Below are 137903 nucleotides of genomic sequence, written 5' to 3'. Positions count from 1 at the left end.
TTTCTATTCTCCTTCTCTGATTACTGCTGTTTTGGCAGCTGACGCTTGGTAATGGAGACCTGGCTGTCAGTGAAATTTGTAGCTGTCTGCTGGTGCACAGCTCTTCATTCCAATCAGCAGCTGTCAGACCAGCCGAGGCCGTTATTAATGACGGCCACTAACTGCCTCACAAATTCTCAGCACTATTTGAGATCCAGCGTGAAATAAGGTTACACTCTTCCCAGTTCGCCGCTGTGGTTGTAATGGAGAGATCTCAAATATCAAACAGCTTTAAAAAGTACTTCTCAGCCTTCTCTAATTTAAGGAGCACATGTCTCAAATGAGAAAAAAAAAACAACATTTTAAAGCATCCGTTTTAGGGTTTTGTCCTTGAAAGCAGCACAGCTGCCGTCAGCTCAATGGCAAAATCTCCTTTCCCGCACTCAAACCTGGGTCACTCTGATAATGTGTGCATTGCTGTAGTACTCACATTGTATGATTAAATGAGATAACTACCCCATAAAAACTTTTTTATATCCTTGTATGGCTGCGGTTGCACTAATAGAATTGTGTGTGTGGGGCAATAAATGCGACGTGACAGAAAAAGCTTGTGTTTGTCAGCTGTTAAACATGGGGCACGGGCATTCAGAACGGCACACTGGGGAACAGCTGCCATATAAATCACTCACCTTTGAAATGTTGCAATGAGCCTCCACCCCCCTCACCGCCACACAGCGGTAGCACACAGAAGCCTTTCAGTGTGGACAAACAGACACTGGGGACATAAGATTACCTACAAATTACAAACTGTTTCTCTTAGAAATTATACTTGTACACCAAGAAAGTTTTCTAGGTAAAAATGTTAACCTGTTCTTAGAGTTCATTTATATTGATACGCTACCTAATTTAAATAAACACTGATGATCAGTTTCATCAGTTTTAAGGTTCCCTAACACTTTTCAGACAAAACAAATTCACTTCAGACCCCTTGTGTAATTTTATGTGTGAGTGACTAATGTCACTCACTAATGTCATTTTCTGAGCAGGCTGGCAGTGTGCAGCAAAAGCTGAGGGACAGGAAGAGCTGTGCTATTCATGCTCCAAACTTTGCTGACTTTGAATCGCAGAAAAGGTGCAAGTCAAGATTTTATTGGCTTGTATCGGTAAACTTTTAAAAGTTTAGTACACCTTTGTATAACTGGCCTTAGTACAAGTCTTCTGACCCACAAAAAGGTTGCAATGGTGTATATTGTCAACTCACGTAGTGTTTCCTGGTTTTCTCATTGTTTTAGTGTGTCTGACACATGAATTGCCATTCACATTTATTGGCATCCATCATAAAAATGTGTAAAGCCTTATAAAAGAAATTCATTTTTATTGTGGCTGCATAATATGACACTGAAGGGGTATAAAAATTACAACCTCAAACGTCGAAAGGGCAAGAATCCAACATCAAGGTACCAGGAATTCCTGGTACCGTTTTTAGAAAAACTACAAGTTATCTTGCATCTTGGTATCATTAAGTTTTATATATATATATATATATATATATATATATATATATATATATATATATATATATATATATACCAATATATATATATATACCAATAATTGTGAACGATTATATATCTGGGCATTTCAGGACATACCTGCTGTGAAACACCAGCTATAATAGAGGAGGCATTGATGGCCTTCTGAAAAAACACTTCTGCCATACACAACTCATTCAAAGAACAATCTGTTTATCTTCATCACAACAACTTGACTGGAGGAAGACATTTAGCAATTTCGAAACCTGATTACTAGGGTAGAGTTTTCTGCCTGTAGCAAGAGGACGGCAAGAAAAGCCATTGTTGCCGTAACTTTGGTTCTTTTGGCTCTGAGCACAACATTTTACCCAACAGTACAGAACATTGACAAAAGCAAAATGGTTGGATTGAATTGACTTACAGAATTTCTCTCTCATCTTTTTGTCTGCTGAGTTACTTATCCACCCTTTAAGGTTGAATGAGTTATACTGCAAAGAAGATTTGTTTTCTCAGCTATTATGGGCCCTGTAAAAAGAAAAAAAAAAAGATAGATTTGTGACAGGTACCAATTATGTTTAAAGCGGATTTTACAAGGTCCTGGGTTATTGTTGTCAGTGGTATATCAAAGAAGAGAATGTGCTGTTTATGTGTTGCTACAGAAGGATAAATTTGATAGAAATGAGATTGTGCGAGATGGCTGTTTGTTTTGTTGTTTGCATGACCTTTGCTTTCCCAGTAATCCTTATCTCAGCAATCTTGAGCAGGTTTCCTACCCTCATTCACACAACAATCTTTCCATCCCTCCTTGGTCTGCAAAGGAATGCTCACACCTTCTGCGGCACAGCACTTCAATCCAACGTGAAATCGCTTGCAGGAATCTAAGGGACACACCCTGTGCTTGCATAAAGCTGATCGCTGGCTAAGATAACGAGCTGGAGAAGAAACCAAAAATAATAACAATTATAATAGTGACTTTTGCATGGCGCCCTGGAGTCCTGCAGCTGCGTTTGGCTCATTTAAACCTGTTGTGCCTCTGTTTCAGTGCAGAGCGACATTCCACGGCACGTCGAGTTGTTTGTTAGCGGCGGAGCTGTGAAGTGGAGGGCGGAGAAATGGATACGTGTGTGAGTCAACAGCTCCACCGATCTGGAACCGAGAGCAGAGTTGTGCGATGTATCACTAACCACTCGACCACCTGACAATCTGCTCACTATTACCACCCTACCTTGCAGGCACATCACTGGGAAACTGCTGACAATTGCAGGATGCGGTGGATATGATTCCTCCAAGAGGAGGAGCGAACATATCTGCAAGCTTTATTTGATTTACGGCCTTACAGGATTGGGTTTATATTATAAGGCATGTTGTATCTGGTTGAAACTTCGGTTGGATCAAACACATGTAGAGAACAAGAAATGAGACCATTTGAAGCAAGCTCTGAGAAATATCCTGAGTCCCTGTAGGTGTAGAGCATTGGTGTTTGACCATTAAATGTCTGGGACCTAAAAGAAAACCAAAAACTCTCATTGTTTCTAGTTTTATTTATCAGTTCAGTTACTGCCTGGTTATTTAAGCTACTGGTTAGTTCAAAGAGTTTGATGAAAAATCACAGTGGAGTTTAACAGTTCTTCCTTTTTGAATACCATTTAAATTACCTCATGTCAAAAAATAAGGGCAGGTGAGAGTTGACAGGTCACAGACTCTGAGGCATCGCTGTCGGGACCATGTCAACCACTTCACCCTTCTACACAGTAACACAGGAGCAAGCCTCTTTCTCTTTGTCTTTTCACCTTAATGGTTTTATGTTTTTCACTTTCCAACATTTGCAACATAAGTATAACATCATACTGTCTCAGGATTATTGACACTCTAGTAATAAAGTTTCTGTCTTTTATAATTAAAGTCATCTATAATAAATTACAGGTTGAAAAGGTTTGAAAACTGTAACCTTCAGTTTGAGTTTTTGTTCACTTCCTGTTTGTCAATTTTTTTGCGTGGCTTTGATCCACTGTGCAAGACTGGTTTGGAAAATGTGTTGTACAGTAAAATCACAGTTGCAATTCAGAAAGTCCATACAATTATGCAGAATGCTTCCTATATCTGAAGTACCAATACAAATCTTTGAGCTTTGTAATCCATCTTCGTTGCATCTCGTGTAAAATGTAGTTGCAGCTGAAGTAAATATCTATTTATTTGCATTTGTGACCCATTCAGTAACTGAGGACATCATTGAAAAGAACATAATTGCTAAGTGACGCACATGTATTAATTACACACAGAAGAATATTTGAATGATGAGTTTCCACTTGCACTTGTTCTTATTACAGAAATAGAAACAATTTTTTAGAGAAGGATAAAATAAAACGTATGTTCAATACCTGCTTAGATTTTTAATTTTCTCATTGACATATTATAATTTATTAAATATGACTGTAGAGCTCTCAGATATTTTACATGTAAGGCCAGACCGGCAGGAGAAAACGGATGAAGCTCACTTATTTTACATGTCAAACAACATTACAGTCTCTCATAACTTGAAAAGTTCATTTGTACCACATCGACAGTCACAGAACAAAGGCATGACTGCAAAACCACAAGACTATAACTCTCCCACCCACTATAAACCAGTCACTTCCTGGCTTATTTATTGTCTGACATGATGATGATTATTTCATATTTGTGCAGAGTACAAATCTGGCATTGTGAAATATACGCTCGCTGTGGTTATTCATTCAGAGCTTAATGTTAGTCACCGACTTATTTACTGACTGAATCATTCATATGATGTAATACGTGGGGTGTCAAGAGGGACACATCAGTTTTCTAACAAGGTATTTGGATAAATAATCATCATGTCAGATTTTGACAGACATTCCGAAATCTTTCCCAAAACTTATAAACTAGCTGTAAGAATAATGGCGGCTGGAAACACTCGAGGTGAATTTTGTTTGAAAAGTGGCAAACTCTGTCTGCTAATGATTATGAGACAATGGAAAAACTCATGACACTCATGAAATAAATGTGGATGCCCGAATATACAATGTGATTTTTCAAAAATAAGAAGCACAATTAACCAAAAAAAGCAAGCTTTTATTCTGGAATCCAAATATAAAACTTATTTTAATCACTTTGTTGACAGCAAACATTAGGTTTGCCAGACAAAATGTTCTGTCTTGATAGTGTGCCCACTCTTTCTGACTCTGTACAAGTGTAGGCGTGCATAATTTTTTTTTTCTCTCCAAACCTTCTGAGGATCATGTTGCCAAAACCGGTGAATGGATGTCTGCCAGACCCTAAAACCAGTTGTAAAATTATCAGCAATCCAGAATGAGGATAACATGGCCTGCTAATATGTCTCCTAATCCTCGTTAAAAGCTTGGTTGTGATTGCCCTTATTACAGTTGGAGGTGTTTTATGGATTAAATTGTGTTATTGCAACCCACAAGGTGGAGTCCCGTAGCACAGTCACGCATTTAGCAAAGAGGGCTTTATGATGTTGATAGACTTTCGCAACAGCATCCAAGATAGAGTGTCACATCGAATGAGGAGGGGTATGAGGAGGAGGAGGAGGAGGGACCCACAGATATAGCAGCCTGCTTCCCCTGGAAGAGTATTTGACGATAATGAGGCTGCTAAATGTGGGCTGAAAAAAAAAGAAAATAACACCATGGAGCCAAAGTGGAATATCTGCCTCGGTGTATCTGCTGTACACTGAGTGCCGACGCTCAAACAGGGGAACGGGGACAGGGAAAACTGTGGAAATTAACAATTTTGTGGCTAAGCTATTAGTGGCTTTTTGGCTGGCAGTGCTAAAGATGGATAGCTTATCTGACTTTAATAGCTGGCACAGCAGCATTAGTGCTGAGCTGGAGCGAGGAGAAGAACAATATGGCACATTAGAGGAGCAGCCAGCACACACCACAAAACTGCTCCAGACTTCTAATTAGCATTCATTAACAGTAGGGGAAAGAGCAATTATGGTCTTTAAGTAGTGCATTAGCTAATGTTGCTCTTTTTCACATGTCAGCAGATTTATACAGGAGAAGCACGCTGCCACATCCCAGTCACTGCTTTGTGCTGACTCGGAGGTTTTGGATAATGCCTGTGATGACCTTAAAATACACCGCTGCTGTTTGTTTACTCTAGTTATTACTGCTAACAAGGCCACAGGCTCAGTCAGACATGACTGACTGTTTGCAACCATCACAGCTGCTGCAGTAGCTTAGCTACGGAGTTATTTCATATGTGTGGTGGCAACTACATCATTATTAAGTGTCCGTGTTGCTGTCTTGACAGAACAACATGTCTTTGGCTGCACTTACAGTCCTTTCAGAAATTTCAGAAATTTTCAAACATCCCACCCAAAGGTTTTGTGGAAAAACAACATGTAGTCTTGTGTGCAAAAACATTGCAACTTAGTGTGTTTATAATAGACTGGGTATTAAAAAGAGCAACTTAGCAAGACTGAATTGTTAGCAAGTAAAGTTGGAGGGGTCTGTGATGTCAATTTCTTCAACGATTTCATAACCATTCTTAGTTTAACACTGCAAAAACAATGCCACAGTTCACAATTAGAACTATTTAAGCAATAGTGATGACTGAAGGGTACAAGAGAGAAAACTAACTTTCATGGACTATAATCCAAATAGTCTACGGGGGAACAATACTGGTAGGTTGAGCGACGTTTCTAGATAGCATCGTTGTCATTGCATTTAAATATAATTACAACGAGCATGACAAAGTGCAGCTTCTCATTTGTGCTGAGTTTAGGTGCAGAACAGTCTCTAAATGTGTCATTCATTTTGGAAGTCATGGGCCGTGAATCATCCAACGTTAAAGAAGCATATGGCGCAACCACTCAACATTTTTACTACTGCACTTTATTCCATTCCAAAAGTTGAGTGGTTGCCTTAAAAGATCCAGTAAAATACAAGTTTTAAGGTCTGATTTTAAGGTCTATTGGCATTGTTGACTTATTGGAGCACAGTTCAGTTTATGGTGATCACTTCACTGTGTAAAATTACCCAATTTAGTATCCCAAGGAAACAATAATGCCAAGCATTTATGAAAAACCTATTTAGGAAAAGATAAAACAATCTGGAATTTAGCTTCTGGAATGGATCCAACCTTAACCCCAGAAAAAAGTTATAGATTAATAGCAGAAGTTAGATATGATCCAGTAAGTTAACTAATGAAGTCTGTTTTATAGGTAGACTGCTTAAATATCTACCCAAATTATGACCTTACTAATAACTACAAAAATGTTTGACTTATTTGCAACTTGCTAAGGGATATTCAACCAACCGTAGGTGGGGATGTGTATGTTTGTTTGAGACTATCTTTTCTTTCTGCTTAGATTACATAAAATTCACAATAAATAATAATAAAAAAATGCATGTTCTTACTTTTAAAATTTGCTATAGTTATTTATTATCATGCCTTCTCAAAAAGAATGGTTAAAATTAATCAATCAAAGCCTAAAATTAGGATCCCGCTCATGCTCTTGACGGCAAGAGAGAGGCGGCTTTTAATTGGTACTATTTATACCAGATGTTATACTTGTGAGAAAAAAAAAATCTCACTTCTTGTACAATTAAGGTATCATTAGCTTGGTAAAACATCTGGACTGTAAATAAATGAAGACGAAAGTAAAATCAATACATTTCCAGGATCCTCTGAAATTGTGTTGTGTGTAGGCTGCAGGATCAACCCCAGAAATTGGCCCCAGGCTGTTTTGAAATGCCAATGAAGCAGGTTGCTATGGCCACACCATTGCAGTGCCATAACATGTTTAATCTGCCAGATTACTCTCCCCTTACTGCTTTTTTCACACAATACTTTTGGTTGCAAAATTCACATTGGCTTCATTGCGATCAACAGATCTTTGAAAGCAATCCATCATGTCCAAAATTGTACCAGCTGCATTTAAACGACTCCCTCTTCGCACCCCTGATTTTAAGGTCAATTATTAAGTTGAACCAAATAATAATGTAAAAAAAAAAATAATGGCTGTATTTTATGGACTGCTATTTGCCTATATAAGTTGAGGTGCCAGGCCTGGCATAGAGGCTAAGCAGAGCTTTGTGGCCAATTTCTTAAGTACATTTTAGTTGTACAACTTTGTACTCCTGATACCAGTTTTAGTAAATTCTGTTTTTATTTTTCAGAACTATAACATGAAAAAATATGAGAGCAGGATTACATTTTTTATAGCCTTCCTGCCGAGGTCAGGAAGGCTATAAAAGATTGATACATTTGGAGGAGATGCATCTTGGTGCTGTGTGGTAGAGAAGATGCAGACAAAGATTACAGAGATTTGAAGCTAAGTTCAGCATCTTTTATTAGCAATTAGCCAGTGTCAGAATTATCACAAAGTATTCATCTAGACACTGTTCAGCCTTCCTGTTATCTGCTAAAAGTCTGCAGATGTGCCAATGTGTCTTATAAATACCAAACCGAGTGAATTTGAAATGTAAGCCGCAACCACCAACTTAAAAATATATGTATACTGTATATATCTAAGCCTCATTTGTCTATAAGCCGCAGGTGTCAGAGGTATTTATGCAGAAAGATTTTTTAAAATTTCTAAAGACGTAAATGTGCCTGTAACACTGCTTAAAAAGAATACAGTACCGGCTCATGTTGTTTCGTTTTCAAGTTTGGAAAAAGTTTTTTTTTTTTTTTTTTTTTTTTTTTAAATAAACAAAAGAATGGGAAACAGATGCAGAAGGGTAATTTCTTTCTTTTTCTTTTTTTTTTTTTTTACCCAGTCTCAGTCTGTGGAAATAAGAAAGACAGATGAACCATGAACAAACAGAAGTTGCTCTGGGCTGATTGATATATAATTTCCTATGACTTCATGATTACAAATGAGGCAGAGCAGACACATTTTTTAGCTGCTATGTGTAATTAAAACTTCATTCAGGCATAAATATTGTTCACGCCGCCACATGTTTTATGTGGTGAAGCGATTGCCTTTAGGAATTTTTCACCGAATTGCTCAACGAGTCTCCATTGACTCTGTGGAGAAGTCTGCAAACTAAGAGTGACACAGTTATTAACAGGACATTGACAAGCGACGCTGCCGTTTGATTGTGACTGAAAAAAAAAAAAAAAAAAAAAAAACGAATCCCCTTTTTGACGTGTTGCTCACAGGCCCGTCGGCAGGTTGAGGCTCGACTGCAGAGCGCCCTCAGCTGCACGGTGTGGAATGAGAGAGTCTGATGTCTAACAATAACATCCATGTGAGAGGCTGGTGATAAAAGACATGTCATTCTTGTTAAACACGGAAACCACAGAGGACAAAAAAAAAAAGGTAAGCAGAGGTTCGCCTTCTTCCGTTTTCTTATTATCTTTATTATTATTACTGCAGTGGGCAGTCAAGGTTCACTAACAGAGCACACTTAACTGTGTGTGCTGTCACACACACACCCCAGACACGCACACACACACACATATAACTCCTGTCTCTCCTAACACCAGCCCTGCTCTGTGTGCTCTGCTAATATTGACTCTCCTGACTAACACTGCCTCTATTGAGTCAAACACAGAACTGTTTGACTAGAATTAGAACATCATTGAGATAACAGCCACGGACCTGTCCAGGCTGGAGCGGCGGCGCTAACGCGAGGCAGAGCAGGAGAAGGAGAACCGCAGCTGATGATGGAGGTTGAGGGTGCAGAGGTGAACTTCACAACCAGAACAAATGTTTTCCTTCTTTTTTTTTTTAACACCAGTGACAATAACAATCACCTGTGAAGTGTCTTTCTGTGAAACCCAACAGCTTTGTTGTTCCTGTGCGAGCAGGGCTGTGTTTATGTGTACGCTCCTTCTGTCATTAAGCTCATTGAGGCCTTCAGGTTGTAAAACTGGCTTGTCACCCAGATTATTGTGCAGTTTGCGTCTCCGTGATGAAAACAGTGCTGTCAAACTTCTTGGCAGCCGGGATAAAAGCTCGCATTCTGTGCCAAAGCATGCTTTTCATCTGAATGCAGGTATTAAAATCTTATCATTGGTTACACATCGCAGCTATAATGTTAACAGCTCTGCCCAACCGTAAAACGCACACGCAGACAAAAACACACAGATAAGAAAAACCTACTTGATTATTCCTCACATGCAGGCCTACTCACCTGCTTGGTGGCTTTTTATCTCTATCTCTCACGTAGACATTTCCCAGACTGTGTCTGAAATTTCTTACTAAACAGTCCACCATATCTACACTTTATCATTCACCTTAAGTCCATGAATTCCTTTCATTTTATGCCCTGATGTTCTTCAGCAATCATGTCCTTTCCGCTAACAGCCTCACAATATGGGTGCTTGCGAAGACGAAAAGACAAAACAAAAAAAGGTGAATATTAGCCAAAGCATCTCGAAGGTGTTTTAAATTTCAATTGATCCAAAGTTTGGAAAATGAGGTCCATCTTTTAGGGCAGAGACCATGACACATAATGTCAGGAGAGACAACGATTCATCAAAATGAGAATAAATTATGTCAATCATCTATAAATGCTAAAGAAGTGCTATATTCTCATGCCAAAATTCAATAAAATAAAACATCTGCTATTCTCATCTTGACCACTAGATGTCAGTAACAGCTGCACAGTGTTCCTTTAAAAAGTTATTTGATTTACATCACTTGCCAAGCTTGCATGAGCCAAATATTTTATCAGCTAATTATTCATTGCACATCAGTAAAGAAAAATTCACAGTGAGACACAAAACACTTAAAAACATCAAACGCAGAAGCGGATGCACAAACAGAAGGATTTCCTCTATGTACCTCATAGTAGTAGTTAGTTTAAGACAGCAATATGAAGAAGGAAAACACAAACACAGAAATTTAACCTACAACAGTTGACTTGAAGAGATAAAGTCATTGTTTTTACTCCTAAAAGCAGACAAGGGGAAAGGCAGGTAACTTGAGGTTAAGAGCGTTTCCCAAGAAGAGCAGTTCAACAAACAGACTCACTCTGTTATTGCAAAATGACTTCTCTTCCAGGGTTTTGGATTCGGCAACAAGGCTGGAAAGCTGGTCAGATGGTTTTGACAGGATCTTGGCAGAAAGTTGCTGAATCCACCAAACTTATGGTTATGGCTGAATGACAACCATAACCAGCATGAAAGAAACCCTTGAGTCCATCACTTGTTGACAGACTACTGAGGGAAATAACACCATTCTTATGTCCCTGGTACACTACTACAAATATGTTTATTGATATGTTAAGCAGCTGTACAGCAGCTGAGTTGGGAATCAAATCCAGAGCTCCTCTGTGACCTCAGACTTTCCCAGTAACTCCATAGGTTTTTTTTTTATTATTATCATTGCATTTCCAGCTGGAAATATAATTCAGAGTATTAACAGAATTCACAGTAAAGATCATAATTTGTCCCTTTCTCTCAATATTTAAGTTCAACAGTTCACCTTCAAAATTTAGTGGAAGACAGGGTCTTGTCAAAGCTAAAAAGATAAGAAAAAGTCAATTTTAGTAATCAGAAATCAAAAATCTTCCTCACCTAAAATGTGTATGTGTGAACATAAGGTGTAAAAGTGTAAAGGATTTCAGAAAATATGTTGCTTCATCTATTATTGTAGCAACAGATCAATGTCCTGGCCTGTTCGTCAAGATCCTTAAGATGTTTTTAATGAAGCTGAGATTTGGTGACTTTAGTGATTCACTCCCCTGCTGCTCTGAGAAAGGTAAACTGTCATAAACAAAGCCAGTACTGTGCATGATTACGCAACCGCTGTTCAGACAAGGTTTAACAATAAATCTTGTTCCTGCAGGTCTTTCTGTATAATACCAACACACTGTCTTCTAGGTCAGCTGTGGTCATGTTTTTCAGCTGTGTGAGCAAGAGGAAGAGCTACGGGATCCAACAGAAGATCCTTTCTGCTTATGTGGTTTCGTTTTATTCCTACAGGCCCCGACGATATTTTGAATTGCCCTGGGTTATGTATTCACTCAGTCATGTAAGCTAAATGAACCATCCATAATGTAAATGAGAAAAGAAAAAGAGATTGAGAGAGAGATGGGGATGTAAATCCTGCGGTGCCCCCGGTGTTAGTGAGGGAAGAGAAAGAGATGTCAGCATTTCCACACATTTCACTTTCAAATGAGCCAAAGCTGATTGGTGAGTCAAACCTTTCCCTCTGCATATATACACCAGACAGTTCAAGTGCAGACAAAAAGACGTGACAACTTGTGAATATGAAAAGTAAATCATCGTGAGAGATATTATGTTTATCCACTTATTATGTTCACCCTTAAAACGGACTTCACTTTCAGGAGTCAAAGGGTCACTTTAGTTATGTGGCGGCTTTCCTCGAGTGCGCCGTGTGTTTTTAAGTTTACGTCGAAACACAATGTACAACACTGCCTTGAAGAAGTCTTAATGTCCCTTTAACATCTTCACGTTTCGTCACATTACAACCTCAAACTTTAGTGAATTTTAATGGAGGAAGTAGTCAGTAGTTGTGAAACAGATGGAAGAGAATACATGGTTTTCAAAAACATTTGTAAGTAAAAATAAGAATAGTTTAAAGAACCGAGTTTGCAGAAATTATAGCTAGGTGTTTTTTGGGGGTATGTCTCTACCAGCTTTGCCCATCTGGAGACTAAACGTTTTCCCTCATTCTCCTTTAGTTCAAATAGTTACAATTTAGTCAGATTGGATGAGCAGCTTCTGTGAACATAAATTCTCATATTTTGCCAGCGATTCACAAATAACTTCATGTCTGAACTTTGACTGGGCCAGCCATTCAAACACATAAATATACTTTGATCCAAACCATTGTTGCATGCTAGAATCTGAACCTCCAGCCCAGTGTTTGGCAAGTTGCTGCTCTGTATTCAGCTCTGTCCACCTTCCTTGTCCCTGCTGAAGAAAAGCATGCCCACAGCATGATGGTGCCACCACCGTGTTTCATACTGCGGTTCTGTAGTTCAAGGTGGAATGTGGACATGTGCATAGAATATTGCACAAAGTCTAAAACAATTTACAGCTGGCTTTATTTTATGGGAACACCTTCTTCTGTGAACTCCACCTGACTTATGGAAAGACTTCTACCTCATCATAATATAACACCATGCACATGTACTCTTTTCCTTACAGTTGACAATTATACATTTGGTCTGTGACATAAAATCCCAGTTATACAAATATAATTTTGTAGCTGTGAAAGTACAAACTGTGGGAAAAGTAAGAATACCATTGCAAGGCATGTACTAATCCATAACATTGCTTCCTTTGTCTGCAAGCCATCTCTTTTAAGATTTGTTATTAACAGGCATTTTTCACTTGGCACCGTGGAACATGATGCAAGTTATTTTGTGGCATTTTACTGCTTCCAAAATACGACAGCCAGTTTGATATTAGATAAATATTTGAGCTGGCACCCAATGAAGCATGTCAGACGAGCAAAAGAAAAAAAAACAAAAAAACAAACACTGGCAGAACGGATGCGTTTAGCTGCTCGAAAGGAGGGAAAAACGACAAGAGAGAGGGGCCTTGTGTGTTATCCATTAGAATCCACTCAGTTCTTCAACAAACAGAGAGGATGCTAGCCAAACAAGCTTATTCAAGGGGGTTCTGGGTGGACCGTGTTAGCTCAGCAAATTCAGCTCCACAAACATGCTTCAAAGAATCCTGCTATCTCCTCAGAGCCTTTGATGTGGTTATTGATCATGCAGCGGCCTGTGAGGGGAAAAAAGGGGGGGGGGATGCGGTGGAGGTTGAGCATTCGCTCCTGGATCAGATGGAACAGATAATAGCAAAAACATGCTCCCCGCGTCACGTTGAGCCATGCCGCAGTTATGACAGCTGCACAGCCGTTTTCCAGCTTTGAGTCGGATTCAGAGACGGTAGTGAAAGACAAGGGAAGAGCCAATCAAGGCCATCCACCCTGACAACAGGTCGCCGCGCGTTACGTCTAGAAACCGCAGCAGGATTGAAATGCCGCCCATCGGTTGAAAGCGATGTGACCTAATATGTTCAAACTTCACAATGTCTCTCCGTCATGAGACAAGAAAAAAAAAAAAAAAAAAGAAAAGAAAGAATGCCGCAAATATTTTTGATGGGTCTGGTGTCACGCTGCGATGGCAGTGAAAGCAAAGCAAATAAAGCTAACACTTCCACAATCACACAGTCACGCTTTATGCTATAGGAAAGCAAACAAAGTCTGTTCCTCTTAGCGTGCTGAAACAGCCACCCACAGCCGTGCTCCTGTCTCACACTGAGACCATTAGTCACAATGATTTCTCTGCCAGCTGTCCTGGTGTTTGCTTTAGCGAGCCTCGCAGGCAGTTTGGGCCTCATTTGAATTCTCACCTCAGTTTATTAGGCATGCACTGAATCATCAGAGTCTGGTAAGGCCGGTGCAAATGGCATCTCAGGTAGCGCGCATGCGCAAAAGCTCGGTGATTTTTAATCGATTCAATAACTCGCATGACTTGTAAAGCACATTGAGCTAAGATCAGCAGCAAGCATTTTCAAATCCCATCACATTTTGTGATGTTACATCAGGCTAGAATATGTTTTATCTGATGAGCCAAAAGATCAAGAAGCATCATGATGGGGACACAGCATCATTTTGTCACCTGCTCAGACGACAAATGAATTGAATTTTTCGGCTTGCGCACAAAAATGTTATGTGTAGTGGAAAACTAACAACCTGAACACTCCCCCTCTACACTCAAACACAGTGGTGGCAGTGTCATGGTGTTGGGATGCTTTTCTTCAGCAAGAAGAAGGAAGCCAGTCAGAGTTGCTGGAAGATGGATGAAGGCAGAACTGGAAGGAAAATCCCCAAAAGAACCAAGAATGGTAGCATAAACTACAAGAATTGGAAGAAAAAAAACAACACTTTTTTATACAATAGAAAAGAAAGCCTGAAGGTAAATTTACAATTCGCTTCCACCTTTTTCCAACCACCAGGACCTTTAATGGCATCCTTTGTTGTCTTTTGTTGATCTGGCAGTGTAGATCTATTTTTGGTTTCAGTATTTGGTTAGTCAGGGAATTGGTCTGGACCTCACATTCAGCTGTTTGGCAAGTCCTAAATCTCTTCATCGTTTCATTTTGACAGCGTTTTGGGGATTTTGTTTAGCATAATTTTTGTTAAACATGAGTTAAAAACCTTTCCAAATTATTTATTGTGTAGCCTTTGACTCACTTTGATTTATGGACCGGAACACAAATGGTTGCATTACAGTATACATGCAACGCCATTAAGATTTTTATGTATAAGAAAAATATAACAAACCATGTTTTATTTCCCTTTTATTTCACAGTTACTACTTTTGGTTAGTTTGTCACATAAAATCTTTATAAAATATACTGAAGTTTGCTATAACATGTCATTTAAAAAAAAAAAGATCAAAACATACTAGACAAGATACAAAAAACAAACAAACAATGCAACAGCTTTATGAATGAGGGGGGGTTTTTTGTGTGTAATTTTGTCAAACTCACCTTTCATAAAATTTCCTGCCACTGTCTGATGGAAAAAAAAGCTGCTTCATTAGAAACTTTGAAATTATTCAGAAAATTTCTTAGCCTGTACTTGTAATTACCTACCATTCAGAAAGGGCAACTTCTGGAGGAAAGGGCCAGGCTATTTTAATATAAACTGCTGATGTGTGTGTGCGCGTGTGTGTGTGTTTTGAAAGAGGCTTTTGTGTTTGCCTTTGCGTAGGTGTTTGTGTGGAGGAACCTGACTGACTGAGCTTTATGCAGATATGAAAATCATGTGGTGCAATTTTACCCTCCTCCAACTGCCACCTGATTGTTCGCAGATATGCTGTCTCTGTGAGTAATTTGCATGATAGCATTGGCAAGACAAAGGTTTGAAATACCATTCTCCTTCCCGCAGCAGACAGACATCAGCGTAAGGAGTTGGTTAAAAGCTATTTTTTAACAAGCTTACATTTTTTTCATCCTAATCGAGCGAAAGGTAAATCAATCTGTACCACATTCAAATACCATTTAAGCCTCGTACATCATCTTGCGTTGCACCATTGTCAGCACAACGATTTCTGGCATCTCATCTCCTTTCTTTTCATCAGCAAATTGCTCGCAGCGCTCCTTAAATAATCAGCCAACTGCACGCAAACCCCTGGTTACGCTGCGGCGTTAACTAGATGAGATCGAGCACTTGTAAAAAAAAAAAAAAAAAAAAAAAGCACTCAAGACTTTTTTTTTTTTTTTTTTGTGAAGGACACATTGTGGTTACAATGAAAGTGAGTCGACGGAAATCAGTCATGGCACACTGTCACCACAGTGAAGACACAGCCAGCTAAAAGTGCAGCCAAGCCACATATACTGGGCAAGGAGAATACACTCAAGTGACAGCTGCAAGCACTTAGTCAGCCGCCAAGAACAAAGAGGGGGAGGGAAAACTCTTCAGCCCAATTTGGCAATCTGAGGCTACACAACAGCAGTTCCCAGTATTTTCAAAAAGAAATCAGTCATGTCTTGAAATGCGGCCGTCAGTGGTCTGATTTTCTTTCTTTTTTCTTTTTCCCCCCCAAGTGCTAAAAGGAAACCGCAACACGCATGAGGACAAATAGATTAATCCAACGACCGATGATAGCTCAATGATGTAAAATGCACAGTGGTCAATGTAATGTGTGTTGTGTTCACCTTTAGAACAGCAGTCAAGTGTATGAGCTTAAAAAAAAAAGCCCACAGTGATTTAGACTATGAAAGTCTGGACTCGAAAGGCTAAAAAAATAAAATAAAAAATCAGAGCTGCAGGTGGAGGCAGCAGATGTGTGTTGTACCATCTCACACATGTGCTGATGGGGTTTGAGGAACTGAAATGTACTTCTAACAGCTTAAAAACCAAACCTAACCTCCAAGAGTGTGTCTGTAAGCTTGTAACTTCTTTGACCCATCTATTTGTCAAAGTAGATAAGAGAGTGTGGGAGCTTTTACGTCTTTTATCTCTGGACCTTATGCATTTTTCAGAGCTGGTGTGTTTTTAACCTTTTATCAGCAGTCAGTATAGAATGAGGGTATTTTTGGTTGTGCATTGCAACTACGAACTTGAAGTAGCTCAGAAAAATCCTGTAGGAGTTGTATAATTGTAGATTTTTTTTTTCAGTCTTTCACAGACAAAACAACAGTTACACCTCTTCAAATTCTTAAGTCCAAGTACACAAATTGTACTGCTTGAGTCACACGTCCAAAAAAAAATCTTGCAGTTTTGCTCCAATCTATCGAGTAAATTAGGAGAAAAGCTAATTCTCATGCCTGTATTAACATCTTCCCACACTTTGCTCCTTTTCAGGATTTTGACGCAATGAAGGGAGACAGCGGGTAAAAGGGGAGAACTTCAGTAATAGGTCTACATCGTCTTACCAGTGTTTTTGTGGTCCCTACAATTTTGTTTTAGTTTGTTCCAAATCAACATTTCTGTCTCTTAATCAAGTTTTTACTCACATCTATAATTTAACAGGTTGTTGCATGCATAAAACACGGCATTAGGTAGGTAAGTAAGTAAAATTTTATTTGCATAGCACCTTTCACAGATGAAAGCACAAAGCACCTCGCAAAACACATAAGAGCACATCAAACATAAACTTGTGCCCTTTAAATATTCATATCCCTTGAAATTCTTTGGTTTTATTATACAGCTATTCAGCTATTCTTGCAGGAAGACTTTTGTGGCAGCTTCAAGTCTGCACATCTGTTTTAAATGCTTTGATCTAAACCATTGCATTGTAGCTCTGACTGTTTATTTTAGGACATTATCCTGCAACAGTTGAATGTCTATATAAAAAAAACAAGTTTTCTTTCAGAGTTACCCCAATATTTAACTTCTTTCATTTCCCCATCCAATCTGACAAGTTTCTCTGCCTACATATGGTTTGTTCAGGGGGATAATTGGGTTTTTCACTGCACAGAGTTTTGCATGCCATCAAAAACTTCAATTTTGTCTCATCTGACCAGTTTTCTTCCTAAAGTTTTGTTTGTGTCCCCTGAATGGTTTGTTTCAAACTGTAATGGCTCTCTACTTCTTAAAAGCCAAAGTGGTGGAATGTGTTTTGCCAACTACTGTCCTTGCAGCAATAAAAAAAAAAAAAAAAAGGTGGAAAAACTAAAACCGGGGTATCCATTCCAAGTTTCTTTGTTTTGAACAACCTGTGGACAATTATATCATAAAAACCAAAACGCCAACAGGGGGCTCGTCCTACCCTCACAGTGAATTTCTGTTTTCACTTCCAGAAAATTTCTCATGAGTTTCCAGGGAGATTTTGGAGTTATACATTTATGGAAGAAATATTTTGGCAGCAAGTAAGAACACATTCAACACTAAGAGGAACCCTCTTTCTGTGTTTAGCTCATGTAAACAACAACTTTAAAAGGTTATTGATTAACTAAACATATACCAATGAAACATTTTTCTCTAGTACTATAAAGATAGAGTAATGTTCTCCCCTTGGTTCTAGTCTCTCCTAATCTGACTCATTGATAGTTTGATGTCTTCATGCTCTCATCAACCCCACCAGGGCAATTTAGTGTGTGTTAGAAAGCTATCTCAAAGAATACCTTTGGTTTTTTACTGTTTTTTTTGTTTTCTTCTGCTTGTCCCATGTTGTCGGGTAAAAACTAAGGGGCACAAGGCCTTTCAGTCAGCGGCTCCAGTTCGCCCCTGTAGCTTCGCTTTGCAAACGCAGTGGAGGTTTTTAAAAACTAACTGGAAACTCTTATTTTCCCAAGCTTTTGTGTCATAGTTTTATCACCCTTACGCCTGTTTTTATACTTTGTGCAATAATTGCGATTTACGCCGTTGGGCGCTTTGTGACTTTTGTGTCTATAAAAAGCACTTTATAAATAAACTTTACTTTCTTACTAACAGGGAGATTCTTCTTGCAGACAGCCATAGGCATCTACAGCAACTCTCGGAAGAAAATTGTGTGAGTTAGAAAGAGACATTAAAGATCAATCAATCAGTCAAATTTTATTTATATAGCACATTTCAGCAGCAAGGCATTTCAAGGTGCTTTACATAATTAAAAAACAGAATAAAAACAGCATTGAATAAACAGTAAGAAAGAGAAAAAGATTTTGGAAAAAGAAAAAAGAAAAAGATTTTTTTTTAAAAAAAGATAAAAACATACTTTAAGCACCTGTCGTTGCCAGACTCCGCCGTCCGTTTAACGCGGGTATTATCCAGGCCCCGTCGCCTAACAGGACAAGGTCTCCAACCTTGCAGCAAAGATCTGTTGTCATTGCATCAATCTTACCTTCCAGAGCACTCAGGTCTTCTGGTTCAAGTCTGCTCTATGTTACCAGAACCAGAGCCAACCATGTAGAAGCCCTATTCTGTTTTTATGCTCCTCTAATCTGGAACAATCTGGAACAAACTTCTAGAAAACTGCAAATTGGTTTCCTCACAAACTAAACTTATTTTCGTTGCCTTTCAACAATGACGATTTTCTTGTCACTCTTTGGCAGAGATGAGGTTTGAGCAGTGCATGGATAATTGCTGTCCTGTCAGTGAATTTTCTCACCTCAGCTTTTGATCTCTGCACCTGTTTCATGTAGATGGCTATGTTTGTGTGTTGCCTCAAAAAAAGAGGTGAGTAGGCCGAGCTACTCAGACAAACAGTTGATTTAGCATGAATGAAGAGAGAAAAGAGAAAAATTAGGCCCTGAGGCATCTGAAAATCATTACTAATGCTCTGAAACAGAGCCATCAAACTCCCAGCATACGTGAAGAAGCGCTATTTCTGAGATGAATTGTGCCAATAGTGATCTCCAAATTGTGAAACATTTCGCCAAAGCACAACGCATCTATAAAACACAAACTACATGCTGCAATAAATGCACTGTCCAAATATCCTCTCTCCCGGCTGGCTTTCAGTGGCAGGCTGCGGCAAACAGATCATCAGTTAAGTCCAAGGTGATAATCTTCTGTAACGTTTACTGTGGCCTACAGCCTTACAAAAAAACTTCACCGAGTTCAAGTCTAAAATAATTGTTCACAACAAAAATGGCTTGAATGTAGTGAAATGTTCAGACTGAATTGTTTCAGGTAAGTAAGCTACCTGTCTTATGCAATCCTGCTTCAAATAAAGAACTTTATGTTTACTAAGAGCCAAACGTACACGTGATTTTCTTTCCAGGAGAATCTCGTGTTCCTCGCTGCGTGTTTGGAGACGCCGCTCCAAACTCGAACCAAACGTCTGTCGTCCCCACTTTGGAACAGGCTCCTCTCCGCAGAGTCGGTCTTGTTAAAACTCCCCGACCAAAACCGATGTTTTGTTCAAAGTGAGATCACGCTTAGCTCACTGATGGCTGTCAACGGCGCCCCAGAGTCCCACCTCCTTTAAGTTAAAGCTTTCTCCCGAAGGGAAATTCATGTAGGATGAAAAGGCAGTAAAGCCTGGTGAGCCTTGGATGACTGAGCGATGGCCCAGATGACGAGTCCCTGGCTGTCAGCGCTGATCTGTGTTTGCCTAGTTTTCTGGCCCAACACATTGAGCTGGCTGCCAGCCACAGCCGTGACATATGAAGATGTAGTGTTGACCCCGATCAGAGGTTTGGTTTTTTACAAAAGCTGTGCTCTCATGCGGTATTTATGGACGCTTCCCACTAACTGACTTTAATTGTCAGGGACTGTTGTGCTTGCCGCTAAAAGAGAGCAGAAAGCCGTGTAATGGGCTGCGGTTTAAAGGACAGCCGCGGCTGTGATTGAGTCACTTGTTTCTACTTGCCTTTCGAATCTGCAATTATTCAGCTGATGCGATGCAGATTCGGTGGCGGATGGAAACCATCATACCTCGGCTGCCTGTTACAATCCAAAGTGTGGTGCACAGCTGGATGGGGTTACGCTCCATCACGTCTATTTAAACATATGCCCACTTTCCACTGCCTGGTTCAGAACGGTGTTGATCATGTAAGCAGAAAAAGGGGTCGTGTACCTGCTGCTAAGTTCAGATTTAATAACACAAAACAGCGAACATGTGCGGTGAGACAACTTTGATCAAAGTGTTGCAAATTAAAAATAGATCAAACGGCTACCGTGCCTTGCTAAAGCATCCGAACCATTAATCTTTCTAATGTTTTGGTATGCACAACCACAGCCTGCAACGGACTTATTAACGGGGATTATTTTGGAGCTTGAGCAACACAAAGCGATGCACACTTGTGGAGCCGATGGAAAATGTCACATTTTGTCCTTTTTTTTTAAAGTTATCATGGCGAGTACATAGAGAAGTTTGCGTACTACTCAACACAGAATATCTTGAACTTCTTCACATGAAAAGCTTTCGTGAACACAAATTTTCATTTCCTTTTTGAGTATTCCTGGTGAAAGACACCATGCATCATTTGTAACCTTGGCGACAGACCAGGCCAGAGTGATATTTGTCAAAGTGTTCACATCTGCTGTTTTTGTCTGTCTCTCAAGAAGCAACTGTTTGCCGTGCACCGATATGCTGTGCTTCAAACTGTTCGTTGTTCCAGGCCGCTTGAATACCGCGAACTGAATGTCTGCGTGTGGTCATGTGTTTCATAGGTGTGGATTTAATCAGCCTGTAATCGAGAAAAATTAAAATATGAAAGGCGAACGATTGGACAACACAAATTCGAATCGCTGAATTATTAACGACCCTCAATTACATTCCAGATTGATGCGAAAATGATTTTATCCCAACTGTGCCAAAGGCTGCTTAAGACATCTTCATCAGAGCCATTCGAGCAGAGAGTCAATAAAACACTGCAATTAGGCTCGCTCTTAAAAATCTGAGGCAGTCTAATTGACTGTGTACTCAAGTAGAAGAGCAAAATTCCCTCCAGCAAGTTTATCAACACCGACAAAAAAAGAATAATTCATAAACATAAGCGGGCTTTAGGCTTTGAAAGGCAGAATGGTGTACTCTGAGCATACAATTGGACAAGTGGCGTTGTCTTTAAGATGTTTTTTGTGTGTGTGTGTGTGTGTGTGTGTGTGTGTGTGTGTGTGTGTATTTTGTGATGCAGTTCCCCTCAAGTGTCTCTTCTGAAAGCGCTGATCAGAGGCTCATCAGGAGTTTGATAATAACATCTTTATAAAGCTCACCCCACTTGGCTGTGGAGGGCCCTGCGGCGAGGAGCTGTGCATGACGTGGTGCAGCACATCAAACAGAGCCTGGTCAAAAAGCAAAGCACTCAATATCTCATAGAGGTGAATTTAATGGCCGCTGCTTGCTCTGGGCTCTTGACCCTCTCCGAGAGGCTCCGTGTTAGTCACTCTCCAGCGCTTTCCAATTGAAACTCAGCCAGACTGGCAGTAGATGAGTTTTCAACCATCTACTCAAAGCCTGGATGACTGCACCCAGTGGCACGAGATGATCAGAACACCTGTGATGTTCAGCCGGTAAGAGACGGCTAATTGAATGCTGGGAGGGATTATGATATAATTTTCTTACACAAATGTGTGTGGGGGAGGGGGAAGGGGTAAACTCTGCACACTGAAATCAGAGAACTGATTGGGTGCAGATCTATTCAAATCATTTTAGATGAATGAATGCTGAATTTTATTCATCAGACTTCCTCCTTCCAACACTAGCTGCTGTTTATTTCTTTTTCTTCTTATTGACAAATACAACTAATAAAGCAAAAACAAACTGGACATCCATAACAAAATATTGCTCCACTTTCGTCAGTGCTGTAAAATAAAAGTCAAATACGTATAAGAAAAGATTTTAGAATTTTTTGTTGAAATGTTTTTTTTGTCTACAGGTTGGTTCATGATAAAGATGGATCACAGCGTCTTCTAGTTTCCTGCTGTCCTCTGCTGCCCTCTAGTGCTGACCAATTATATGGAAGGTGTTTGTGTTTCATTCTTATGTCGTTGCATCCAAGTAAATTTTAAAATCCTCAAAAATATAAAAAATCAAAAAAGTAAAATCCAATTATATAGATTAATTCCACTTAAATATATTTAAAGTGTTCACTCTGTTAATTTTCATAGCTTATTGCAAATAAAAACCTAAGATTCCGATTCTAATAAAATTAGATTGCACAAAATATTTTATAAACTGGATTTTTAAAATACAGAAATGAAGTGAAAAAGTGTGTTCTTGTACTGTGCACTATATGTATTTTGTACTTGAATTTTGTTTTTTGATAAAAATGGATAAACAGATAACTCCTCAAATCATCATTGATAACTTAAGGTCACATGTTATTTTTTTTATAAGCTTGATGCGATATTACAGTTTTGATCAACTGTACCAATTTCATCAATCCTGCCCTGTATGTTTTACTCCACTACATATTTTATACACACACACACACACAGACTCTTCAAAAGGTGTTTTATTCAAGATCCAAAATGAAAAATTTAGACAAATAGTGAGTGCCAGACCAATATCAACAATGTTTTATGAACACTTTAGTGACCTATGTCTAGAAATCCTTTGCACACATGTATAAAAAAGAAGCATGAAAAAAATGCATAAATATTCAAACAATAGCCAAATACAAAATACAAGTTCAGAGTATTGCACAGCAGCCAAGTGAGGACAGGAGAGAGGAGATGCTGATGGAGCAGCCAGCAGCTTTCAGGGTTTTCTGCGCCTTTAACAGAACAGAGTGAATCAGACATTTCCTACAACGCCAATAAAACGACGTCTTATTAATTATGTTGCTGGCAGCTTACTTTGGGATCCCGTGATGCTCGACTCCAGGCCCCATGTTTGACCCGGCCCTCATCTCCAAAGCCACAGAGCACTGGAAAAATAAAAGAAAGAAACGAATTCGAAATGAAGCTTTAAAAGTCTTTAATGGAAATTTTAAAACAAAACATTACAGGGATGAATTTTGGTTTCTGCTACATCAGTGAGTTTAAAACACTCTGGGTAAAGTCCAGCCTTTTAATATGCGTCAAAGTTCCTCCCATTTAACCAATATTTGCTGTGTAAGCTCCGCTTCTGTTTGCCACTTTTTTTTTTAACTTCATCCTAGATCAAAACTGGATGACTAAATAAAGACAGTCATTAAAGATTTTTTTTTTTTTTTTACTTACCCGTGTCTCCACATCAGTCCAAGCACCATCTGTCTGATTTCCACTTGCAGCAGCTCCTTCTGAAGATTTCCTTTTTCGGCTTCACAGAAAAACAGTGACGGAAATTTATTAAGCAAGCATTTTCTCCACTAAAAATGCTTTTTTAGTGAACATTTAGCCTACAATAACTAAAGATGACTGAAGGAGTTGTTTCGCATACCTTTACCAAGGTATGCAACTTTGTCTTTTAGATAACAGAATGCGGACGAAAGTTTAGAATTACTTTCTCTTTAAATAAATAACGGTGTCCTTGAAAAATAACGAAATGCAATTCTATACTTTTCCAGAATGCACAATGACCATAAATACATTGCACTGAAAACAATAGCTCAAAAGCCTTTTGCAGTCTTGATATTGAGCACCAAGATGCTGTAGTGGCCATTGCCTTTTGCGTCACCTTGAGACGGTGGCGAGCTCCTGTTTAAGCGTCTCGATGTCGGTGAACTGCACAGATTGGCCTCCGCCTCTGGTTTTAATGACCTCCCCCTGAAATGTTAGGAACAATAAGGTTAGAATCAACTGTATACAGTAACACAAACTCAGATATTCCAAGATAAAGACAATCAGTTAACCTAGTAGGAGATTACTTCATTTTAAAGTGTTGAGAGGAAGTGTGAAGGAAAAAACAAAAGGTAAAATGTAAATTGGCTTCCCTGCAATTCAGAGTTCTTAAGATTTATGCTGATAATATAATATTGCTTTTGCCCAAAGAAACTGCCCCCATGTCTCAGAAATTTTTTAAAGCAAAAACAAAACACTTCATTAATCTCCTAGATCCACTTCTGAAACTCAGATAGCAACAAGATGGATGTAAATATCTGTTAATACTGGCCTAGTTTTACTAGTTGGACTGATCCGTTAAAAAAAAATAAAAAAATACAAATATCAGACAATACCGATGTTCATGCCGACACATCATGCCTCGCTAGTTGAAATTATTTGCCCTCAACTTCATCTGGCTTAAAAAATTGGAAACATATTTTTTATGTCTTAATTATCCTGGATAAGTTTAAAGAAAATATAAAAATAAAAAATCTGTGGAAAGATTTGCACATTGAACTTTCAAAAATCATAACAAAAAAAGAAATAAATGTGGATATATATGTTGTAATAAAGATTAGATGTGAAATAAAAATTATTCTCACGTTAATGGAGAGTAAATAGAAATTAATACCAATTCATTTCTATCTACTTTCATTCTTTTGTTCATATAATTCCACATTTCTTCCACCTTTTTATTTACTTGTTTTTTTCCCCCCCAATCTGTTCTTCATTTCACTGCAATGAGCAATAAATTTTCTCAAACTGAAGTCAACCTGAGTAAAAAGCAAAACATAAGTAAATCTTTAAGTTCCTGCTCCATTTTACTTGACCTTGATAAGTTTGGTCTGTATCTCGCCATCAGAGGCGACCTCCTGGTGCGTCAACACGTATCTGTCGCACTTGGACAGGGCCTTCTCGTTGGGCGCGGACACCTGGATGGCGTTGGGGATGACTGGCTGCAGGACCGTCCCCAAGTTGAGGCTGGAGGGCGGCTTGTGGTCCACCCATTTCTCGACGCCCGCGGAACGGGACCGGCGGTGGCGAGGCCGCACCGGCGTGGTCGTCTGATCGCGTAACAATTCGACAACAAACAAAAGACAAGTGAAACACTTTAAAATGATCCCTGACCAACCTGAAGTTCAACTACAACAAGCGGAAGATCCAGTTTTTAATTCTTCAACCTGATGCTGCTGCAACTACCTCACTGACCCTGTTGCTTCTCTCTCCTATGAAGTCAAGGAGCAAAATGGGGGAGGGGAGACGGGCCTCCCGTCTACTACAGCACTCTGCTCTTCTCTTGGTTCGGCGGGCTGGGGAGCCGGCGGGAGACAGGGTTCTTTTAGGTATATCAGGTGACGGTAAAACCTCATCTGGAGCCGCCTCCTGCTCCAGTAAGGAGACAGTATTGGCCACTGACAAAGGACAACTGCTGCTGGGAAGGGGGCATGTGGGTCTTGGGTTCATTTCGACCTCCTCATCACTAGTGGCTCTGACTGCAGGTGACCCTGGCACTGGACTGACCCGAGAAGACTCGTCGAGACTCTGAGAAGACTCGTCGAGACTCTGAGAAGACTCGTCGAGACTCTGAGAAGACTCGTCGAGACTCTGACGAGCAAAATGGAAATAAACAATAAGACATGATCAAAAGAACAAATTTATAAAACCAATGCAGACTAGAACAAATAGACACCTGCCAGGGATCCAAACAATTAACTCATGATTATTTGTATATTAATGGTTTATTAGATTAAAATTAGTCCCAATCGATTTATTGATAACAGCTTAGAGCTCTTTTCTAATGTTGTAGTTTGGCCGCCATCCAGCAGAGGGCGCCGCTGGTCATCCTTAAGGAGCCAGTTGAAAAGGTCCAAAATAGAGTCCGGTGTTGGTAAAGGACAAGCTCCTGAAGTTTCACGGTAATGGCGCTTATTAAGTCATAATATCATGACTTTATTCTTGTAAGTTTTATTATTATTTCGCTTTCTTAGCGTGGCCTTCATACCACGTCGTGTTATGCCAATAAGCAAAGTTTATTTTGAGGGTTCTGGTGAGTTAACGCACTTCATAGAATAACGTTTTAATTTCCCTTTAACAGCAACTACAGATGGCAACTCTGTACTAACATCTCTGTTTATGGAGAATGACATGTTTCATATACGTTTTATTCTTTTCATATTTTATTTTTCTATTCAGCAACTTAAGAGGTTACCGTTTTGTTATATTTTATAAATATGTCTAAATTAATGTAAGAAAACCACAATTTCCTGTATTTAGAGTATTGATAAAAACTAATACAAACTGTTTAAATTGCAATAATTTTTCGGCATATTATGAAAAATCTTAACCTTTATGTTATGGAAAGACAGTCAGCCTTCTTGATATAACAAAAATGTTATCAATTAATCGTTAGTCAATCAACTTTAGATTAACTTAATCGATAACTTGCATCTCTAACAACTGTGCAATCTCACAGCGAGAACCTTAGAAAAAAAGCAAAAGAGCATCAGAAAAGTCAGTGATACTCGTAACTTTGAACAATTTTCAACAATAAAAAGAGCCTGGGAGCAAAGTACTTAGTTGACAACGTACCGGAACAGGCGATGGTGAGGCTGATCTCTTTGATGGAGGCCGCTCCTCCCTGGACGGCCGCTCCTCCCTGGACGGCCGCTCCTCCCTGGACGGCCGCTCCTCCCTGGACGGCCGCTCCTCCCTGGACGGCCGCTCCTCCCTGGACGGCCGCTGAGGTGGAGGCTGAGTCTGACGCGGCTGGGGATCGGGGCGACCAGGAGTCTTGCTCTCTGTTACTATAGCTTTGAGCTGTTTTAGCTTTTCGTCTTTCACCCACAGCTTGTTCTGCATCTCAAGCTGCATCGCATTCACTCGTCTCTCCTGCACAACATTACCATCGTTACACCAAAATTATGTCACTGAAAAGTCTAACAATGCTCCAGAAACAACGCACAGGTGATACGTTTGTTCCAACTTACACACTCTTTCTCCCACTTATGCTGTGTGTCTGAGACCACGCCCTGCATGCGCTGCTCCATGCGTCTCTTCTCAGAAAGCTCTCTCTGCAGCCTGTGCCCCCTGGTTTCCAACTCCTGCTGCAGGGAGCGCTTGTCATCCTCGTAGATTTTGGTCGTTTTCTGCAGGATGTCGATCTGGAAGGAAGTTGTGATAGACAGTTAAAGAAAAACAACAAGTACAAAACATCTACAGACCAGTAGTGATAAATAAGTCAAAGAAGAACCTTGTGTTCTTGCATTTTGGTCTTCTTCTCTAAACGTTCGATCTCCGTCTTGTTGCTATGAATCACTTTGTCTTTCTCTGCAAGTCTGCCATTTTGTTCAAGGATCACATTCTCTTTGGAAATGACGTTGGAGTCCAGTTCTTGCAGCATAGACTTCATCTTGCTTGCTAAAATAAGATATGGAAGGTGAGCTGAAACAAAACAAACAAGAAAAAAAAAAAAAAAAAAGGGCGTTGACCTGTGACAGACAAGCTGTGAGTTCTCACCTGCTCTGTTGAATTCTTCAATCATCATCTGCCGGATCCTCTGTCTGTTCTGCAGCGCTTCAATCAGCCGAGGAATGGTGATCTCGTCATTCGGGTCAGTCAGTTCAGACGTGGGCAGAGGTGGCAGGCTCAGCACCACGCCATTTAGAGCAGACATCGCGTCTGAAGGAAGACGTCCGGTTCAACAAGTTAACATTTTCTGATTAGACACATGGAAAACTAAAAGTAATCCAGGGATTATATACATTATGTCAAAGATCAACATGATTTCAATCTAAAACTCAAAACCTCTTAGCCTTTAGTTTCTGAAGTATGAACGTATGACACTACGTTGCCAAAACTGTTGACACACCTGTTATTCATACAAGAATCAGAGTAACATCCGATTTTCATTGCATGGAGTTTAATACGATGCCAACCCACCCTTTGCAGATATGCATTTGTATTTATTCTCTAAAAGCATTTGTGAGATCAGACACCGATGCTGGACAAGACAGCTTGGCTCACAGGCTCTGCTCCAATTCAGTCCATAGACATTCTATCAGTGTGAGGTTTATACTCTATAGGTGAGTGAAGGTCTTCCAAACTTACTCATCCATATCCGTATGGAAGTTACTTTGTACACATTCATGTTGGGACAAGAAAGTATCATCTCCAAATTGATGACATAAAGTTGGAAGCATGAAATTGTCCGAAAGCTCTTGGTGTGAATTAAGACTTCCGTCAGACTAAGTCCAACTCTTTATTCTGGAAATGGCCCCTTATAAATATAGTTCATAGTTGGCTTTGAAAGCAGAACTTATGGAAACCACATACTAGATGGACGGATGAACAAAAAGTATGATCAGATTAATGGATGCATAAATATTACACCAGAATTTAAACCTCTAAAAAAGTGGATTGAGATTAATTTGTCATTTCTAATTTATTTTTAAGAAATAAAACAAAAATTAATTGAAAAAAAAAATGGATTTAGCATGAAAATATACATATACATAAATAAAAATCGGGAGAATTTATTTTTAAGCCTAATCACCCAGGTCTAATAAGGTTTTAGAATTATATTTAAGAAACATTCTTACCACCGCGGTCCTCCAACCTTTGAGACATCTCCTCCCTAAACGCCTGGTTCCTATGGCGGCGTCCCGGAGTGAACCCACAGATGGGCCTGTCTACCGGACGAGCCACCTCCACTTCCTGGGTCATCTCTGCAAACCGCATCACCAGCTGCACAAACAGGAAGCTTGTTGGAGAACGGAAACATCCTCGGAAGGACGCAGTGAATCCGTGGGATCAACTTGCCAGCGTTTCCTCGTAATCATCCGTCTTGGGGTTGACGCACACAACCATCCGGACTTTTCCTTCTCCGTCAAAGTAGTTTTTAAACAGGTGGGAGACTTTGGAGTCTCTATATGGAACCATCTACAACAGAAGTTCTACATTACCCGCATGGTCTGAATGGAAACGTTTAGCTTCAGTCTGGCAACACTTACCTTGTTGGTGCCGTACATTTGGTTCTCCCGAAGTATTTCAAGGCACGTCCGCAGATTCAGGAGCGACTGATTAATGTTTCCTGCATAGAAAACATGTTAGATTTAGCAAAACATTTCTAGGTGTCTGATCGAACATAACATTTATGTTTAACAAACCTGCTTCACGTATCCGCGTGCCTTCAGCTCCAGTCCTACCAGTGCGCTCGCTTCCTGCCAAGTCAACGAGACACAGCTGACTGACGCTCACCTGGTTCTTATCCTGACGGTTAAAAGGGAGAAAATCCAAATCAATTGCGTAGATAATAACTTAATAGCAGGTGGATATTGTAATATGTTCTGAACTTTGAGAGAAGTTTGGTTGCAACTAACCTGGAGAATGTTGTCCCCGTCTGCATCCAGAGGAGCCTGAGCCAGTTTGATGATGAACACACTGTGCGATCGGCTCGACTCTCTGTTCAGCCGAGTGTTTGCAACCTTCCTCTTCTTTTGACCTGCAAAAAAAAAAAATAATTTAAAATCAAATGTTACACACACACATGCAAAAAAAAAAAAAAAACAGAATTTAATGTGCAAGTTAAATGATCTCAATAATTCATTGCACAAAATTCATCTTTTGCAACAGATCTGAAACCACTCAGAGAGAAGATTAACCCAAGTCATTTCCTGAACAGAGCCGACCCAGAGACCAGCAATTCCAGGTCAGTCACTAGAAATCATCACTGCAGCTTCTGTAGCTAAAACATGTTTGTTTCTATCATCTGTGGATCAGAAACAGAAACGCTCACCTCTCCAGAACACTTGAAATGCTTCCTCTGCAGATTTGACTTCGACCTCCATACAGCCGGCCACGTACATGTTGTGGTTCTGATCCTCTCGAAGGGTTTTAGATTGAGGTGGTCTGTAGCAGTAATGAAAAAAAATTTATAAATTGTTCTTCAGTGAAGAGGAACAGTTTTTCATGCAACACATAAAAGGCAAAGCAAAGACTGCAAGCAGAAAGTGAGTCATGCAGGGATTTCTAAAATTCTATGAAACGAAAAGGAGACAAAACTTGAAAAATCAACTGAGTCCTCAGATTTAAATAGTGAGTCATTGCTTAGTAGTTTTTCATAATCAAATCCAGCTCATGTTCCAGTGACAAATTTCATACTCGTCTGGACACAAATTTCTAAAATGGTCCACATTTTGGACATTTTCAACAAGACATTACCCTATTCAAGTTTTTTTTTTAGATTTATGAAATGACTCAATGCTAAAGTAAGCGTCACATTTGCCATTTCTTGAAACTGCCATTTCATTGTTCCTTCGATTTTTCTCGTCTAGTCTACTGTAGATCAACTCTATTAAAAATATTGATAATTAAGAGACGTATCAGATCTGGACAGTAATACACACTAAAGATGCAGATTTTTAAAATCACAGCTAGTTCAATTCAAAAATAAAAGTTTCTGAATGATAACTTGAATGTTCCCCCGCCTGCTGAAGCAAATTTTATTGACTTAATTTTTTTGTGTAATATCAAATATTCAAACAAATATGCATTTGTTAATTGAAGTGATCACTCAAAGAGGTTCCAGGGAAACATTTTTTAATGGCAATTTATTGTTTTTCTAGTCTTATGAATACATCGTTTTCTAAATTAATTAGTAATCACTTTAATTTGGTCAGTTTTAGCCAAAACCAAAAATAACTGAGATTATATATTTTTCCCCTATAATTAATCCAGCTAACATGGACTCCTGTTCCACAAATTAAGTAGCCAATAAATATTTTTTGCAATACCAAATATCACTATTAAGGAATTCTCTTCTACAAGCATGTTCAACTGGGCAGCTTAGCTTGATCATGCAGCTAATCTGATGTCTACTGGATTAGTATTCACTAGCCACATACATGAACTCGGTGTTCTGGCGCACAGGTGTGCCTCCACCATTCCACCTAGCAAAAAGAAAAGACAACAGTTTTTCTCCTCCAGCTACTCTGTCATGAAACTATTAAACATCTTCACAGAGACTCCAGAATGACAGTGCTTAAGCATATATTTCAAGCACATCTGTACGTCCATTTATTTTAGACACTTACTTTGGCTTGATCGCGTCTTCCTGCGTTTCCTCCAAGAGGTCATAGATGTAGTTGTTATAGATTTCGATGTAGGAGACAAAGACGCTGTAGCAGCTGTCCTCATCCACACCGTCTGCTTTGCAGGCCTCCTCTGGTTTCAGCATGTCACCAATTTCAGGGTCAACCTTTTGTCTAAAAAGCAGGAAATCACACACAACCTCAATATTTAGTTATACAGTGTAGATTGCAGCTTTTGTTTTTCCTAGCATCAAAAAATTTACCTGGAGGAGGGAGTTTTAGGAACTGTTAAGTTGTTTTCCCGTCTCTGACGCTCCAACAAAGCATCGACTTCACACTGAACTTCCATACCGTTTTTATCATCCGTTTTAAAAACCTGAGCAGAGGAGATTCCAATAAACGTAAAGCTAAGGAAATACAGCAACAAGTCGCGTGGACTTGAAAGATATCATTGTGTACTGCTCTCTTACATATCTTTTGGCCTGAAAGGGGCCGACACTGTTGAAGATCATGTCAAGGGAACGGGGCAATAGTCCACCCTGACCTGGAGAGCCAGTCATGGTGAAAGTCTTCCCGCTTCCTGTGACACCGTATGTGAAGAGCAGCCCTGCAAGCAAACAGCACATCATCAGCAAACACTGAACTTAAAAAAGAAAAAAAAAAAAAGATATGATGCTTTTATAATGCAGAAACAGATGGACAAGCATAGAGCTACCAAAAGAAAAACAGCCATATCATGTTACATCACTGATGTTAGCGTGGATATATTGTGCATCCCTAATATTTTTATTTGGTGATCATGTTCATTTATTGTACAAGTGTCAAATAAAATGCTAAAAATAAATTTATGTATTTATATTGTCAGATTGTTGGATATACTGTGTTGTTGTAATACTTATATTTTAGAGGCGTGCCGATTGATCGGCCACCGATCATAATCGGCCGATTTCCGTGAAAAAGTGTATGATCGGTGATCGCCGATCACGGTCTCTTGTTGCCGATCACACAAACCGATCACCTGCATCTCATTTCGCAGCCTGTCTGTGCAGCTGGTCTCCTCTTTCCTTCACTCTGCGCAAACGCGCAGCAACACAAATCCTAAGCGATGTCGTGTGGAACTATGACGCACTGAGTGAATGGGGAAGTTTGCGTGTTGCGGAGGAAAATTGAAGAACGTGGGGTGAAGCAGTCAAAATGCATCAACACCACGAATCTAATATGTCATATACACAATGCCATACTTGACGGAGTTTGGCTATATCGGGGCTCACTGCAGTAAAAAAAGACATATGGAGCGATCAGATAGCAGGTAAAGCAGCGCACAGCTACACTCGCCCGGATTAGCATGACGGTCAGAAAGCTAAACAAACAATCCACAAAATTATTTAAGTCAATCAGACGCTGGTTCTGCTCTCGCTGTTGAACCGCTGCTACGCGCTACAGGTAGTAATATTTCACAGACGGAGCGCCGCTTCTGCTCCACTTGGTAGTGACTCTCACACCAAACCTCTGCTTAAAGGAGCGCATTGGTTGTTTTTGCTAGCTAAAGGCTAGAACCATAGACATAATATAAGGACGCCGTATTTCCTGCGCCGGAGCGGCCAATGCGGGGTCTACTCTTATGTCTATGGCTAGAACCATAGACATAATATAAGCATAGACGCCTCAAGGACCCTCCGGCGCAGGAAATACGGCGTCCATCTTGGAGCGGTATACCTTCCTACTTTGCTCAATCAAAACACCAGAAGATGCCTCAGCACTGAGGGATATTGTTGTTCCGATCGATGGATTATTGATGTGTGGGCTCCACAGACAACATTTCACAAGTAAGATGGACATATTATTGTGTATATATTGTGATTAGAATATTACTTTACTGTATTTATGTCCACCGGCGAGATACCAGCTAATATTAGCTACAGTGCTTGGTGTAATACGGATTCAGCCCCGCTATGAAGGCTAACTGAGATTCTGTAAATCTAAAAAAATTAATTATTCTCTAACATTGACTTAGATTATCTGACACAAGGGCCTATATTAGAAATGAAACAATATAACACATATTATAAAACTTATATTATGTGTTATAACATTCACCGGCAAAGTTTACACAGGTGGTAAAGACTATTTATATTCTTTCACTCTGTCAAAAGTAAGATACATCCTAAATCTTCCGTTTTTTTTGAAAGTTTCCTAAAGACACGATGTGAGGAAGAAGAGGGAGATATCTATAAAGAGAGACGGATTCACTGCAGCACGGATGAATCTCACATCGGATTTTGGACTTGTCGGCTGAAAAACATATATATGTATATAAACATGTGTATGTATATATAATCTTTTAGAGATGTGCCGATCAGGTTTTTTCCTGCCGATACCGATCACCCATGATGGCCGATACACCGATACCGATCACATAAATATCATTTATTTATTTTTTATCATAAACACTACCGGTTACATTATGTGGAAAAAGGAACCATGAATTCACCTTAATTTAGACAAAAACTTGTTTTTAATAACTTTTTCCAAGAAAAAAACTAAACAAAACAGGCATTGAGCAAATTGTACTGCTATTGGTAGTGCTATCTTTAACAGACTGAAAACATATGAAGGCATAAAACCTCTCAACATTGCCAAAAAGTTCAAGTATAAAACTTAACATTCAAAGGCAAATACAGGATCCATTACAATAAACAATCCAGAGTTACTGAATGAAAACTTCCTGATAGCATGGCGGCTAGCTGATTACTGATAGCTCTGATTGGCTGTTTCTGACTGAGCGGAGTAATTATGCAGGACAGGGAGGAGATCGATTATTTTTTTCAGAGATTATCTGTCTCATGTTAGGACAGCGGAAGTTTTAATACGTAGGTAAAATGTATTTTTTTAAGTTAGATGCTGCAGCTTTAAGCAGGTTCGGTGTGAGAGTCACTACCAGGTGGAGCAGAAGCGGCGCTCCGTCTGTGAAATATTACTACCTGTAGCGTAGCAGCGGTTCAACAGCGAGAGCAGAACCAGCGTCTTACATCGCAGCACGAAGACAAATAATTTTGCGGGTTATTCGTTTAGTTTTCTGACCGTCATGCTAATCCGGGTGAGTGTTTGTAGCTGTGCGCTGCTTTACCTGCTATCTGATCCTCCGTATGTCTTTTTTACTGCAGTGAGCCTCGATGTAGCCAAACTCCGTCAAGTATGGCTTTGTTTTTATGTCGTATTAGCTTCGTTGTGTTGATGCATTTTGACGTGCTTCAATTTTCCGCAGCAACACGCAGCAAACTTCCCCATTCACTCAGTGCGTTATCGTTACACATCGCTTAAGATTTGTTGTTGCGCGTTTGCGCAGAGTGAAGGAAAGAGGAGACCAGCTGCACAGGCAGGCTGGAAATGAGAAGCAGGTGATCGGTATCGGTAAAAGAGACAATGATCGCCGATCATGCACTTTTTCACGAAAATCGGCCCGATTATGATCGGTGACCGATCGATCGGCACACCACTAATATATAATTCAGTATTAATCTATTTGTGCCATTATTAATCTATTTATTAGTGTTTGTATAGTTATATAAAATATGTATTGATATTACTAAATTTATTAAATAAATTATGAACGGCTGTGTGCTTTGTAATATGCTCTTCATACATCGATATCAGAATATTCCATTCCTATTCTATTGTTATAGCCACTAAGCATATTTAAATATGATGAACTATGTATTAAAAACATACTTAAAAAATACAATTGTTTATAAATGTAGCTTTGATAGATGTTTGAATAAGGTTTCCAGTAACAAAAAAGTGTGTTATGATCGATTAAATCCGCTGATACGTCATTGTGCCTGCTAAACACATAATGCTGAGTGGAGTGGTGTACCGCTCCAAGATGGCCGCCCTAAATCTCGTCAGCGACAATAGGCGAGAGCGGTCCATGAGGCGTCTATCCTTATATTACGTCTATGGCTAGAACTGTATAACAGCTGTTTAACAGCTTCTCTCTTCCGGTCGTCAATATTCGCGGTCTTCGAAGGACTCGGATGCAGACCCTGAATTCGGACACAGCTTTTAACATAAGTCTAGAAAGCGTGACTTATTACGCGAGAACATAGAACTCGGCGGGTTTGATGCCCATGACGTGTGGAGAAACACGTCATAGGCAGGGGTCTTTATTTGCACTCTCTTCTCAAACCCTCACTTTGCAGACCTTCGTCTCAGAGCCCGGAGCAGTTCCTGTTAACCTAGCGTTAAAGCAGAAAACTTGAAACTTTTCCAGAAATCAGTGAAGTCTACAGCAATTATGCCAAGCGGAATGAACCAAATCGTCACAGCCAACATCCTGAGGTTTATAGTCCAACCACTTTTCTGGAACTTAACCTGGATTGAGTGGATGCATTTGGCAGAGGGAGACTCTGCTCAATCCACCACCTGTGTTCTGGTTAGGATTTTGGAAGATATCTTAGAGCTCTTTACAGCTAACGCTCAAGTTTGTCTTCCAAAGGACAGTTGCACAACTGATGCCATAAAAGCAATCGTTGGCAACAAGGTGCCTGAAGCCTTTGCCATGGCCGTAAAGGTTAGCGGAGATGTCCGGACAGAGCACACCGACAATCTAAACGATCTAATTGTCAAATATGTGGTGGAAAGAGTCAATTCCAGCGTAGACTCTGACGACAGCAATCACGTTGATCAACGGTATGGTTGACGAAATCAAAGTGATGGTTAAGGATCTTCTTGTCAGATTGCATGCGTCTAGTAAGGAATCCAAGAAAGCCGTTGTCCGCCCAGTTGAGCCAACATCTATGCTCAAAGGTCTGAAAGGGAGGATCAAGGGTTTTTTCACCAAGTTCACTCGGAAACATTCATCTGGTTGCTCCAGTGAACCTACCGAAAAACCCAGAGACCTCTCACACCATGGCCAACAAAACTACGGCCATGGCAGCCTTGACTCTTCCAGCGATCTTGTCAACAAAAGATCTGCTGGATGAGGAATTAGAACTGGAGCCCAGGTGTGATGAAATCTCACCTGTGGAGGCCTACATTCCTTCAGATGATGTGTCGGACATAATAGACCTTGAAAACTATCAACCAGAGATCCTGTCAACCAAAGACCCACAGGAATTTGAACTGGAGCCAAGGTATAACATCGTACCCAGGGAGGCCTTCGTTGATCCTCTGCAGAAAGAGGATTTCGAGCCAAAGCCCAGGTTTGATGAGATCACACCTGTGGAACCGTTCATGCTTTCAGTTAGGTCATTTTAAATTTGTTTAATACTTAGGTCATTTTTAAATTAGTAGTTAGTTAGGTCTTTTTAAAATTGTTTGCTTAGTAGTTAGTTAGGTGTTTTTAAAATTGTTTGCTTAGTAGTTAGTTAGGTGTTTTTTAAATTGTTTGCTTAGTAGGTAGTTAGGTGTTTTTTAAATTGTTTGCTTAGTAGGTAGTTAGGTGTTTTTTAAATTGTTTGCTTAGTAGGTAGTTAGGTGTTTTTTAAATTGTTTGCTTAGTAGGTAGTTAGGTGTTTTTTAAATTGTTTGCTTAGTAGGTAGTTAGGTGTTTTTTAAATTGTTTGCTTAGTAGGTAGTTAGGTGTTTTTTAAATTGTTTGCTTAGTAGGTAGTTAGGTGTTTTTTAAATTGTTTGCTTAGTAGGTAGTTAGGTGTTTTTTAAATTGTTTGCTTAGTAGGTAGTTAGGTGTTTTTTAAATTGTTTGCTTAGTAGGTAGTTAGGTGTTTTTTAAATTGTTTGCTTAGTAGGTAGTTAGGTGTTTTTTAATTGTTTGCTTAGTAGGTAGTTAGGTGTTTTTTTTAATTGTTTGCTTAGTAGGTAGTTAGATGTTTTTTAAATTGTTTGCTTAGTAGGTAGTTAGGTCTTTTTTAAATTGTTTGCTTAGTAGGTAGTTAGGTGTTTTTTAATTGTTTGCTTAGTAGGTAGTTAGGTGTTTTTTTTAATTGTTTGCTTAGTAGGTAGTTAGGTCTTTTTTAAATTGTTTGCTTAGTAGGTAGTTAGGTCTTTTTTAAATTGTTTGCTTAGTAGGTAGTTAGGTCTTTTTTAAATTGTTTGCTTAGAAGGTAGAGTGGATATAAAAAGTCTACACAGCCCTGTTCAAATGTCAGGATTTTTTTAAATATAAAAAACATTTTTACAGCTTTTTCCACCTTTACTGTGACCTATAACCTGTACAATGCAATTGAAAGACAAACGGAAATCTTTCAGGAGGTGTAGTAAAAGTAACTGAGATAATGTGGTTGCATAAGTGTGCACACCCTTTTAGAACTGGGGGTGCAGCTGCACACACCTGTCACCAATTAAAGTGCCTCTGATAAAGTTCAGCTGTTCTAGTAGGCTTTCCGTAGCCACATCATCCAGCACAACCCATGGTCCGCAAAGAGCTGCCACGGGATCAGATTGATCTCATTATTCAAAGATATCAGTCAGGTGAAGGATACAAAAGAATTTCCAATTCATTAAATATGCCATGGAACAATGTGAAGACTGTCATCATCAAGTGGAGAAAACATGGCACAACAGTGACATTACCAAGAACAGGACATTCGTCCAAAACTGATAAGACAAGAAGAAAACTGGTCAGGGAGGCTGCCAAAAGGCCGACAGCAACACTGAAGGAGCTGCAAGAATTTCTGGCAAGTACTGGCTATACTCAGTACGTGACAACAATCTCCCGTCTTCTTCATATGTCTGGGCTATGGGATAGGGTAGCAAGACAGAAGTCTTATCTCTCAAAGAAACGCATCAAAGCCCGGCTTAATTTCGCAAAAAGACATCTGAAATCTCCCAAACACGTGAAAAAATGTGTTATGGTCTGATGAAACCAAGGTTGAACGTTTTGGACATACCATAATTCCAAAAGGTAGGTATATTTGGGGCAAAAACAACACTGCCCCTCACCAAAAGAGTACAGTTTTTATGCATTTCTGAGTTTTAAAAAATGAGTCAAAAGTGCTGGGTGCAAAATGAAGATGAGATTTATCAAAGGCTTACACCACTCTACATAAAAGACTTGATAAACTAGCAGCAGCGATTCCTGCAGAGGAGATGACATATCAAAGACCTTTGTGCTCATCTTCACCAGGCGCATGGAGCCTGAGAAACACCAACATGATTTATATCACTATGTCATAAACACTGTTTCCCCTTAAACCGGAGAAGCAGCAAAAACGTACAAAAGACGAGATGCTAACAAGTTTTTTCCATACATGCTAGGCTAAATGACGGTGCAGCATTATCTCTATGGCTACCAATGGTTAGACGCATACTTTTTCCATGAAGCAATACGTTTCTAATCATACTTATAAAGTATATGAACGTTAGTCTTCCTACTTAATAAAAACTGTTCACTGCAAATCCGCGGCAACACCGAGGGCTGCCAGTCGTCATGATTGACAGCTGCTATCCTTTGCCGCCACAGCGTTCAACATTAAAGGTTACGCAATAAAATTACATGTATGGTTTTCATCCTTATCCGTTTCTGCAGCCGACCGTGCAGCGTCCTGTGAGCATTTTTAAAGAGAAAAAAACTGTATAAAAGCAATATTAAGCTACCACATGTCTGTTTTTTTGACTAGCTTTAAAGCTGCAGCATCTAACTTAAAAAAATAAATTTTACATACGCATTAAAATTTTTGCTGACCTAACGTGAGACAGATAATCTCTGAAAAAATAATCGATCTCCTCCTTGTTCTGCATAATTACTCCGTTCAGTCAGAAACAGCCAATCAGAACTAGCAGAAATCAGCTAGCCACCATGCTAGCAGGAAGTTTTCATTCAGTAACTCAGGATTGTTTATTGTAATGGAACCAGTTTTTGCCTTTAAATGTTAAGTTTTATACTTTAATTTTTTGGCAATGTTGAGAGGTTTTATTTTGACTTGTTGCATTATTTAGCCTCTCCAGAGCCTTCATATGTTTTCAGTCTGTTAAAGATAGTATTATCAATAGCAGTACAATTTGCACAATGCCTGTTTTGTTTTTTTCTTGGAAAAAGTTATTAAAATCAAGTTTTTGTCTAAATTAAGGTGAATTCATGGTTCCTTTTTCCACATAATTTAACCGGTAGTTTATGATAAAAAAAAAGAAAAAAATTATGTGAACGTATCTGTGATCGGCCCTCATGGGTGATCGGAATCGGCAGGAAAAACCCTGATCGGCACATTCCTATAATATTTGTAAAGTTATTTGTGCTATGACGTGATATTGCTGTAATTTTCTTGTGCGTTGGGGGCAGCTCCAGGCTTCTGTAAACACCTCTGAGTTCTGCATGTTACAATTTATTATCTTATGCTCTTACCATTTTTCCCATGAATGAGGTCGACAACAAGAGATTTGGCCACGTTCTCAAAGAGCTCCATCTGCGATACAGAAACTCCAAAGACTTTTTTGAAGGAGTATTGTGTCTAAAAACCAAAACACATCCATTAATATGAATATACTTTATTATGCAAAAAGCATACATTTTTTTAAAATACTTTTAATAAATGTGAACAGCCTTCTAATTTTTGTGTGCTCTTCACCAAACTCAGAATCTGACATATTTGATAGGCCTAAAGTGGTTTAATGTTCTAGTTAGGAGTTGGTAAAAGTATTTGAAGATTTATATATATATATATATATATATATATATATATATAAATAGGGATGACACAGCTTTTGAAGAAAACCATGCACATAATTTAGGCCAAAGAACATTTCTAAAGAGGTTTTAAACAAATTTTGCTGATCTGAGTCATCCAAAATTGACATGTAATCCATGTATATTGCATAGCAGCTGTAGTTTAAAGGTACACCTGCATGGCTGGACTGGTTACCTCTTTATATTCCCCATTGCGGTTTACTTTGAAGCCCTCGGGAGCATGCAGCTGAACGGTGGAGCTGCTGATCACCTCAATGCAGCACTCCTCGTCCTCCGCAACCAGAGGCCGCACACGTAGATACACCTGATATAAATCAAAATTATTTATTTTTCTTACAGAATACAATGAAGATTCGCTGAAGACGCTAATAAGATCACAGAGACATAGTTTTTCTTAGACCGCCATGTTGAAATGCTCGCTTATCAACCTCGGATACTTACCCCAACTGGGTCTCTCTGGCTGTTGGGAGGCTTTTTAGGAGGAGGCCTTCGGGGCGTTTTACATTTCCTGATAGTGAAGGATAAAATGCATTACATTTCAAACCGCCGCAATTACTTTTATTCATAATAGTAAACGGTAATGATTGGCTTCTCTGCTAACTATCCCACAGCTAAGCTAGTCATCAAAGTCTCGCCAACTCCGTAAATCAATAGTTCAGCATTTAATGATAACACAAAGCATATTTGAAACAAACCCTAAAGACGACGTGCGGAGGAAAAGAAATCGTACTTACGCTTGTCGATTCATTGTAAAGAGTAGTAATCTGTTTTAGTTTGACCGTTTTTGTTGCTCTAAATTTGAATCTTCCCTCCGCCTTAATCTCAGACGGAACCTTTTGAAAAGAAGCCGAAATGAGCCAATAAGATCCCAGAACAAGAACACGTGCTTCCGCCGGTCTTCTTCCGTGTATGGCGAAAAACACACGACCCCAGACAAAAATGTAAACTATGTGAAGTCCGCAGGAAAAAAATTATGTGAAACATCCGAGTGTACGTTGATGTAGTAAGTTGAGCATTCTGGCTAACCTAGCAACTGATAAATAGCAGCTAAGAAAAAACTATGAAATGTATAATTTTTCTTCCATTTCATAAATATATACTGCTTTGTATTATTATTATTATTATTATTGACTCACTATTTTTATAAAATTTAAAACAACAAAAGCCATACGCAATTTAGATGAATGTTAATAAACACATTGCTTTCAATGACTATTTTAACAGTCTTTGTATTACTTCATTTAAACAGAAGTTCAGAATATTCTTGTTGGTTCTTCTTTAAAAAAACATAATAATAATCTTGAAAAAATAAATTATGATGTCACTTGTGTAGTCTTTTTTTCGAACATCCAGTGAAGTTGTTCTTGAGTAACCAGCGCCCCCTGCCGTTCCCCGACTGTATAACACAGAGGTTACAAAACACAAACCTGCAGCCATTGAAGTCACGTGTAGTGCAGTGTTACGCAAACAGAAGTTTCTTATGTTGATTTTTCAGCTCGTCCAGCTCTCCCAGCTGACCACCACAGGTAAGCGCCAGTTTCGAACATTATGCATGAAGGCAGATTGATTGTTGTCGAGTCAAATCACTCTTCTCGTGTTGTGTTGTCGATTTAACAGGCTGAGAAATGAAAAGCAAGCCCACCAAGTCACAGGCAAATGGATCAAAAAGTAAAGTGAAGAAAGGTGCTGCGGAAGACACGTCGCTGAGTAAAAAACTGCGAGACAAGATAGATGGAGAAACATCAAATGCAGGTGTGCTGCATCGATTGGACGGCTTCCGCGACTCATTGTGCCAGTATTGTTTTAGTTTTGATAGCTGAATGAATGGGGCTCTTCGTTTTTGCAGGGCCTTCTTACAGTTCTGGAGGAGTCCAGAGGAAGAATGGCCCTGGAAGTATCCTGCACTATATATACAAGAGTTCTTTGGGCCAGAGTCTCCGCTCTCAGATGAGACAGGTAAACATCTCTGCTTAGTTCAGGATCAGTAAAGGCAGTCTGTATGTAGGGATGAAATAATCCCTAATTTCTCTTTAGTGACAGCAGTTGATTCTGATTAAAAACAAGAACAAACTAGAGAGGCAATTTCTTTGTCAAATTTCTGCTGCTGTAGCACATTTTCTTCAAACTTTGAAGTGTTATGGATTATGAGAAGATATTCTCTTTATGGTGTTTGAACTGTGGGCAAATTGGAGCTACCTGTAGCCAGTCAGAAAATTGTCACTGGACCTAATCAACAAGACATTTATTTCCACACAATTGGATATTTTCATTCTCTTTTAATCAAATATATGATTGTATGATCTCAAACTCTCGCCTCGTTATCTCATTTGCATGTGCCTCTTTTCTCTCTCCTTCAGGTTCTCCATCCAATTCCTGCAGAAATTATTCCCTGCATAAATTTTTCAGGGATGTTTTTCCAGTGTTGTACAGAGCCTTGGAAAAACTCTACATACCTCTCGAACATATTTAGGTTGTACATTTAGGCACAAAATTATTCCTGACGGGGATGATCAGAGATTAATGTTAGTTGAGAATGAGAAGAGCTGTAACAACAGACATGTTTAGGCCTGGCTTGGATTTTTCCTGCAGTGTTATGCGGCGCACTGAGTAAAAATCTGGTTTAAGAAAAAACAAACTTTTTCTGTCTCTCGCAGTGCCTGCAGGAGCCGTTTGTTCGATCTCTGTCTTCCTACCATTTTCATGGCGCCAGCAGTCCATTTGATCGCAGAATCACCTGCTTGGAGTGGCATCCCACTCATCCCACCACTGTGGCTGCAGCCTCAAAAGGGGGGGACATTTTTCTGTGGGACTTTGAGAAGTCTGAAACGAAAAGCTTTACTCGAGGGGTGAGTTGATGCCTCTGATTGGGTTTATCTCAACAACATGGAGGGGTCCTGCCGATCTTTATAATCATCTGCAATCCTTTTGTGGCTAAAGAAAGCAGGTGGATTTGTAGAAGTGTGCATCCTAGATGTCCCTTTCGACAACCCATTTTTGATTCTCTGCTTAGATGGGGGCTGGAGACTCAGTCACAGACATGAAGTTTAACCTGTTAAATCCCAGTCAGCTGTTCACCTCGTCTATGGGCGGTACAACATCTCTGCAGGATTTCAGTGGGACAACCCTAACAGTGTTTACATACACAGACTCCCTGAAGTAAGACTAGTAGCCCTTTTGTTTTTCCCCATCCAGGCTGTAAGCTCACTCAGTCTAGCATCAGTCTTCTTATCAGGCGGCCCCCTGCAGATTTAAGCATTTCCATGCAAAGCGAATGCATTATTGGCCTGCATTTGTATTTGTGTGTGCAGAACGGAGCGGGAGATTTCATTGGCGGGATGAAGTTTTGCCCAACAGACTTCTCCAGAGTTTATGCGGCTTCTGGCGAGGGGACATTGACCCTGCATAGCTTTGAGGGACACACTCCCACCCTGCTGTCCAGAACGCAAGACTGTGGTCATGATCACCACAATGTTTGGTGAGGAAACTGGAAGGAAGACTGATGCTTGACAGTGGCAACAACATTTGCCCCCAAAACGTATTTGTTTTGTCACATTACAACCACAAATCTCTGTGGCGATTTCATGTGTTGCGACAACTATATCTAAATTTAAAGTTTTTTAAAAGTGCGACCGTTATTTGGAATACGACTTTTATAAATATTTGATTTTAAAAAAAAATCCATCTTTTTTTAATGACTAAAAAAATCTTATTTTAGGCACTATGGATGTAGAAAGAACTTTGTTGCCAGTTTAGAGCAACTATATGCCGCTACCAATTGCAGACCTTTTATGTCTTCAATCCTTTCTTTTAAATAAATTCTCAACTCGGGTTCATTTAGCGCATATAAAAATAAAACAATTTGTCGCTGTGTCAGTTATAGAGAAAACTCTCTCATCAGCCAGAATCGTCAGGTTCGAATTTTTAAAGATCTATGATTGGCCAGAAAACTGCAATCAGTCCGCCCTTAAATAAATCATCTGAAAAAATCAAAAGGGTACACCCACTAAGACATGACTGACCTCCTAAAATGACACGCTGAGCAAAGCAACAAAAAGGCCCACGACAAATCTAGAGGAGCTACTCAACAGGTCGAGTCGCTCCTTTTGGTTTTTGTGTAAAAAGGTTTGTGGCTGCAGTAGGACAAAATGTTGGAGTTGTGTTGATATATTTGTGAGGCACAGTACAAATACTTTTCTAGCTTTATGTTTTTTGCTCTGTTTTTGTGTACAAACTATCCTAAGTTAGTTTTTTGTGTCTAAAAGTCATTCTCTGAACCTCAAAACAAATGAGTTTATTTCTATTGTTTTGTTTGATTAAAGCATAAAAATAGTTTGTTGGGGGTTGAATGTTACATAATGGAGTAGACTGAATTCTGCATCTTTCTAAATTGCTGTAATGTTTTTAACTATTTATCACAAATGTTGCACATGACACAACTTCACTGATTAGTGCTTACATTTTCTAAATGGTTGTTCTTATTTTTACATTTTCTAAATGGTTGTTCTTATTTTTTCCCCAGCTTTTGGTACTGCTGTGTCGACGTGTCTGTGAGTCGGCAGATGCTTGTGACTGGGGACAACATGGGAGAGCTTCTGCTTCTGGGTCTGGATGGGAAAAAGGTTTGTTCTTATAGCCGTTTTACAGCAGTCTTCTAAAAATAGTTTTATTTTTACATGCGCTAAATGGATCTGAGTTGAGAATTTATGTAAAGCAAAGGATTGAAGACGTGAAAGGCCTGCAATTGGTAGCGGCTAAATCAGTCGTTTTGTTCATGTTCAGGAAGAAGGAAGAAACTTGGTGAAATCAAAGTCAGTATCACTTCCAGTCAAGAGAAATACGATGGTTATGTTAAAAACCGTTTGTTGGGTTTGCTCTGTTTAATTGTTAGATTTTCAGCAGTAAGTTGCACAAAGCCAAGGTGACGCATGCAGAGTTTAACTTCCGATGCGACTGGTTGCTGGCGACGGCCTCGGTTGACCACACGGTGAAGCTCTGGGACCTGAGGAACATCAAGGACAAGACGAGCTTCCTCTACGAAATGCCTCACGAGAGAGCCGTCAACTCAGGTTGGAATTATTTGTCTTTGGTAAACTTTTTTTTTAAAATTCTTTATAAGTCTGGTTGTTCATACTGAAGCAATCCAACCTTTTTGATGTCAGATATCAGAAGAAAAATTCATTATCTTTAGATTGATTTAAAATTCTTCAGGCTTCATTCCAGAGTGTTGCTGCTAGCCCAGAGTGAAAAAAACAAACAAACAAAAAAAAACAAAACGAAACAACTGAACTCAGAATTTTTTTTTCTCTATTATGCTAGAATAATAGAAACTTTCTATTATTCTAGCATTTAGCTAGTAGAAATACTTTTGACCTATTAAATTAAGAGGTTTTACTAAGTATTGTTAAATGGTTAAAAATAATATTTTCATACAGTACAGTTAAATGTTTGGATTCTAATTTACTTTATACCAGATATCTTTAAAAAAAACTGCTTTCTCTCAAAGGGCTGTGATCAAATCATCTCTCAGCATGATTTAATATGAGAAATGAGAGCGAATATTTGAAGAAATTGGAAGATAGGACTTTATTAAGAGATAAAAACCTAAAAGAAACCCGCTCTGTTAATCTACTGCAGCGTATTTCAACCCTTTGGACGCCTCCAAGCTACTCACAACAGATCAGCACGACCAGATCCGGGTGTACTCCTCCTCTGATTGGTCGAAGCCTCAGCACATCATTCAGCACCCACACAGGCAGTTTCAGCACCTCACACCCATCAAGGTCTGTTGTCTTTCTTCAAGTTTATTTCAGTGGGAATAAACATTCTTATTTTAGGCACTATGGATGTAGAAAGATGATTTTTTTTTTTTTAATGAGAGTCTGTAACAACAAAATAATGACGGCTTGTTCTGTAGGCCACCTGGCATCCCCTGTATGACCTGATTGTGGCGGGCCGATACCCTGATGACCGCATCTGCACCGGAGATCAGAGGACCATTGACGTCTTTGACTCCAACAGTGGGGAGTTGGTGTTTCAGATGTATGATTCCACGGCCTCGGGGATCAAATCTGTAAGTATCACTTAATTTAAAAAGTCAAGTTAAGATAAACTAATTCAGAACCTTTTTAAACCAAGAGATTCTTTTTGGGGGGTTTTTGTCTACAGATCAACAAGTTCAGTCCAATGGGTGACGTCATCGGATCTGGAATGGGTGAGATGTCTTCATAGTTCCAGCTGTCAAACTGAACCATATTTTGTTGTGTTAAAGCTTCAAAATGTCAGTGGATTTTATTGGGATATTTGTGAATAAATTCGCTCATTCTTTTTGTAAAATAAGATCTAATTTGGTGCATTTTGACACATGAATATGATTTAGTCTAAAGCACTAAATAGTAACTGATTCTGTATCTTAATGGTTATCGTGCTATAAGTCCTTTCATCATTTCTTTTTTTCCAAAGCCAGAATCGGCCCCTCTAGTCGTACATTTCTAATATTTTCCCACAAGCGCTGTGGATCTCTGCAGCTCTTATGTGACTTTTGGCTGCACTGGATTTTATTTAGATTTAGAGTTATTAGAATAAAGGGGGATGGATGACGCAAAAAGCCCTTTCCACATTTATATTTGTGAAAAACATGAGTGATTTCCTTCACTTCACAGTTATGTACTACTTTGTGTTTTCATGGCAGTAAATTCATTACAGTTTGTGAACTGTAGCATAAATAAATGTGAAAAAAGTTTAAGAGGAATAAAAGCTGAATTAAGCAGTAAAAACTCTCTTTGATTGCTCTCAGGCGTGACACTACTGATCTGGGACCACGACGAGTCGCTGGTCAGCGGCCGACACAAACCGATCGAGGAAACGTCGGCTTCAGCGGACGGGGTCAGAGGTCAGCGGAGGGGTCAGCAGCGCTCTGGCAGAGACCGGAGGGGTCCGACCGGGGATGCAAAGCTGAAGAAAAAGCTAGCTTCTCTGGAAGAAACCGAGACCAAGACCGAAACCAAAACCGGGTGCACCAAACAAAAACAAACTCGGAAGAGGAAACTGTAGAGAGCTGAGGAATTTAAGTTTATTTTTGTACATTTTTCCGTTAGTGTTTTTGTGTTTCTACCATCAGGGATTGTTTGCATGGTGAAAAATTTCGTATTTTATATGAACCATTCGTATTTGCAGGGCTTTTTACGTTTTCCCTGCACTTTTTCTACTGTAAAATAATAAATATCTTCATTCTTATATTGCTGGATATTTCTTTAAAAAAACCTTTTCCTGTCTAATTTTAAGATCAAAGCTTCCATCTTTATGATTTCTCTAAGCATAATTGTAGAGAAAACCTCCCCGTAAGTCGTAGGTGGTGATGTTTGCCAGCTGGATAAGCACTCCACCCCAAGCCTCTCGCTCCTCCTTGTTCCTCTGGGCCCCAACCTGCAGAGCAGAGTACACCATGCTCAGAACCAGGTTCTCAAACTGATCCCGAGTCAGAGGAGTCTTCCGATGAGCCTCCCGCGTCTTCATCATGAGCTCTGTCGAGGTCCGAGTCCTCGGAATGCCGTCATTGATCTGAGACAAAAATTCCCGCCCTTTCCTCATCGATGCCAGCTCTTCGTCCAGCAGGAAAACATTGTTATCCTTGTTTAACTCAACCCCACTCAGTAAAATCTGTGAATAATAGGGAAAATATGTTTTTACTGCAGAAAAGAAACGGCATAGATGCTTTGGTCATCTATAAGTTTGTTGAAGTCGGACATAAAGCTACCTCAAACATCAGGTTTGCATCGGAGAGATCGGCATTTGGACCTGAGCCTGCTGCCACATCTGAAGGGGAAAAATTATAATTGTCATAGATTTAATTATATTGCTGCTAAACATTGAGCTGATTTACCATTATAACTGTCATTACTTCAGTATACAATGCAAACTGAACACATGAATTACCTTAGTGTAACGGCATAAACTATCAGAATGTCCCGTTTAACTCACCTTGCAGCACTTGACCAAGCCAAAGCCATAGAATAATTGGGAGCCAGAGTCTTAGTTGTGCATTCATGTCTCTCTAGCTTAGAACAAAAAGAGGAAAAGCAACATCTGCCCTACCTCTCCACTCATGGAAAGAAGAAAACGTCCCCTGAATACCACAGATTTTTTTTTTTTTTTTTAAAGCTTGAAAAACAGGCAGAAACCAGATGGTTCCTCTGGAGCAAGTCTATGTTGTGGAAATTTTTCTAATTTAGATTTGTTTTTCTTCATCTTGCAAAACACAGTAAAGTGAAAAGTTTCACTTAAATATGTTATCTGAATACCAGGCACAGAAAGGAAAATCTGAATTCTTCTCTCAGTTCTCATCCTTAGATTGTAGGGGAGAAAAAAAAACATCACCTGGACACTGTAGTGAAGAAAGCAATCCCAGGTGATCTATTATAAGTCATAGTATTGTGATCAAAAGTTTTTATGAAAATATGAATGGAGGTAATAATCTAAATAGGACCTCTCAGACTGACTTCTAGGAGGACATTCTGTCAAAACTGCTCAACTCCACTTCTTCTTCATGCAATTTGCTCATTAATGTTTTTAACACACCTCTGAAGGTGTGCTTTGTTTACCCATGCTTACTGAGATTCAGTTACATATTGCCTTCTTGTTGTTGTTTTGAATAAGAAGCTGTAGTAATGAGATTTTGCCACAGGGGGGCGGTAAGCGTTTGGCGCTTTCTCAGTTTAACCTTTTACAACAATTATTCCGGTGAACAGTTCGGCTGCCTCTGAATGCTGCAACAGTGCAAATAAAGGTAGTGTAACTGCATGGCTATCACAGTTAAGCGAGTTTTGTTTAGCTCCATGTTTTCTTCAGAATATTTTGGTAGAACATTGAATAGAAAAACAAGCAGGCGGTTTTCTGCTGCGGGCGCTAGCGGGAGATAAACACAACAGCACAGCTAGCGGTAACCTAGCTTAGCCAATCAGCATCACTTGTTACTTGTTTTGGTTGCTCTTTACACGTTGAAGACCTTTTATTAGAAAACGTGTATAGACTGAACGATTTAATTGTTCATCGTAAAAAACAGAACAACCGCTAATAAACACGTCTGAATATTTGAATATGAGTCTCAGTTCAATAGACCAATGAGCTTTTGAGTGGTGCATATTTACATATTTCTGCAAAAACTCAGAAGTTAGTAATATAAACTTCATTGTCCAAATTGAGGAATTGTAGTCGGTGAGGAAACACAGCTTTATAAACTAAAATAAAACCACCAAACTCCACTCGTTTACAGCATCTTATTCAATCCACGGGTTAATACATTATCAAACGAAACATTTTACTCATAAATACCTGTTGATTATAAAAAGGGAACATTCAAAACATGCTGTATCCGTTTTAATTTTATTACTTAAGAAAATCTATGATTACTTTTTGTATGAAGAACAATAAAAATAAAAACTAGGTAGCATTACCGTCGCCTTAAGAATAAACAGTAAAAACTGAATGTTTTAAAAAGCTACAATACGTAAGAGATCTTAGTGGGTACATTTGTACTAAGTTATCCTGTTCTCCAAAATCACGCCGAGATACATGTGGAGCAACTGGTGGATCAGTTCACTAGACAAACTGTTCTTTGATAAGCATCTATTATATGTCTCCACTAATACATTTAATATGCATTTAGCATACTTACGTATTCACAGTTGCTGTAAAGCCACCGATAAATGATAACTAACTTCCTTCCATCTAACCCACTGTTTATCTTTCCCTAATAATCTGGTGTTAACATTTGTTTTTAACATGGCAGGCAGCAAAGATGGAGTCCGGTGAGGAGGGCGGCGTCAGTGTCGGCGGCTCTGTGGGAGAGGAGAACTACTTCCTCGGATACACCTTCACTGACCGCTCTCATTCCAGCCGCGTGGTGAAGAGCATCATGGACCTGTGCCTGGAGGACGGCCTGTTTGCGGACGTCACCGTCACCGTGGACGAAAGGCAGTTTCACCTGCACCGGCTGGTGCTGTCGGCGCAGAGCAGCTTCTTCCGCTCCATGTTCACCTCCAACCTCAAAGAGTCCCACAACCGCTTCATCGAGCTGAAGGACGTGAGTGCCTCCGTCTTCCAGCTGCTGGTCGACTACATCTACCACGGCACCATCAAGCTGCGGGTGGAGGAGCTGCAGGATACCTACGAGATGGCGGACATGTACCAGCTGACGGCTCTGTTTGAGGAGTGCTCCCGCTTCCTCTCACGGACGGTGGAGGTCAAGAATTGCTTACAGGTGACTTCAGTCAATCAGTCAAGTTTATTTGTACAGCACGTTTTCAGCAACAAGGCAGGTCAACGTGCTTTACATCATAAAACACAGAAATATAAAATCACAGAATACACAGTCAACGATTGAAGCATTATATTTTGTCAATCGTTACACATCAAAATGTTGATTAATGTTTCATTCATAATGTCTCAAAAGCAACTCTAAATAGGTGGATTTTTAGTTTATATTTAAAGGAACTCATTGTTTCAGCTGATTTACAGTTTTCTGGAGGTTTGTTCCAGCTTTGTGGTGCTTTGAAGCTGCATGTTTGATCCTGGTTCTGGGGATGAGGAGCAGGCCAGAATCAGAAGTCTTTATTGATTTGTCACTGGCGTTGCAGGCCAGTCTGATTTAGAACGTTTATACTAAATCCTTTTTCTGTTTTTTATTTTTTTTCTAGGTGATGTGGCTTGCAGACAGACACAGTGACCAGGAGCTGTATACCGCAGCCAAGCAGTGTGCTAAAATCCACCTCGCTCAGCTGCATCAGACCGAAGAATATCTCAATCTGCCCCTCTGCCTGCTGCTGGACATCATCAAGGGTATTACTGTTAGGCAGATTTAAAAGCATAAGAATTGCAACCTCTCTTGATCGACGCTGCTCAGTCGGCTACGTCTCTGTGTTTAGATGGCGTTCCCAGCTCCCAGAATCCAATGATGGCCATCGAGTCGTGGATAAACCACAACAAGGTCGAGAGAGAGGAGTTCTCCTGCCTTCTCCAGGAGAATCTGAAGGTAGAATTTAAACACCTGCCAATCAGGTTTTTATCAGCTAGTGTCAGATTTCCAGTTTTTCTTTTCAAGGGTTTTAAAAAGGTACAGAAAAAAGGAGTTATTCAACATTTCAATGTGTCAAACATTGAACCTGAAGGAAAGAAAGGGGCTTACAGGTTCCAACATGAAGCTAATAATTTTGAAAGGAAAAAAAAAACAGAAAATAGTAGTAATAATAATCATAAGGTGATTGGTTCTCCTCATGCTTTTTTGTGTCACTAAAATCTCTTTCTGGGTCCGTGGCAGGAAATCGGGGAGAACGTCCACATCTACCTGATCGGTAAAGAGGAGACGAGGACTCACTCCCTCGCCGTGTCTCTGCATTGTGACGAGGACGATGCCATCAGCGTGAGCGGCCAGAACAGTCTCTGCCATCAGATCACCGCCGCCTGTAAACACGGCGGGGACCTGTACGTGGTGGGGGGGTCCATCCCCCGCCGCATGTGGAAGTGCAACATGCACACCATGGACTGGGAGCGCTGTGCACCGTTGCCTAGAGACCGCCTCCACCACACCATGGTGTCGGTGGCCTCTGAAGACGCCATCTACTCGCTGGGCGGGAAGACGCTGCAGGACACGCTGTCGAACGCCATCATTTACTACACAGTGAAGGACAACATGTGGACAGAGACGAGCCAGCTGGACACGGCCGTGTCCGGGGCCGCCGGCGTCAACCTGGGAGGGACCATCTACCTGCTCGGAGGTGAGGAGAACGACATGGACTTTTTCACGAAGCCGTCCCGTCTCATCCAGTGCTTCGACACCTCCTCCCAGAAGTGCCAGATCAAGCCGTACATGCTGCCGTTTGCGGGCTGCATGCACGCCGCCGTCCACATGGACGTCATCTTCATCGTAGGCGAAGGGGACTCGCTGGTGTGCTACAACCCTCTGCTGGAGAGCTTCACGCGGCTGCGCTTCCCGGAGGTGTGGAGCTGCATCCCTTCCCTGTGGAAGGTGGCCAGCTGTAACGGCTGCATATATGTCTTCAGGGACAAGTGTAAGAAAGGCGACGCTAACACGTTAAAGTTTAACCCGGCCACATCTGTGGTCTCGGTCATCAAAGGTATAAAGATCCTCCTAACGAACTGGCAGTTTGTACTGGCCTGAGGATTTCCGATCTACGGTCCACAATCATCGCAATGAGTCAGGTGACAGACGTTGGTGTGACTTACAGTGACTTCAGATCTGCTGAAAAGATTCCCTCTCAGCTGCGTTAGCCATTCCAAGACCTCAGCCGTGTCTGTGAGATGCTTCTGTATGTGTATCTCTTAGCTGGGGGACCGAATGTGTCGTAACACTGTGACCAGTGATGATCAAAGCCGTTGTTTCCTGTGCACTGCTCGTATATTAACATGCATGACGTGCTTTAGTGGTCAGTAAAAAAAACAAAAAAAAAACTCCTCACCGCATTGTAATCACCAGGCTGCTGAAAGTGGCTATGTCTTCACACATTTTAAGTCTGTAAGCTCAATATCAGAGAATGTTTTGTAGCTTTTACAACATTTACATTTTTTATATTTGCGGTACTGGTTCGAGTTCATGTGTTCTGATAAATGGTAAAACCTGCATAGGGTCACTTAGTTTTTATCTGGTCAATCAGCCTTCAAAGTCTTCAAGTAATGGATGTTTTTTTTTTAAATCCTTCAAAAAGTACATGATTAAAAAAATGCAGTGCCTTGTAAATTTGTTAATACTTGTTGAACTATAAATATGTTTTACTGAGATTTTATGGTAGATCAACACAGAATTTGGTTTCTTGCTGTGTTTAACAAATAGGTAGAGACAGAAAAGGTAGATTGGCAGAACGATTGAGTCTTGCTGGGATTTATTTGGAAACAGTTTTCCAGTCACACAGTTCAACTCTTAAAAATAAGACTAAAGATCAAATGAAATATTTTTAAACTGTCTAATTCTATTTAATCTAAAATAGCAGGTACATAAGTAGAACAAACATGGTACTTTTTTTTTTAAGTGTGTACATTTGCTGTTGATGCTCTTTTGTTTTGATACCCATAAATAAAATCCAGTGAAACTATCCAAAGGTTTCCGAATTAGTAATTGGAGACCAAATGTGTATAAATTTCAATATGGCTGTTCTTTTAAATCCTCAAAGGCTTTTTAGCGAACATTAGTAAAACAAAAACAACAATGTCACAAAGTCTGAGGAACTCAACTGCATGCAACAAAACTAAGCATACAGGTAGATCTACAATGAGCAAACATATCTATTCTTAGAATGACCTGCATCTAATTGAGAATTTGTGTCAAGAGTTATGAATTTAGGTATCCAAATCTCAGATCTTTTGTACAAAGCAGAGGGGGCAACAATTTCACTCAAAATGTCCCAAGTGGTTGAGATATAGAAATGACTTGCAGCTGTAAATTCAGCAAAAAGTGATTCTACAAAGTGCTGACTCAAAAGGGACCGAATACATACTTGTCTTTGAATCAGCAGAAGCAGGATTAAAGTTGATAAAAAATTCCTGCATTGATTTTTGGGAGCAAAAAAGTTGAGGGAAATTTAGAGTTGCCTCAGAGAGGCCAGCAGTGTGATCCCATTGATGTTCTGCTGGAGTCTGTGCAGCTGAAACCTAAGCTCAGGAACATGTCCGACTGTGCAAACTATTCTGAGCATCGGCTGCTGACGGCGGGATGAGGGGTGGGTGTCGGGGTTCAGATGCGCCTACACAGGAACTACCGATAACAACCTATAGCCACTACGAACGCTGTCTGAAACGCAGGTCTTTTACCACGAAAACCAACAAAAATAAATAAATAAAAAACCTGTTGCTTCCTGGGACAGTTGTTGGCCTCACCCACGAACTTTCTGGGACTTTTGCTTTTAAGGCTCCAGACGTTTCCGTTTTGTCCAGTGTGTGTCTCTCCGTCATGTCTGGTTCATGTAAAGGTAGATTGCTAGGAGCTGTAGTGACCTTGGGACAGTTTGCTGAGGGCAGAACATTAATTCCTGAAGGGACACATGGTCTGGAGTGACAAGGCCATCTGCTGGAGCCGCAGCAGGAGGAAGGTGGAGTGGGGTGGCTGGTCGAAGGGGGTGCTAAGAATTCCTTTTGCTGGGGTGTGGAGGGAGCAGATATTCTGGGAAACCTTTGCCAGTGCTCAGCTGGGATACTTGTATCTTTCATGGTTTTTCCAAGGGAATTTATAAAGGAGGACTTTCTGCGCTCCTGAGGCGAAACAGGATCAGTTTTCCAGCTCTTAGCAGGGCATTTTTGTGATAATGTTCGTGGTGTGCCACCGCTGTCCCTCGCTGGATCCGGTTTCGTCTCCGTCTCAGCTCGGCCGGAGCTGATAGAGCGGGATCTGGTACCGACCGTTCTGAGGGGGATCATCTTCAAGGAGTCTTCTTTGGAGTTGTGCAGGAAGGATCTGCTTTCTTCCTGCCTTGCTGAAACTGCATGGCCTAAGCGAATGAATATTTTCACGTTGCGCATTGCACCAGAAATGGGCCAGGACCAAACCAAGCAGCAGATAGAGAAGGGCCTGAAGTTGTATCAGTCCAATCAGACGGATAAAGCCCTGCATGTCTGGACAAAAGTTCTGGAAAAGACTTCAGACCCTGGAGGGAAGTTTCGAGTTCTCGGGTGCCTGATCACAGCCCACTCAGAAATGGGAAAGTACAAAGATATGCTTAAGGTATGCAACCTGACACTTTGAATTCAACGTGTGCTGATGAATATTCTCTGGTTTTTCTTTGAAGGTAAAATGACAATAAAGTAACTTTAGTTCATGCTTTTCTGAAGGCATTTTTCTCTGACCAGCCAAATGAGCGTTTGCATAAGTCCTGCTCTATTTGAACCGTGTAACTTAGTGGCTGTAAATCCGAAGAGTGAATGTTACAGAGTGTCTCATCACATCATATGTCAACATGTCAGCTCACTTCTGCTGTTGTAGCATTTAAATATTTCCATTAAGGAGTTTGAAGGTAACCACCTACCATTAACAGCCATCCTGAGAAACATGGATTCATTTGTGGGCTTCCCAGCGATGCAGAGTAAATAAGTGTCCTGCAACCTTAGAGTCAGTGTAGGGTGTCTTGTTGATATAATCATCTGCACTCAGAAAGGACCCAGTCTTAATGATGCAGTTTTAATGAGGGCTGCAAAAAGAAGAGGTCTAATGACCAAAACGATGCCGTGCTGTTAAAATCTGCCATGTCACACACATTTTCAGCTATGTGTTGTTCTCACTTTCTCAGATTATCCAAATATTATGAAATACAGTTTTCGAATTATAATTTAATTCCTATAAGCTATTAAAATCAGACTAGGCCTGCGCAAAAAATGAATCTCCCTTCTTACTGTGATTGTTCATATTTCTCGAAAGCTGTTTTCAGTGACATGGCCACACCCAGGGCTAATTACCGTCAGATCTGGAGAATCAGAAAATCCTTTAAATCAAACCCGTCTGACAAGACAGAGTAGATTAAAATAAAAGCTTAAAAGCAGAAACTCATGGAATGATCTAAAGGACTTAAGATGAAAACAAGGTTGTAAAGATCTAAAAGTGTGTTTAAAATGTTACAACATCATCTCTAAGGTTTCGGGACTCCAGAGTGTGAGACATTTTCTGCAAAAGGAGAAATCGTGGAGCAGTGATGAATATGTTCAGAAGTATCTGGCCAGTCAAATTTATTCCAAAAATCCAGAATGACATCTACAGTACTGCAGGGATCAGTTGACTCACTAAGCATTCAAGATTCAACAACAACAACAACAAAAAAGAAACTCAGCATATCTGGCATCCATGCGACAGTTTCAAGGCAAAAAACTACTAACACAAAGATGTTTCTCAAAAAGATTTTAGGGAAAATATTCTATGGACTGCAGAAACAAAAGGGGAACATTTAAGAGACGTGTGTCCCATTACATCTGATATATATATAAAGAAAATAAGCATAATTGTCAAACATGGTGGTATTAGTGTGATTGTTTTGGGTTGCATTGCTTGTTAAAGACAATAAATTCTAGTCTTTTCAAGGAATCCTTAAAGGAGAATATCTGGCTTTCAGGTTATTACCTTAAACTCAAGTGTGCTTGTGTTACACAGCAGGACAATGATCTGAAGCACAGCAACAACTTATTCTCTCGTTGGTCAAAATAAATAAATAAATAAATAAATAAATAAATAAAAGGAAGGTTTTGGAGTGGCCTACTGAGTAGCTTGAACAGAAATTTGATTGAGATGTTGTGTCATAACTTTAAATTGGCTGTTTGTACTCATAAATGCTTCAATGTGACTGAATTAAAGGGGCAGTACTTTGTAAAATCGATTTTTTTTAGAACTTTACATCAGGTTATAATGTTATTCCTTCAGCAGAAACATGACTGGGGTATTGCTTTGATTTTTTCATGCATGTTTCAGAAATCCTTTAATCTCCCGTGGCAACCGTTCAGCTGTTGTGGGTGACCAGGCGCCACCTTCGAGGCACAGCTGAGCTGCAGTTTCCAAGCTCCCACATTACAGCACAGTTCTTAAAGCTTTGCATTTCAAATGAGGTTTTTGTTTTTGTTTTTTTTTCTCCATATTATCTGTTTCTCTTTACCAACACGTTCCTCTGCAGTACGCCCTCGAACAGATCGACACAGCCCGGGAAATGGAGGACCCAGACTACCTAACTGAAGGCTACCTGAACTTGGCGCGTAGCAACGAGAAGCTGTGCGACTTCCAGAAGACGGTGTCTTACTGCCAGACCTGCCTAAACATGCAAGGCACCACAGTGAGCCTGCAGCTCAATGGCCAAGTGTGTCTGAGCATGGGCAACGCCTACCTGGGCCTCAGCGTCTTCCAGAAGGCCCTGGAGAGCTACGAGAAGGCCCTGCGCTACGCACACAACAACGATGACAAGATGCTGGAGTGCAGAGTCTGCTGCAGTCTGGGAAACATCTACGTGCAGCTAAAGGTGTTCTGAATTCTGCTGCTCATGAGAATAATATGCTGAAGCTCTGAAGGCTGTTTCAGTTCAACCTGCTTGTTAATCAGCTTTATTTATTCCAGATGTAATTTAAGACCAATAGCCTCAAAACAATTTTCATTATGATTTTCCTAGTCCCTTTCGACGCCATTGAAAGTGCCAGAGTGTCCAGAGTCTTTTTTTATAAAGTTAAAGTTAAGTCTGTTTTTATAAAGTTAAAATAATACCGTTCCACCCTCCCCAACGGATTGTTGTGCACTGATGAACAGCTGACTACAAGAAAAACCAAACACTTTTCCTTTGCTTTCAAAAAATACAAATTAGTTTGAAGCCCAACTGTAGGATCTTTGTTAAATGTTTTCTATTCTCTCTGCACATTTCTTGTCTGACACCTCTGAATAAAGACCAACTGCTATAAAATAATGATCAGGAAATTTAGAAAAGTGATAGGAGGAACTTTACTTTCCACGCTGTGAACTGATGAATTTGCTTGTTTTGTAAAAGGGGAACAGTTCCCTTTTTTGCGCAAGCTGACTCTCTGTGCGCAGAAACAGGTTGGGGAGGGAGAGTGGTAGTGCATTGTTACTCTTTTGCTCAAATACATCTGGAAGAAGCTTGGGTCCCTCTGGCATGAGTTGTGTTGTTAAAAGAATGCAGACAAAGCCAAGTAGGACTTCTCATACTAGTGCGCGAGTGGTGCACTACGCTATTTATTTGAAATTGAAGAACTGCAATTCTGCATATCTGATGACAGGACTACGAGAAAGCCCTGTTCTTCCCCTGCAAGGCAGCTGAGCTCGTCAATGACTACGGCAAAAGCTGGAGCCTCAAGTATCGCGCCATGAGCCAGTTCCACATGTCTGTGGCCTACAGGAAGCTGGAGCGTCTGCCCGACGCCATGGGGTGCTGCGAGGTATTGTTTTAAAGGAAACCACACCGTATAAATCTCCTCGCAGACGTTAAGAATCTCCCAATTTAGGTTTGCTCACCAGGATTCTGTCATATATGTTGTGCTTACTGCTGACAGGTGCGAGCTCCAGTTGCTCTGCTGTCCCCAGGCCTCTACAAAAATGTTCTCACAGAGGCGCTGGTTTAATGTGTTAACGAAAAGGGTGGCTTAAGTCCCCGCCCTGTTCTAATTACGTACAGAGGGTGAAAAATAACTTGATGTCATTGCTTTGGAGTGTAAAAGTATAGCAACAAGAGACATTTCAGATTTATCACATTTGAATCAACAGATTACACAACCTGGGATACTTTAGATACTGGAGCACCCACATCCTAACCCTCTGAACATTTACTGACATGAAAAACTGAAAATAGAAATAACTGAAGAAATTTCTTCAGCTATTCAAGAGGTGTATGTTAGTAGCCTAAGCTGGAGACGGAGAGCCTTTCTGAGCATAATTTGTGCTGTGCTTTGACAGGAATCCATGAAGATTGCTCTGCAGCATGGCGACCGGCCCCTGCAAGCTCTGTGCTTACTGAACTTTGCAGACATCCACCGCTGCAGGCATGATGTTAATGTAAGACGACATTAATGCTTCTGTGTTAGTGTGAACTTGTTGATGTGGTTCATCTGCATTTTTTTATCGTTTTATTTGTTTTTATCCTGACTCTTATTCTAGCACATTTATTTATTTGAGAAATGTGTATAAAAGACATGCTGTTGTTCTTTTAAATCATTTAGAAAGCATTCCCTCGTTACGAGTCTGCACTGGGCATTATGACCGAGATCGGAAACCGTCTTGGACAAGCGCACGTCTATCTGGGTGTTGCAAAATGTTGGCTTCTGCAGAAAGAATATGACAAAGTTTGTGCAGTTAAATATATATATATATATATATATATTTATACTTGTACCCTGTTTGTGAAACTGGTCTATTTGTTTAATTGGTTTCTGGAACAACAACTTTTGTGATAAATTTCCCGTGTGTCTTTTTTCTTCTTCAGGCTCTTGAATCTTTGGAACGAGCGCAGGAGCTTGCAGACGGAATGGGAAACAAGGTAACTGAAGCTTATGAAAAAAAAAATAAAAAAAAATCAGCAAAATTTACATATGAGCTACAAATCCTTCATCGATCCACATGTCGATGTTTGTCTTGTACCGAAGCTGTGCAGCCTGAAGGTTCACTCCCTGCGTGAGGGCATCTACCGCAACAACAAGCAGCAGGAGGAGCTGCGAGAGCAGGTGGTGAAGTTCCTGCAGTGTGTGGAGGAGCTGGAGCTCTACTGCGGCATGTGTGGGGAGTCCATCGGGGACAGGGACCAAAAGCTGCAGGCGTTACCCTGTTCCCACATTTTCCATCTCAAGTAGGTGTTTACTCTCTCCCAATTCATTCCTACTGAGGAAATGATCATAAAAAAACAATCAAGGACCTTGATGCGTGTTTTAATGTGCTTATACCCCTCAAACGTTGTTTTTTTTTTTACAAATAAAAATCTGAAAGTGTGCTGCAAAGTATCCTTCGTGATATGTTTCTTTGCACTTCTAGAGAGCTCAGCTAATGCTGCAAATTTTAAAAAAAAGTCCTGCCAGAAGATAAACATTCTCAAGTCTTTTACAGCCTGAAAACTCCTCCAAGAGTTCCCTACATTAATCTCTCTCAGTTCTGACCAGCATTGTGATCTCTGCTATAGGAAGCATAATACCACCACCTCCATGTTTCACTGTGATGGCAGCCACACACAGCATTTTGTATGCAGGCCAGAATGCTGGATGTTAGGTCGCATTTGATCAGATCACCTGCTTCCACATGCTTGCCTTGTACATAATTTGTGTCAAAATACAAAGGTGATTTCCTCGAGCTCCTGTTAATTAAGAGCGAGATTTGTGGAGTGTAAAAAGGCGAGTAATCAATCAGGGGAATTGGTTGTCCTGGACTTTTTTTTCCCTTTATTGATATTAAAGTAAAAGAGAAGGAGTACAAATCCAAGCCTTACTTTTAAGCTTTTATTTGTTAAACATTTTTAAAACTACGTATGAGTTTCCTTACTGTTCATAATGATGTGCAGATTTGTATTGCTCTAGCAGAGACGTAAGAATAAAGTGTCTTTATTCTGTGTCCTGTCCCCAGGTGTCTGCAAACAAATGGGACGAAGGGTTGCCCAAAGTGTTTCAAATCCTCCATCAAGCCTGGATTTGTGTGACTGCCACCGTCAGTTTGCATGTTGGTTCTGCAGACGCGGCATGACGCCTTCAAGGCCCTGGACTGACGTGAAGGCAGCAGGCAGCCTTAGGATGTGCCGCATTTCAAAAAGGCACAAACGTTTGGTCCTCTGCACACGGGACGACTACTCTAACGCAAGAGAGTCCCCGAGTCTGTGGCTCACAAACCCAGAGTGGGGCCTCAGTCTCACTGAGACTTCAGTCTCAGTCCATCAGAGGAGATACTGTATAACTAACCGTGTTCAATTGTGAGATAAGCTGGAAAATCAGATGAGCTGGACATCTGTCGCAACAGGACAAGGACCGCCAACGTCACTGGCTGTTGTATGTGTAAGAACCATTTAAAAACATTGAAATGAGTCTTTGATATCTAAAATCAATGCATATGTCAAAGTTCACCACAGTCTTTCTGTAGGAATTGTTTTTCTCACAACAGCACAGTCACTCCTGAATATTTTTTTTTCATGTACATAATGTTCTCATGTCATTTTCTGGTAAACATTTGGTTGATTTAATGTATTTTTTTTTTAACTAACTAAAATCTCTTAACTTTTGAAAAACTAGTATGTCTTTACAAACAGGTTCATGCAGCTGTACTATTATGTTATTACTTTTTTTTATTATAGAAGTAAAAAAAAAAAAAACGGACCTTTGATCAGTCATGTATGCACTCAGTTTCTTGGGGGGAGATGTAGAGTTTGAGTTTAATACATTGTTAGTATTTTTATATCACTGGTTGTATTTTACTTGCAAAGGCATTGAAGGGATTGACCTTTTTTGATGGATAGAGGAAAAAGGATAATCCGTCTGGTCTTTTTACATGAGCTAAATGAAAACCCATTTGAACCCATATGAACCCATTTATTTATTTATTTATTTATTTTGCTGTTTATTAGAGTATTTCTTAATAGTCTGAGATTTACTATCAATATTCCATGTAAACGATTTACTTCTAGCTTTGTTGTTTTACCTAGGAGGGAAAATATCTTTAGCTAAATAATGTGCTTTGTTTGCAGCCAGGTTACAGATATTTTAGAGACTGAAGGTAATCTGTCAGTGCAGCTATTTACACTCAGAACTTTAGCTTTAAAATATGTGGTTCCTAAGCAGTCTGGAAAAGAGTCAAATTTGAATTCAGTATGTTCACTATCCGGACAAACAGGAGAAAATAACATGGAAAAATAGTTAAAAAAATATGTGTATTTACAGACTTTATTCCTGCTCCATTGCTTAAATCTTCCTCCATCTCTGGAAAATTACCTCTTGAATTTGTAGGAACCCTGTAATTAACTGCTGTCTTTGTTTTACAAACTGCAGTATGACGAAGAAAAAAAATCATTGGAATTTTTTTTTTGTCACCAACTACATTATAATTATCGCACAAAAGAAACATGTATGTCAGGATTTCAAGAAGCAAACTTCACCTTTGAAAGCCGATGATTCGTGTTTGCGTCTATAAAAAAAACCCAAAACAAAAAAACGATGATTCATTGTGAGTGTACCTGCTGAAGCAGTTTATTCAAGGTGATCGCTTGGATCCAGTAAATAGAGATATCATCCTGCCAGTTTCTTTAACAATATAAACTACCTCTGTTTTTGCCACCAGTCTTGGAAACAAGAGTAGCCACAACTTCTGTTTCTGTTAGGATTTTCTAGTCATAATGAGGTACAGATTCAAAGGCATAGTTGGAATACTGATCAAACTATGTTACTGTGTCTCATATGGAAGTGTTTTATTTTTGAAAATAAAGGGCAGTTACAGTGAATGTGTTTTTTTTTGTTTGTTTAAACTATTTGCACTCCTTTACAGTCAAGTCCTAAATATGTAATCACGTGGAACCTTGAACATGCTGGGATTTTTAACTTGCTCGACTAGCTGAGCAGCATTTGCCGGAATCAGTCAGTGTAGAAACTGCAGTGCGGAAACTAGATGTTTTCTTATCTAGTCACTCTGGAGGCGGACACCATCATGATATCAACCAAGAAATCTGTCTCTGTGGAAGAGATATCCTGTCCTCAGTGCTCCAACATTTATACTTACCCTGTCCTTTTACTATGCGGACACAACGTTTGCAAACTTTGCCTGCACAGGTTCTGGGAGTGGAAAAAGAGTCAAGAATGTCCCGTGTGCGGCATTGAGTCTTCCTCTGGGATGCCCGCTGTCAACCAGGATCTGAAGTTAATCGTGGAGGACTTTCAAAACAAAAAGGCTATGGATCAGGAGATTTGTGTGCTTCATAACGAGAAGCTGAAGGTTTTTTGCGACAATGATGAGGTTCCCATCTGTCTCGTCTGCCAAATATCAAAGGACCACAAAGTGCACAAGTGCTGCCCAGTGGAGGAAGCAGCTCAGCAGAAAAAGGTATAGTATGGATGAAAACAAGGAGGAATCAAACATGGTAAGATAACAGTGTGATAAGCAAGACAAGTCTGGCTACCTTCTGGCTGAGGATAGGGAGATTTTTTTCTGTGTGTGTGTAAAGTATCAGAACATAATGACCAGAATCGTACCAACATTGTATCTTAATTTGCTATGAAAATGAAATTTAGCTATTCAGTCAGGCATTTTCAAAGTGTTCTTAATGTTCTCATTTTAGACAGAAATTTCTAACATCCTTGGGTCCTTAAGAAAGAAAGTAAGAACAATGAGTAAAACAAAACACCAATGGGAGGAGATCAAAACCTATATAAAGGTAAAAGCTTTTGAGATTATTTTTTTTCTTGGATAATTTCAGCATTTCCACTGTTTTAATCTTAATGTTGAGCTCTTAGGCTACCTTTTTCCTGTAGGGATGGAAAAGTCCCTCCTTAGCAAACACTAACCAGAATAACTGGCCTGCTCCAATGTTACAGACTCAAAGTGATGAAATCGAGACGGTGATAAAGGGGGAATTTCTGCAGCTTCACCAGTTCCTCAAGGATGAAGAAGACATGAGGCTGAGAATGCTCAAACAGGAAGAGAAAATAAAAATGCAGGTCATGTGTAATAAGATTGAAGACATAGAAAAGGAGATCCAGGCTCTCAACTCCACCATCAGCAAAGTAGATATCGTCCTCAGAGCTAAGGATTTGCCATTCTTACAGGTACAATCTACTGATCATGGACTTATATCTTTGATAAAATAGTCAATATTAATTTCACGGAAATTCTAAGTCAACATGTTCTCTTTTCAGAATATGTGGATTTTTGACATTTAAATTAAAACTAGGTGAATTAGTGGATACAGGCTCACAGGAAATGACACCGACCTCTGAAAAATCCACAAAAAACAAGAAGAGGAGCATTTAAATTGATGGTAGAATTGAACCATCTTTTAATCGATGTGAACTTTGTGAACTCCACACAGCAGTTTGGTGCTAAAGAGAATATTGTAAACGTTCCAAATGGAAAATTTGGAAACTACTGATCACTCGGAGGGAACAAAGAAAATCTACAATTTTCAATGGGTCATGATTGCCATAAATCCTCTTAGTTTTAAATATGGGCTGCACCCAAATGCATAACATACATTGGTTTTTAAACGTATTCCTGCCAATTCAGGTTTTTCCACATTTTGCCACATTACAACTACAAGTTCTGGTGTATTTAAAAAAAAAAGATTTTGTAGCATGAGTGGGCTTTATTGGCAGTAATTGGCAGAGAAGGGAAGAAAACAAGTACAACGTGTTTCGGAACAGCTCAGAGAATTGCAGAAATTTGGATCAACACTAGAACTTGGTGCAGATGTGCACTTGTAAAAATTGCTTGAGAGTGAGATTTTCAGAAACAGCTTAAAATATTCTTACCGTGAAAATCGTTGGGTTCAACACAAAGTATTTATTTTTAAAATCCGGTCATTAATGGGATCAGTGCTGTTTACTTCAATGCAAAAAGAGTGCAACCATTCATTACACTTAGGTTGTTCCAGGCGTCGTCACGGAAACAATAACCCACATCCTGTTTTTGTTGCTGACAATAAACATAATTAAATTCTAGACCAAGAAAACAGAAAATCGACAATTCACAATACTTTGTTTTTAGATGGAATTTGAATTTTGCGGCTTTCAACTTGTAACAGTCATGTGGAAATGTTTGGAAGTCAGATTTAAAAGTGACACGTTTCAGTTTTCAGATTTTGTTTTTGCAAAACAATTAAGAGAACCATATAATACTTTTCCTTTCAATCTACAGTTATGCAGCGGATCTTTCACATTAAATCCCAGCAAAACTCACCACAGTTTGTGGCTCTAATTTGACATTTTTTCTACAAGTGGCTGTAAAAGCATGTGCTGTTTTAGGAATAAAATAAAATTAATATGTAATAATACACATCCAAATATGGGTTGTACAAAATACTGACATTGTGATGCTGACAGGAGGAAGTCAGAAATGCTGCTTGGGTGAACAAAAACTTTAAGCACATGGTGCAGGCCTGTAAAAAAATGATAAATTAAGTTTATGCAGATTATAAAATGGTCAAAGAGTAAAGTCATATCCAGACTGAACATACTTATCTAAGGACCTGTTTTACCTGTGCATTTGCTCATGATTGCCTTGTGTAGCATACCTATCAGCAGAGGTATAATTAGTGTCTCCATGATGACTCTGGATGTTTTTCCGATGACTGCATATAGAATGCATACAATCTTTTTGCTAAAAAAAGTGTCTTCAACGTGTTTTTTTTTACTTCATGTTTAGGAATACAAGCGAACAAAGCAAAGGTATGTACAAGCTCTCATCTGCAAAAATCAGTAATAAATATTTCTATAAACCAATGTTGGTATGATTTTCACGTTTCAGCGTCAAACGCAAGATCCAGGAACCTGAGACCATGAGAGACATTTTGATTAATTCTGCCAAGCATCTGGGAATACTTAAATTTACCGTTTGCCAGAAGATGTTGAAAAATGTCAAATATGGTAAGCACATTTACCATTAGGTTTAGAAAACCACTGATTAACCCATTAAAAAAAAGTTTTTTGTATATTCATTAAACAGTCACTATGTTGTGACAGTTTAACATAAGAAATGTAACCTGAGAAGAGATCACATCCTCCCAGTGCTGAGAAATGCGCCACTCCGATCAAAATCAACCAATCAGAGCCAGGAGGAGGGTCTTAGCACCATCAATCAACCTCATAAACACACTGCTAACTGTGCTAATGGTGGAGAAACAACAAACCATTGAAGGAACACCGTTTATCCCCTGTCATTGGTGGCCATGCTAACTAGCTTTAGCATTCAGAATGGGCTCTGCTGACAGGGAGAAGTTGTGCGGTAGCAGAGAGCAAGGGAGGAGCTGATTGACAGCACCAAGACCCTCCTCCTGGCTCTGATTGGCTGCTTCTACTTAGCGCTGGGAAAAGGCAGAGGAGCTCAATTTTTTCACAGATTATCCGTCTCATACTATTGTCACGTCATAACTGTTCCAACAAATATGTGAAATATTTTTTTTAAATAAAAGGTTACACACTCCGGCTTCAACTGAACTTCCTGTTTTGCAGCTTCAGTCGTTCTGGACTCGAACACGGCCCATTCCAATCTGAAGCTGACCCAGGAGCTGACCAGTGTGCAGTACAGCAACAAGCTGCTTCTGCCCGACAACCCGGAGCGCTGCACCAGCCGCATGTGCGTGCTGGGCGCCACCGGGTTCACGTCCGGGAAGCACAGCTGGACCGTAGAGGTGGGCCACAGCAAAGACTGGTTCGTAGGGGTGGCGCGTGAGTCCATCAAAAGGAAAAGCACCACCTTCCTGAGCCCCGAAGAGGGTTACTGGGTGATGGGCCAGTGCAGCAAAGATTCCCTCTGGGCTCAGACCTCGCCTCGCACCAGGGTGTCGGTGAAGCAGATGCCGGAGAGGCTTACCGTGCAGCTGGACTACGACAAAGGAAGGGTAGTTTTCACCAATGCTGCCGACTCAGCTGTGATATACGCGTTCAAAGACAAATTCACAGAGAAACTCTTCCCATACTTCTCTGTTGGGTTGTGTGAGGACTGGAAAAACTCGAGCCCACTCACAGTCTGCGCGCAGACAATGAAAGTGGTTCCAGAGAAGACCTAGGAAGTGAAGTGGGATTGCATGACGTTGGGTCTTTAAGTGACAAAAACAAAAGAGCAGAAGTAAATGTAATTCTTTTGACATAAAATTAAAACTAAGCAACATTCTGTATCAAATGAGGGACATTGGAGTATTTTGAGTTGAATATTTGAGCTGTTTTATTTAGAACAAAGTTTTCACATTCAATAAACTATAGAGGTTATTTTACGACATTAAGTGTCCTTCTCCTTGTTCTTTGATTTTCTTTGTGATGCCATATCTTTCAGCTTAGAGTCCAGTTTTCTTTGTAGGTACACTTTCTTATTAGGGTCCAACGATTTGTCTTTCTTCCCACTCCCGGCATAAAGAACCCCCTCTTTGCTTATTCTCATCCGAGCGTGAGACTTTGCCTTATCTCCACAGCCATGAACCTAAAACAACAAAACAAAACGGCACTTAGAAAACAAAACGGCACTTAGAAAACAAAACGGCACTTAGAAAACAGCAATACACTGGAATATCGCTGAAAAAAACAAAGTTTCAGGAATTTAACTAAAATGTGAAATTCTTTGGTTGTTCTGCTTCAAAACATTCAATGATATTATTTTTAAAAATGGGACAATATGTGTTAATGAACATTTACATGGTGGCTTATTTCCTTCTCTAGTTCCGTTGGCAGGTTGATGTTAAAGCACAACACTAAATACAGAAATAAAAAAATCACAAAATAACACGACGGAGTGAGAAATGCATAAAACAATCGTAAAAATCTATACATCTTTACATATACTCAATGTTGACATTTTTGGGTCTCCGAGAGCCCGTTTTTAAGATATTTTTTAAATGAGGTGAGAAGAGAAAGGTCCCTTATGTTACTTTGGATTGTATTCCAAGTACGAGAACCACAATAGGAAAAAGTAGCTTGACCCAAAGCAGTTTTCCAAAGTGGTAAGTCTTTTCATGCCGACTGCAGCTGGACGTCTTCCTCCCTCTTCTGCAATTTTGGTTTCTCCTAAACCTGTATTTGTTGCACCTACTTAAACAACTTGCTTCCTTCCACTCAATTTTCTGTTATAATGCTTAGATGCAGCCAGCTTCTTCAGCAATGAAAATAAATGACTGAAGTAAATTAATTTCTCTACAGTATTTTATTGTTCAGAGCTGTAGTACAAGTTCTGAGCCAGAGCGCTTCTTACCTCCGGTATGTGATGACTGAGACAGAACTGCCGGTTGCAGTAGATGCAAAGCTGGCCGAGTGTCAACACAGACGCTTTGCATTTCACAAAACTGCAAACACTGTCCGCCTTCACGACAGCGCTGATGAGGGCATCAAAGTCATCATCTGGAACGGCGGCAGCAGCGATGTCACAGGCCCCTGCCTTCGTTTTCTTCTTTCCTGAGGGGAAATAACCCAGTTATCCTGTGAGCAGATGTGGAGTTGAAACACTTCCAGATGGTTTGAGACAAACCTTTAGACTTCTTTGTTCCCTGAGCTGCAGGGTTGCAGTTCTGTTGCTTCTTTTGCTGGACATTTTCCTCCCTCTTCTGCTGCTCCCTTCGCATTCTCTCCAGATGCAAAGTCTTCAGATCTACTGAAGGTTGGGATGGTGGCGGCTCACTCTGCAGAGCAGGAGCAGGTTCCTCCTCTGGGGTTTCCTCCTCTGGGGTTTCCTCCTCTGGGGTTTCCTCCTCTGGGGTTTCCTCCTCTTGGGTTTCCTCCTGCGTCGGCTCCTCGACAGGCTCCGATGCCACGGGCCGGGAGACGGTGATGCACCTGCCGCCGCCTTCTCCTCTGCTCTCATGAACGAGGCCCAGCTCCTCAGCGATCTGGTGGACCAGCAGGCGATCGTGGGAGTTGAAGGATGATGGGAACTGTAAATTCTTCATATTTACATCCTTCATGAAATTCTCCACTTGCAGTTTGATCTCAGCGTATCGGCTCTTGTTGTCTTTTTGGTCTTTCTGGGCTGATGTGTGGGACTTTGTGTGATTCTGTGAACCAGCTGTGTTGTCCTTAGAGCTGCTGGTCGTTTTCTGGCCTTCCTTTGCTTTACCTGGAGCCTGATCTCTGTTCTTCTGCTTGTTAGACGTGGAGGAAGTGTTGGTCTTTGTGTCTTTATGATCACGGGTGTAGTTCTGTGGCACGATGTCTTGCAGGTACTCAAACGCAGTTCTGACCTCACCGACCTCGGTCATGTGATCGACCAGAGATTTGAGGAAAGCGTGATTCCTAACTGTCTGCGTGTCGCACACTACGGCGATGTGACGTCTTGCGCGTGTGACGGCGACATTTATCCGTCTGTCCTCTGCAAGAAAACCCACCTCACCTAAAGAGGGGAAAAAAAAAACTATTCAAAACAGTTCATGGTTATGATTTAGCAAAATCATAAGAAATTTATATTAGGAAACAACCTTTTCTGTTGGAGCGAACTAACGACAGCACAACAGCTTCCTTTTCTCTGCCCTGAAATCCGTCCACAGACTTTATTTCCATCTCTGGGTGACGTGCAGAAAGCTTCTGACGCAGAAGATCCACCTTTAGAGAAATGATTAAAAACATTTAATCCCTTAATAAAAGGTTTGATCCTGGACTTTAGTTAAACATTGTTAATAGTATACATTATGATGCATCATATAATATATTCACTTTATTATATTAGAAATCAAGTAATATGAAAGGAAAAGCACAACTGTTTCTAGAACAATACTAATATTTAAGTTAAAGTTAATTCATACAAGGAGTTTAATGTTAATTGCCCACTTTCTTATTTATTATTAATTTAAACATACTATAGACCAAAATGTTAAAAACTCAGATTCAGGGGAAAACTCCCAAAGGCAGACCTGTGGAGATTTATGAAGAGGAACAAATTTGGCCACTCAGCCATTAAAGTTGGGGCTGAATTTCATGTTTTAGGAAAATGGTGTTGCAGGATAGTCTAAATATATTGCCGAGTAATCAGGAATTAACAAAACAAAATTAAATTTATTTTTTACATGGTAATAATATTTAGTTTCTAAATATTCCACAGATATCCAGGTACTGATCTCATATCCATCCAAGCCAGCCAATTTAAACTTGTGGATAAAATTGTTGGTACCCCACAGTGTTAATGACCAAAAATAACAAAATAATAAATAAAAACTTACTGAAAATTAACAAATGAAAATCAGACATTGGTTTTGAAGTGTGGTACCCCAGAATAATAATAATAATAATAAAGAAACTAATGAAACAGGTTTGGACAAAAATGATTTTTGATATACCATGTGCTAGAAATGTATGATTTTCTTTGCTTTAATTAATGTTAGTAAAGTTTTATTTATCATTTACTAATTAGTAATTTTGTCAGTTTCATCCTATTTCATCGACCATTTTCATCATGGCTCTTTGGTCATTAACAGCTACCAACTTTTTTATCCACCTGTGTGTTTGCTTTTATCTTAAAATAGTTTGTTCTGCGCTGATCAATTAATTTTGAAATGGCAATAATGTTCCTTATTTGACTCATCAACAAACAAAAGGAAATTTGTTTCAGGTTTGTGAAGTCTATCGATGACTTATCATGTCTTCTGCACAGTAAAAAAATGTTTGCTTTGTTTGCCAGGTTCAGTTTCATTTTGTGAAGCTAAAAATCAGTGTTGCCTGCAGCTCTTCTCAAACCAGAGACTTACTTGTAGATTATACGGAGCGATAACAGCAATGTCTTTAGCCTTTACTCCGGCTTCCGTCAGGCTCTTTATATGCAGTGAAACAATGTCGACCTCACCTGAAGACACAGTCAGTAAAAGTTAAACTTTACACTAGAAAAATCAATAAACCCATTGAGATTTTCTACAGTCTTCCAGGAAAGACATTTACCTTGGTTGCCTTTGGACTGCTCGTCTGCGATCTCCATTTCGCTCAGACCGCACCCTGCGGTGTCGATCAGAAGAAGTGGCGTGCTGGTCTCTTCGACGCAGGCAACGCCCGGCAGATCTCTGCAGCAGAAAAGATTTTACGATTAGTTTCAGGAGTCAGCCTTCGCTGCCTTGGGAGTATGAGACATTCTCCAGGAGTGTGTGGAAACTTACTTCAATAAATGTTTCTCCACGGAGCTGTGAGCGGTTAATCGTCCATGGTACATCTCTTTGGAGGCCCATTCCATGATAGCACTGTTCATGCGGTACTGAACTGTTAACATACGGACCACCGAGTCCCCATACGTCTGAATAAGTCTCTCCATGAGACTCAGGGACAGGCCTTTAGCTGCAGCTCTGTGCAGAAAGGACACGGACAGAACAGGATGGTTTGATGAGCTTGGTAAATGCTTTAAGTTTGTTTTCACAACACATTCATGTACAATTTAACCTTGATTTTTGTTTAATATGACCCAAATAAAATCAGTACTTATTTTACAATGTATGCCTTGATGGTAGTTAATTCCTCAAGGCAGATTCAACAAATCAATGATTTTGGTCCATTTTAACATGGGAACTTTATGCAGTTGCTGCAGATTTCTCTGTGAATCTCCCATTCAATCCCACACTAAAGTTGGTTTAGTGTGGGATTGGCTTTGTGAGAGCCAGCGTTTAGGCACCCCCTGAATGGTTGCTATGGGAGATTCCTCAAACATGCATGAAAGAATCAAAGCAACACTTCAGATATGTTTTTGATGAGGTAATAACATTATAACATGATGTAAAGCTCAAAAAAGAAGTCAATTTTACATCATAATCCTCTTCCCCCCTTTAAACTGATTGTGTTAAAAATGTATACATAAAAAAAAAGAGGACAGTGAGTGTGTTTTAAAGAGAACAGATCAGCTTTGCTCATTGAAAAGTCACACATAAATTCCTGACAGTTAACAAAAACAAAAACACATCTTGTTTTGTTACGTTTGTGACTTGATGGTTGGTGGTAACTGCTTGTAGTCTCCAGCTAGGATGCATTTGCGTGCTCTGAGTAAAGCGATCCAGCAGCTGCTCTCCAGGGCCTGCGCACACTCATCGATCACCACCCAATCAAAATGCTCTGCCGGCAGGAACTTCAGAGGACCGTCGTCACATGCACCTGTGAACACAAACCTCCTCCATTATTTTCATTGCTGCAGCTGAAGGATGATGACCGCTTAACTCTACTGACCGGTGTTTGTGGACAACACGACATCAGCACTCTTCAGGATCTCAGCGATGGCTGCCGTCTCCCTGTTTCTCAGCTCTTTCCTCAGCTCTCCTATTTCACGTTTAAAGTTTCCTCGCTCTCCTTTCTCGCTTTTCTTCTTCATCCCCACCTGAAAAGAAAAGAAAAAAAAAGTTTCTTTAGTTTCTAGGAGACTAACAAATTTCCATCCTAGCAGGAATACAATTTCCAGTGCTGACCAATGCTTTGTCGATGTCCTTCCGGATGTCGGCGATGATGTTTGCGTTGTCGCTCTGAGCAAGGATGGCGTCCAGTGAGTGTTTCTGGATGGATTCCAGCAGTCTGGCGGGGTGGCCCAGTCTCAAGACTTTGGCTTTACAGCGAGCAAGCCTCTCCACTAAATTATCAACGGCAACATTTGAGGGGGCACAACACAGGACCTGGACATGAACAGGACCATACTTATACCAGGGATCCAGTATCTGATTATTTAAGAAGCACATTTATTTTTTTTTTTTACTGTGCTAAATTATTGAAACTCTTTGCACCTTCTGGCCTTGTTTCACAGCTTGTAGGATGATCTCCACCACTGTGGTGGTTTTTCCTGTGCCTGGAGGTCCATGAACCACAGCCAGCTCTCTCTGCGAAAGAGCGAAGGATACAGCTTCTCTCTGGGAATCGTCCAATTCGGAATTAAAGAACTCAAACTCATCTGATAAAACAAAAGAGCAAGATACACATATTTAATCTGGATACTGTGATCTTTAAACTTGTGTTATGACCAGCTTCACTCACTTGACTGTGAGTGAGAAGAAGGCTGCGCATCTCCAAAGAGAACATGTATCAGACTGGAAGCTGGTCCGGTTCTGTAGCCATTTAATGCATTTAAGGCCCTGCAGAGATGAACACATTATAAACATAAGATGGGTTGAAGCTGAGTTTAAACTGCATTTCACCCTCTGGATGTTACCGTTTCATCCGTTTGTAGGTAACATCATTGGCCAGCTTCAAGAGATTATAAAGACCATCTGAATCAAAGCTGGCTCCATCCTTCAGGTCGTCAAAGGCCACACTGATAGAAGCTTGGCTGATCCTTGTTACTATCCCTGTGCAGATCTGTGAGGCTGCACTGCACCCAGAAGGGTCATATATGCCAACAATATCGCCTGTAAAACAAAAGAAAACAAAAAAAAAAGACGTGAATCCCGGTCTGAGAAAAAATTAAAACCAAAGCAACAGTAATACTTTTAAGGCTCCTTTGTCACCTGGCCCAAAGCTGTTGCTCGGAAGGGAGGAGAAACCGAGATGCTTCCTTGGCTCTAAAACGATGACGGTGCGACCGTACAGGCCGGTGGACTGACTCCCTATCTGAAGCTTCAGCAGGCAAACTCCTTTATTCTGAAGATCCTTCAAGGAAATGTTCTCCTGCCATATCCTGAGGATTGAATATGTCCTTTTACAAACACAACTATGATATGACAAAAATGTTTGGTATTTTTTTAATCATATTTTGAAGACAGATTTAGGACAAACTGAAGCTTGTCATGAACAAGATAAATCTATCACTTTTCATCATAGATGAACTGATTAAATATTGATTAAAAGAGGATTATTAATCTATGAGAGTATGCAACCTGGAGCTTCACAAGCACAATTAGTACTTTGGAAAACATGGACTAAAACAAACAGTGAAAAAAAATTGTAGTAACATAAAAAATAAGAAACTTTACTTTACAGGAGTTAGTCAAAATGATCAGTTTATCATATTGAAATCTTATGTGTAATCATGACAATTATTTAACTAGTTAAATTTAGAAAATGTGACAGAATTCTACATCGAAAAAGCAAAAATCCACTTACATTTTGTTTTGGAATTTCAGTCATGTTTCACTTAAATTGAATCTATTAAAAAAATCCCATGTCTGTATCACAGACATGGGCTATGATTCTTTCTCAGGAAATAATTTATAGTGTACACATCTAAAATGATCAGTTTATAAGAAGAGCCCTTTTCAAATCAATCGATTTATATTTTATTTATAAAAAAAACAACAACAAAATAAATAGCAGATTCTGTAAAACCTCTGGTTATTTTTACTTTGACTTTTGGGAAGAAACATCTCAAAAGTTTCAGTATTTGAAAGTTCGCATTTTTGAAGGTTAATGTGGGATTGTACATGGCTCTTTTTGTTAATAATAAATAATAACTTGTAAACATTTCATACTTGGTTTCCTCTATTTCAGCCTCCCGCTCCTCCTGTAGAAGCTCCAGAGTCTTGGACACAAATTTCTCCAATGCCATTGCTCAGTACACCTATAGTACATAAAAAAAAACAAAAAAACGAAAGCATAATTTATGCTGCTTTATTTAATCTATCAAAAAATATATTTGAGATTTGAAATGCTGGCCCTCATATTTTAGACTTTAACCTGTGTAATGAAGCTCATTGACGTAAACAGAAAAAATTATGTTGACACGGCAACATTTGGGACGAAATTTTAAGAAAGTAACTCAGAGTTCGGTTTGGAGTCAAGAATGTAAATACGCACTGTAGTTGTTCAAATACCCGTCAAAAGTCTTCTCTTACATTGCATCATGAATACCCCTGCGTCTGTTTACAGCAGCCTGCTTTGACTTGTGTCATCCGGTTTTTAAGTCCACCACACTGCCACCTACCGGCTGGGAAGATATGTTTTTGTGATTGGTCAGAACCTTTATTTTGAAAAGCACTAGACGCGGAAGTTACCTAGCTGTGGTGACGCTTCAACAACACGTTGAGCTAAGTTTTCTATCAGTGACAGTCTGTTTTAAATCATATAAACGCGTTTATTGTTTTTTTTTTTCCCTTTTCAAAGCGGTGAATGTTGACCGTACCCTTTGCGGTCGCTGTCTCACGTGACGTCACACTTCAGGACATGGTTTTTAATCTGCTTCATCTGTGGCAGATAGGAAGGAAGGAAGAAAGCACTTGCACTGACATACGTGAGCCAGATAATTATTAACTGACATTTCAAAAAAATGAAGTCTATGTTGATATTTCTGCTACATGCCAGCGCTTTCTGCTGGCTGGTTGGTGCCACTCTGTCAAAAACGGATTCAAAGAAGTCGCAGAAAGTTGAAGCGCAGGCAAGTAGCAGCTGCTCTCTACCTGTGAACTAAGGACTGTTTAGTGTAAACACTCGATGCTTTTGCTCAAAGCCTCAAACGGTTTTCTTCCTTTATTTCGCCTTGTAGAGTTCTCCAGCTGAATTGTCTGTGTTGGAGAGAGGCCTTGTTGTGACAGATGTGCAGTGGAAGGACATAGTGAAGGAAGAAAAGAGATACTGTGCTCATATCAAGAAGACATTTGAAGGACCAGTGCTGGGATATATCACGCCTGTAAGTCTCTATCTAAAAATAAATGTGCATCTTAATTGGTGTTGTTCAGACGTTAATTGGTTGTTACCGCAACCAAGAAGGAATCAGATTGCTGCCTACACTTGTAACCTAGACAAATGGATATTATTAGCAGCTCTTAAATTATTAATGAGAATTATAGTACTTATCAGTCTTTTGTAAACCATTCTTTTCTATAGCGTTAAAGTAATGCTTTAACTTAACTGAGTTGAAGCATTACAAAAATAGTTTGGCATGTTTTGAAACTTTACTTTGATGAAGACGTTTGCCGTAGGTTTGAGTTTTGAGGATTTAGTTGATGAAATGCAATTAAATGTCAATTATTTTGACACCAATCTGGTATCGAGATAATTACTGAGTCTTGTGTTTACAATCAAACTGAATCTATGGTGGAAAGGAACATCTTGTAGAAGCTTTGCTGAACAATCAGGAAACAATTCAGTTATGAACAATGTTTTTCTTAACTTTATGTGCTGTTTTTTTTTTCTTTTATCCTAATTTTCTCCTTGCTCTGCAAAGAGGTGAATCTGGACTAATCACACCTCAAGACCTTCTATTGTTTGAGTCCAATATTTATGTTCGATAGCAAATTGGGGCCATTTTTTTTTCCAATTAGAGATACAGCTTTGTGGTTTTCTTAAGGCTACACTTCCCTTTCTCTTGAGTTCTCGTCACATATTCTATGACAAACCAGTGGACACGTATTTGTTCATTTTCATCTGACCAGTCCTCTCTCGTTTCATATTTGTTGTTATCCTGCAGTGGAACTCCCATGGCTATGATATCGCCAAGCAGTTTGGCTCCAAGCTGTCGTCGGTCTCTCCGGTTTGGCTTCAGCTCCGCCGACGAGCTCCCGGGACGTTTGACGTCACAGGACTCCATGATCACGACGCTGGTAGATAACTCACTTCACTGTCAGCCAAATTTTAAATGTCTGCTCATTTTCATACAGCAAAATAACATGCTTTTGTCTCTGTAGGCTGGGTCAAAGCGGTACGCAAGTCAAACAAAAAAGTCAGGATGGGTGAGCAGATGGCATCTGTTCGTGGATGTGTTTTGAGATCAGGAGGTTGTTTCATGGTTTTCTCAACCTATTCATATCCAGTGCCCAGAGTGTTGTTTGACGGCTGGTCCTACCAGGATTACATGAGCGTGTTTGGGAGTGAGGATGAAATCGAGGAGCTGTCCGGCGAACTAGTAGATGTTGCTAAGGTAATAAATGTATTAGGTTTTATCTTTGCGGTTTTGTCGTTCGCCCAATATGAGTTTGATGGGAACTTTGTGGCCTTTCAGACAGAGGGTTTCGATGGATTTACCCTGGAGCTTTGGAGTCAGCTGGGCGGGAACAAGAGAAAGCGAGTTACTCTTTTGAAAAGGGATATTGGAGGAAAACTCTTAACGTTTTGATTTGATTAAATATTTTTTAATCTCTTTTATTAACAGGGAGCTTGTTCATTTGGTGAAACATGTGTGTGAGACTTTAAATGCTAAAAAGTTAGACTGCATACTAGTTATCCCGCCAGCTGTGACGAGGTGAATATAATTATTATATATTCAACAATTACTTTTGCGTAAAACAAAACCTTAAACTGTTCCAAGTTAAAGAAAATAAATGTTTTTGCTGTAATTATCAGTTCGGGGAGCCCGGGGATGTTTGGCAGGGAGGAGTTCGATGAGTTGGCCCCTGTTGTTGATGGATTCAGCCTCATGACCTATGACTACTCTAGTGGACCCAGGTGAGTTCATAGATGAGAGGATTTTTCTGAAAGCAGGCAGAGAAAATTAAGAAATTAACCCTTTCCTTTTTAATTGTTCTAACAGACCGGGTCCGAGCTCGCCACTGCCCTGGATCAGAGACTGTGTTCTGCAGCTTGCACCGAACACTCAGTGGAGACAAAAGATCCTGCTTGGAGTGAATTTGTATGGCCTTGATTTTTCAAGCCATGGGACAGAGCCGGTGCTGGGTGGGAGGTGAGATAGAACTGTTGGTTCTTTGCTGGTTAAATGAGCTTGTTTCAGTATTTATCGAGTTGTCCTTCAGGATTTAGTTATTGCTGCAAAACCAGAGAAATGACTTGTTCATAAAATCCTATCACTTACTTATTTTGCATCTCGGTTACTAAAGTATACAGAGGTCGCCATTGAATGTAATCAGAGGAGGGGGACTAACCCTAACCGATAAGCTAAGGTTAGCTTATCAGTTAGCTAACAGGTAATTCCACATCCCAGATTATTGGGATGTGGAATTACCTGTTTGACCAAATATAATTATTTACACTTCAGGTCAAATTTGGCTCCTGGGCCAAATTATTTCGATCCTTCGTGACCTCTCTGCAGAGTAAACAAATGTTGATCAAGTTATTCTAGGATTAGTTCAAATATTTAATTCATTGCTGGACTGACTTCTAGAACTGAATCAAATGGTGCTTTAACAAAATGTTAGCTTCAGGATGGAGCCGTTTATGCAACAACAAGCTCACCATAGCTTATTTTTCTCTGTTCAGTTGAATAATGCAAGATAAATGTCTCATTAAAGGAAGAAAAAGATCAGATTAAAAAAAAAATCTTATTGTTTTACATTACAAAACCTTAACATTTTGACAGTAGTGAATTTTTTTTATATCTGCTAACATTTTTACCTGACTTGTATTGCTGGTTGTAAAAGTACCCTGGATAAATTGCCTGGTTTGCTACCAGATCGTTCTCGGGTGCAAATCCGTTCTCGGACCAAAATTCCAACTGTTAAGAGAAGTCTAACGCAGCGTGAGGAAAAACATTCAGGAGCTCTAACAGTTTCCATTTCCTGGCTGATCTCTGTAGGTACATTGAGATTTTGCGAGAACAAAGACCAAAGATGACCTGGGATGAATACTCTGCTGAGCATCACTTCAGTTACAAAAGGTACTTAAATAAATAAATAAAAAATAAAAAAAACACTTGAAAAAGTTTGACTCTGAGAAGCATTCCTAAATAAATGTTCTTCCCTTCTTCCCAGAAGCAATGCTGCAAAGCATGTGGTGTACTATCCTTCACTGAAGGTAAACTTTTTTTATTATTATTATTATAGTGCAAATTATAACAGTAAAGAAATGTAAAATATTTTTACATTTAAAATTTTTTTTTTTTTAAACTTTTTTTGCAGTCAATCCACATGAGGATTTCTTTGGCTACCGAGCTGGGAACAGGATTATCTTTATGGGAAATGGGACAAGGACTGGATTATTTCTACGATCTCCTATAAACGTTGGAGTTTTTTATAAAGGAAACGGTGTTTTTGGTGTCTGTACATTTTTTTTTTTTTTTTTTTGCCTCTTTGAACTGGAGAAGGAAAAAATGCGGCAGAAAAATAATCGGTCTGGAAAATAATCAGCTGGTTTGAGGGTCAGGAAAACGTGGGCAGCTTGTTTTGAAAAAGCATTTAAAGAAAACATTGGTACTTCAGATTTGTTTCATTTGTGTTAATTTATGATTTTGTAATTTGTACAGTGCAGAAATTATGATGTTCAGGGCTGTAACAACTACAGTTTCCCAGGAATGTTTTCATACCCATTGACTTCTCACGTTTTGTTACTGACTTATTGTGAAAGAGATCTGAATGTTTTCTGTAAAAAATGTAAGCAAAATAATATGGTGTGACACTGTAAAAAAAACCCAACATATTTTCAAACATTAAATGTCCAGAAAGTACCTCTGCTTTTCAAGAGTGAAATATGTGAGGAACCACAACCTTAATGACGGTGAGGCAAGATGTCAAATATCGCTAACGCAGTTCAACCAAACAGGCCTTCATGATAAAATAACCAGACTGAAGCCCCTCGTTATTAAAAAACAATTGAGATTTCACAGATTAGGAAAGACAAATTTCTTAAATATAACTGTTTTGACCTGAGCTTCCACCATCATCCTTTGATGGAAGTGGCTGCTGCTCACAGTGCAGCTTTTCCTGAATATATGGAATGATGCAGTAATCTCTTCTGTGATGCACAGTGGTGGCAGCATCATGCTATAGGGTTGAGATTCTGTGACAAAAATTTAAACATGGCAGCAGAATAGATTTTTGTTTTTAAAAACAACCTGTTCTGGATGGCTACGGAGCAACAAGTAGCTCCTTTGACCTTCCAGAATAACTCAACTTTGGCTAAAAAAATAAAGAACCAACTTAAGATTTTAAATATAAATATACAATATAAATGCAGGTTTTCTTTTTGTTTGTTTTTTTCATGGAAAAAATAACATTCCACAACTGAATGGCTCTAAAAGTGTCATTAATATTTATGCAGGTTTAGATGTGTTCCAAGACTGGAAATGGAGCACATGTCAACGTCTGATAAAATGGAGCCATGATCTTTGTGCTGATACATGATTTTATTTATTTTAAACCTAAAAATAAGAATAACATGGTTTTTCAAAAATGAACAAACTTTATCTAGTAGATATTTGTGAAAAATTGGGATTCTTTTTTTGGACAGATCTCCTCTCTGCAGGTTTTTACTGTGGAGGAGGAAGGGAACTCCTAGACTTGAGGTTGTGATTAAAGCCAAAGGTAATTAAACACAATATCAAGGCACGGCATCCTGGATTAATGCATTTTGTCAAAAATAAAAGGCTGTTATGTCCTGGTGTTGGTTACCAAGTTCAGACAAAATACTTGAGCCTAATTTGGAAAAAAGTTCATAAAAGTGGGGAAAAAAATGAAGGGTGTGAATACTTTGTTGTTACATCTGTGACTTTTTACTGAGAAGTTTAACAAGTAGTTGTGCACATTTTTGCAGTTGAACCCATCATCTTCAAAGATTTGTTCCAGATAAATGCTTGTTACTAACAGATCCAGACAGAGAGACTTTTTATTTGGCATTACAAAGGAGGATGAGATTATTCACTGCCAGTGACGTCGACTGCTGATTCTGTCCAGTTATGACGTGTCTGTCCACAACTACATGCACGGCGTCTTCTTGACTCGCTGGGAAACGGAGATGAGCGTTAAAGCGGTTTGAGGAACAGTGATCGTATTCATTCAGGGTCTGTGCAGCGCAGCTGCTCACCTGTATAAGATCCTCCGCTGTCTTTCACAAAATCCTCCACAATAAGGGGAAGGTTGGCAAAGTCGGGCTGACGCACCAGCTCAAACACAGACGGCTTTGAGGAAAACATCGATTATTAGGTAGCTCGTAAACATGCGATCAGCCCGAGTAAACATCTCCCCCCATAAGAGAAGACTAACTAACCCCTGTTAAGCTGTAACCACTGAAGATCCACTTCTGCCCCTCGGTAGCACAGCACAGTGCCGACACGCCCTGTCCAACAGCACACACGGGCTCTGCACAAGGCGGAGAAAACAAAAATACAACCCCTGGCAAAAAGTATGGAATCACCAGTGTTGGATGAGCAGTCATTCAGACATTTCATGCTGTAAAACAAACTCGGATCAAAAACATGACACAATATTAAGGTCGTTCCAAAGTGCAACTTGTTGGCTTTCAGGAACACTCAAAGAAATGAAGAGAAAACATTGTGGAAGTCAGTGAATGATACTTTTATTGACCAAGCACAGGGAAATAAATATGGAATCACTCAATTCTGAGGAAAAAAGTATGGAATCATGAAAAACACATAAACAAAAGACCATTCAAAATACATCACTAGTATTTAGTTGCACCATCTTTGGCTTTTATAACAGCTTTTAGTCTCTGAGGCATGGACTTGATGAGGGACAAACAGTATTTGGTGCCTACTCTCTTTGATAGCAGTTGCCAGATCAGCTTTGCAGGTTGGAGCCTTCTTGTGGAACATTTTTTTCAATCTCCACCACAGGTTTTCTATTGGGTTGAGATCTGGACTATTTGCAGGCCATGACATCGACTGAATGTGTCTTTCTTCAAGGAATGCCTTCACTGTTTTTGCCCTATGGCACGATGCATTGTCATCTTGGAAAATTATTTCATCATCTCCAAACATCTGTTCAATTGAAGGGATGAGAAAACTGTCCAAAATGTCAATGTAAACTTGTGCATTGATAGAAGAATTAACCACAGTCATCTCCCCAGTGCCTTTGCCTGACATGCAGCCCCATATCATCAAGGACTGTGGAAATTTGGTTGTTTTCTTCAGGCAGGCCTCTTCATAAATCTCACTGGAACGGCACCAAACAAAAGTTCCAGCATCATCACCTTGTCCAATGCAGATTCTTGACTCATCACTGAAGACAACTTTCATCCAGTCATCCACAGTCCATGATTGCCTCTCCTTAGCCCATCGGAATCTTGTTCTTTTATGGTTAGGTGTCAATGCTGGTTTTCATTTAGCTTTCCTGTATTGAAATCCCACCTCCTTTAGGCGATTTCTTACGGTTCGGTCACATACATTGACTCCAGCTTCCTCCCATTTATGCTTCATCTGTTTAGTTGTACTTTTTTGGTTTTCAAGACAAATGACCTTTAGTTGTTTGTCTTGACGCTTTAATGTCTTTCTTGGTCTACCAGTACGCTTGGCTTTAACAACCATTCCATGCTGTTTGTGTTTGGACCATATCTTGGATACAGCTGACTGTGAACAGCCCACATCTTTAGCAACCATGCGTGAAGGGTTACCTTCTTCAAGAAGTTTCACAATCCTCTCTTTTGTTTCAAGGGACATTTCTCTTGTTGGAGTCATGGTTCTCGCCACTCCACTTCGTCCAGCAGCCCTCCAAGGTGTCATGACTGCAGGTGTTTTGAACTGCACACTAACGGGCACATCTAATCTGGGGCAGGTGTCCATTTAGGGAAAGGAAATAGACTGGGTGTGTCCTTTTTTCTACCTCCAATTTGAGTGATTCCATACTTTTTTCCTCAGAATTGAGTGATTCCATATTTATTTCCCTGTGTTTGGTCAATAAAAGTATCATTCACTGACTTCCACAATGTTTTCTCTTCATTTCTTTGAGTGTTCCTGAAAGCCAACAAGTTGCACTTTGGAATGACCTTAATATTGTATCATGTTTTTGATCCGAGTTTGTTTTACAGCATGAAATGTCTGAATGACTGCTCATCCAACACTGGTGATTCCATACTTTTTGCCAGGGGTTGTACATCGAGCACTGAGGCTGTTAACAAAGACATTAACACAAGTCTGGAACTCACTCTGCTGGGAGATGAACTGTGTGAGAATTCGGTGCATGGAGCCGCTGTGTGCCAGGTCGTTCGGCGCTCCGGGGCAGTCGGGGATGAGCAGCGCCTGGTATCTGGCACCTTGGGAAAGATCGGCGGATCATAACCGAGCAGAGTCCAACCAATATCAGCAGCAGACATAAAAACGGCAGATGGGTTGTGGAATCAACTTTTCTCACCATCTATGGATTCGAGTTTGGCTGGTGTTGCGTAGGACTTCACATTAAAGTCCTGCACCCATCTCGCTGTGCTTTCATCAACTCCCACAAAGTCTATTGGCTTTCCCTGTATTTCCAAAAAACACTCGTAGTAAAATAGAACAGATTACGAAGCGTTGACATCAAACTGGCAGCTATAAGTTAAACAGCACGACGAAAACTCTGTTAGTGGAAAATACTTTGGTTTCGGTAAACATCTTATTCAAGATCTGCAAATTTCACCTTTACCATTTCTGATCAGCAAGTCAAATACTAAAAAATCTAATTTATGCATAAAAAACCCCATTTATTTGTTATATAAACACATCAACAAAGTGCTTGTTCTTTGACACAATGTCTTGGTTTACTAAAAATATGAACAAGATGGCAGACATACCACTTGATGCATTGCGTGAAGGTATTATCTTGCAATCTCATAATTTACTGCTAGATTCAAATCAATTTCCAGTATCAAAAAGCCTTTAAGGAAGGAATGAACTGACAAACTTAATTGACCTTCTGATTCCTCATTCTCACCAACTGGTTGTTTTTTTTATATAGAGATGGTAGATTAGGATGAAACAAAACATGACAGAAAGAAAATATTTTCCCCAGTTATACATTAAAGCATACCTAACCATCTTATTTGTGAGGATAACTGGCTGATCGACTGCTTTAATTAAACCAAAATGAACAAAGTATGCGTCATAGTGTTAGAAAGAAATTTGTGAATGTGAATAGATCAGAAAGGTTTGAACTGATCAGAACTTCTCAAAAAAACAAGAAAATGCGAGAAACCTGTTTTGTTCACCGGATGAATAGTGCTATTTTGAACTGAAGGGATGAGATAATTTTACCACCTTAGTGGGGAGCAGGATGTCACCACGATAACACACAGGATATCTCAAAATAGAACATTGCATAAAAGTGCAATGCTTCTTGCCAGTTGTCTCAGAAAGCAAAATAGTGGCTCCCAGGTAAAGAAAACCCAAAACTCAGTGCCTCAGAAAAGTATAAATATCACATTAGAGCGATCACAGAGGGATGTTTTAAGCACAAATGTCAGGCTTCTGAAAAGTATGACCATTTATATGCAAAACATGTCCATTGCTGCCTCTCCAGTTTTCCTTCAAACCCTGGAACTTTGATTTCCAAATGAAATGCAGAATTTACTTTTATCTGAATACAGAATTCTGGACCATAATATCATGGTTCTGTTTCTTTTCTCTGATGTTGCCCATATCTATGTGTCTGGAATAGATTTAGCTTTACAAATCTCTCAAGACTGAGGTTCTCCCTGTTGCATCTTTTCCTACCATACTTCTTCCTTCCAGCCAATTTTCTTTTAATATGCTTGGATACAGAACTCTGTGAACAGCCAGCTTCTTCAGCAATGTCTATTTGTTTCCATTAATTACCTTTTTCCAAAGTATGCCAGCTTTCTGAGACCACTGAATTTCGGGTTTTCATCATCTGTAAGCCATAATCATCAAAATTACAAAAGCAGGTTTGGGATATCACTATGAGATGATTATATAGCTTCGCATTCTGCGATAACTGGCAAGAAATGTTGCGCTTTTACAGATTTTTGTGTGATGTACTTGTACTCAGGACGTTGTTTGACGTTTGCACTTGCTTTTCAGGCATTCACTCATTCATTCATTAATTCATACTGAAGCTCTTACCCCTGGTGTGGCGGTCTGCAGATTGAAAGCTGTGCTGCAAAGACTGAAGCACTGCAGAAAGGATTTGGCGGAGACCCCTGAACGAATAAAACACACCGATTTAACACTTAAAAAAAAAAGACAACAATGCTCTACAACGGCACATTCGGCTACAGTTTAAATTAACCATGGATAACATTGTTGAATTACAACTAATAGGCTGCATAAATGACGGCTCTGCTCCGACACTATGCAGTGAAAGCCGCAGTGGACTCACCTTGAGGGGAAGCGCTGGCCACTATTAAGCAGGTTGGTTTCGCAGACATTTTATTATTATTTTTTGCCAAAGAAGATAATAGAAGTGCAAAAAAAAAAAAACGATCTAACAAGGAAGTAAGGTCAGCTGACAACAACATCCCCAAAATAATTTCAGAATAAAAGCCTTAAAAATTCTGTTGGGCATAATTCAATTTTATTCGCATTGCAACTAAACAAGTTTAAAGAATGCATTAGAGTCACGACAATAATTTAACTGTGGCGTTCTCTCTTAATTTAATAACTATACATTTATTAGATAGTAGTGTTGTGAGATACTAAAGCATAATGATGAGGTAGTATGACATCATTATCAGTCAGTTAAAGCATAATTACGAGATACAACTTATATGAGCTGGCAAAGTCACAATTATAAAATACTTTTGTCTTGCACAGTGGATGAGATGGACTTCCATCGCCCTTACTAAATTGCTTGTGCTACATAAAGACACCTCCTGATTATCTTTTGTGTGTTTTATTTTGCATAGAAGTATATTTACACCTCATACTTTATCATAAAATAAGATAACTAGAATTTCCTCTTGTGAAATAGAGATTGGTGCTGTCCAGCAGCATTAGTACATCTGTGGTGTTTGTCACTTAAAACAGTTTTCATCATTTCAGCTTCCAACTCTACAGCAACATTGTGGGAAATGTTGGGTTTTACATCATTCAAATAAAAGTTGCACAGTCAAGAATGTGATATTAAAAGGGTCCAACGTCAATACAGATCTTCCTTCAGGTTTCGACAAAGGCAGCATGTGAACATCATCCCTACGAGCTGAAAGGAAACACAAGTATATAACTTGTTAGTTCCTCTTTCACATTTCGCAGGTTGCGAATACTCATCTGTGTTTTCCTCATTTTACCTGTAGAAATGCAATCCCAACACCCACTCCTCCGAGAATATATAACTGGCTTCTTATGTAATCCTCTAGTTTCTCAACGCATCCTCCCTGGGTGGGAATGTAACAGAATGAAATGAAAATCTAAAACGTTCAGAAACAATTAGTTAAGGAAGGAATCTAGCTCCCTGAAACTTTTTCTATTGCTACAACCTCAAACTTCAATGCGGTTCATTGTGAATTCATATGATGGAGATGTCTGTAACTAGAAAGGAAATGATACACGATTTTCAAAATTCTTCACAAATAATATGACAACCTTTGCTTGCATTTGTATTATTCACCTTTTTTACTCTGATAACCCTGAATGGATTTACAGAAGTCACTTAGTTACTTAACTGTGTGTAATTTAATCCCGGTATGAATACAATTGCTCTTGGAAGGCCTCAGATGTAAGTTAGAGATCAAACAGCATCATGAAGATCTTGGTAAAACACACTAAATCACAGTTAGGTTAAAAAGCAATACACCAAGCATTAAATATCACACAACATCCCAATTTTTTCACTTTAAAGTTTGCAAAAGTAAAGAAATGGCGAAGCGCTATGAGTGTTTTGCGAGGCGCTGTACCTCCACCCTGTAGATGTTGGATGGATGATCTCTGCGACCGCAGAGGCTACTGGGAGTTTTACAGCAGCTGTCAGGAACGAGCTGTTGAGTTCCTTCTCCCCGGATCCACTCACTGTCTCTCCAGTCGGAGAAGTTGTGACTTCCACAACATTTAAACTGAGTGGGAGGAACAAAGAAAGATTTTTTTTTTTTTTTTTACTAAAACTGCATTCAATCTTTTAAGGTTGAGGATAGTTATTTCTGCTCCTCTCATATTTATTTTATTTGAGCTAGTTTTTTCAGCCTTAGTAGGAACAAATGTTCTCACCTCTTGTTGTAGCTTGTCAACAGACAGTGTGATGCTCTCCTGGCCTGGTTGCAGGTATTTCTGCTGCATGTTTAACTTTAGGTTCTGTCTGAGCTCATCATCCAGCTGTGAGAGACAAGAAATAATTGAGCGTAGGAAGAAATAAAAAAAAATCAAATGCTCCTCTTTTTTTCCCCCTGCCTTTGTGTCATTCGATTTGACACCTAGACACTCAGATGTTGCTTTAAAGTTAATTGAAGTTATTTGTTAATATTTTATTTCACTGTAAAAAAAAAAAAAAAAAAAAAAAAAAAAGGAACACTTCAAATTCATCATTAAACCCAAAAACAATGACATCCAAAACCATTAGGAGTGCATTTCAACTTTTTACTAGAATTGCATGTGAACTTCTGGGAGAAACACGGATGCAAAACAGAAAACACATCTCAAGAGATTACCTGGTAGCAGAAAGGGAAACACTGCAGTGACGAAGTGGGGAAAAGAAACAGAGGTTGTGAGAAGAATAGAAAGTGAAGAAAAACCAAAAGAAGAACATGCAGAGAAAAGCATGCAGAGAGAACAACTACAGAGTTTTAACAATGAAGAGCTAATTTTGCATGATGATATAATTCTAAACACATGCAAAACAAAATATGCATTTGTTTACATTTTCAAAACAACCAATTTGCTTATTCTGGTATTTGGACATTGACGTAAAAAAGCTTACAGATTCTTCCTTTTTTTTGGCCAGCATGAAATACTTTAAATTTTTACCTCAGACACAATAACCCCCCCATCCCCCACCAAAAAACTTTTTTAAAATCATAAATTGCAATTAAACATAATTTCACCATCCCAACAAGTTTCGAAAATTATATTATATTGAATTAAAACCAGTTACTGTGTGCAAAGCTAAATTTACCTGCTGTTGGTAAACATAAGCCAGGACTCCAGCTGTGATTTCCAGCAGAAAGACACACAGCAGCAACACCAAATACTACAGAACGGACATGAAAACAGGTTACATGAAAAACAATTCAAACTCAGACATCTTTACTTTTATATTAGTTCGATAGATTTAGGGGCTTAATGGAATTTAAGGGAAAAGCTCGGATATGGACAAAGTTGAAGAATCAAAAGTAATAGTTCCATTAAATGAATCAACAAGATGAAGGGAAGGCGTCGCTTTAAAAAGGCAGAGGTCCAAGGGGAAATAAAAATAGACGTAAAGTGACAGTTTGTTCAGGTTTGCCTTTGAATTGTATCCCGCTCACTGCGACTGTCTGCCTCTCTCTCCCTCTCATTCTGTGGCCCGAGCAGCCGCTTGTGATGCTCCTCATTCCTCTGGCATGAGCTGAGCTCTAAATCTAAACTCTTAAAGACACACTCTGCGTGACTTTATCTGTCATATCTGACAGACATGCCTCTCATATCAGGCTACCCTGAATGGATGGGGACCAGACAGAAGGTCACCAAGGATTATTTTTCAACACACACGTCTCAGAGTCATGTTCTGCTGTAATAAAGAGCTCGTGCACGACTGTCTGACTTCATATGCTTAACAAAAAGCTAACTGATTTAAGATGTATTTTTTCAGTGTTTCTTTGGGATCTACCATCTTACCACAATCAATAGGCTCCTCTTCTCATTCAGAGTGGCGCAACATCCGATTATTCCAGTCAAAGCCACAATGACTCCAGCGACTATCAGGATGAAAGCAGAGGCTGAGTAGAAGCCGGAGTTCAACAAACTGACGTAGTCGCTCTTATCCACCAGAGTCCACACTCCCACCGCCAACACGGCCCCTCCAGCCAGCTGAGACACAACATGCCACACGTCAAGAATCATGCATATCTTAACTTTAAGAAGATGCTACTTCGCTTATGCAAACCACACAGCATCTCATTTATTCACTGTAAACCCCTAAAGATTTGAGTTGAATTTGTTTTTTTTGCAAGATGCATTTAAGTTAATATGTTTAATTAAATTAAATTAGCATATGTGCTCAATGAGACTCATTTGTCAGATTAAAAATATATTTTGAAAATAACCTTTAAGCAGGAATTACACATACTTTTCTTTAAGCCCGCATTTCACTAATATAATGTTCATTATTGGTCTGAATACAGGTTAATATTCTTAACTACATGTTGTGTTTTCATTAGCTATGAGTGAAAAATCAGTCGTTAACATTCATTTATGTGTAATTAATCTAGGTAATGTGATTTACTTTGGGAATTGAGTTTCTGAAAAATATTAACTTTTTGGTAATATTGTAAGGTATTGAATCTGACACCATAGATTTGTGGTCATGTGGAAACAGCAATTTAACTGGAAAGAAAATGAAAATGAAGAGAAATCCCCCTCAAAACAACAGCAGTGTGTCCATGTCATCTTCAGCACATCCTGCATCTGTAAGGCAGCCCACATTATGGATGAACACTTTTTGTTTGTTTTAATGTTATTCAGCATCATTGCGCCCATATTTTTTCATCTTAAACTAAACTAAAGCTAAGCTAAGGTTATGTTTAGAAGTATGTTTTAGTCTATGCACCCTGGTCCTGAAGATCGTCATTTTGCTTTGTTGTCCACTGGGTATCTTGCTGAAATGACCATGAATCTGACGCAAGAACTTTAGTACATTCGTAAAACCTAAATAAATCCAGGTAGAGGGGACTTCTTATCCATAAACCTACTTATTCGTAAACTTACCCAGAAACAAATGTTGAAGAGAAAAAGTAGATACTTCAGGCAAATTGTCCCACATGTGTTTTTCTTCTTACGTTGAGTTTCCATCCTGTAAAACAAGATATGTTAAATGTCTGCAAGCATGATAAGCAACATCATATTTTCCAGATACTAAAGAACCAGACAGCTCAGAGAGCTAAGAGACTCTGAATTCAGGTCACACCTCAAATTCTGCTCTTTTAGATAAAATTATCAGTGAAACTTTCATTGCTTCAGGGTAAGTAAAGCCTAATCACCACAAACTCTGTGTCTGATTAAAACTAGTTAGCTGTGACCTAAATGCATTCAGTAATTTCCTCTTTCAGTTGGCTTAACTTCCACCTTCAATGTGAAGAAGTGAAATGCCGAGATCAGTTAAATCTCAGCTGTAGGTCTAATGAACTTATCTGACGACGTCCTTTGACTAAACCATAGACTGACAAAAAAGCTGGCACCACATTTATTCAAGGGGGCATGGAACGAGCTCAGAGATGAAATCAAATATGTTGTGGGGAAAACATACTTAACAACTTGTGTCACATGTCAGCCAGCGCACAGTCGTCTGCTCCCCATCTCAGTAACGCAAGCTGACCCCTTTACTCTACTCCTGGTATGTTTAACATTTGACTTTATGATAAAAAAGTTTATGTTTTTGAAACTGAACTATCATAAGTGTAGAGCTTAAAAGATATAGAACCTTAGGTTTTGCATATAAATTTATTCTAAAGTAGATGAAAACAGAAGAAAGGGCAAAGTAGATATCAGAAAATGTATATATTTCAGTTAGCAGTAAACTTATCTCACCCCAGCTTAAATATTAGACAACCTCGATGCTTGTAGTGAGTTATTTTTAACCTCCTCTGTAATGGAAAAAGCTGCTCTCTCGTTTTTTTTTTATTGAAAGGACAACAGCCCTACCTGAATTCAGACGATGTGTCCCAGAGGGATGATGACTCTCGGGGTAACTGAGCAGATCCCACTCACCCTGCTGTGACTGTGAGTCTGTTGCTGAAGCAGAACTGCAACAGTGTAAGTTTTCAATTGACGCTCACAGCCTCCTACATGAGCGTCTGTCCTCCTCTTTTGGCCTCACACACACACACCTCACCGCCTCGACGGTCCACACAGAGGGCTTGTCTGCCCCCATCTGGCTACATGTTCACACAGGCTTTACAGTAAAACTCTCACACAAAAAAAGGACACACACACAAAAAATCATAAAAATATATATTTTATAACAGAGATTTGATAATACAAAGTATGGCAATACAATAGAAGTTGGTCAAAAAAGAGAAAAGAGCCACAATTTCTTGTTTAAGGAAGTGACTTTGGGCAGTCCTTGTTGGTGTGTGACACTGAACTGCAAATCTTCTTTTTTCTTTTTTAATTTTAATTTTTGTAACAAAGCTTTCCAAAAGCATCAAATCTTCTTTTTACTGAGAGCGCAACAACTTCTCTGAGCTGTGTCCTCTGTCAGTAAAAAAGCGTCTTCACATCCTTGGTCATCCTTGGTCACCAGCATCCTAAAATAAGAAGAGAATTTATTTTTAAACAATTAACACGGAAATAAAATAAACCACATGATTTATGCAGACAGTTTTTGTTTTGCACCTCTAATTGTCAGCTTGTGCGAGAGGAACTACAGCCTACTCAACAGTAACATACACACCAACAATGTACGTATAAGAAACAAAAATTTGAATGGAATGGCTTAACACAAGATTGAGGAACTTGTCCTGGTTTTGTTCAGATATTAATTTATTCATACATATTTAAAGACAAAGCCTGAAGCTGTGGTGCATTTTCTTAATATGTAAGGAAGCATTTAAACCTGCAAATTCTAAAATGATCATGTGGTTTGGGGAACAATTCTACTGAAGCTGCCAAAAATAACCAAGATTTGCTTGTGGTTTCATATTTGGGGGAATTTTTTGTTGTTTTGTTTCATAAAGAGGACCAATTATGCTTCCGCAAAAAGGTTAGTATATGACCATGGCCTATCTGCTTCCAGAATGAGCTGTTTTAGGGCCTCTTGTTTCTTTAAATCCAAATAAACCAGTTGACCAATCGTGTTGTAGCTTAGGTTGGGTTGCCAGGTGACAGGTTGCTAGGTGACTGACTGGGCTTCTCTGGGCCTGATAGGTGAGGGACAGTGCCTGCTGATTAGTGACATTATCTTCCAAAGAAACACCTCATGTAACTTATTGCTAAAAATCAGCTGGGTGGCTCTGCTAAGAGTTTGGGCTGTTTTAAGAAGCAGTAGAAATCCAAAATAAAGAAAAACAAAATGTGGAAAATCGTTAATCGTCCCCTTTAACAATCTCTCTCTAAAATATTTACACTACTAGAAACTTTTCACGTTTTATTGCAATATAACCACAATAAAATGACAAATTTCAGTATGTTACCAATATTTTTTTGTTTTTAGATAATTGAAAAATAGAGGATAACTTTGAAGTTAATGTTACTAAAACCAATAAGTTGAAGTTTCCTGTAAGTGGAAGAGAAACATTTTGCAGTTTCTTACTCAGCCAGGTGAACCATCAGCTTGTCCATGTTATACCCAGTCTTGGCACTGCACTCATGAAACAAAGCCTGGTAATCCTGTGCAAGCCAACAACAACAACAACAACAACAACAACAACAACAACAACAACAAAAAAGACAAATCTTGTATTTATTTGATATTTTAATATAGTTTATTTAATCTAGGCAGCAACTTTACGTGAATCAGTGCAGAAAGCTCTTTGAATATTCAAATTGCAGCTCACCTCTGCCAGCCTCTCCCCCTCCGGTCTCGTGATTTCTCTGTTGTTATTGTCTGCTAAGTCCAGCTTGTTTCCAAGCAGCATCAGCACAGTCCCATCACACATCTTATCCTGGAGGGAAAACACACCACACTGACTTGATTGACTTGATGGTTTGTTCAAGCGTGAGAGAAACAAGAGGTCTCCCCACACGAGTTTTTGAGGTAAACAAAATGATCATTATTATGCCACTGAGATTCTAAATGATCATTTTCCTCAATAACCTTTGCGTGTATTCAAATGACTGATTTGCATTTGCCAGAACAGGCCCGCCCTCTCACCCTGACGGAATCCATCCATCCTCTCACCGCACTGAAGGAGGTCCTGTGAGTTACGTCATACATGGCAAGGATGCCGTCTGCCTTTCGGTAATATTGTTCAGTGATGCTGCGATACCTTGAAACATGCAAACATTTAAATTATAGGTCACTCGAGCCACTTATAACTGATTGGTCAAAGATTCTGCAAATTAAAAGCACACATCTGACCTCTCCTGGCCCGCAGTGTCCCACAGCTGCAATGTGATAGTGGTGGAGTTCAGAATTAAAGTCTTCATCTGGAAATCTACACCTAGAAATAACAAAACGTCATCACAACATGCTGCAGTCGGGACAGGAGAGCTAAGTTTATTAAAAGATGGGAGAAGCCAAATGCAACACTATCCTGGAAGATATAATGTGAGAAGATGCAAAAGACTGCAGTGAATTTTTGCCTCCAGCAGGACTACGGCGCTGAGCAAACAGGCAACCTTACAGTTCATTGGAATGGTTTAGATCAAAGTACAACTTTGTGTTGGGATGTCCCAGTCAAAGTCCAGACCTAAATCCTCATAAAGTCTGTGGCTACAATTAAAAATAGATGTTCTCAGATGTTCTCTATCCAATCTGACGGGGCGTGAGGTGTTACCAGAAGAACATAAAGCAGAGATTTGAGTCTATGAAGCAGAGCTGGCAGAGAGCTGCCCCAAAGTTTCCTGTTGTAATTCAGTTGAAAGATGATCCTAAAAAGTACTGACTCAGGAGGGCTGAATACAAAAAGTAAGATTTTTATTTAGAAAAATATGAAAACATTTCCTTCCACACAATTATGCACAACTTTGTACCAATCTGTCTTCACTCAGACAAGCTGTAAGTTTCCACACAAATAAAGTCATTTTCCTCCACATTCTCACTTATTAAATTCCAATAACTTACTTTAAAGTTTTGGACTGTAATGTGACATGTTAAAAAATTCAGAGTGAAGCACACTTTTATCCTAATCCCTCCTCTCTGATGTCAAGCAGCAGACATGTGACAAAGAGTAAATAGTAGGTGTGTATTTTTGTCAGGTAGACATGACAGAGTACCGTTCCATGTGACTGTTTACACAGCAAGGTGTTTGTCCTTTCGAGGACAGACTGATCAAAAGTGTATTAAAGGACGAGGCATTAGTCAAACAGTGTTGGTTAAAAGCAGGTTTTTAATATTATTCAAGTAAGATAATTGCAGTCTGGAAATATAAGCTTTTGTATTTAGTCACCAAACTCTAGATTTAATAAGGTGCCAAGGAATTAAGTTTGTATCTGGTTTTATATGGTTGAACATAAACACAGTTGTACCCAAAGCTCTTAAGTCTCAACTGGACCATGCAGGAAAAAAAAAATCTCTGCAGTCCAAGACTGGTGATTAAGACTCAGAGTCTGCAATGAAGCATAAAACTTAAGGTTGACTCAGACTGAGTTGGCAGGGGATTATTAAGTTTAGCTGTCATTTGTCATTTATATTTGTTTCTATGTCCATTTTAAACCTTTGTACTGAAGTAATACTTAGTACAATCTCTGGTATTCTCATAATAGTTATATTGCTGTAGAATGTCCTAAAACCAACTGTGAAGCCGGGATGTTAAGGGAAGATATACATTATTATGTTGACATTTATCTTGTTATATCTCAAGAATAGATTTTTGCAAGTAAGCAAGAAGGGAGTAAGAACTTTTGGAGAATGGCATGATAACTACAGTCTGGAAATATAAGCTTGTTTCCACAGTCTTATGAAATAGACCAGAATTCGGTTCCAGATTGCATCATAGCACAGCTACAGTCTCAGAGTTTTAACACATTTTAAATGTTATTTCCATTGATGGAACATGAAAAGACCATGATTACCAGTATTAATAACCAGATAGTGTAGTTCTCCAGAGATTTGAAAATTATGATCAGTATTAAAAAAATGCTCCAGGAAAATGTATTTTATAGCAATTAATTTAGTGTGGCGCTAACAATCTTAGTAAAAACTATACCACCCATCACTCTCACATATGAATGTTAGCGTGCAATAGAGAATTGCTTACCCACAGTAGAACTCATTTTACTGCAGTAGTTTCCAGTGCAGTAATGCCGGATGAAGGAGGTCTTACCGACCCCCGAGTTACCCAGAAACACCACCTTAAACACTCGTTGTAGACCGACAAGTCTGCTCTAAAAGCAAAGTAAAAGGTACCCAACTTGACACTTTTCTTGGTCTAATCTCATATTTTTAAGAGGGAATATTTAAGATTCTCCCCACCTGAGTTTGAATCTGTTCAACATTTTCATCTAGGACTTTACATGACGGTAGACAGGTCTTGGATGAATCTGTGACCTCTTTTGTATCAGTCAATTCCAACTCTTCAGAAGAGCTCAGCCGTCTTCAGGATCAACACAAAAGAAAAATAATTGAATCTTGTCTGTCTCGTTACTGTAAAAAAAAAAAAAAAAAAGAAGAAATGTAGACTGTCAATCATACAAACCTTCCTACTGGCTTGTCTTGCTGCAAGTAGTTGCCTAATATTGACCCTCTCTTCTGCAGAGACTTGGTGACGTTTGGATTCTAGAAGATTACGTGGACAACATGAGTATTTTCTCTGGATGCTTTTCACATTTAAAAAGACAGAAATGGAGTCAAAAATACTTTATTCTGCAGCAAAATAATTTAACACAATGTTTTTTTTTCCATACACTTTTTCTTTCATAAATTATAATTTAAGAAAAAATACAAGACGTAGCTTGTGCTCCAGACATTTCTGTGAGTGAAAATTAAACATGTATGGAATTCACTTGAAGACAAATTTACTGACATGGTGTAACAAACATTAAGCCAGTTTAGTTTACTTGTTGGGTTCAGTAAGGGTAACAAAAACATTTTCTTTTCCCGTTGACACGGGACAGTAAATTGCGACTAAGCACAATCCTTCGCTTCATTGACCACTTCCACAGAAATCTTAGATTATTAAGTCATTAGCAAGAGCTGCCCGTTTGACTAATCATTGTCCAGGGGATGGAGGAAAGCACAGTGCTTTTTCCAAGACTTGGCTCAGGTTGGATAAACCTGCCGGGTCCAAGGAGGACAAGGGTCTTCACTGAAGAGATAAGGGAATGGCTGCGAAGAAAGGACAGTGTGTCGGTGACTAACCAGCTTAAGTGATTGCTGGGCATCTTTCTCATCTCGCAGCCTCCTGTTCATATCCCTGAAGAAAAAAATAAATACATTTTTAAATACACAGCTAATGTGGAGAGAAAACATCAAAATGATTACTGAGGGAAATAGATTCCCTACAGTGAAGTCATAATCCCTTCTATCAGTTTAATGCCTCCTCCACCAAAGCAGCAAGCAAAAGAACAGTTCTTTGGGGATTCATGTTTCTATTAGCCTCAAAACCTGATTTTGTTCTATGCCGTTTTGAACTGGCTGTAAAATTATAAATTTTTTCATAAGTGCTCATTTAAATCCAGCCTGACACCAAACAGTCCATGCGGCTAATTGTTATTTAGCTGGTAGAATCTCACATTGCTGTCATTTAATACAACTAACTGTAGAGAACAGAAACATTAATAATGTTTATATCAAACAGAGAACATCATTTGATTTGTCACAAGCCAAAATGAAACATGATAAAGAGAGACAACATCAACACTTTTTAATCAACACACTGTATGACAATCTTTATCCAACCAGATAAAAAAAACAAAAAAAACAAAACAAAAACCCACACATTGAGATCTATAATCTCTTTTTCCAAACAGGACCTTGCAAGACAGCAGCACCGATTACAAGTATCAACATTTACATTCAACCAGATTTGTTTGGTTTTAAATGGCATCACAGCATAAAATAATAAAAACATCTAATGGAAACCATGTCTATAAAATCAATGGTGGTTAAAACTCTCTTCTTCACATATAGCTTCCATCTTTGGATCGTGTTGGGATAACAGATTGGTTAAGCTTACCTTAATATCTCAAGTTGCCTCATCAGACTTTCCTTTTCCTTTTTGATGTTTCTTGATACCCTCATTACATTCCTACAGAGATGCATAAGAAAACAGTGCTAATGAATAACAAACCCTGCCAGATATTAACTGAAGTTATCTCTTCGTTGAATGATCATCATGAAAACTTTAGTCACATGACTGAGCCAATGAACCTAAATCACTTTCATCAGACTTGACGTGTTTTGGTGCTGACCTCTGTCGGGCCACCTGTTCCTGAGCGGCGTTGGCCTGCAGCAGGCTGAGCTGACGCAGTGCGGACTGCAGCCTCTCTCTGCTGCTCTCCACCTGCTCCTGCAACTGGCTGTTGAGGCGCCGCAGCTGCCGGTTCTGCTCCATGATGTTGGTTTGCTCACAATTCAGTGTTCGGATTCTGGTCTCGAGCTGAAAGCGAAGCCAGAGCCCCGTGAACACAAACAGCTTACAGAGAGATGCGTCTACCACCACTGGGATGCCCCCACCTCTTTCTGCTTGTTTATTGTGTTCTCCAACTCCTGCTCCCGTGTCTTCAGCTCCTCCTCCAGCTGTTGGCCTCTCTGCTTCTCCTTTAAGCTATCCTTCATTTTAAAATGGAGCAAAAAATAAATTAAAACAATTTTGCTTTTTTTGCTGAATGGTACATTGGTTGAATTACTCAATTTAATTTGTTTCTACATCTAGAAGTAGATGCATAGAAAGATTTAAAATAAAACTAGCTTTTAGCATAAGCTACACAAAACTGGAGAAAAACTTAAGTATATTTATGAAGCAAGGATTAAAAAGTGAATTTTCAAATATTCCTATTTCCCTGGGATATAAATATGAAGAGAAAAAGTTCAGGTTTTCATTGTAAAGGATGGTACTGAAGGTAAAAAGGCTTTTGATTTTGCAGCATAGAATCAGTTTTGGAACAAACTTCAGTTGAAGGAATTTGTCTCATTTTATTCTTTCAGGAACATTTAAAAAACCTTGCGTAGATGCAGGCAGTGTGTCATTGACTTTAAGGTGATTTAGGACCTAGGTTTTTAATTTTCAACAATTATATTGTTATTGAGTAAAAGTGTGTCGATCTGTAACTGACTGCTTGTAATTATGCTCTGTCTCTTGCCAGAACATTCTCGTTAAAAAAAGAAAAGAAAAAAAATATTTTTTTTTTCATCCTGGTTAAATAAAGGTTGATGGAGGAGATCTCCTAAATTCACTATGTGAGAAGTGCAGCAAATAAGCTCCAGTGGAGGTGCAGGGGGATTACTAAATCTCCATAACAACCAGACTTTTGAACACATCTTTGCCAAGAATGCCAGAACTCGAGAGCATTGTATACCTGTACCTGAGCGGCCCATTTCTCTTTTTCCTCCCTGATCTGGCTTTCCATTTCTTCATATATGGATCGGACCATCTTATCATGTTCAGTCTCCCTTCTGAAGCAGAACGGGTTTAGAAGATTAACTCTTTTTCAAATGGTTTTCATATAAACTGCACAGCATTTAAGCAGCAGGAGGAAGGAGCGACCTGAGAAGAGCTTGTTCCAGAGTGTCTCTCTCTCTGATGGCGTCCTGCAGGTTGCACACGGCGTGGACTAACAGAGACTCCAGGGCACCGAGCAGCTCTGGGCTGTCTCTCTGGAGCTCACACCACAGGGTGAAAAGCTCCTGCTTGCTGTTAAAAAAACACAAAACCATACACTTAAATTCAGTATATGAAATCTTATAAATAGATATCCCTGTGGTTCACCTGCAACCTAATGTTAGCAAATACACAAGATTTTTTTTAAACAGATTGTAAAAGAGTTGTGTAATCTACAGACAGGAGGCAAAAAAGCCCAACAGAAATAAACTATTTTAGTACCTTTGTTGATTTTTACAATATATTGAAAATCTCTATTTTTTCCTGATAGTTTGAAAATTTAGGACCACAGATAAATGACACAGATAATGATTCACATCATTTTTATACTCATTAGCATTCTATGACATCTGGTGCTCAAAGCATAGAGGCCATGCCATCCAGCTAAACACCACACCCTCCCTTCTCAGAGACAATATGCTACCTGTTTTCCCCACTAACATTCTGTAAGTAATACGTCTTACTCTTTGAACATCTTGTCAGCTCCCAGCTCCATTAGTATGTTGACAAATCTGGCTGCGGTGGGGTCCTGGGACCAGTCTACATCGTCCCTCTCTGCCTCCGATCCATCTGGGCTCAGCTCAGCCATTTCATCCACACCCATCAGCTCACCTGAGCCAAGGAGCCAAAAATATGCTCAGCCTTGACTTCAAGGTAAGTCATAGGAGAGCAACACAAAGCATTCCATGAATTTCAAGTGGAAGGAAAATGATGAATGTTTAACAAAGAAAAATCTTAAAATGTGGAATATATTTGTACCAGTTCACTGATGCCGTTAAAATCCAGGGCAAAGAGTTCACCTGTGTGTCAACAACAACAACAAAAAAAGGTCCAGATTTTCTGTCAAGTCCTAAGAGGTTTGTTGGTGATCACAAAGGATCATGAAGACCAGGAAATAAAGCAGACAGGTCAGGGAAAGAATTGTGAAGAAGTTGAATCAACATCAGAAAAATCAAAAGAGTAGGGCAGCACTATAAACCCACCAAGAAATGAGCTTTAACCTAAACTGGCAGGCTAGCCAAAGAGAACATTGGAGAACCAGTCAAAAGGCACTTTCTAATTCTGGAAGAGCCTGCAGATATCCACAAACCTGATCTTTTTGGAAAAGTGGAAAGAAGGAATACATTACTTAGTTCTAGCATCTTCTTCCAAACATATGAAACAAGGTGGTCTGGTTTGATGAGACCAAAATGTAACTTTCTGGCCTTTTTGCAAAATGAAATATTTAGCAGAAAACTAACACTGTATATCACCATCTCCATTGTGAAACATGAAGGATGCATCATCATGCTGTGGGGATGCTGGGAAGTATGGCTGTTTAAACACCCAAAAATAGGACAGAGTTAGTCCAAATCTAAATTTAATTTAAGAGTCCGTAGCATTACCTGAAAATGTCTCAGTCTGACTGAGCTCGAGCCATTTTGCAAAAAGATAAACATTTTAAATCAATAAAGTCTTCACAGCTGGTAGAGACAAAACGAAAAAGAACTGCTGAGAAAGGTGGTTCTACAAATACTGACCCAGAAGGACTGAATACAAATGCAGACACTTTCCAGATTTTTATTTGTAAAAGAAAAGAAAATTACTTATCATTTTCCTTCCATTTCATAATTATGTACTACTTTCTGTTAGTCTTTGACATCAAGTACTAAATGTGAAGAAAAAAAAATACAAGGGGTATGGATATTTTTCAAGACAATGTGTCTCACAAACAGCTTTGCTTCGTTTCACAGCCCCACTCACCAAGTCCTGTTTTGAACTCAACAGGAGTGAGAAATCCATTGTTCTCTCGGTCCAAACTTTCAAACACTGTCTCCAGTTGTTCTGGGGAGAGCGGCAACTCGCCTTCTAACCTCTGACCACAGAACCAAAAACATAAAAATCAACACTTTAAAAATGAATGTCCTTAAAGTTGCTGCTCTACCAAACCACCCATTGTACCTGCATGTCCCGTTTTGTGATGAACCCTTTCCCCTCTTTGTCACACAGGACAAAGAGCTCTTTGGCTTTGCCCATGGTCTCTGCCTGTGGGCTCAGCGGCGTCGGCTCTCTGGCATGTGGTGAGGCCAGCGGGCTACGTCTTTGACTCAGCCTGGGGCTGCCAGACGGTAGGCTCCTCAGTCTGGGGCTTAGTGGGACCGCCTCACCCCTGCCTTGGCCCACCAGCACTTCACCATCATTCAGCCACATAGACATTCCTATACGGAGACAAAAAAGAGGAAGAAATGATTCAGTCAATCTCTAGCCTACAAAACAGGACTTTAACTCTCCTGATGAACTGGAACCAATGTCTTGCTTGCATGATTGTAGAAAATGCTGTTTTAAATTATCAAGAAAGTGTCCGTGAGACTACTCCCTTGTTAAACACGGTGCAGAGTAAACTATGACTGGGCACATGACACGAAGGCTGTCAGTCCGAGCTACATCACATTTCATAACAGTTTCAGATATCTTGTATCATGCCACAATAACTGAAGGAATTATTCCTTCATATTTATTGCCAAATTATCAATACAAGGTGTGTCAAGATCATATACAGATTTGCAGAGCACAGCAAGTTGTTCTCCCTAAAAGGAGAGTAGGACGTGTGTGATTAAAAACAGGATGGTGTCATATGAGAAGAATTATGTGTTCTTGAAGGGGAGAGCAGCTAGAACGAGAGAAAGAGATGCAAATTTAACATTTGCAGTTGTTTGCATTGTCAAAGCTACCACAATTACAAGCAGATTTAACTCCAAAGAGCTACGGGTAAACATCATTAGTAGCTACATCAACATTTGGAATTTTCTATTGAATACAAGGAGCTATACATTTTTTTTTACAGTAAGAGTGAATTCACATAAGTCACATTTTTCATTATAATCCAACAAAAGCAATTTTGGTCTTACATATGTTGGGGTGATTAACATCCTCAGGCTTAGTATAACATGCCTTGACCTTTCTACTGTATCTTTCTGCTCCGCTATCTGTTAAAACATAAAACAAAACGCTGATAATAGTTGTAAATTATCTAGCTGGTGGTCTGGGAAGTTTTCAAAACTAAAGGATATAGTACACCAGATAAGAGACTTGTGCAAACATTGTGTTTTAGAGATTTAGTGTGTCAGTCGAACTCTAAACAAGCCAGAAGCCACACCAAAGTTAATAAACTGCAATAGACTCTATTCATTTCACATTAATTTTAAAGAGGTGGCAGAAGATGTTCCGCTTAAGTGGTTCAACTTCAAACATATGTTCCCAAAAATACCAGAGCACTTGAGATAAAACAACAGGTTTAGCAAACAAAACGGTTACAAAGTGCATATCTGCGTTTGAAATTGCACATATAATTTTGTTAAACGCATTTAGGACACGTGTAATGCTCTTAAGTGAATGCGAAACTTGAAACTTAGGGCAGCATTTCAAGCAGAGGAAACAAGACCCACCAAAATAAACCATTAAAAATTAATTAAAGCAGAAGCCCCCCACGGAGACAACAATTTACAGTGAAATAGTGAAGTAAAAAGAGGGTCAGAGTTAATTTAAGGGACACATGTTGCATAATAAGCTAACCGAAGTTGGAAAAAGTTTGGTTACTTACCTGCCGCAGCCGCGGTACTACACAGTCCACTACCTTTGATCGCTTAAGTCACTCACTCAAGTTCCTGTTTTAGACACTAGAGGGCGACTGCACGTTTCATATATTTACCGTAATGTTTACAGTAGCCCGGAAAATTGAATTTTTGGCTCTTGCTACATTACATTAAGCATGGCATTGGCTCACTGTAAAATAATATATTTAAAACAAATATTTGTTCATGTGGCACTGGGTAGTCTTAATACATTTCAGAGTTGCTGGTCAGAAATGAAGCACGTTGACTTTTCAAGTCATCAGAGACCACACTGCGATGAATTTCATAAAAGTAAGGGATGTACAGAAAAAAATGGTTCCTTGAAAAACATCTCTGTAAACAATACTACTACTACTACTACTACTACTAATAATAATAATAATAATAATAATAATAACAACAACAACAATGCTTTGCTCAAATTAAACTCTCGCTCTTTTGATGTAATTATTTTTTTATGTGTTTACATGAATTAACTTCTGTTGTTTTATTTTTTTCTTTAAAGCAGTTTCACTTCACTTACTATGTTATGTTGTGCTACACAAATGAACTTGCCCTCGCTTTGCTGCCATTACGGTAAAAATGAAGCGTTACCATGGAATTACGGAAATACATGCGATACTGCTGAAAAGGGCTGGGGGATGCGCTAAGCGATCATCGTTTTGGGGGGAAAAAGTAGAAAGAGGTGAAATGAAGAGCTACTTTTACTTCAGGTGAGTAGACAATGACCATTTTCTTAAACTCTGCTTGTATAACAGTCGCTGCTGTTGTAAAGGTGTGTAGATTTTGTAGAAATCCCACAGTTATCCGTCTCCGAGATTATCCGCTACCAAAACAAAACAGCGCCAGACAGTCGTCATTAGGTGAATAAAAGCAGATGGAAGAACAACAACAACAAAACAAGAGATTGTCGTCGTGCCTGCGTAAATTTAGTTCGCTCAGAGCCATAATCCCAGCAGCGACCTTTACACATGCCTGCCTGTGTAACAGCATGATGACCTTACATGGATGGGTTTACTTCTAATTTAGCTGTCTGAGGCAGAGGAGCTCTTACATCAACTCCTCGTATCGGTGGAGATTTCCCAGGATGTTATGTTCTGCTGGAAGTTTTCCTTTACTCTGCAACGTTTCTGTTATTTTACTGCCTATGTTTTTTTCTTTGTAGGTGATGCATTCAAGGGGTTATTCTACATGAAGGATGCCATCATACAGGATAAAGCATGCTCAAGTACCAGAATTTCGCTGACAGTTTGGACAGACTTGTGTCCTCAGATTTCTTTTACCTCTGCCAAAAAATATTTCAGAACATTTGTTCTAAAAAGGCAACCAAATAAATTATGTGAATGGACTATTTTTCCACTTTGTATAACCATATGGACCGTGTTTTTGTGCTGAAGAATGTACGGGGTTCATACTGAGCGAATAGATCTACTAGTCAGAAGCGTGAAGGAAACCAGGCAAAGGAAAAGAGGACAGTGAAGATCGGGTCAAAGATGCTTCAGACTGGAAATTACTCACTGGTGCTCCTAATCCAACTGGTCCTGCTGGCCTATGACCTCTTCGTTAATTCCTTTAGTGAACTTCTGAGAGGAGCTCCTGTCATCCAACTTGTGCTTTTCATGTAAGTCACAGAATATGATAACTTTTTAGATATCATCTGATTAAAGTTAAATAGTGGTAGATCTGAGAGATAAGGCTTTTTTAACCAATATGATTTCTGAGATATTTTTTTATTTCTGAGCTGCCAAATCTGATTTTGAATGATTTGCATTTTTGTTAAGAAATTATAACACATAACGGAAAAAAAAAGACTTGTGTCTGGGTCTTTGAGGTTGTAATCAAACAGAAAATGAAGGACTTAATAATCCCAATGTGTACATCAAAGCACAGCCTTTTCCCCTCTCACAATAACAAATTTTGCTTGACAATAAATTGTCCCAGAAGTTATTGTGATAAATGATAATATTGTTGTTTTTAGACTATTTTCACATAATATAATGGTAGTGGCATAATAATGCAAGTTCACCCTCTTTAAGATCAGTAATCTTTAAATTCTAACAAATATTTAATTCTGGAACTTGCAGACATGTTAAGTATCCAAGATAAATAAAAACAACAGAAACGACAAACAAAATGAGTTATGAAGTCTCTGTTAACAAAATTGTCCTTCAAAAAAGGGCTAGCTGAGACCAATGCAGCAGACTGAAGACTTTTGGTGTCCTCTCTTTGGTAGAGAGAGGGAGAGAAAAAAAGATAAATCATGCAAATGGAAATTACCAAGCTTGCTTTAATGCAATTAATTGATTTATTGCTTATTGTGACAAGCCTATTTGTCCCTAATTTTTACCAGATTTTTTTCCAAAAGCAAAATTTCCTGAATAGTTTTTCAGGATTTATCAGTGATCAATCAAGGGAAAATAGGAAGAGTCTTAAATGTCACCAGTTGATTACTGCATCTGTTGTAATAAATATATTGGAAACCATACAGTTGGTTTTCATTTAATTGTATTAACTGTAGCACAGTTAATACAATTAATTGTATAATTAACTGTGCAGTTAATACTGTATTTCAGTTAATACAATTAGCTTAAAATTCAAACAATTGAAAGTGATGAGTGACACTTTCATTAGAAAGTAATACAGATTTAGCTCTACACACACAAAAAATAGTGTCTGATGTGAGAAAAAAAAAATCACAGTTCAGTTTTTTTCTTGATTCCTGAACTTAAGCATTCCAGAAATTATACCTCCGTCATATATTTTAGTTTTTCTCTTGGCATTAATTTATTACTGGCTTCTAAATTCCAGGTGTTTAAGGAGAAGGTTGATTGAAAGTTTTGTCTTAACTGAAGATGTTTCAGGAGTTTCTTCAGGAACTGAAGCAGCCTTTTAGATGAGAAATCCAGTTTCTTAGATTTAGTTTATCGTCTTTGCACAAAGACACAACAGTGAATGTGGCAACGAAATGATATTGTTTGGCTGCCAGAGTACACAAGAAAATTACTGAAAAACTATAAGTAAACTATAAATATGTACAGATATATAAAAGTCATGTTGCGGATGATTGATAATCTGCAACAGATTTGCCGGTGGGTAAGTTCTCCTGGTGCCAACTAATGTGGTGTTTCTCAATTTAAGATAGAAATCTGATTTGATAATATTTAATTCCACCGTTGTTTAGGTCTACCAGTGTTTTAAAAATAGTATGTACCAAAATTAGAGTAAGAACATCGAGTAATGCTGACCTGCCCCTCCTCCACCTGGTGACCAAAGGAGCACCATCCATCATTCTTAAGACTGAAGGCTCTACCCAAACATAAAGCTTATTGTTGTGTTACTATATAAAGAGCAGGACAGCAAAGCAGTAGATTATTTTGTTCAAGATGCCAGTCAGAATCAGTGTCTGGAAAAAACCCCACCTCATGTTCTTGTCACCAGACCAAAAACAGCACCCAAAATAAACCAACAAAAACTGTGTTTGCAGCATCCAGGACATCGCCATCTTGTTCAACGTCATCATCATCCTCCTGATGATGTTCAACACCTACGTCTTCCAGGTCGGCCTTGTGTCTGTGCTGCTGGGCAGATTCAGGGCTCTGCTCCTTTTCTCCGCTCTCTACCTGACCCTCAGCATCTGCTTCCACTGCTGGGTGTTGGTATGCTCCGGCCTTCACAGACAGTTTGTGTGCAAACAGAAACTCAGAAATTAAGACATTTCTGACTTTACTTCTACACTCTTTCAGTGTTCAGTGCCGTGAAAAAGTATTTCACCTCTGTACAGATTTTTTTTTTCAGACAATTTAAAATTTTCAATACAAAGTACAGTTTTAAAATGATTTCATTTATTGAGAAATCAACTCAACCATTAATTAACCACATTTTCCAGGAAAGCCACATCTGTGCCTGGTTACTGGTCCAACCAATCAAGAAATCACTTGAACAAAAACCTGTTAGACAGCATGAAGTAGGATGTGGCTCAGGAGGTAGGGGTTCATGTTGTAATTGGTGGGCTGCCAGTTTGAACCCCTGTTCCGTCTGTCTCAGTCACTTTCCTGTTGTATCTTTGGTCAGAAGTGGTACCGATTGACTGGCAGCCTCTATTCTGTCAGACTGCCCCAGTGGCTACAATGTAGCTTACCGCCATTAGTGCCACTAAACAAGCCAGTTACTGATTGCAAAGTGCTGTGGAGTCCTCTGACTTTATAAAATGATATACAAGTGCAACCCCTTTACCATTACCATTAAAAAAATTGCGTAAAGCAAAACATCATCCCCCAATAACACAGCACTCCAAGAAAAGAATCCAGAAACTCTAAAGCTGTAAACCTGATGTTTGCCAGACAAAATCTCTGTTTATTAATCAAAAACAAAAATGTAATCTTTATATTTAGTAAAATATTCTCTACAGCTATTTAAAACACTCATGGATGGGTCAGCCAATTATAAGACCTAGGACATAATTCCTTTTTCATATAATGATTAAGTTGGTTTGGATTGCTTTTTCCCCTCATTCAGTGAAATCATCATTGAAACATAATCTTGAGAGATCTGTAATGGGGCAAATACATTTTCACATCCCTGTGTAATTGCTTTGCGTTGTGAGCGTTTTACCTTTTCTTTCCCAGAACCTAAGATGGCTCGACTCGAACCGTTTTGTGTGGACAGATGGTCTTCTGGCTCTCTTTGTTTTCCAGAGAACAGGTAATTAATTCAAAGATAAAACAGACGCAAACGGAGTTACTGTTGGTTTTCCTTACAGCTTGTGTCTGTTCACAGCGGCTGTGTTGTACTACTACTTATACAAGCGCACAGCGGAGCACATGGGGGACCCGAGGCTGTATGAGGACTCTATGTGGCTGCGTGATCAATTTGCCAGAGCTCGTCAGTGACAATGGGACAGTGTCGAGAGAAACAATAAAGGCTCCTTGTGGAAACTGCCAAGACTGGGCATGCTCACCAGTGACTGATATCTGAATGATTTCCTTAGATTTCATGCTTGTAATGTGTTGAACTCAAAGAGAATTGCCATTGAGCAGAGATTGAACTCACGCTCTGTTAGTGAATGACTCAGAGTTTCACAGTTTGTTTTTATCTGGCTCCTCAAAGTGAGGCAGACAGGCAGTTAAATGGTTTACACTGGCAGGCAAGCCAAGGATGGCACATGTAGTATAGTATTAATCAGGATTGAGCCTGTTAATCTTTGTGGCCTTTTAAAAGCAATCTACTACACACTTACTGCAAACGAAAGAATGATAAAAGTATGGCCTGCCTTCATTTAATTTTATGTTTTGTACCCGTCGACTCTAACATGTAGTCCTTGTCCATTTGGTAGAATTTTATTTCCCTCAAAGAAAGCAATCAGATGTTTTTGTTTGCCTTAATAAAATGTTAGCCTGTGCTGTTTACATTGTAAAAGTGAGTTAAACAAGCCAATTTCTATGTGAACTTTGTTGGGTTTTTAGTTGGAATCTTTGTATGTGTTCAATGTTTTTTTTTATTAAATAATCCTCATCTAATTATGGTGTAATCCTTCATTAGTAGGCTAGTCAGTATTATCCAGGAGACAAGGTGAAGCAGGGTGCCCTATTTTTAACCCAAAGATTAATCAGGGATTGAGGCTTTAAGGTGCCACTAGTAAAACACACTACAAATAGCCTTCAGTGTGTCAACATAACTTACTATTCTCAACCTGGTAAAAGCTGCGAGGTTGTTTGAGACAGGTAGTATCGTTTGAACTACCCGTTTTGCAAACGTAGCTGTCCCACTATGTCCTGTTTTTATTGCAAACTTAATTTTTTTAATGTGATGGCCCAAAACAAAATGGAGCTTAATTGTGAAAAGGATAAAAAAAAAATTATACATGGTTTTTATTATTTTTCTACTAATAAAAATATGAAGATTGGCATGCATTTACATTCAGTAGCCACGATTTAATACTGAATAGAGCCTTCCACTGCAGTAAGGATTCTTGTCTTTCGAGGAATATCAGAATGATATTTGTACATCTAAAGACTGAAAATTTTGCCCCTTCTTTGCAAAGTAGCTGAAACTTAAGTGAGATTAAAGCCTCCATGATGGCAAAATTGTTAGCACTGTCGCCTCGCAGCAAGAATGTCTTGAGTTGGAATTCCTGCCAGGGCTTTTCTGCGCGGTTTGTATCTTCTAGAAATACTCTGGCTTTAGAGGTGAATGACTGCAGGCCATCTTAACAGATTTTTAAACCTTTATTACTAATTATCTTTTAGCTAGACAGCCTTAACAGTCTATTTCAATGAAATTACAGATTTAACAGAGCATGAGTTATTGTCGTGCAACATGACCCTACTTTAATCCTAACCTGTCTATATTGTATTATTAAAATATTAATAGAAGAATAACACTCACGAGACTTAAAGAACCACACGATAATTTGTACAAATCCTTTACTTGTGAAATTAAATCCAGAGTCCATGTGATTCAAATAATATTGTCAGTGCCATCAAATTAAAAGCCAGAGTTGTGTTATGATGGATGTTCTTTGTCCCGTTGGAATGTGTGATGTTCTTTTGACTTAGCCACCTAAAATAGCAGGGAAACAGATACAAGTCAGTTAAAAGTGCTTAATAAACAAAAAACCTCCATTAATGTAAAGAGAATATTGACATGTACCTTCATACGTAGATGCCAACCCACAGCAGTAAGAAGAGCACACCAAAGCCCATAAAAAGTGAAGCCACCAGTGAGATAAGCAGCTCCTTGTAGACGTCTCTTGTGTATTTTGTTGATGTTACTTCATAACTGATGAAAAGTTCAGGTAAACTCAGACCAAAGCCCCCCCAAAAAAACCCTCTCTCAGTCTAATATACATGAAATGGGCTGGTGAAAGCATTAAAATATCAAACTCACCAATTGGACTTTTTATTCTAATTGTAATATTTGTATTTCCTCTGTTTGTTTTAAATGTCCATAATTATTATTTTTTACTGCCACAATACGTCGTAATTCCAATCATCACTGTAAGGCCAACATAATTCATCACAACACCTGTTGTACTGGCAGAGAAATGCTTGATCTCCCCATTGGTTTTTGTGGGGGGGGGGGTGTTTGTTTTGTTTTTTTTAGCTCAAGCTAACAATTCATAAGAATGTGCAATTATTGTACAGCATAGTCTATTATTTGTGTGTATCCTGACTTTGCTTTTTCAATGTCCACTCTACATCCCCCAGCTGTGAGTTTGATTTCAAACATCCATATACCAAAAGTCCAGTGAATTGATATGTCATCATATATTTTTGTTCAGCCCCTGCAAATTGTGTTGTCTATAACTCTGAAACTCTCCTATTTTCCAATCAATACAGGAGATATTTCAAGTTACATTACTATTTTTTGACAAGTTACAAGTTATAGAAAATGTAAGTTGCCATATATGGCGCATCCGTAGGGGACAATGAACATTTAATACTCTCCTGTCCTTTATGTTGTGTACAACGGATAGTAAGGTAGCAGAACCAGCGGAAGGATACACGAAGAACCAGGCTGTGAAGAACATTCCGATGGCCAGCAGGACCACAGTGAGGTGGGGGAACACCGCTGGGTTCACCGGGCTGGTGTACCTGGTCATGGCCTCCAGTTCCTGCAGCCACAGTAAACACAAGCAGCCTTAAAATACTGAAATTTATCAAAGTAACGCAACATAAAAACAATTTCCGGCTTTGGTAAGTGATACAAATAATCTGAAGACATTTAATGACTTGCTCAGCAACGTTTGCATGCTTGCTAGCTGCTCCATTCAGAAAATGTATTGATTTATCCGGGAACTAGAATACAACGTGTAAAGATGAAGCTATCAAAATATATTAAGGTTGCATGTATAAAAGCATAATATGATATACTTTGAGTAATAAATATAGTAATTTATTACCATTTTGTGACGAAACGAGATTCCCGCAGCTACTGTTCAAGATGAAAAGGCCACGTACTGGTTACTTCTTCCTGGTTTTTTCTGGACGTAGCGATGACGTCATTACGTCAAATAACTTTCTCCCTCATGTTAGCCTTTCAGGAAAATTTGCCTTTCGAATCTCTCCCTGCTATATACATTTTGTTCGTTATTTGCTCTGTAAATTTGTACCTAGTGATCTACAATGAAAGAGTCATTAATGAGTCTTTTATTATGTGTGTTCTACCTGAGAGACAAAATTCAGGACATACCGTACTATTTTCTTTCTAGAAATTCTAAATGATTGACTGCCATCCAGTGGACAGGATGAGAAATGATCTTGTAAGTCCCAAGAAAAAGGAGACACATTCAGACGCAATAATCAATTTATTTGCTGCATGCAATCATAGTATTACAGCGAATTTTTGACCCCCAAAAAAGCTTTAATAATAAAATGTTTAAAAGTAGTGATATTATTCCAGGCAATAAACTTCATCCTTATGCTATTCTTCTTTTTCAAATAGATCTAAAATTGCAAATGTGTGCCCATCTTACGCTAAGTTAATATATTATTGATAAAATAAAAAAACTGAAAAAAATAAAGGACATCAGATAAAGAGGAGGTACAAAATGATGCAACAGAATAATATGGAATGCAGATCTACCTTGGGAATCTGACATCAGCCTCATGCACTGGATGAAGCAAAAGCAGTTCATATATATATTTATATACAGTGACAAAAGTGCTACAGTGGTTTATGCTAACTGGTGCTTTTTAAATAGCTAAAATAGTACCCTCTACCCACATGAGTACAGTGAAAGAATCACACAGTCTACATTATGAATGCTATAATCTCTGTTTGATGGCTGTTCTTCCCGTTCATTGCTAGTTATCTTTGAGTTACTTTTTTGTTGTTGTTTTTCCTGATTATAGATATTTTAAACACACAACACACATGAGAGTTTTTAATCAACACATTATGTCAGAAAAAATATCAAAATATTATTAGAAATAAAAAAGAAAATTAAAAACAAGAAAACATATAATACAGATGTAATAAAAACGCTATCACTGCATAGTCTTAATTTGTTTAAGGCCTGGGGAAAATGTTTAATAGTGATCCAACAAAATACACAGAAGAGTAAAACCAGTGCAACATTTTCAAATTTATCATTCCCCTTTCAGACACTCAGCTCCAAGATCCAAAAGGTAAAATACACCAGAAGACATCTACCCTCAAAGCCATGATGTAGTATTTAGAGAAATGATTGGACATGCACCTGAAATTACACCTGAAATGTGCAATTATACCAATTATGCCTTACCAGCATTGTCCAGTTAAAAAAGTACAGTGTAAGCTATTCCAGTGTTGGTGGAAATATTGTCAGTGAAAGACTTTTTTTTTTTTTTTTTTTCCTCTGCCACATCCTAAAAGCAACAGTGTATCATCATGTTTGTTTCCAGTGATTTGTTCTAGTTTCCAGTTTTATTCTACACAAATATCTTCCAGTGATTTTGCAGAAGACTTGGCTCAGGGCCGGGGTCTCATCTCATATTTCCATTACAGCTTTCTATAAGGAGCAACGTCAGTGTAGCCAAATGCATAAACATTTTAAAATGAGTCATTCAGTGTTATAACCCCATACAGTGTTTAATTTATTTTTTACCATAAAGATGAAGTGGACAGTGTAGATGCCAGTAGCAGCCTTAACATGAAGCTCCACTGTGGAGACTAAGGTTTTACCAGCATCCTCTAACTGAGGTATATTCAGTACCTAAGGCATACATATTTTTGGCTTATGCTATAGCTGGAAGACATTTTGATCAAGTGTAAAGATAACCATATATTTTTGGATATTGCTTGGATCGTGAGCATTACAGTATTTAGTGTGTCATATTGCAGCCTCCATAATCACTGGCAGCCCTGCTAAAAATAATGTGTAAAAATATAGAAATCTTTCTTGCAGTTCTGTAATCTCACACAATTCTTAAACCCCCCCCCAAAAAACCAAACATTTTAAAACATTTACTCAGTTCCAAAAGTAATGTGTTAAGAAATAATACCTTGTAATGAAATCACCATTGGAGACTGCAGCAAGTCTGCTATAATTAATTAACTGAAATTGAACTCTACTTGGTGAGCTAATCAGAAGGTTTAGGAACTATAACTTTAAGAAATTACTTTTTGTTTTCATGGCAGATAAGCATGACATCACAAGGAGCCCCATTTCTCTTAGTCACTCCATAAAATGCAAAAAACAAGAGAACATCTCTCCCCTGTGTTGATCATCTATTTATAGAGAAATAATAATTAAAAAATTAAAACAACTTAAGCTGCAATCAAAAAGGCTAGATGAGAACACATTATCTTGCTACCCCCTACAGAAACAAGATGGTAAAGAGCGTAAAATATATCCAAAATAAAATCTCCGTAGCAACAAAAAAAAATCAGTAACACATGATAAATATTTGTAAATGAATTTGTAATGCCCACTGTTTAGTGACAACAGATCTATATTGTTGTTTGCCTGGTCATCTTCCAAAGGCCTTGTTCGACATAAAGTGACTGCATTTCCAGAATGTTTTGAGTAAAATCTGGTGGCTCTGTGAAAACTGGTAATGGATCATCATTGGTACTTTTAGTAGTTTAATGATCCAAAACAGTGGGTACAATCAGTCCCAATCTTACCTGAATGCAATTAAAAACATGTGGGATGAATTTAAGAAAATAGATCAAAATGTAATGTAGAAGTTTTGTAAAAATATGATGAAAAGAGTAATGCTTAAAGGTCCCTCTGTCTGTAAGTGGTTCACACATTGCCATGGATACATCTTTCTTTCAGTCTGAATCATGACACACATTTCACACCCATGTTAGATCATTCAAAAATAATCACAGCTGAAGTTATTTTCCGGATTTTTACACATTTTGAATGAAGGGTGCCAACAATTATGGAGGGCACTGTGTTCCAGTGATCACAGGAATCAGGAATCACTTACTAAAAATTCATTTGGTACAGATTGCAGTTGGGACAGTGGTAAATTTTGTTCTTCATGAAAATCTTTAAAATTATATACAGTAATAAGGAAAGATCATTCTATCATACACAGTCTGCATCCAGAACCACAAACAGGAAATACACGATGAAGTGTGAAGAAACAGGCACACATCAACTTCCTCTTCACACACAGCTGCTTTGAATGAGAAAATGGTAGTCAGAGTGCAATGGGATTTTTTCTTCTGTGGCACAACTCACTTCTCCCTGTAAACAAAAAAAAAAAAAAAGAACAAATATATTAAAATCAACACATTCACAGAAAATCAAAATTATTCCACAAGATTTAGAAAACTGAGGGAGTCAGATGACAATTTTAGTATCTGAGTGAGTCCCTTATTTTTCTAGGTCAGGTTTACTCACTGAGTGAGAGACACGGAAGTGATAGGTGATGTCTTGGAAAGACGAAACAGGTACTGACCAGAGGTGATGCGTCCCCTTGGAAACAAGCAGAGATTTTATCCGTGACGCAAATAAGTAAGGTATGCTGTGAAAATATAAATAGTTTATATAAGCGATGCTGATAATTTTTGGTCAGATATACCTTTGTAGATGTACTCTGTCCACTATAGAGCTCTGACTCTGTGTGGTTGGGACATAAATGTCCTTTGGTGGCTCCACATTGTTTCACCCATACACTATTTCTTGACCTGAAAAAAAAAAAAGAAAATATATTCATTACCATTTTTTTAAAATAAGAACATTACTACAGCATGCATTCCCATTGTATCTTCAAGTCAAAGAGAGAAAGACAACAAAAAAGGTTAACAATGATGGTAAACAAAATCAAAATCACGTTAATACAACCAACAAAAACAAAACAAAACACTAATAAAAGTAAATGTTGTTAAACTAAAGTGTGAAAGAGCAGTGGGGAAAAATGGCCAGTACTAAACTTAACATTATCAGAAAAATTGTTCAGTTCAATATGAACCTAATAATATATTTTTTCTTTGTTGCAGCAGATACCTCTGAAATCAGGGTTTTAATGAGCTGAAAACACCTTGATAAAATAAAATTTAGTAAGTTATCATAATAGCATAACAAGGTTTACACTTCTCACCACTTGAGAAATGCCTGTCCTTGTTGAAGCCTTTACAGATATATGAGTTTGTTGATGTCTTTGTCATCAGTAACTCAAAAACCGGAAGTCGGAAATCTTACTGTTACAATTGTATTTGGACGATATAACAAATGATAAAAAATAAGTGCAAAATCTTATTTAGGATATTATACTTTAATCTCCTAGAAAATAAAGCAAGGAAAAAATATCTGGAAACACAAATAATGAGATCCATGACATTTTAAGACCTAATAGAAACCCTGCAATTATGATTAAACACAATCACATCATTTGTGTTATAGTGCACACATGCTATACTTACATCATGTGTAGTGTAATTTGTGGTATGGAATGATTTTTTTGTCCCCTAAGTGATAGAGTGTAGCTGCGAAGGGACACAAAACATGCATTAATAAGAAATATTAATGCAAAAGTCATAGCAAAAATATCTATATATGTCCACCTATAACCAATATTTATTATTCTTCTAATTTCAGACCTGCAGCTTTCCGCTGACTCACAACTTTGTGAGGTGATTTCTTGGTTCGTCTCCACAATGTGAACACTTCTTAGAGACGGAGCTGTCGCTGTTACTGTGATGGAAAAACAAAATGTATCATGTTCTCTAAGCCAGCCTTATACCATCATACATTAAATACACAATCTCGATTTTGTGGTCATTAAACCCAATTCTTCATATTATTTGCGCGCTGCCTGCTAATGTGTAGAGAAGTGTCATGGCTGGGTTGTGGTCATGCAGGTACCTTTAGCATGCAGGCTGCGTTGTCTCCGTGGTGCTGGCTGTTGACCTGGAGGCAACCGGTTGGTGGTTCCCACTCCCTCTGCATCTGGGGATACAGGTCTCTTGGACTTGGCAAAGTACATGGGTGCTGATGTGTGGCTGAGACGGTTCCTGCTGTGGCCGTCTTTGTCCATTTGCCTGGACTTGGCCTTTTTAATGATGGTACCAGGAGTGGGAACTGGGATGCTCAAACCTTGAGAAGACAGACAATTCATCTGTACAGTGAGCACATCTGCTGTGTAATATGAGTACATGATGTGTTAATGTTTCTCACCAGATGTGGACTGGTTACTACTCAATGTCAGAGTGGTTGCTGATTGGTTGTTCACAGCTGTGGTTGAACAGCAAGCTATTGATGTTTAACATAAAGGGGGTAAAAACACAACATGATTGATCTTAATTCAATTCATCAAGCTGAATATTTTCACACTCAAACTGAAGTCGATAGTACCTGGTGCAGGTGTGGTAGAGACTGAAGTTAAAGGATTCTTGTGGGATGATTCCAGTGCAGCTCTTGACCTGCACCAATCAGAAACATACTTTAATGCATTCCAGTGATTTTGTGTTATATTATGACCATATGTGGTACATAATCCCATTTCACACAAAACAGAAACAGCTGAGCAATTTAAGTTAGGAATGACAGAGCTCAAGGAAACTTAAGTTGTAGAAGAGCTGGCAGTGTACCATGTGCAGACAGGCGGACAGACAGTTATAGTAGCAGTGAAGATAGGCATCCATGAGATGTAGAGAACACAAGAAGAAACATGGCTACAGGAAACAGAGACATAGTTAACAGAATCATTTTAAAAGTAGGAATGGACAGATGTTGTGGTAACCTTGTCTCTGAATCTGAAAAGTGCATACCCGTCTTTCTCCGTGATGGCTCCTCTATGGTGAAGAGTAAGGACGTAAAGGACTGACATCGAAATGACGCTACAAACAAACAAGCAAACAGGCGAGACATAATCAAACCAGATGTATGCATAGCAACTTCCACATACCCCATTACTGCACCTGGAACCCTGCGTACAAACCTGAAGGCCATGACAATAAGAAGAGCCAGGATGATTCCCTGCATGAACCTCTGACTGATGCAGCCCTGATCAAGAGGAGAGCTCTGGAACAGGCAGATTAAACACGATGACATCTGCACAAACTGCAGTTCACCAATATGTAGGTAGTTTTGCAAAGCACTGTATAACTTAAAAACTATAATTCAGCCACACACCTTGCTCCCGGGTTTGACCGTTCTTTTCTTGAGTGGACCACTTCCTGTTCTGCTAAAATAACTTCCCGACTGGCTATAAAGACACACAAAAAATTGTTTTCATGGAGCATGCGGCACATTTTAGATGGACCTATGCCTCAGAATCAAAAGGGATTGGCGTTTCTTTCTCACCTCACCGTGCTGCCGCTCACTGTGCTCTTCATGCTGTCGAGGCGCCGCAGCTTGGCCAGTTTGCGGCTCCAGCGCTCAAGTTCATCTATGCGAGTCTCCAGGTTGTCCGTCAGCTTGCAGAGCTCCTTCACAGCTCCAACATTCTCCATAAAGATACGCTCCTTCAAAAACAGCAGGACACAATCAGTGTCAACAATATGTAGAAGTTCAGCTTGTTTGAAAATGTATTTCTGTACAATCCTTACCTTATTGACAACTAAAAGGTTGGGGATAGTTTCTCCATTGGCACAAACGACATCACCTCCTTCCTTAACAGCTTCAGGTAGGATCTGCTGAACTTCCTGAGCAATGACACCTGCATGGGGAGAAGTAGAAGTATAAAGAGCACCAAGAAGATGTGACAACATGCGGATGATGAAAAATGCACAGACACATACTGTGTTACACATCGTGCCAGGAAGATAAAACTGCAGAAGTAGAAATAATTTGTGAAGTCATTACCTGTCTCCGCTGTGTTCTCTATGCCCACGGTCGCAGCAAACTCAGGTTTGTATTGGTAATGAACCAGCCTCATCTGAGAAATCCGTTTCAAATTGTCTGTGGTGTTAACCTGATGAAAGATAACAGCACTGCATGAATACAAAAAGTATGATGAAGAAAGTAGCTTTATATAAGAAGTGTTAAAACACCGTTTGAAATGCAGAAAAAAACACAATGCAGCTACATTATATAAGACAACATATAACAGGTATGATGTTTTAAATGGTGAACTTTTCATGTTTTATTTGATATCAGAATAGCTAACGTAGCAAAGATAACAGCTAAAAAAATACTAGGAAAATGATGTAATGCTAAAGAAAACAGAAGAAAATTTCACAACATTTCGACAAAATGTGTAATAGTCCCCCACAATTCCCCAAGAGTCAAACCTCACTGGTTAATTTATAAAAGGCTAAAAAGGAAACAAAGGAGTGTCAAAACTTTTCTGAATTATAATTCTAGGATCGAATATATAATGGGTGGATAGGTTGATGAAATTCAATATTCCAGAGTTTTGTCATTGGTTATCTGCCTTTGTGCTATTTTAGACAGAAAGTAATAGTAAAATGTTTGTTTTTTTCTTTGGCTTCATCTGGTTGACTAAGTGTGAGCTATTATTATAAATCTAGAACTCGAAGGTGTTTGAGCTCTGTACGCATGTTTAAGACTTATTTTGAAGTATAAATGGATGCACTTCCTTTTTTGGTGTGTTGTGTTGACAGAAAATTAAAATGGAAATGAAGACTACTTTCCAGGCAGGCAAACAAAACTTAGCAGCCTTAACCTCTTAAAATAGAGGATAGAAATACAATACACAAAAAAAGAACATTCTCAGTTCTTCTTTGGCTCTTCTTTCCAGGACTGGAATATTGTAAACCAATTAAAAATCTTTAAATCACAGTTCATGACTAATCAAACCTTTAATCCACCTGTGAAATCAAATTTGCAGGATTTTTTTAGATTTCTCCTACTATTGATAGAATCTTGTTACATCTTGTTCACTTGATAAATATTTTATCCAGTGAGATGTGTGCATTGTTGCACCCCTTGTGCTATGTAAGGGGTACAAGGATGACATCTGAAATTTTTTTAGAGCACCCACAGAGTCACACACACTCATCCTGACCTCCTGGACATTTTCTTTTGCTCTGATGTCTGATGGATGGACAAGGGATCCCATGACTTTGACGTTGCCGTGAACAACGAGAGCCTCGTCTGGACGGTCTGTACTGATGCCGACTCTGCCGTGGTGGTACACAGAGTCTGGCAGCTGCCCACGCTGCCACAGAACCTCATTATCACTTTCAAATTGGCCTGGGTTGGATGCCTGTCGCAAAAAAAAAAAAAAAAAAAAAAAAAAAAAATCAAAGGAAGAGGTACACTGGGAATCAGATTCACATATTAAAAAAATAGCAATGTGGTACACATTGGAAGTAAAACACATATTTGGAAATATTGTGCTTACAGTCATGGTAAAAAAAAAAGTATGTCCATCTTACATTTTGTAAGAACAATCTGGGCTTTACCGTGTCCTGAAGACATTTAAATCTAGCCTTAAATGTGTAAACCCAAATACTATATATATATATATATATATATATATATATATATATATATATATATATATATATATATATATATATGAAAAAAGGAACACTGGAAAACCTACAGCTCAGAAATCAGAGCTTCATACAAAATCCCAGTAAATAAATTATTTTTGTTTTTATTTTTTACCATGGCTGTGCTTGCTTTATATACATTTTGATTATCACATCTACACATTTTTACATAATAAAAATCTTATTTTTATATCACAATGATAAAAGCAAAATCTCCAAAACAAGTAAATGGTCTTGTTACAAAAGAGACACATTATGTTTCTCTATCTGATGCAGTTATCATAAATAATTGTATAATATATTCAACAAACATTGCTGTCCAGCAAAAAGCTTTTGTCTGAAAATTTGAGATTTCATGTTTTAAAAGGCAAATGTTAAACTACTTCAGACTCAGTAAATCTATAAATTTTAATTGGCCTTTCTATTGTTTTTAACAGCAATCCACTTTTTAAACCCTCCTTTTGGAGCCATTTCTCTAAAAGTAGCTAATTCTTGTGATTCACAGTTTTCTGGAGAAATATAAGTATCTGTGTAAATCAAACAAGAATGCTGATCAGAACCGGAGTAGAAATTATATTTACCATGATTTCTAGTTTTTTAAAATTATAATTTAGGCCATGAGTGGTCATTCACCACTTTGGCAAACTAGCCTGGGCTTTCCACACATCACTTTTAAATTCAGGGTGTGATGCTGGTTTGTTAGATCTCCAAACATTTTTTTTTGGTCTTCTCACTTGACAAATCACAATCAGTCTTTGCCTTTCTGAGCTAATATTCAAGCTAGAGACATTGTTGTTGCTATTTAGACAATTTCCTCCTAGATTTTGGACATATAAATTGATATAGCAATCCGAGCTACGAGTCTGAACATAATTGTTGTAAGAAGTAATGAAAATGTCCTTTAAGATGAATTACGGGACAAAGGACCATGAGGAATTTAAAAAAAAATTACTTAAGAATATGCAACGGCTTTAATGCTTTAGATTTAAATTTTTGTAACCACCAGTCTTTTATATACTTATATTTGAAACTGTACTCCATCTCTTTGTTCACACCATTATTTGTTGCATCATTGCTGACATAATCAGCCTTCAAAGTTTGCAGCCTGCAATTCGGACACACCCTGCGTCTACATCAACTCATTTTGCTCATGAAATAGAGAAATTTTCTGAATAGTCTTTTTACAGGACAGCAGCATCATGTATTCTTTCATCATTTGAGCTCAGGGGAACAATTTATTTTTTCAAAATGTAAAGGTAAGAACATTCACACAGGTTAAAGGAATGGAGAGGATAAGGTTATAAAGGGCCAAGCAGCTGATGAACAGAAAAGTTTCACATTCACACGGGATATGATTGCTGTAAGAAGGAAACAGACATGGCCAGACGTTACCCTGACGATGATCCTCTCAGACACATGTGCAGCCACAGTGTAGCTCTGACTGTGGGACTGTGCATGCAGGGCCACTACCAGCATGAAATACCTGCAAAGATTAATGCAGTCAAAAACAGGAGACTCCTAAGGGTCATAAATGTATTCCTGCAGCAAACTTTGTCCACCTCTGATCGGGATTTGGTTTGCCCTTCTTCCTCATGTTATTTGCTGTGGTCTCGCTGAAGTGGAGTCGTCCTACTGTAACTTTGGTGACCTGCTCGGGGGGCAACGTGACCCTGGCACACAAAGACAAATACAATGATGGCATGATTGAACTTATGATTGTTTCAAAGTGATTTAAGGGGCATGTACTTACAGCACTGGCTTGAAAGGCCTCTTGCTGCGATCAGACTGCGACTGTTCCACACTGATCGATTGATTCATGGCTTCCACCTGCCGGCGAAGAACAAAAATTGAGTATTTAATAAACACGCACCCTTACTCTCAGTGTCAAATTAAAGGTGTGAGTGTTTTTCCATTTCATTATTCCTTAAAAACATTAATCAATCTACAATCTACAGGCAATGGAAAGTAATAAATGTCAGGTTGTCCGTCATCCAAGGACCTAATCAAGCCAAGTTGGTACCATACATACATCAGAAATCATGCTTTGACTATCCAGCATGTTTCCTTCACCTTCACTCCATGGAGTTTGAGATAAAAGCAGTCGATGGGCTGCAGGCCTTCATTCGTCTTGATATATTTAGGGTCCCCAAGCATCCCGATATACACTGTGACCTGGAAGTGGTTCTTCTTCTGGCATACAAAGGCATCGTCAGCCAAGGAGAAGTTGAAGCCTTTATCAGCATCGACGCGGTAGGTCGGCATCGGTCTAAACAGGGAAGAAGGAAATCTACTGAATTTACAGATTATTTTCACAGAATGTTACTTTTATGTAATTAAGTTGAACTCTAGTATGTTAAAGGTGACTTTTTCTTTATTATTTTATGTAAACTTATATGTTATTTTCTGTAAAATAAAAAGTTACTTTCCAAGAATTTATGAATTATGTTTCCATATAATACTAATTATTTTCTCTCAGCTTAAGTAAATTATTTTTTTGATATTGATTTTAAAAATGTACTTGTTCCTCTGGCAGATTTTTTATTATAAGTGAAAAATCTGCCAGTGGAACTAGTATTTTTTAATTATTGACTTGAAACAAGATCCTATATCTCAAGAATTTGTTTTGTCTTATTTCAAGTGTACTAAAATACTTGCGCTCGAAACTAGACCAAAAATACTTTTGTAGGTTTCATTTTACAAGTTCAGAAAAACTGAGCGGTACAGCCAGAAAAATCACAAGCTATCAACAAAATCTTATATTTCCAAAGCATTAACATGGCTATTCATCTGTATCCTTTGGCTAATTGGAGGTCACCTCAGATTAAATGTTCCTTTAAAATTTTGTAATTTTGGAAAAGTTACTCCCGTATATTTTCATAATTTAAGCATTGTGTGCTTAGAGCTGCAATGGTCAACCAGGTGGTTTTGATAACATATCTCAAAGGTCCTGGGAGTTCATTCCAACCTCTCTCCCTATCTTGTTTGGCACGGCAAAAGCACAACGAGGTGCAATACATTTTTTTTTCCCCCACTTTATCCTTGTCGACGGTGCCTGTCTAAATTGAAACCCTGCTCTTGTTCACTCCCACATAAACCTCACTGCGCAGGAATGCTGTGGAAAGCCATTACTTTTCCACTCCTGTCGTGTGGTTTCTTGAAATATACAAGTAACCAATTAAATCATAGTTCATTTATGACTCTACAAAATCCATGAATCTCTTTTTGCTTCTGGACAATATAGAAAAGATGAATTCCACGCACAGGTCCTTGCCGTTGGCATCATAAAGGGGCGTCCATTTGTTCTGCTGGTGAGGCTGCCACTTGATGCACTGATAGTTTGGGTCCAGGTAGCTGTTGTCTGCATCCTGCATCAAACCTGCGACAAACACGTTTAAAACAGCTGACTTTAATGTGTTGAAGCTTCGCGTAATGAAAATTCTGTTCTGTAAATCTGTGTTAAGAGTTAGTGAGAGCTGGTGAGCGTGAGGTAGAGGAGGCGAGGGAGGTAGGGGAGAAAGATGCCTGCCTACCTGGTTCTTGTTTGATGATACCTGTGAGGATTTGGGAATTCAAGGTGCTGTTGGGAGACTCGGAGTGCTTCCTCTTCTTGGCTTGATGAACAGGGATGCTGCTGCAGAAACAAGATCAGAACTGATTGTGTCTGATGTTTTCAACACACACTGGCGAAAACAACCCTATCCGCGGACTCACTCTTGCCCCTGAGGATGCTGCAGCAGCTGATGGAGCATTTGTGTCTGCTGCATCTCCCCACCCCCACTAGTCGCTGGGCCGATATGATACTGCGAGATCATGGGCTCTGGCTTTAGGTACATGTCTCGATGCATGCCAGGATAGTGGCCGTGTGGAGGGAGAGGCGGCGTCGGAGTCATCTGGCACATATTCTCTGGAGTCATGGTTCTGATCATTTGAGGATCTAAACCAAAGATTTGAGAATGCAAGCACACTATTTAAAAGGCAAAATTTAATCTAATTGTTGAGAAAAAATGGTGAGATGAATAAAACAACGAAACAATATATTTGGCTGCAAAGTTGGTGTCTAGTTTAATTAAAATAAAATAAACCAACATTAGGCTTGGCGTTTGAATTCCCATTTTCTAAAGCAAAAAGCGAGTTACTCACCATTCACCTGTTGAGGCGAATAAGGCTCAGAGCTGGAGTCTGGTGGGGACTCAGGAAGAGTCCTAGCAGCAAAGATTCAAAGAAGGAAAGAAAAATAATGGGAATGAATTTAAATCTTACAACACAGGCATGCTAGTCTCTAGAAATGTTAAATCTATTTAAATATCCAGCATCAACCACTTCACCTTAGTTGTGCTTTTTTCTTGTTCTGCACTTTCTCACAACCGGAAAGGTCAGACTTTCTGTTTTTGAGGATATAAGTGGACTCTTTATCTCTGTTATCAGTCCTCCCTCTCATCTTGACTAACACTTTAAATTACTAAAGTAACATTGATAATGCACTTGTTCAAGAGTTGGTTTTTGGCTGTAATGGTGAAGTAAAAGTATTGCATTATGTATTATTAATCGAAATAGAGCTCCCAATTATTAGCAACCTGGTACAGCTGTGGCATAATATGAGAACATTTAATTTTGTTATATTAATTCTGTAAATGAAAATATATCCTCTTTCCCACCAACAAAATAACTGCAACTTAAGTATTTTAAAAATTTTAATTGATACTTTTTTTTTTTTTAAGTTGATCAGAGGTTAAACAAATCTTTAATGAGTGATCAATGGTATCATATTTCTTTGGTATATGTTGTTAAAATGGCCAAATGCCATTTCTTTTTATTAAAATGTGAAAGACAAAAGAACAAGAAAGTTAAATACATGTTGAAGTCGTGAGATTGCTGCAACTAAAGCATCCCTAAGATGACTGCTATTTATCAGAGCATAAAGCAAAATGAAAACCTATTATTAGAGAAGTGCAGCAAAGAGTGGCGTCTTAAAAACAGCGCTATCACAAGAAACACTTGCTAGTTACTGTTCACTTAGTCAAACAACGTCTGTGTTTCTGTGCTTGATGAAGGCTGAATGGTTGAATGATCAGGAGGAATCAAACAATGAAACACCTTCAAGTAAAAATAAGTTTGCAGGGTTACACAGAAGTGATTCAGGCAAAATATCAGCAGCAAACAACAAAATGCAAACATGTAGATCCTTAATATCTAAGAACGTGGTTTTTTATTCTCATGGAAATTAATATTTTCAGTTTAGCTTGTTTTATATTGATAAAGTCAGCAAAAACAAGGGGTTTGTGTGGTTGGTTGTTGGCCTTCTTTGATAATTCCACCTTTTTTCAGTCTTACCCCGATAAGCGTTTTCAGGCTCTGCATTGCTTTTTGAAAGTAAAGTAATTCAAATTACTTTTGAAGATAAGCAATCAGTAAAGTAACTGGATTGCTTTTTTTGGGGAAGTAATCAGTAATTAAAGTAATTGATTACCATTTCCAAATAACTTAACCAGCCTTTTGACAATAAATTCCCAGTTTTTTTTTCTGAACTACTGTGCTCACCCTGGAGCGTAATGGCCTCGGTGCTCTGGCTTGACGTGAGCCTGTTGCTGCTGATGATGCTGCTGCTGCTGCTGCTGTCCCAGGCAGGGGTAACCGTGTCGGAGCCCTAGAGATGGACCCTGGGGGTAGGCGTTCTGACAGCTAGGGGGCCCGGCTGGAGGGGCTCCTTGGCGCAGAGGAATAGGGGGACTCACACCACACACCAATCCTCCAGCGGAGGACACTCCTGCCTGAGGAGATGAATAATTTGGTCCCGGGGTGCTGTGGACCTCTGAGAAACAGCTGGGAGGGAGAAAAAAAAGAAGAAGAAAGAAGGGATTAGCCTTATCAGAAAAAAACAAATTCCTTTGTAACAACATGGTTTGCTTTGGTTGGTGCATGTTGTTTTGACGTTGCTGGGCTAGTCTGGAGTCCCTACTGACATGTCAGTGCTATCGTCCTCCTTGCTGATGTACTCTTCCAGGATACTGGTGTCGATGTTGGCTGGCTCCAGAGAACTGGTAATATCATGACCTGTGGAGAAGGGAGGGTTGGGAAAGTGAAGAGAGAAGATGGAGAGCATCTGGGGATTAGCAACAGGAATCTATCAGCCGCTCTACATAATGCCACAACTGCTCAGTCCAAGTGTTGCAACAATTCCCTGACAGATTTATCCCGCAAATGTCTTTGTAAGAACTCTGTTGATTTCAAGGTGTAAAATGTGATAATGACACATGATGAGATTATCTTGAACACTTAATGATGATGTTGTGAAATGGAGGGTTGTGATTGGCTCGCGTGAAATGTAGAGATTAAGGTTTCAGAGGTGACAAAGAGTCAAAGGATGTGGACATAGTGGTGATTCAGAGTCTCCATCGTTCTTACACAAAGTGTTTTGTACTAAAGCCACATTTGTTCTACTTGGAAAAAAATGTTGAGTTAAATTAACCTTGTATTTCCAAAAGTATCATTTTTGACATCCTAACAGATGTTTATATCTTCAATAAAGTAAGTGCTTTCCTGCTGTATCTAGACTCTAGATACTCTAGAGATATATGCATTTCTTTGAGGGAGACTTCTATTCATTTTCCTAACACTGGATAGGACATGGGTAACCACAGGAAACCGAATTAATTTTATAAGCTTCATGACAAAAAATAACTAAACTATCAAAAAGGATATAGAAGAAAATGAGAAATCCAAGGGCTGTTTAAAAAATATTTCCAAATAGTTCTGACTATTACTTATGACATTCACATTTAAGGTATTCACTAGTCAATTGACTTATTGTTCCTATAAATATATAGAAAATGTTACAAATAATTCTACACAAAAGTATTTCCAAAATCCAACCCAATCTTTCCCCCAGGGTCATTTTCAGCCTTTGATAGGCAAAGCCTTGCAAATCCCAAACACATGACCCCACTTAGTCCTGAAAACACAGACGTAGAATGAACACCTGCTTTTGAATACATCTCTTATAGAGATAATCACCATCAGTTCAAATATTATAATTGAAAAGTAAATATATATTCTTAAAACCTCTAAGATATTTTCCCCAAATGTCAGATTGTGCAAACAGAACAAGTGAGAAAAAACTGACTTGCTGTAAGTGGGTGGGTGGGTGGGTGGGACACCCCACTCTTTTAAAGCCCAAACACCACCCCCATAAACACACACACACACAGACACACACACACTCATTCACTCCTCCTCCAATAGATTAGGAAGGTCCTCAGCTAGAAACTTGGGAATGTGAGGAATTTTTGTGTTAGCATTAGAAAATATTTCACCTTTTCCCTTTTCTCCATCCATTTCTAACTGCCATCAAAACACAACACAAATGTTGCTCCATGCTGCTAGAGTCACAGCTCCTATAATATTTTATCACTGAGTTCTACTGTTTGCAACAAAAGTGACTAATGTGTTATACCATCCAGGAAAAATGGCCCCATTTGAGAACATTTCCAGTGAACAGTCATATCTCATATCTTTCCACCAGAAAAACCCACAAACTTGAGCACTTGTCTCAGACCAATTAGATTTAAGATTTAAAGTTATAAATCCTTGTGTTGCAATTTTCATGACAAAAAAACAAACAAAAAAAACAATCTTGCTTCTCAGAAAATAAACAGCTGGTAAATGTCTCCTGATGCATGATAGTAAAAAAAAAAAGAAGGAAAAAAGGCAGGATGGTTCTTTTTAAATAGGATCCAGATGTGCACCCCACCCAAAGAGGCAGTAAATTTAAGCTGGCAGGACTGATAACAGAAAATAGGGAGATATGGGGAAAGAGGAGGGAAGATTGATGGGGCCTAAGGAAGGCTGGGGGCCTGAAAAGAGAGGAAAAAGGTATGATGTTCAAGGTTGGGAAGACTTTACAAACAAAGGAAAGAGAGAAAAATAATTGACGTAAAAGCATAGTCCAAGAAACGTGTTCAAAACAAGATGGCATTGAAACTAATAATAGGGTTTGTAATTTTTTTGCTGGAATGACTAGTTAGTTTCCATGCAATCCATCACAATAATTAAGTGTCAAAGGTGTAAATATAGACATGTTCCAAAGTGTATTTAAAATTAGACTTCTGTCTTATCTTGCCATGCCGATGTGTCTAAAAAACAAAGTGTTAAGCCAAAACATTAAGCCCTGTTCACTGCCTGACTAACAGCATCAAGGAATGCAAAGGGGAACTTCCCCCACCTATTGCTGAGCACTGTTGGTCAGCTGGCTGAACAAAGGCCAGTACAGTTTCCCATCATTTATGACTCAGATAAATGCAGCTGTTTGGAATATTTACAGTTACTGCAAAAAATAAAGAGGGAAAAAGCTTAAAAAATGTTTTAATAGTTGGCAAGGATGGATGAATATGACCATCAAATTCACTCGTCATTTGAATAATAAGTGAATTTGTCTTATTGCTGAAACTCGATAAAGATCAGAATGTCAAAATTACACATCATTTTTAAGGACCCGAAAACTGCTGTTAAATTCATTGAGTTATTATTCTACATTTTTGCTCAAATTTATGAATTAAACAATGATGACAAATTTCAGAGGAAACATTTTTGTTGCAGTAATAATCAATATGTTATTTCATTTAGGTGGGAAAACTGTTGGTTTTATGGTTTTTTTTAACTTAGATACTGCTGATGCTTTTGTTTTAAATAGTATTTGTGCTAACGTTCAGATATTGAGACAACTACCGTGGTTTCATTCTGGGAAAATGAAACCATGGTATTTTACTCAAGATTTTCATATAGCTGGACCATGTTCAGCATATGTTAAAAAGTCATTAATTTAACCTTTATTCAGCCAGGATAAAGCTCATTGAGATCAAAGACCTCTTTTACAAGAATGTCCTGACAACAATATAGTTAAACATGTAAAAACTAAAGACATGACCAAGTAGATTTCTTTTGTTGTGGCAGCATCATCTTATTTCTTCCCTACTCTTAATAATCACCTAAAATAAAAAAAATACAACATTCCATACAGAATCTATTAGCATCCTCAATTGGCAAAAGTAAAAAATAAAGAGAAAATAGATCAGACTGTCATTCTCTTGAAGCTACTTCATGCATTTGGCATGCCGAGTTGAGTAAATCTTCCTCAGCGTTGACAGAACCTCTGCACATGATAACATAAAATTATGAAATGTTATTATTGCATAACTGGTGCAACATTTGAGTCATACAGCAACAGAAAGTGACAGCAAAGCAGACATAAGTGACTCCTATTATTGTCAACCCCTTTTGCACCTGGTTCAACACTCAAAGATGTGTTACCCAGTGATCCTTTTCAAGCCATTGTTGTTCTGAGGTATTGATAGTTTAAACAAAACATTCTGTGGCTGAAGTCCAGTAATCTGTTCTGTCTCAGTACGACTCAGCATGACGTGTTCTGTTTGTGTCAAAGGTCCCATTTGGCACAAAAATGCTCCAAAAGGTCAAGGTTTTGGATAAAAGAGCTGAGAAATAAATTATTTACCAAGGGAATTTAAACCTAGTCATTTTTTTTTATTTTGTAAAATAACACAAATCTTGAAGAAATCACCCCACTCTAAAAATACTGAGTCCTACTCATCTAGTTGTAAATGTTATTGCTGGTAGATCACTGCTGTTTCGTAAGAATGGGGTACTCCAAAGAAAAGCTAATTTTCACAATTGAAACTGTGAAAATGTAAAGTTTCGCAGTAAACATATTTTATTTTGTTGTCTAATTTTGTTGTGATGTAGCTTTTTTAATACAACAATGAACAGTAACAGTTTATAATGTCACACCAAAGCAAAAAAAAAAAAAAAAAAAAAAAAAGATTCTTCTGCTTATATGCTTATTTTTTATATCAATAATAGCAATTAAATGAGCCAATGTCAATGTAATTTAGTTTAGAGAGAAGATTGACAGAAACGTAGATCAAGCATGTGTGACGTCCAAATTACTGAATCATCTTAGCTGGCTGTGGACTGAATGTGTAGATTTCCCTGTCCTCTATGTTTTTCTCTGTCCAGCTGTGTCCAGCGGGGAACAGTGAAATGCTTGTCAGCCTGACTTCGATACAGACGTGCCTTTGGAAAGATTAAGGGTTGTGTGAGCATACGCGTGCCCATGTGAACACGCATTTGTTTGTTTTTACGTGAGTGTGTGTGTGCCACCATTTCAATGGCTTGGTTGTCACACAGAGGACAGAGTGTGTGAGTTCCGATTAAAGATGATTTGATGAATATGATTCAGGAAAATGCGGTTTTATTTTGAGTAAGAACATATTCGTCCAGTTTCAGATGTGAGTAGAGAATGTAGCAATACAAGGTGTGTTTCCTAAGGTAATCTTTGCATTTCATATAATACATAGAGTTCTTATATTTAATTGTCATGCCATAAATTGCATTTACGTGAGTCTATTCATGAGTGGCATACGTTTTAAGCTGTTTTTTACATGTTGACCTCGAGCCAAGCATCATTAAATGATTCCCATTCAGTGGTAAACAAATGTAAGATCATTTTAGCTTCTTTTGCAGGAAAGAGTTTCCCTTAATATTAGGGGAAATGTGACTTTTGTGTGTATAAGAACTGAAGCCCAAATATCTGTCAAGCCAAGCGCCTGTTACTGACAGTATGTTTGCCACTTCCCACTCTTTAAAATTAACAACATAAACACCGTAACTGCTTAAACAAACTATTTTTCTTGTTTATGCTGGTTTCTGTAAGCTTAAGCCTTGTCTTACCGTGCATAGCCTGCTGTAGGCAGGGAGAGCAATGGTGTGATTTACAGATACAACAGCGTAAAGGAACCTTGGAGTGTATAAGAGCTGGCCATAATTTAAAATCTTTGTCTAAATGGACATATTTTAATGGCCTTGTTTTACTTTCTGACAACTAAGTCACAAAATGACAGCAGTTCAGGCAGGATTTCAGACAAATTTAAATGCAGTCAACAAAGAGAACAGAAGAAAATTAAATAGGTGTAAATCTGTAAAGGACAGGTTACCAAAGCTACATAACATATTCAGTTGCTAATTAACCCATAGCTTCAAACTTTTCTCTATCTTTCATAACTTTATTGCATGTAAAAGTGATAAATAATCAAGAACCATATTTTGTTTTGTGTGCAAATTTAGATTTGAAAGTTCAGTTAATAAACTATGAGCATGAACTGATTCAGTTTTAACCTGAGTGAACGAAAAGCAGCAGTGACTAACTTTTGTTAAAACTGACGTCATGACAGTTTAACCTGAGATAGATAACCTGAAAAAAAATCGAGCTCTTCTGTTTCTGGTCCCACTGCCATCTGAATAAACCCACAGCTCCCAGTCAGAAACAACCAATCAGAGCAAGGAAGGATGTTTTAGCACTGTCAATCACACTGGTGTATGTACTGCCCCTAACCTCTGCTTTGCTCTCCCCTGCTCCGTCCTTGAGATTGAACCTACATGACACTAACTGTATGTGTTTAACTTCTCTTAACCAAAAGTAAAAAAACTCAAAGGATTTTTTTACTTTGAACACAAAGTCTAAATGTTTCATTTGCCACACAGTTACCTAGAGCTCTATAAAATAACATAAATGGCATTCCAAGACAAACAACAAAGAACTTAATCTACTTTACTAACCTGTTTTCACAAAAGAAAATTAAATGCAGAACTTGAATAAACTTTTCTCTTTTTCTGCAGAGAAGTTGGCAGGTTTTTTAAATAAATGGGTAAGATCTGACTACAACGAATAACAATCTTAGTTCATCCTCCAACAATCTTGGCTGAACATCCATAAAATAGATGGAAAAAGCTGAATAAATAACATTCACACAGCTCATACTGTATTATGCAATTGTTGAAAAAGGGAAGAACTTAACAGGATACCAAATCAAATGTTTGAAAGCTCTTAAATTGGTTTGTTGATTAATATTCAGGGATTTTTAGATTTTGGACCTATATCAACATAAACAAATAAGACCGCCAGCAACCTTCACAGCTGATCTGGAAAATGCAGCTCAATTTAGAAACATGCATACTGTGTCTACAGCATTCCGTCAAGTACACACATACTAAAGCAAAAATTAAAGAAAATGTTCCAAATCATCGCCAATGCTAATGTCTTACATATTTTCTCGTGACAGAGTTGCTCAGAAAACCGAGGCATATCGCTTTGACACATTACCAAAAAACACAAAGCCACTCATCAAGTCTAAGAAGCCACATCTACAGAAGCAGAGCAGACAGAGCAGCACGGGGTACCTGGACGAAGCCAAAGCATGATGACGTTCTTCAGCTGACAACACCTGAAACAGAAGATGAGAGAAACAATTCCTGTCTATCTTTCACATGTTTCTCCCATCGGGCACAAAGACTTTAGAACAAAGTCTTGAGAGTCGCAGAACAGTGTAAAAAATGCGGGTGTGTGTGTTTTGTGTGCTAAAGATACTATGTGTATGTGTGAAATAGAGTGTTTTAATGAGGATTAGTTCCCAGTCATGGGAAAGGGCTGTACCAGGCTACCACACACAGCCCTTGTCGCATACAAGCACTGGCCGCACCGGTGGCCCTGGCTCAGGGAGATTACTACAGAAATCAGGCTGGGACCTGGACGCAGAGAGAAACTGTGTAAAATGTGAGGCTGAGTGCCAATGGCTGAAATTCTCAATACTGAAAAAAAAAAAAATAAAAAAAGGAGGAGGAGGAACTAAACAAGAGATAATCAGAGACAACGTAAAGGAACATTTAGGAAATTAGGAAGAAAAGATGTTCTGGTACAGATCAGAGTTGTTTCTGGTTTCACAACAACGATACGGAGCACTGCAAGACCACAGTGGTTACTGTTCATGAGATGCAACAAAATGAGAAATAGTCATTCAAATTTTGTGGCAGGACTTTAGATCATTGAAAATGAATGTGGAAACAAAAGTAAATTAATCAGTGAACTCATGTTTAACAATGTATGCAGGAAGCGGGTTGGTTTGCAGCACGTTGCTTAGTACTGCAAGCCTGTCTGCTCAGAAACAATGCTTCCCTCTAACAGTAACTTTCTGCTGAACCCATAAATCAGAGAAACGAGCTAAACTTCGTCAGCCTTATTGCAGGATTTCCATGATGAGTCGCAGCATTTACACCCATTATGGGTGTGATTCAGAGCTACTGTGGGAGTCGAGCAGCAGGAATTTTCATAAAATTACTCAGATGGCGACAACTGAGTAATGGAAGAACAGATTTACTGCTGTCCCATCAGCTTGTGTAGTACAGGAAATATGGATAAACAAAATGTTTTAATGTGTTTATGGTGGTCAGTCATAATGACTAGTGTGAGAATAAATCTCAGATCATGGTTCTCAAACAGAAAAAGAGCAATTGTTCCCTCAAAGTTTGGGATGAGTCCCTGCCTCAAGTCCCAGGGAGTGAAGACAGAGCAGGACATGAAGTTAAGGATCGAAACCTTGTCTGGACCAAAAAGGTAATATTCATTAACCTGTGTGAGAAATAGATCATAACCAAAAGAAAGAGTGAGTGAAATGAGTTTCCTCAGGATGGCTGAACTTAGAGGTTCAGTGAGGGGAAAGCTCCTCTGCATTGAAAGAAGTCAATTAAGGAGTTTCGCTGATACGATAAGGAGATCTGATGACTGCCTCCCTTTAAAAGTAGTTTGGGTACATCCCATCGAGAGGAAGGCCCGGGACAGAACTCACTGAGGACGTACTTCCTGCTCATCAAAACACATCTGCATCCACCACAATTAGTGTTTCTCAAAGTGTGCCCTCATAAAGCCAATTTTGTGTATTTTAAGTGAAAATTCTTCTCTTATTAGTGTTGAGAACACCATTAAAACTGCATCACATCTTCTCTTTAAATCAAATCCTTGGTGACGTTATGACTACTTGCAGACAGCTGTGACTCCAGTCTCTGTGGGGCGCACACACCATCTTTGTGTGAGGGACTGGTTGCTGTCGAAGTGAGTCAGAGAGGAGAAGGTCAAGTTTCGAGGGGGATCTGCGGTTGGCTCCTCTCTCCGCCCTGAGTCTGCACTATCTCACCTCCTCACCCTGTCTGCTCACTGTCACTCTAATGGAGTCGGAGAGAGCCGGAGTGAGAGGCCTAAGACCACGGAGAGTAACACCAGTCTCACCTCATCGTATTTTAACAGCCACCAGGACTATGCCAGGAATGTACATTAATGTGCACATATATATATTTCACTAAATCCCTTAAAACACACTTTACTGCTACCCAAATCAATCATATCGCTGCATGTCCACGGCGCTGTTTTACCTGATCAGCTATAAAAAAAAGCACTTTTTGACACCCATACGAAGTTGATCCAATGAAATCCTGAGCTCAGGATTAAATCAAACAAGGAAAACAAGCACCTAATGTGTACCTCTCATGGACAAGTTGACATTTTAGACCAAGCGAGGGTGGCTGACATAAAGCCAAAGAAAGAACATCTCTCTTACTCCCAAGGCAAGAATGTAAACACACTAAATTCCTGTCAGAACAGTGAGGAACCATTTGACAGTCATGGATGGCTGTGTATATTTCAGTCGGTGTTTAGCGCATACAATAACAAAGAGTCAAAATTTCCTCACAGATTTCTTCTTGGGGTGTGATTGTGTTTATGGACACCTGACATCTGAAAAACTTAAAAAAATTAAAAAAACTCAATCAGTAAAGTGGGTGTTCTGAATTTTAACAAGAAGGGAACAGTTAATCACATGGTGTGTTATGGACTGACACCACGTTTAAATGACTTAGAGGAGCTTTAGAACATGAATAAGTAAGAACAAACATAAAGTCAATGTCAAAAATACACTTCAGATAAAAACAACAAAACTATGCTTTTTATAAAGAATATTAATTTGGGGCTTGAAATGTAGACATTTCCACCTTGTCACCAACAACCAGCCTGAAGTTCTGAACCAGCACATATGCTGCTGCTTAGGGCCCCCAGTCCTGCATGGTGACCCTAAGGCAAGGCAAGGTAAGGTGATTTTATTTTTCATAGCATATGTTTTGCATTTTCAAATTCTTTTACTCTAAAGCACTTTGTGGTTTTCTAACTTATGAAAGATGTTATATAAATGAAATTTACTTGCATTCAGCAACAAATAAATTCAAAGTGCATTACTTAATAAGAAAGAAAGAAATCAAAGAACAAAGAAGCCCAGAGCATTATATTGCAGGTACAAAGTAAGGAAAGGCAATGGCAGATTGAAAAAACGGACAACACTTTATGAACTTAGTATTTCAATATTTTTACAGTTTTCTAGAAGCTTCCTCCAGATTAGAGGTGCATAACAACTGAATGCTGAATGATGCAGAGTAGAAATGTATCAGAAGACCTCAGCCGTCTGTCAACAAACCGTTAATGTATTTTGGTTCTAATCATTTGGTGACTTATAAACCAACAAAAGTATTTTAAGGTTCATCCTCTGAGCTCCAGAAATCCTATTTAAGAACTTCAGAAATGAGGCGACATTTTTCTAGTTTTAGTGAGAACGCCACCAGCAGCTTTTTGGATCAGCTGCAGCTGTTTGATTGACTTTTTAGGTAAACCTGTGAAGACACTAGTGCAGTCATAAATTTGACTAAAAATAACTGCTTGGATAAGTTACTCAAGATCTTGCTGGCACATTAGTTTTTGTCCTGGAAATGTTCTTCATATAATAGAAGGGTGACTTTGCAATTGTCTTTATGTGACTCTGAAAGTTCTGATCTGAGTCCATAACCACAGCAGATTTCAGGCCTCACTAATCTCTAATTACATTAGCTCAAGCTGTGTGCTGACTCTTGGTTGTTACTCTTGTTTCAAAACTAAAAAATTCCAAAATAAAAAATACTTTATTGATCCTAAAGGGAAATTAAATGTTGTAACATTAATTTAGATTATTCAAAGAATGACTGTATTTGGTGATGTCTCTTGGCAGGAAAGATCTCTTGTATTACTACGAATCTGAAGAAGCCTCTGACTGAGAATACTGTGTTTTCTCAAGGCAGACTCGTGAAGAAGATGGTCTGGGTCGTCCATAATTAAGGTCCTAAAATAATTACTTCAGTTTTGTTTCTATTCGGCTGGAGAATGTCATGCCACATCCACGTATTGACTGGCATCCGCTCAGTGCTTGAATGGCTTCATAGTCACCTGGTGGCTTTGTGTCATCCGTGTAATTAAGATAATTAAGATAATTATTCTCAGTTGTTACAATCTGAGTTAGCTGCAGGCTTCTATATGCCTCTATATTAAATAAGAAGGGCCCCCAGGATGGCACCCTGGGGGTATTCAGCATGTGTCCAATGAAAAGTCTTAGAGTAGGACTCAAACTGTAGCAGACCCCAATAGCATCTGACCTCTCACAGAGAATGTTTTAAACTTAAACTAAGAACTTCCTTTTTTTTTTTCTTTTTTTTTTTGCTCTGGGGTCTTCTTGTTTTACCCAGTTATTAGTTAGTTTTATCATATTTGTTTTGTTTTTGCTAGTGTTGACAATCAATTAAAAAAAAATCTGATTATTCACACCCTAGACATCCCTATTTAAAACATCCTTTAATAATAAATTAACATTACATTGACATTTTGCCGGAATAATATTTCATCTGCAATGTAGCCGCAAACTAAATGCAAGCTGCTGTTTTCTGACTATAAGCTTATAATAAATCACTGTACTCTAGACCCGACTGACAGATCAAAGATGTAATTCAGAAAAATAACCTTTTCTGAACTATTTAACTGCTGTGATTTAATAAATAATCTGAATTAAAATTTGGGCCCCAAATCAAGCTCAGGGTCCCATAAAATCTCAGGCCGGCTCTGGTCCAACAGAGCACTTACAAAACACGCCATTTATCTTGACTTAAATTCCTACACCCTTTTAGCCCCACCTTCCTCCACCTAATTCCCCTCCTTCAGGATTCCTACTTTTCTCCTCAATCTGTTACCCATCAGCAGCACTTTTGCTCCCCGCACCAGTTAACGTTTCTGAATTCCCCTAATTTTGCTTTCAGCAGTAAATAAGAAATCTTTAAAGCAACTAATCAGAGCACACTGACTGTTGAAAATAAATTACAGATGATATCTGATGACAAGAACAACACGTCTTGTCCCTGACACTTTTTAATTTAGATTTTTTTTTTATTTCTGCTGTTTTTGCTGCCCATGTACTCACACTGTAAAGAGCTGACTGACCAGAACCAAAATGTATTTACTCCGTAAAGGACCAGATAAAGTATACGAATTACGCAAAATACTCTTTGAGCAGATGATGTAATTATTTAAAATGTGTTCTCAAAAGTTAAATGTATGTCACCTAAAGCATCTAAACAAAATGTTGTGTTAAATAAATCTCAAAGCAAATCTTTAGACGTTACAGCAACTGAATCATCTATCTATCTATCTGAAAAATATTCTCAACTGTTAAAGTGCATATTTTTATTTACAAAGAGGAATTTGCCTAAAAACAAAAAATGTTACAGCCTCATGGCCAAAGGTTTACAAATAAGTTGAGGTTTGGGCCAGGACTTGCTTTACATTTAAAAAGCCCAGGTACAGCTTTAAGTCTTGCAACGCCCCGTAGTCGCTAAAGATAGAAAAAGTGTTTTCGTCATGAAATCAAGTCATTTATAAGTCAGAACTCTTACAACTAAAAAATAAATAAATAAAAGCAACCGTTTTGTTTCGATAGTGACTCATGCGTAACACGTCAATGAGATTATTAGAAAACATCTTACCTTCGAAAAATCTTTGTAAAGCCTCTGTTTCATCTACCACGTCCATCCTAGCGGGTCCCACATAAAACCTCCATCAAATTCTCCCCTTTTCCGAACGACACCGATTCGGATTTGGGGGGGACTTTCACATATACATCACGAAATCCCGATTTATTTAACTTCACTTCACTTCACGGCTTTAATGCGCTGAAGTTTTTTTTTCGGCTTTAGTAAAACAACTTGGCACCAATCTAAAGGGCCAATTTTAAAGTTTCAAAATTCCCTTGTGGCTCCAATTATAGGCCTATACGTGACGGGATAAAACTTTAAAAACAAAACAAAACAAAGAGCGCTCCACATGAGGACAACGTTAAAAAAAGTCGCCTCAACAGCGCAAATTCAGTTCTCATAAACTTCATTTAAAAAAGGCTACTTTCTTAAAACGTATGTCTCCTATAAAAGAAGGAATAAAACTCTACTTTGTATAAGAGTCAAAAACAAAAGCGTGAAAATGAGTTTAAAGTAGATTCCGGGAGTCTGTGAGGCGAGTTGTGTCCCTCCTGCGCCTCTCCCTCCCAGACAGGGTGTGTGCTGCAGGGAGAGTCGGAGGAGAGGAGCTGAGGCAGGTGAGGGATGTCCGACAGCCTGCTGAACATAATACATCTATGGGAGAAGTTTGGAAAGTTCATAAAAAGTCACTAGTGTCCTCTTATTTTACCTATAAATTCAAAAATCTTCATGGTTTCGGAGGTTCTGCTTCTGTGATTTTCCACACGACAGCAATTACTGGACCATTTCGCAAACTGTGGGAATAATAAAACATAGACTGTAGTAAAACATCACAACAATATTGAAAACAGGGGCGAAAGCTGCCAGTTGGTGAATGCTGGTAATTTTGAGGTGCAATGCAAAAAAAAAAGAAGCTAATTTTGAATTTTAATTATGCTGTTTTACATGAAGGGAACAGATATGGGAAAACAAACTTTTACTAAATATATAAACAACATAGGTTGGCTGTAAGTACAATTATTTATTATTTCAAAGAGAAAATGAATCAGGGCAATGTTTGTCAGTGGAAATCAACCAAGATTTACTTATTTATTTTAACAACAACAACAACAACAGTAATAATAATAATAATAATAATAATAATAATAATAATAATAATGTATTATTATTATTATTATTATTATTATTATTATTAATATTATTAATAATAATAATAATAATAATAATAATAATAATGTATTATTATTATTATTATTATTATTATTATTATTATTATTATTATTAATGTTTTCTGAAATAACACACAAATAGTATATGGGATAAGAAAAAAAAGTTCATGATTAGTGAAAGAAATAGTATTAAAAACGATTAATTTGCAACAATCTGTGCCTGAGGAGAAGTTTCACTTCAAAATCAAACTCTGACAAAAGAAAAAGAACAAATGATATGGAAATGACCAAATAGTGTTATATAATCTGACTAACTTGTGCTGCATTATGATGATATGGGTCCAAAATTATGAAAATGAAACTCAAAATAATAACATTTGGCCAATTAATAGTAGTAAGAAATAACTAGCATTAATAGAAATCTAGGCTATTAACTAAGTCAAGAGATGAAATCATCGTCCATGGTTTGAGGTTGTATTTATGTTATGTTTCTATAGGTTCAATGTATTGTGTTGTAATATGTACTTCACATTATTCTAATGTTCTCTTATGTCTGCTATTTTTCTTGAACAGCCTTCAGAAATGTCCAAGACAAATATTGGTCATATTATTTCAGTAATCTCCATTGTTCCTGTATGAGTTAATAATGCTTTACCATACAAAAGAGAAGACAATGCTTATTTACTTCTCATTAACCTCACAAACAATCACTTACAAGGACCTAATAGTTGAGCCTGTAGGCAGTATAATTCCCTTTGTTTTAATTATGCTAATTCTGACACTTTGAACTTTACTACAATGTTTGTTTTACCTCAAGTCCACTTTTTTGGGGGGAGGAGGAAATTTTTCTGAGCAACGTTAACTTAGAGAAACACATAGCAACATTCGCGTTCTGTGTGAAGGCTTCCTAAAGGGAGGATTTGAGGGAATGATCCATTTCTCGCAACATTATCAGATACATCCAACCCCCCTATAACAATGCCACTGTGTGCATCCCCCGCAGCCTGGACACCCACCCCCTCCGACACCCACATGTGAGATGCTGTTGTGTTGTCTTGTCCCCCCCACAGCTGGAGCATCTCGCTGTCCACCCCTCCACCCCTCTGCTTTTCCTCCATTCAACCAAAACAACGCCTCCGTTCTTCCAGCCACACTATGCAGATTGTTTTAGAGGACAAGCGAGAAAGAGAAACAGACAGAGGCTGCAGAGGACAATGAAACAGCTGGATATTCTAAAGCAGTTCATTTTGCTATTCTGTATTTCTTATCTCATAGAGACGAGCAACTGTAAGCATGAGCAGAAGTAAATTGTGTGTTACTCCTGATGTGTTTGGTTCTACGCTCTTTTATCTAAGGCATATCAAGGTTCTCCTTTGCACAGCTACTTTTATGGTTTGGTTTAGGACAAGACAGATAATAATGTACAAACCAAACAAAATATTGTGCAGAAATTCATGGTTGCTGACAGGGCAATTAGTTGTTTGGTCCAATGCCACAAGAAGACAACCAACATTAGTTAAAAAAAAAAAAAAAAAAAAAAAAGCCAAGAGAAGTCTAATTTGAACTTTGCCACAAGCCATGTAAACCTGGGTAACACATGGACATGCTTTTCTTCAGCAGGGACGAAAAGAATATTTGAGATTCTGGTGAAACAAACCTTCAAAAGGCTGTAGACAAAGGTTGTTTTACAAAATAAAATACATTGAACTTTGTGTCATGTGGTAACATGACAAAAACGTGAAAAAGGCAACATAGCAGACAAGTAGAAGAAAGTGATTTTACTGTGTCTTTTGCATGACACAGTAAAGATTAATTGATTCCAGCTCAGTTTCAATGTTTGCGCTTACTCCCTTTTAGATTTAATGAAAATTATATATTGACCTTGAGGGAGAATTGAGCTGAATAAATTAATATATTTGGTAAAATGGCTGGTATTTCCAATTATACTCAGTTTATA

General features: G+C 38.8%; 14 protein-coding genes and 1 non-coding gene across 26 annotated transcripts; 6 read left to right on the top strand and 9 right to left on the bottom strand.

Moving 5' to 3' along the window:
- Positions 1-22808: 22808 nt before the first annotated feature.
- On the bottom strand, positions 22809-40958 carry kif23 (kinesin family member 23). Of its 2 annotated transcripts, XM_014993803.2 has the most exons (23): positions 40581-40958; positions 40288-40354; positions 40022-40150; positions 39505-39610; positions 31676-31812; positions 31469-31581; positions 31209-31379; positions 31020-31064; positions 29912-30024; positions 29496-29617; positions 29283-29385; positions 29127-29206; positions 28936-29055; positions 28716-28860; positions 27634-27795; positions 27368-27534; positions 27105-27278; positions 26707-27006; positions 24948-25181; positions 23972-24060; positions 23536-23614; positions 23170-23240; positions 22809-23087 (listed from the first exon to the last, which is right to left on the bottom strand). In XM_014993803.2, the coding sequence occupies exons 1-23, from the start codon at positions 40592-40594 to the stop codon at positions 23072-23074; spliced, it is 2757 nt and encodes a 918-aa protein (XP_014849289.2). In that variant the 5' UTR covers positions 40595-40958; the 3' UTR covers positions 22809-23071. The 2 variants fall into 2 exon arrangements, with proteins under 2 accessions (XP_014849289.2, XP_014849290.2); XM_014993804.2 differs by lacking the exon at positions 31020-31064 and having other exon boundaries at positions 40581-40956.
- On the bottom strand, positions 29757-29851 carry LOC148158651 (Z30 small nucleolar RNA). Its single transcript, XR_015763208.1, has one exon. It is a non-coding gene; the product is annotated as a Z30 small nucleolar RNA (small nucleolar RNA).
- A 193-nt stretch (positions 40959-41151) lies between the features above and the next one.
- ddb2 (damage-specific DNA binding protein 2) lies at positions 41152-47079 on the top strand. Of its 2 annotated transcripts, none has more exons than XM_014993807.2 (11): positions 41152-41372; positions 41464-41598; positions 41693-41802; positions 42501-42692; positions 43155-43321; positions 44366-44465; positions 44735-44912; positions 45481-45626; positions 45761-45916; positions 46012-46057; positions 46640-47079. In XM_014993807.2, exons 2-11 carry the CDS (start codon positions 41472-41474, stop codon positions 46894-46896), a joined length of 1479 nt encoding a protein of 492 aa, XP_014849293.2. In that variant the 5' UTR covers positions 41152-41372; positions 41464-41471; the 3' UTR covers positions 46897-47079. The 2 variants fall into 2 exon arrangements, with proteins under 2 accessions (XP_014849293.2, XP_014849294.2); XM_014993808.2 differs by lacking the exon at positions 43155-43321 and adding an exon at positions 42857-43002 and having other exon boundaries at positions 41155-41372.
- Positions 46896-48380, bottom strand: LOC106921846 (protein FAM180B). Its single transcript, XM_014993811.2, has 3 exons — positions 47824-48380; positions 47600-47658; positions 46896-47502 (listed from the first exon to the last, which is right to left on the bottom strand). Exons 1-3 carry the CDS (start codon positions 47888-47890, stop codon positions 47155-47157), a joined length of 474 nt encoding a protein of 157 aa, XP_014849297.2. The 5' UTR covers positions 47891-48380; the 3' UTR covers positions 46896-47154.
- Positions 48381-48532: 152 nt separating this feature from the next.
- Positions 48533-52946, top strand: kbtbd4 (kelch repeat and BTB (POZ) domain containing 4). Its single transcript, XM_014993805.2, has 5 exons — positions 48533-48628; positions 49631-50101; positions 50538-50679; positions 50766-50872; positions 51158-52946. The coding sequence occupies exons 2-5, from the start codon at positions 49640-49642 to the stop codon at positions 52016-52018; spliced, it is 1572 nt and encodes a 523-aa protein (XP_014849291.2). The 5' UTR covers positions 48533-48628; positions 49631-49639; the 3' UTR covers positions 52019-52946.
- A 431-nt stretch (positions 52947-53377) lies between these two features.
- Positions 53378-61781, top strand: rapsn (receptor-associated protein of the synapse, 43kD). Its single transcript, XM_014993810.2, has 8 exons — positions 53378-54568; positions 56496-56834; positions 57601-57759; positions 58274-58372; positions 58537-58659; positions 58800-58853; positions 58960-59159; positions 59924-61781. The coding sequence occupies exons 1-8, from the start codon at positions 54344-54346 to the stop codon at positions 59994-59996; spliced, it is 1272 nt and encodes a 423-aa protein (XP_014849296.2). The 5' UTR covers positions 53378-54343; the 3' UTR covers positions 59997-61781.
- A 145-nt stretch (positions 61782-61926) lies between these two features.
- LOC106921849 (nuclear factor 7, brain-like) lies at positions 61927-66265 on the top strand. 2 transcript variants are annotated; one of them, XM_014993819.2, is made up of 6 exons: positions 61927-62377; positions 62613-62708; positions 62869-63099; positions 64694-64716; positions 64796-64914; positions 65500-66265. In XM_014993819.2, the coding sequence occupies exons 1-6, from the start codon at positions 61946-61948 to the stop codon at positions 66054-66056; spliced, it is 1458 nt and encodes a 485-aa protein (XP_014849305.2). In that variant the 5' UTR covers positions 61927-61945; the 3' UTR covers positions 66057-66265. The 2 variants fall into 2 exon arrangements, with proteins under 2 accessions (XP_014849305.2, XP_087862370.1); XM_088006244.1 differs by having other exon boundaries at positions 62149-62414.
- Positions 66187-73816, bottom strand: ighmbp2 (immunoglobulin mu DNA binding protein 2). Of its 4 annotated transcripts, none has more exons than XM_014993813.2 (16): positions 73743-73816; positions 73380-73468; positions 72420-72589; positions 72125-72320; positions 71950-72047; positions 71703-71866; positions 71394-71594; positions 71158-71305; positions 70911-71085; positions 70107-70289; positions 69895-70013; positions 69708-69802; positions 68445-68568; positions 67502-68359; positions 67229-67428; positions 66187-66463 (listed from the first exon to the last, which is right to left on the bottom strand). In XM_014993813.2, the coding sequence occupies exons 2-16, from the start codon at positions 73454-73456 to the stop codon at positions 66266-66268; spliced, it is 3006 nt and encodes a 1001-aa protein (XP_014849299.2). In that variant the 5' UTR covers positions 73457-73468; positions 73743-73816; the 3' UTR covers positions 66187-66265. The 4 variants fall into 4 exon arrangements, with proteins under 4 accessions (XP_014849299.2, XP_014849298.2, XP_087862368.1 ...); XM_014993812.2 differs by having other exon boundaries at positions 73705-73789; XM_088006242.1 differs by having other exon boundaries at positions 73722-73771.
- A 70-nt stretch (positions 73817-73886) lies between these two features.
- Positions 73887-78238, top strand: chid1 (chitinase domain containing 1). Of its 2 annotated transcripts, none has more exons than XM_014993821.2 (12): positions 73887-74281; positions 74390-74533; positions 75314-75446; positions 75531-75575; positions 75657-75763; positions 75845-75906; positions 75995-76084; positions 76186-76287; positions 76373-76522; positions 77372-77452; positions 77550-77589; positions 77694-78238. In XM_014993821.2, exons 1-12 carry the CDS (start codon positions 74174-74176, stop codon positions 77790-77792), a joined length of 1161 nt encoding a protein of 386 aa, XP_014849307.2. In that variant the 5' UTR covers positions 73887-74173; the 3' UTR covers positions 77793-78238. The 2 variants fall into 2 exon arrangements, with proteins under 2 accessions (XP_014849307.2, XP_014849306.2); XM_014993820.2 differs by having other exon boundaries at positions 77547-77589.
- Positions 78239-79259: 1021 nt separating this feature from the next.
- gatd1 (glutamine amidotransferase class 1 domain containing 1) lies at positions 79260-84564 on the bottom strand. Its single transcript, XM_014993826.2, has 7 exons — positions 83835-84564; positions 83579-83655; positions 81876-81981; positions 81670-81777; positions 79777-79868; positions 79594-79687; positions 79260-79511 (listed from the first exon to the last, which is right to left on the bottom strand). The coding sequence occupies exons 1-7, from the start codon at positions 83971-83973 to the stop codon at positions 79396-79398; spliced, it is 732 nt and encodes a 243-aa protein (XP_014849312.2). The 5' UTR covers positions 83974-84564; the 3' UTR covers positions 79260-79395.
- cd151 (CD151 molecule) lies at positions 84008-89495 on the bottom strand. 4 transcript variants are annotated; one of them, XM_014993822.2, is made up of 9 exons: positions 89279-89484; positions 88346-88430; positions 87257-87448; positions 86556-86630; positions 86092-86112; positions 85655-85759; positions 85348-85503; positions 84742-84828; positions 84008-84653 (listed from the first exon to the last, which is right to left on the bottom strand). In XM_014993822.2, exons 2-9 carry the CDS (start codon positions 88427-88429, stop codon positions 84594-84596), a joined length of 780 nt encoding a protein of 259 aa, XP_014849308.2. In that variant the 5' UTR covers position 88430; positions 89279-89484; the 3' UTR covers positions 84008-84593. The 4 variants fall into 4 exon arrangements, 2 of the variants coding, with proteins under 2 accessions (XP_014849308.2, XP_014849310.2); XR_015763026.1 differs by having other exon boundaries at positions 84591-84653; positions 84742-85215; positions 89279-89495; XR_015763025.1 differs by having other exon boundaries at positions 84591-84653; positions 84742-85201; positions 89279-89495.
- Positions 89496-89575: 80 nt separating this feature from the next.
- cracr2b (calcium release activated channel regulator 2B) lies at positions 89576-100701 on the bottom strand. Of its 2 annotated transcripts, none has more exons than XM_014993816.2 (18): positions 100637-100701; positions 98998-99254; positions 98800-98911; positions 97521-97668; positions 96943-97089; positions 96755-96851; positions 95913-96008; positions 95648-95835; positions 95413-95484; positions 94596-94650; positions 93934-94013; positions 93711-93831; positions 93496-93622; positions 91656-91737; positions 91449-91563; positions 91132-91239; positions 90888-90964; positions 89576-89883 (listed from the first exon to the last, which is right to left on the bottom strand). In XM_014993816.2, exons 2-18 carry the CDS (start codon positions 99250-99252, stop codon positions 89781-89783), a joined length of 1983 nt encoding a protein of 660 aa, XP_014849302.2. In that variant the 5' UTR covers positions 99253-99254; positions 100637-100701; the 3' UTR covers positions 89576-89780. The 2 variants fall into 2 exon arrangements, with proteins under 2 accessions (XP_014849302.2, XP_014849303.2); XM_014993817.2 differs by having other exon boundaries at positions 96761-96851.
- A 498-nt stretch (positions 100702-101199) lies between these two features.
- Positions 101200-106183, top strand: tmem138 (transmembrane protein 138). The gene is made up of 5 exons (XM_014993827.2): positions 101200-101380; positions 101833-102288; positions 104152-104323; positions 105293-105368; positions 105444-106183. The coding sequence occupies exons 2-5, from the start codon at positions 102161-102163 to the stop codon at positions 105554-105556; spliced, it is 489 nt and encodes a 162-aa protein (XP_014849313.2). The 5' UTR covers positions 101200-101380; positions 101833-102160; the 3' UTR covers positions 105557-106183.
- An 892-nt stretch (positions 106184-107075) lies between these two features.
- On the bottom strand, positions 107076-108676 carry tmem258 (transmembrane protein 258). Its single transcript, XM_014993830.2, has 4 exons — positions 108568-108676; positions 108170-108279; positions 107316-107444; positions 107076-107225 (listed from the first exon to the last, which is right to left on the bottom strand). The coding sequence occupies exons 1-3, from the start codon at positions 108568-108570 to the stop codon at positions 107318-107320; spliced, it is 240 nt and encodes a 79-aa protein (XP_014849316.1). The 5' UTR covers positions 108571-108676; the 3' UTR covers positions 107076-107225; positions 107316-107317.
- A 277-nt stretch (positions 108677-108953) lies between these two features.
- Positions 108954-135343, bottom strand: myrf (myelin regulatory factor). Its single transcript, XM_014993831.2, has 27 exons — positions 134790-135343; positions 123029-123119; positions 122607-122888; positions 121209-121270; positions 120780-121002; positions 120599-120699; positions 120330-120444; positions 119139-119334; positions 118819-118895; positions 118628-118738; positions 118446-118551; positions 116576-116776; positions 115411-115519; positions 115155-115264; positions 114910-115070; positions 114739-114811; positions 114545-114627; positions 114375-114443; positions 114195-114278; positions 113959-114026; positions 113782-113856; positions 113470-113700; positions 113205-113298; positions 113028-113090; positions 112187-112292; positions 112006-112080; positions 108954-111849 (listed from the first exon to the last, which is right to left on the bottom strand). The coding sequence occupies exons 1-27, from the start codon at positions 134833-134835 to the stop codon at positions 111769-111771; spliced, it is 3093 nt and encodes a 1030-aa protein (XP_014849317.2). The 5' UTR covers positions 134836-135343; the 3' UTR covers positions 108954-111768.
- Between the last annotated feature and the right edge of the window lie 2560 nt (positions 135344-137903).

Source organism: Poecilia mexicana, unplaced genomic scaffold (genome assembly GCF_051168715.1).
Source record: "Poecilia mexicana isolate PSO_F unplaced genomic scaffold, ASM5116871v1 scaffold_6, whole genome shotgun sequence".
In the NCBI taxonomy this organism is placed as follows: Eukaryota; Metazoa; Chordata; class Actinopteri; order Cyprinodontiformes; family Poeciliidae; genus Poecilia; species Poecilia mexicana.
Note: the sequence above shows the minus strand (reverse complement) of the source record. Positions and strands in the feature narration are given on the sequence as shown.

What these genes read in the sequence shown, in the direction of transcription:
- ighmbp2 (XM_014993813.2), bottom strand. Translation starts at nt 73,456, where the DNA reads ATGGCATTGGAGAAATTTGTGTCCAAGACTCTGGAGCTTCTACAGGAG. An exon ending in GGGAACAAAGAAGTCTAAAG is followed by an intron (nt 67,429 to 67,501) that starts GTTTGTCTCAAA and finishes ATTTCCCCTCAG; the next exon opens with GAAAGAAGAAAACGAAGGCA. An exon ending in TCAGTCATCACATACCGGAG is followed by an intron (nt 66,464 to 67,228) that starts GTAAGAAGCGCT and finishes TTGTTGTTTTAG; the next exon opens with GTTCATGGCTGTGGAGATAA.
- kif23 (XM_014993803.2), bottom strand. An exon ending in GCAATGGGGAATATAAAGAG is followed by an intron (nt 39,611 to 40,021) that starts GTAACCAGTCCA and finishes TTTGGTTTTTAG; the next exon opens with ACACAATACTCCTTCAAAAA. An exon ending in CCTAAAACTCCCTCCTCCAG is followed by an intron (nt 31,380 to 31,468) that starts GTAAATTTTTTG and finishes CCTGCTTTTTAG; the next exon opens with ACAAAAGGTTGACCCTGAAA.
- chid1 (XM_014993820.2), top strand. Translation starts at nt 74,174, where the DNA reads ATGAAGTCTATGTTGATATTTCTGCTACATGCCAGCGCTTTCTGCTGG. An exon ending in ACTCCATGATCACGACGCTG is followed by an intron (nt 75,447 to 75,530) that starts GTAGATAACTCA and finishes TTGTCTCTGTAG; the next exon opens with GCTGGGTCAAAGCGGTACGC. An exon ending in ATCCCGCCAGCTGTGACGAG is followed by an intron (nt 76,085 to 76,185) that starts GTGAATATAATT and finishes TGTAATTATCAG; the next exon opens with TTCGGGGAGCCCGGGGATGT.
- myrf (XM_014993831.2), bottom strand. Translation starts at nt 134,835, where the DNA reads ATGGACGTGGTAGATGAAACAGAGGCTTTACAAAGATTTTTCGAAG. An exon ending in GATGCCAACGGCAAGGACCT is followed by an intron (nt 119,335 to 120,329) that starts GTGCGTGGAATT and finishes TTCCCTGTTTAG; the next exon opens with ACCGATGCCGACCTACCGCG. An exon ending in ACTTCCGTGTCTCTCACTCA is followed by an intron (nt 111,850 to 112,005) that starts GTGAGTAAACCT and finishes TTTTGTTTACAG; the next exon opens with GGAGAAGTGAGTTGTGCCAC.
- ddb2 (XM_014993807.2), top strand. Translation starts at nt 41,472, where the DNA reads ATGAAAAGCAAGCCCACCAAGTCACAGGCAAATGGATCAAAAAGTAAA. An exon ending in CGAAAAGCTTTACTCGAGGG is followed by an intron (nt 42,693 to 43,154) that starts GTGAGTTGATGC and finishes TTGTGTGTGCAG; the next exon opens with AACGGAGCGGGAGATTTCAT. An exon ending in CGGCCTCGGGGATCAAATCT is followed by an intron (nt 45,917 to 46,011) that starts GTAAGTATCACT and finishes TTTTGTCTACAG; the next exon opens with ATCAACAAGTTCAGTCCAAT.
- rapsn (XM_014993810.2), top strand. Translation starts at nt 54,344, where the DNA reads ATGAATATTTTCACGTTGCGCATTGCACCAGAAATGGGCCAGGACCAA. An exon ending in ACGCCATGGGGTGCTGCGAG is followed by an intron (nt 57,760 to 58,273) that starts GTATTGTTTTAA and finishes GTGCTTTGACAG; the next exon opens with GAATCCATGAAGATTGCTCT. An exon ending in TGCAGAAAGAATATGACAAA is followed by an intron (nt 58,660 to 58,799) that starts GTTTGTGCAGTT and finishes TTTCTTCTTCAG; the next exon opens with GCTCTTGAATCTTTGGAACG.
- kbtbd4 (XM_014993805.2), top strand. Translation starts at nt 49,640, where the DNA reads ATGGAGTCCGGTGAGGAGGGCGGCGTCAGTGTCGGCGGCTCTGTGGGA. An exon ending in AGGTCAAGAATTGCTTACAG is followed by an intron (nt 50,102 to 50,537) that starts GTGACTTCAGTC and finishes TTTTTTTTCTAG; the next exon opens with GTGATGTGGCTTGCAGACAG. An exon ending in GCTGCTGGACATCATCAAGG is followed by an intron (nt 50,680 to 50,765) that starts GTATTACTGTTA and finishes CTCTGTGTTTAG; the next exon opens with ATGGCGTTCCCAGCTCCCAG.
- LOC106921849 (XM_014993819.2), top strand. Translation starts at nt 61,946, where the DNA reads ATGTTTTCTTATCTAGTCACTCTGGAGGCGGACACCATCATGATATCA. An exon ending in AGATCAAAACCTATATAAAG is followed by an intron (nt 62,709 to 62,868) that starts GTAAAAGCTTTT and finishes CCAATGTTACAG; the next exon opens with ACTCAAAGTGATGAAATCGA. An exon ending in AGGATTTGCCATTCTTACAG is followed by an intron (nt 63,100 to 64,693) that starts GTACAATCTACT and finishes CTTCATGTTTAG; the next exon opens with GAATACAAGCGAACAAAGCA.
- tmem138 (XM_014993827.2), top strand. Translation starts at nt 102,161, where the DNA reads ATGCTTCAGACTGGAAATTACTCACTGGTGCTCCTAATCCAACTGGTC. An exon ending in ATCCAACTTGTGCTTTTCAT is followed by an intron (nt 102,289 to 104,151) that starts GTAAGTCACAGA and finishes CTGTGTTTGCAG; the next exon opens with CATCCAGGACATCGCCATCT. An exon ending in CTTTGTTTTCCAGAGAACAG is followed by an intron (nt 105,369 to 105,443) that starts GTAATTAATTCA and finishes GTCTGTTCACAG; the next exon opens with CGGCTGTGTTGTACTACTAC.
- LOC106921846 (XM_014993811.2), bottom strand. Translation starts at nt 47,890, where the DNA reads ATGAATGCACAACTAAGACTCTGGCTCCCAATTATTCTATGGCTTTGG. An exon ending in GCTTGGTCAAGTGCTGCAAG is followed by an intron (nt 47,659 to 47,823) that starts GTGAGTTAAACG and finishes TTTCCCCTTCAG; the next exon opens with ATGTGGCAGCAGGCTCAGGT. An exon ending in ATGCAAACCTGATGTTTGAG is followed by an intron (nt 47,503 to 47,599) that starts GTAGCTTTATGT and finishes TATTATTCACAG; the next exon opens with ATTTTACTGAGTGGGGTTGA.
- cracr2b (XM_014993816.2), bottom strand. Translation starts at nt 99,252, where the DNA reads ATGTCTATGTGGCTGAATGATGGTGAAGTGCTGGTGGGCCAAGGCAGG. An exon ending in TCACAAAACGGGACATGCAG is followed by an intron (nt 98,912 to 98,997) that starts GTACAATGGGTG and finishes TTCTGTGGTCAG; the next exon opens with AGGTTAGAAGGCGAGTTGCC. An exon ending in GATGGATGGATTCCGTCAGG is followed by an intron (nt 91,240 to 91,448) that starts GTGAGAGGGCGG and finishes TTTTCCCTCCAG; the next exon opens with GATAAGATGTGTGATGGGAC.
- tmem258 (XM_014993830.2), bottom strand. An exon ending in TTCACAGCCTGGTTCTTCGT is followed by an intron (nt 107,445 to 108,169) that starts GTATCCTTCCGC and finishes ACTTTTCATCAG; the next exon opens with TTATGAAGTAACATCAACAA.
- cd151 (XM_014993822.2), bottom strand. Translation starts at nt 88,429, where the DNA reads ATGGAAACTCAACGTAAGAAGAAAAACACATGTGGGACAATTTGCCTG. An exon ending in AGAGGAGCCTATTGATTGTG is followed by an intron (nt 86,631 to 87,256) that starts GTAAGATGGTAG and finishes TCCGTTCTGTAG; the next exon opens with TATTTGGTGTTGCTGCTGTG. An exon ending in TTGGGATTGCATTTCTACAG is followed by an intron (nt 84,654 to 84,741) that starts GTAAAATGAGGA and finishes GTTTCCTTTCAG; the next exon opens with CTCGTAGGGATGATGTTCAC.
- gatd1 (XM_014993826.2), bottom strand. Translation starts at nt 83,973, where the DNA reads ATGTTGTTGTCAGCTGACCTTACTTCCTTGTTAGATCGTTTTTTTTTT. An exon ending in ACAGTTCATCTCCCAGCAGA is followed by an intron (nt 79,869 to 81,669) that starts GTGAGTTCCAGA and finishes CGCCTTGTGCAG; the next exon opens with AGCCCGTGTGTGCTGTTGGA. An exon ending in CAGCGGAGGATCTTATACAG is followed by an intron (nt 79,512 to 79,593) that starts GTGAGCAGCTGC and finishes TCCGTTTCCCAG; the next exon opens with CGAGTCAAGAAGACGCCGTG.